At 39.4% G+C, this 144179-nt stretch overlaps 3 protein-coding genes and 4 pseudogenes across 6 annotated transcripts; 4 read left to right on the top strand and 3 right to left on the bottom strand.

The window, feature by feature from the left end:
* Nucleotides 1-1031: 1031 nt before the first annotated feature.
* Nucleotides 1032-3390, bottom strand: LOC113116541 (serine/threonine-protein kinase pim-1-like; annotated as a pseudogene).
* Nucleotides 3391-9853: 6463 nt separating this feature from the next.
* Nucleotides 9854-11799, top strand: LOC113116857 (serine/threonine-protein kinase pim-1-like; annotated as a pseudogene).
* Nucleotides 11800-21139: 9340 nt separating this feature from the next.
* Nucleotides 21140-23442, top strand: LOC113116856 (serine/threonine-protein kinase pim-1-like; annotated as a pseudogene).
* Nucleotides 23443-31395: 7953 nt separating this feature from the next.
* On the top strand, nt 31396-33903 carry LOC113116540 (serine/threonine-protein kinase pim-1-like; annotated as a pseudogene).
* Nucleotides 33904-50154: 16251 nt separating this feature from the next.
* Nucleotides 50155-52781, top strand: LOC113116539 (serine/threonine-protein kinase pim-3-like). 2 transcript variants are annotated; one of them, XR_003294037.1, is made up of 7 exons: nt 50155-50203; nt 50548-50760; nt 50893-50975; nt 51120-51170; nt 51265-51637; nt 51724-52091; nt 52196-52781. XR_003294037.1 is itself a non-coding variant. In XM_026284758.1 (7 exons), the coding sequence occupies exons 1-7, from the start codon at nt 50179-50181 to the stop codon at nt 52181-52183; spliced, it is 1104 nt and encodes a 367-aa protein (XP_026140543.1). In that variant the 5' UTR covers nt 50155-50178; the 3' UTR covers nt 52184-52781. The 2 variants fall into 2 exon arrangements, 1 of the variants encoding a protein (XP_026140543.1); XM_026284758.1 differs by having other exon boundaries at nt 51724-51894; nt 51996-52781.
* A 1239-nt stretch (nt 52782-54020) lies between these two features.
* Nucleotides 54021-64355, bottom strand: cyp4t8 (cytochrome P450, family 4, subfamily T, polypeptide 8). Its single transcript, XM_026284757.1, has 12 exons — nt 64084-64355; nt 63496-63640; nt 63338-63382; nt 62907-63034; nt 62224-62348; nt 61991-62145; nt 59349-59455; nt 58577-58767; nt 57823-57956; nt 57167-57231; nt 56228-56310; nt 54021-54591 (listed from the first exon to the last, which is right to left on the bottom strand). Exons 1-12 carry the CDS (start codon nt 64267-64269, stop codon nt 54414-54416), a joined length of 1542 nt encoding a protein of 513 aa, XP_026140542.1. The 5' UTR covers nt 64270-64355; the 3' UTR covers nt 54021-54413.
* Nucleotides 64356-70925: 6570 nt separating this feature from the next.
* Nucleotides 70926-81538, bottom strand: ttc29 (tetratricopeptide repeat domain 29). Of its 3 annotated transcripts, none has more exons than XM_026284754.1 (11): nt 81432-81538; nt 81255-81332; nt 81129-81176; nt 80867-81039; nt 73779-73964; nt 73323-73535; nt 72739-72824; nt 72565-72656; nt 71626-71749; nt 71211-71434; nt 70926-71128 (listed from the first exon to the last, which is right to left on the bottom strand). In XM_026284754.1, exons 2-11 carry the CDS (start codon nt 81329-81331, stop codon nt 71107-71109), a joined length of 1245 nt encoding a protein of 414 aa, XP_026140539.1. In that variant the 5' UTR covers nt 81332; nt 81432-81538; the 3' UTR covers nt 70926-71106. The 3 variants fall into 3 exon arrangements, with proteins under 3 accessions (XP_026140539.1, XP_026140540.1, XP_026140541.1); XM_026284755.1 differs by having other exon boundaries at nt 81255-81335; nt 81432-81530; XM_026284756.1 differs by having other exon boundaries at nt 70927-71128; nt 80867-81036; nt 81432-81537.
* Between the last annotated feature and the right edge of the window lie 62641 nt (nt 81539-144179).

Here is a 144179-nt window from a genome sequence, read left to right as displayed (position 1 = left end):
TTATCACAATATAAGTCAAATCTTTATTTTTCTCCAGTTTAAAGCTACATTTATGTTCTAAAGTGAAAGTTGTAGAAACCAGACAATTAATGTTTCTTTGCAAAATGCATATCTAAATAGAAAAATGTATTTCTTGGTCTTCTGCATGTTCTAATGAGTGATATTGTTTAAAATCCAGAAATAGGTTTGGGTTGCTTGATAATATTAATAATAAAACCACTTTTTTGTCTCTTAGAAATGCACATTAGGATGCAGTGGTAACATTTTTGTTCATTAAAATCAGTAGCATCTATAAAAATAATACCAACCTTTTATAAGGTTTTTATATTTATTCTGAACAAGGTTTTTTTTTTTTTACTTAATGAAATTCAGTGTGAATATCCCACATTTCTGTCAACAATCCCATGGTGCAGTGAGTGTTACCATGGTAAATGATGGCAATGTTTAGATTGAAAAGTCTTCTGGCTGTCTCGTTTGTTGCTCAGTGTTTCTCCTGTTTGGCTTTAAACTAGTTTAAATAACACAGTCATTTATAAAGGTAAAGCAATGACTACAGTATTTGCATATATTTATATTTATATTTGCAGGGCAGGAGTTGTGGAAGTGTACATAAGACTGTGAGTTTAAATTAAATTTGCATGCACAAGAGAAGATTTGTAAAGGTGTAAATCGTGTTTCAAGCGTAAGAAAAAATGATTTGCCGCATTTTACTGTCACACGTAAGTGTAATTCATGTTTTGTGAAACTGCAGCTTCATGCTAACGCAAAAAAAATCTGATTTGCATTCTTCTGACGACTTCTGCAACATTGAGATCCTCTCATCAACTTTATTTTTAACAAGCTGTGACAATGAGATGCTATTATGGTTTTTATTAAGATTTAGATTTTTAGATTCAGTTAAAGGTTATTTTATTTCAAATAACAGAAATGTTTTCTGTAGGTTTCAGTTAAGTAATTAAATAATTCCTAAGGTTTTGATGTTTTTGTCTCTTCATGCTGGTTTAGGCTCAGTATAGAGCGGATCTCTGTAGCTTCAGGACTCTGGTTTGAGCCGGCGCTGCGTGTCCAGCTCCTCCAGCATCCACACAGAGCCCTCAGTCACGCTCCAGAGTGAAGCACAGCATTACAAAACACATGAAACGCCTGCTGTCCACTCGTCCTCACTGCAGGTGTCCAGCTGTCTCTGCTGCTCCTGTGTCCTGCACTCCTGCTCACACTATGTTCACAATTACAGACAGTTACCTACATTGATCCTGACAGGACAATCCAACTGTCCAATCAACACGGAGTCATTGAGATGAGTGTGCTGTGATTGGCCACCTGTGGAGCGTAACCAGGGATGCTGTTCAATGTCCTGTAAGCTGGGACGCTCGTCCGCTGCTGCTCTAAGACACCATCTAATCAACTGACGGCAGTCTGTCACATACAACACAGTACTTGAGCAACACAACATCAACTTCTGCTCGCTCCGGCCCTGATTTCTGACTGTGAACAGCTGCATGTTTGCCATCTCTTGCCTGCAGACAGGTGACTCGGGAAGCGCAGTCTGCGAACCCTCCGTGCGCTTTGGAAAGGTAGAGAGCCGCACAGGAGCTTGTAGAGCGTCACACCCAGCGACCAAGCAGTGGCTGCTCCGGCACGATAGCTGTGGGAACGAAACCACTCCGGAGGGGCGTATGAAAGAGTGCCTGAGAGACCCCAGAAGAGCAAGAGATCAGCTGAAACGCTTCCAGTCCAAAACACACACTTCCACAGAGATCTCCTCCTGACCAACCTGCAAACTCTTCATACTGCGAGTCCTTCAGGAGGTGTCCGCAGCCAAAGTCCAGCAGCTTGATCTCGCTGGTATCGGTGCAAATGAGCAGGTTCTGTGGCTTGACGTCCCGGTGGAAGACGCCGCGGCTCTCGCAGTGTTTGAGAGCGTCGATGAGCTGCAGCAGCACCTTCTTGGCCTGGCTCTCATCCAGACAGCCGTTCTCCTCACAGAAACTGTGGAGATCCTGGCAAGGATCCGGCCGTTCCAGGATCATGACGTAGCGTTCGGGATGGTCAAACCACTCCAGCAGCTTCAGGACACTGGGACAGACAGGAGCTGAATTGACTCGGGTCATCAACGCGACCTCCAGCGGCAGCAGACCCTGACCTTCCTGCAGCGGCAGAGACAGCAGACCCTTGAGTCATCGCTAGAGGCCTGAGTGTGGCTTTATGTGTGTATCAAACCCTACATGTGACTGAACTTACAACTTCCACGTCCTCGTGCTCCTCGTCTTTAGTCACGTACTTGATGGCCACCTGCAGACAGATGAACCACAGTATTTTACACCTGCTGATGATGACAATAACCTCAAGCTCCGTACAGATTAAATACAGTTTATGTCACGAGTGTCGTGAATGAGGGCTGTTTGAATGAATCGAGGAGGAAAGACAATGTCTTACTGGCAATCCATCAGAGCTGCGGGTCCCAGCAAACACAGAGCCGAATCCACCTTGACCCAGCATTGGGCCCTTTATATACGCATCTGCAACAATCACACGATCACAAGAAATGAGAAAACAGGCGACTACAAGACTGTTCCTGTAATCATCATCAGTGAATGAACATGTCAAAATCACTTAATTCAGCCATGTCTTGAGAATCAGCCTGACCTTCAGCAGAGCGTTTGGTGGGTCTGGGATCTTCATCCTCCGAGCTCTGTCTCTTCCTCTTCCTTTGAGTCGACTCAGAAGGCACAGGACAGATATAGCCAGGCCGGGTCGGGGTTGACAGTGCTTTCTGAATGTGGTCTCCACACGGTCTCCCAGCCTCCTGACCAGCAGCCATCTGGGTTAAAGCAGCAGTGGATCTGGAGCGACCCAAAGCTGAGAGAGCACCACTTCACTGTTTCACACTGTGTGACTTTCTTCTGCTTTTAATGAATTTCTTCAAATAAATCAGCTCAACAATGTCTTGAGGTTTGTTAACCGTGGTATAAGTGGAATAATTGACTCTGGTCAGATTATTATTGAAAATAATGCACATCCCAGATGAAACCAATCATGTGAAGTGACACATAATACACTTTTTTATTTAAAAAAAAAAAAAAGGCAGTTTTTCATATTCAATGAGTACAATATGTGCTTATTTCACTAGTGTTCGAGATAAATCTGCTAAACTGCACAACGTTATTAATGTAAGTGTAGTCTAACAATACAACATCAAACCAAACCAACAACAAATATGAAAAATTAAAACACTCACCTTGTCTTTCGCCCATGTGAGCCATCGAAAATATCCTTAATATCTCTCCTTCACAATGAGAAAAGAAAAGAATAGATAAGAAAAAGAAGAAATTCCTAAAACCAAATAAAAACAAATAAATGAAATAAAACTCTCCTCAGAATAATCTAAACTCAGAAATGCTCCGAACTCCTTCACACATAAAAGTGTGTCTCGAGAGTCTCGTCTTCAAACACACAACAATCAGAAACAGAAGACTTCAGACTTTTATAGCTGCAGATGGAACTTACAGGTTGCTATAGCAACTCAGATTCGATTCACGCACAATCGAGCTCGCGCTGCAGACTGTAGCATGACGTCGTGTAACATTACTTTCGTGACGTAATGTGCGCCGACTGGTGAGATATCTGTAAAATAAAACCTTTACAAAGTTGCTTTTTTTAAGAGCTGGAAAAAAAACATGTTGACTGAGATAATGATTATTATATCATACGATTAATTTATGATTAGATTGTGATTATTTTCACCAGCAGAGAGCGCTGTGAGCTATTAGTCCTAGAGATGATGAATATAATAATAAAATAAATAAATAATAAAATATTTACTCCAAGAGGACAATTTTGCGAAGACATAGGTATTTTTTTAAAGTTATGCAGGGTATGCCAATTTTATCTCAGTTCCAAATATTGTAATGTAAGGACTGTTTGTCTAATGATACAAGGGTTTTTCCTTTCATGATTTATTGTTATCTCTACACATTGCCTGATTTTCTGTAACAGAGTTGACAAACAATACCATGAAGACAGGACAGACCTCAGTAAGAGTCCTCAGTGTTGATCAAGTACACATAACCCATCTAGAGATGGAATCATCTTTGAAGAAAACTTTGTAATGGATGAACTGACCAATTTCAGGCCGCCTTTGTAATTTTTTTTCAGACTGATTTATGCCCTGCACCTGGACTAAGTATTTGAAAAGCACTTTATATTTTATTCAGCAGGAAATGCTCAACCTCAGAAAAGGTGAGTTAGCACCCAAAAATTAAGGACCGCCCATATTGTGGAATAAAACCTTACAGTTTTGATGCCATTTGTTGTGATTCTGAGATAAACTGTTTTATGTTAGTTTGTTAAACTATTTTTTTCATGTTTAATGGGGAAATTTTTCATATAAAAATTTTAATTTTGCTGTGTTTTTAAAGGGACAATAAGTAACTTTTTAGGTATTTTATTATCTAAAATCAATATTTTTATTCATAAATATGCCCTCAATGGTGTACAAATACCTATGCCAATGTTTAAACTAATCCTTGTAAATGAAGAATTTATTATCTTTATATACATGGGACGGGTAGGTCGAGGGAGGCTTCCATGTAGTTCCGCCATCTTGCAAAACTATAATAGCAGAGAGGGACAAAAAGTACTAAGCCAACGCGTTTCCACAGCGCGTTTTCGGTCAGAGCCAGAAACGCAGGTGCAGAGCAGTGAGAGGCGCTTGAAACTGCACCGGCAAGTTTAAAAGTCTGGATTGCATTCTTATTATGGACCATACATATGCCGCGCCACAGGAGAAGAAAACATAGTCGCCAAAACAGTCAAAAATAGAACGTAAAAGGAAACGTGACCGTAGATTACAGAAAACAAGAGTTAATGTCGGGGAAGCTTTTTCTAGGTGGAAAGAGCTAATGCTGGATAAAGATTTCAAAAGAGACGCTGAAGTGGCCAGTTTTCTTCTCGACAGGTAAGTCAGTGTTACAATCTATATTATCATATTTTTTTTATATCTAACAATGCATATAATTCAGAAAATATAACGAATAAATTAGACATAACTACTAATTACAACATTTCATGTTTTCCACAGTCAGTAATTCATACTGTAACATTCGTTTGTTAGTTGTCATGTTGCAGTTTGTTTGAAATAACACACCTGTTCACCTGAAGGAAAACTCAACGAAGTGCTATTAGAAGACATCCTGTCAAAGCTTTTTGGTACATATCGCCTACCGTAGATGCAACGCGCATTTGAAAAAGCGAGGTGCTGGAGAGCAAAATTAGTTTGAATACAAAATACTATTTCACCACTAGATGGGAGTAATACCTACTTAGTGTCCCTTTAAATTAACATTTGGAATTGAATTAAAATAAAACAGAAAAAAAATGCATGAACATTCCTTTTATTTGGAAATTGAAAAAAAAAAACTGATATAGATTTAACTTTGAAATTATATATATATATATATATACACACACACAAAATTTCATAATAGATGAAAAAATATAAATAAAAAGATTAGAAAGGTAGTTAGATTTTTTTTTTTAAGAATAGAATTAGAATAGTGAGTGTTAAAGTTAGAGGGTCAAATAAAGATGGAAGAGATGTGTTTTAAGCCGATTCTTGAAGATGGCTAAGGACTCAGCTGCTCGGATTGAGTTGGGGAGGTCATTGCACCAGGAGGGAACATTTAATTTAAAAGTCCGTAAAAGTGACTTTGTGTTTCTTTGGGATGAACAATCAAGCCACGTTCACTTGCAGAATGCAAGCTTCTAGAGGCACATAAGACTGAAGTAATGAATTTAGGTAAATGGGTGCAGAGCCAGTGGTAGTTTTGTAGGCAATTGTATACAATCGATCATCAATATAAGGTAAGGCCAGAGGTACTGCTAGTTTCTTAAACTGCTTATGTAACAGGTAAAATAAAATTGTAATGTATTTTGCCAAAATGTTTGTTCATGTTGTAAAATAATTCTGAGATTAATTGAATATAATGTGTTAAGTACATCTGAAAGAAAAGGATATGGGGACACCTACAGGCGAGTATGATAACAATTGAGTTAAGTTGGCCATATTCTCTTCAGTTTTATGAAGCTGTTGAGGAGAATGGTAGGTGGAAAATCTCTCTCCGGTCGAACAGAAATAAAATGTTGTCAGGCATGATTTTATTTATCCTTAAGGTCAAAATGTGTACTAAAAGTGTTTTATTTCATGTTTGAGTCATAAGAGACATAGAGTTGATGAATAATTGCAGTTATATGAAACTCAATGTCGAGCATGTTAGGAGCACATGGTATTTCTATCTTTTGTATTTTCACGTTATTTTTACACTTATTTATTAATGACAGTTACGTGACCGGATGAGCTGTACTTAATCTGTTTGGTGTCATTTCACATATTCTCAGATATTTTCGACTCAGTAAACGTGCGATTGATGAGCTCAGCCTTGGTCTCTGTGTGGTCCTTTCCGGGAGGGTCGAGAGAACGAACCAGTAGAGAGGGGTTACAATGGTGCCGTGACCCGGATGGGAGTGAGGTTTAGGGGGGTGAGTGTAACGGAGGCCAGCGAGTAGTGCTGTGCAGGTAAACCTCACTCCCCGATCTCAAGAGACGCACTAGCGACAGATGCTAGTGGCTGTAGCCATTTAGCCTCCTTGTTAGTGCGTCCGCCTCACATGCCAGAAGACCCGGGTTCGAGCCCCGCTCGGAGCGAGTGCGAGGAGCGTCAGAGAGGACCCGGGTGAGAGGGGTTATACTTACTGCACGCACCGCGGAGCGTTGTTAAACTCATCTCTGAATAGTGTTTTACCTGCAGTTGAGCGTTGTTTTGGTTAAACTAACATCTGGATCCAGAGCGTTGTTAAACTCACCGCTGAATGCCGTTAAAAAGCACGACGAACGCTCCCCCTATTTCTCAGAGGGCGCTTTGATATCAGACTGCGAGGGATTTCTTAACATTAAAACCTAGTTGTGTGGCCAGATAAAGATGATATGGGGGACACCATTTGACCAGCCTCAGCATAGATAATTTATTGTAGCCTATTCCTATCTATTCGTATTTATTGTAGTCTCAATGCATCCACAGCAAACTTCTTATTTATTTTTTTTTTTTGGGTGCTTACCCAAAGCGTCACATTTCGGCGCCTCAGGCTAGGGTTCAGGGTTCCATAGAAGTATATTGGACTGCCCTGCTCGTTGAAAAATAACGCCAAAGGGATACCCAGTGAGTTAAAACGTGACGCCAAGGGGTCCTGACCAAGCGTCCATAAGTGACGAGTTGGGAGTGAGAACGTGTTGGCTGCACAACTCCTTGTTCGAGCTCTTGTTCTGTCCAGGCTGGACTATTGCAATGCGCTCTTGGCAGGTCTTCCAGCCAATTCTATCAAACCTGTACAATTAATCCAGAATGCGGCAACAAGATTAATTTTAATGACCCAAAAAGAATACACATCACACCTCTGTTTATCAATTTGCACTGGCTTCCAAAAGCTGCTCGCATAAAATTCAAGGCATTGATGTTTGCCTACAAAACTACCACTGGCTCTGCACCCATTTACCTAAATTCATTACTTCAGACTTATGTGCCTCTAGAAGCTTGCGTTCTGCAAGTGAACGTGGCTTGATTGTTCATCCCAAAGAAGCACAAAGTCACTTTTACGGACTTTTAAATTAAATGTTCCCTCCTGGTGCAATGACCTCCCCAACTCAATCCGAGCAGCTGAGTCCTTAGCCATCTTCAAGAATCGGCTTAAAACACATCTCTTCCATCTTTATTTGACCCTCTAACTTTAACACTCACTATTCTAATTCTATTCTTAAAAAAAAAAATCTAACTACCTTTCTAATCTTTTTATTTATATTTTTTCATCTATTATGAAATTTTGTGTGTGTGTATATATATATATATATATATATATATATATATATATATATACGCTCTCGCCTTGGGCACCAAATAACCTAGAGCCGGCCCTGCATGGAGGTGGTCAGTTTGTGGCACTGCTGCGGTGGTATGGAAGCCCAGGTTTCTTTGACAGAGGAGAATTAATTTTTTGGTCTCTTGCACTGAATATTTATTTCATTCATCCAATTAAAAAAAGAGAGAGTTTTAAGATTTAATCAAAACAAAAATTCTTAAGAAATAAATTTTTATAGTCTTCATAGAAAATATTGTTTAAGGCAAGTTATTTATTTTTCAGTTAAAAAATATAGATGTGAAATCATTACCCTACATATTTTAATTGGATGAATGAAAACATTTTCAGTGTAATTTCAAAGTTAAATCTATATCAGTTTTTTTTTCAATTTCCAAATAAAAGGAATGTTCATGCATTTTTTTTCTGTTTTATTTTAATTCAATTCCAAATGTTAATTTAAAAACACAGCAAAATTTAAATTTTTATCTGAAAAAATTTCCCCATTAAACATGAAAAAAATAGTTTAACAAACTAACATAAAACAGTTTATCTCAGAATCAGAACAAATGGCATCAAAACTATAAGGTTTTATTTCACAATATGGGCGGTCCTTAATTTTTGGGTGCTAACTCACCTTTTCTGAGGTTGAGCATTTCCTGCTGAATAAAATATAAAGTGCTTTTCAAATACTTAGTCCAGGTGCAGGGCATAAATCAGTCTGAAAAAAAAAAAAATTACATAGACGGCCTGAAATTGGTCAGTTCATCCATTACAAAGTTTTCTTCAAAGATGATTCCATCTCTAGATCGGTTATGTGTACTTGATCAACACTGAGGACTCTTACTGAGGTCTGTCCTGTCTTCATGGTATTGTTTGTCAACTCTGTTACAGAAAATCAGGTAATGTGTAGAGATAACAATAAATCATGAAAGGAAAAACCCTTGTATCATTAGACAAACAGTCCTTACATTACAATATTTGGAACTGAGATAAAATTGGCATACCCTGCATAACTTTAAAAAAATACCTATGTCTTAACAAAATTGTCCTCTTGGAGTAAATATTTTATTATTTATTTATTTTATTATTATATTCATCATTTCTAGGACTAATAGCTCACAGCGCTCTCTGCTGGTGAAAATAATCACAATCTAATCATAAATTAATCGTAGTCAACATGTTTTTTTTTTCCAGCTCTTAAAAAAAGTAACTTTGTAAAGGTTTTATTTTACAGATATCTCACCAGTCGTCGCACATTACGTCACGAAAGTAACGTTACACGACGTCATGCTACAGTCTGCAGCGCGAGCTCGATTGTGCGTGAATCGAATCTGAGTTGCTATAGCAACCTGTAAGTTCCATCTGCAGCTATAAAAGTCTGAAGTCTTCTGTTTCTGATTGTTGTGTGTTTGAAGACGAGACTCTCGAGACACACTTTTATGTCTGAAGGAGTTCGGAGCATTTCTGAGTTTAGATTATTCTGAGGAGAGTTTTATTTCATTTATTTGTTTTTATTTGGTTTTAGGTGTTTCTTCTTTTTCTTATCTATTGTTTTCTTTTCTCATTGTGAAGGAGAGATATTAAGGATATTTTCGATGGCTCACATGGGAGAAAGACAAGGTGAGTGTTTTAATTTTTCATATTTGTTGTTGGTTTGGTTTGAAGTTGTATTGTTAGACTGCCCTTACATTAATAACGTTGTGCAGTTTAGCAGATTTATCTCGAACACTAGTGAAATAAGCATATATTGTACTCATTGAATATGAAAAACTACCTTTTTTTTAGTAAAGAAAGTGTATTGTGTGTCACTTCACATGATTGTTTTCATCTGGGATGTGCATTATTTTCAATAATAATCTGACCAATCTGACCAATAATAATCTGAGTCAATTATTCCACTTATACCACGGTTAACAAATCTCAAGACATTGTTGAGCTGATTTATTTGAAGAAATTCATTAAAAGCAGAAGAAAGTCACACAGTGTGAAACAGTGAAGTGGTGCTCTCTCAGCTTTGGGTCGCTCCAGATCCACTGCTGCTTTAACCCAGATGGCTGCTGGTCAGGAGGCTGGGAGACAGTGTGGAGACCACATTCAGAAAGCACTGTCAACCCCGACCCGGCCTGGCTATATCTGTCCTGTGCCTTCTGAGTCGACTCAAAGGAAGAGGAAGAGACAGAGCTCGGAGGATGAAGATCCCAGACCCACCAAACGCTCTGCTGAAGGTCAGGCTGATTCTCAAGACATGGCTGAATTAAGTGATTTGCCATTGACATGTTCATTCACTGATGATGATTACAGGAACAGTCTTGTAGTCGCCTGTTTTCTCATTTCTTGTGATCGTGTGATTGTTGCAGATGCGTATATAAAGGGCCCAATGCTGGGTCAAGGTGGATTCGGCTCTGTGTTTGCTGGGACCCGCAGCTCTGATGGATTGCCAGTAAGACATTGTCTTTCCTCCTCGATTCATTCAAACAGCCCTCATTCACGACACTCGTGACATAAACTGTATTTAATCTGTACTGAGCTTGAGGTTATTGTCATCATTAGCAGGTGTAAAATACTGTGGTTCATCTGTCTGCAGGTGGCCATCAAGTACGTGACTAAAGACGAGGAGCACGAGGACGTGGAAGTTGTAAGTTCAGTCACTTGTAGGGTTTGATACACACATAAAGCCACACTCAGGCCTCTAGCGATGACTCAAGGGTCTGCTGTCTCTGCCGCTGCAGGAAGGTCAGGGTCTGCTGCCGCTGGAGGTCGCGTTGATGACCCGAGTCAATTCAGCTCCTGTCTGTCCCAGTGTCCTGAAGCTGCTGGAGTGGTTTGACCATCCCGAACGCTACGTCATGATCCTGGAACGGCCGGATCCTTGCCAGGATCTCCACAGTTTCTGTGAGGAGAACGGCTGTCTGGATGAGAGCCAGGCCAAGAAGGTGCTGCTGCAGCTCATCGACGCTCTCAAACACTGCGAGAGCCGCGGCGTCTTCCACCGGGACGTCAAGCCACAGAACCTGCTCATTTGCACCGATACCAGCGAGATCAAGCTGCTGGACTTTGGCTGCGGACACCTCCTGAAGGACTCGCAGTATGAAGAGTTTGCAGGTTGGTCAGGAGGAGATCTCTGTGGAAGTGTGTGTTTTGGACTGGAAGCGTTTCAGCTGATCTCTTGCTCTTCTGGGGTCTCTCAGGCACTCTTTCATACGCCCCTCCGGAGTGGTTTCGTTCCCACAGCTATCGTGCCGGAGCAGCCACTGCTTGGTCGCTGGGTGTGACGCTCTACAAGCTCCTGTGCGGCTCTCTACCTTTCCAAAGCGCACGGAGGGTTCGCAGACTGCGCTTCCCGAGTCACCTGTCTGCAGGCAAGAGATGGCAAACATGCAGCTGTTCACAGTCAGAAATCAGGGCCGGAGCGAGCAGAAGTTGATGTTGTGTTGCTCAAGTACTGTGTTGTATGTGACAGACTGCCGTCAGTTGATTAGATGGTGTCTTAGAGCAGCAGCGGACGAGCGTCCCAGATTACAGGACATTGAACAGCATCCCTGGTTACGCTCCACAGGTGGCCAATCACAGCACACTCATCTCAATGACTCCGTGTTGATTGGACAGTTGGATTGTCCTGTCAGGATCAATGTAGGTAACTGTCTGTAATTGTGAACATAGTGTGAGCAGGAGTGCAGGACACAGGAGCAGCAGAGACAGCTGGACACCTGCAGTGAGGACGAGTGGACAGCAGGCGTTTCATGTGTTTTGTAATGCTGTGCTTCACTCTGGAGCGTGACTGAGGGCTCTGTGTGGATGCTGGAGGAGCTGGACACGCAGCGCCGGCTCAAACCAGAGTCCTGAAGCTACAGAGATCCGCTCCAGACTGAGCCTAAACCAGCATGAAGAGACAAAAACATCAAAACCTAAGGAATTATTTAATTACTTAACTGAAACCTACAGAAAACATTTCTGTTATTTGAAATAAAATAACCTTTAACTGAATCTAAAAATCTAAATCTTAATCAAAACCATAATAGCATCTCATTGTCACAGCTTGTTAAAAATAAAGTTGATGAGAGGATCTCAATGTAGCAGAAGTCGTCAGAAGAATGCAGATCAGATTTATTTTGCGTTAGCATGAAGCTGCAGTTTCACAAAACATGAATTACACTTACGAGTGACAGTAAAATGCGGCAAATCATTTTTTCTTACGCTTGAAACACGATTTACACCTTTACAAATCTTCTCTTGTGCATGCAAATTTAATTTAAACTCACAGTCTTATGTACACTTCCACAACTCCTGCCCTGCAAATATAAATATAAATATATGCAAATACTGTAGTCATTGCTTTACCTTCATAAATGACTGTGTTATTTAAACTAGTTTAAAGCCAAACAGGAGAAACACTGAGCAACAAACGAGACAGCCAGAAGACTTTTCAATCTAAACATTGCTATCATTTACCATGGTAACACTCACTGCACCATGGGATTGTTGACAGAAATGTGGGATATTCACACTGAATTTCATTAAGTAAAAAAAAAAAAACCTTGTTCAGAATAAATATAAAAACCTTATAAAAGGTTGGTATTATTTTTATAGATGCTACTGATTTTAATGAACAAAAATGTTATCTCTGCATCCTAATGTGCATTTCTAAGAGACAAAAAAGTGGTTTTATTATAAATATTATCAGGCAACCCAAACCTATTTCTTGATTTTAAACAATATCACTCATTAGAACATGCAGAAGACCAAGAAATACATTTTTCTATGTAGATATGCATTTTGCAAAGAAACATTAATGGTCTGGTTTCTACAACTTTCACTTTAGAACATAAATGTAGCTTTAAACTGGAGAAAAATAAAGATTTGACTTATATTGTGATAATTATCGATATCAACTTATGTGAAAAAAAAAAATCGTGATTTTTTTTTTGGCCATATCGCCCAGCTCTTAGATGAAGATACAGAAGTGCCTTGATGTGTTCCTTGGAGTGTGTCCTCTAAAGACAGCATTTTTGAGTTTAAAGGGGGGTGAAATGCTCGTTTTCACTCAATATCCTGTTAATCTTGAGTGCCTATAGAGTAGTACTGCATCCTTCATAACTCCAAAAAGTCTTTAGTTTTATTATATTTATAAGAGAAAGATAGTCTGTACCGATTTTTCCCAGAAAAACACGAGCGCCTGGAGGCGTGACGTGTGGGCGGAGCTAAAGAATCACGAGCGCCAGTAGGCTTTTGCGTTGAGAGCGTTTGGAAGCTGTGACATTACCGTGAGGGAAAAACCATCATCCAAAACAAACCATGGCTAACAGTCAGATTCAGCGTATATTTATGATCCAGAATCAGATCCAGAGGCTGAAATTTAACAAGAGCAGCATCAGCAACGACGTCTCTATGTGGTATGCACTGAAACTGTATTTATTTGCTTAGCGGTTTTGGAAAATGACTAAGTTCCACTTTATGTCGTCTTTTTTTTTTTTTTTTTTTTTTTTAAGCTGTACATGTGGAAAGTGCAGTTTGATGACAACATCGCATGTTGTTTACTTGATGTGCTTACGCGCCGATAGCTAAGTTAACAACACAGAGATATTTGAAGCAGTTTTACTCACCGCCTGCGTTTCCAACACACGATCGTGACCCTTTTTCGTTGGGACTGCATTATCCTTAAGGAATAAACGATGTGCAAATCCGGCGTCAAACTGGGCCTTGTTTGTAAAACAAGCATCTTCGAAATGCAGGAAACAAACACAAACACTTGCACAACTCTGTTGATGCTCTGTAAAAATAAACTCCATCCACTGATCCCTTAATGCTGTTTTTTTTGGTAATCTGTGCAGGGTTGTCTTGCCCTGGCAACCAAAAACACACTTCTTTTGTGACATTTCGCGACGCTCTCGCTCTGATCAGTGAATCGCTCTGTTGTGCTCTCAGTGCTCTGCTATACGGGAGCGCGCTCTTCCGGGAGAAGTGCCTCAGGACCCATATAAGGAAATTCCACTCCATCTAACGTCACACAGAGCCATACTCGAAAAAAACTTTCCGAAACTTGTGACAAACCGGTAGATGTATTTTTGGAACAAAAATACTCCTTCAAACGTACAACTTAATTTTTGAAACTTTGTCCATGTTTAGCATGGGAATCCAACTCTTTAACAGTGTAAAAAACACCCCCCCTTTAAGAATGTAGCCGAAATTTCAATGGTTCGGCTCTGGGGGTGATCTCTGTGAATCCGTCAATCAGGCAAGTACATTGAGAACCACTGAACCAGTGTCTATGAGTGTTTTTATAGTCTATGAGTTTACCTGATCTCGGATCAGTTTCATCAATATTTTGACATTTTAATGAGACATCTGAGAAATTAAAAGGATGTGAAGTAGTTAATAATCTCTAACTGGCCTCTTTATAAACATATAAAGCAAGCCCTGCTAATGAATATAAAACATTTTTAAAACTACATACTATACAGGCATTTCATATTTAATGGTATTTTATTATTTTTATTGCATTTAATGTATTTAACTTTCAATAAAATGTGCTTATGAAGCGGTGTAAGCATGGTTTAGCCTGAAGTGTTTTATTTGTTTGCATGTACACAGTTTTGACCAGCAGGCGTCACTAGCGATCAGTAGGCGTTTCAAAACCAGTGATGCCAAGTCCGCTTGTTATACACAGGCGGCAAGGAACTCAACCGGAAGTTGAAGTCGGACGCGTGCCGCCATCTTGTAGCAGAACTTCACTTGAGTTAACATCCCATTGACTCCCATTCATTTTGGCGTCACTTTGACAGCGAATAACTTTACATCTGAGGCGTTTAAAGACTCTGTTTGTCCATTATTTATTTCTAAAGATACAAGACAATGTATAAAGTGCTCCATTACCTTCTTTGTTACATTATGGCCCCGTAGAAACAGTTTTTGTAAAAATAGGCTTACGATTGCGTCATAACCACTCGACTCTCTGTCGCATTACCGTACCAAGGGGCAAGGAACTCGACCGGAAGTTGAAGTCGGACGCGTGCCGCCATCTTTTAGCAGAACTTCACTTGCGTTAGCATTCCCATTGACTCCCATTCATTTTGGCATCACTTTGACAGCGAATAACTTTACATCTGAGGCGTTTAAAGACTCTGTTTGTCCATTATTTATTTCTAAAGATACACGACAATGTATAGACCCTTTTACAGTTGGTAAACAAGGTGACGTATTTGTGTGGGCGGGGCTTAGCTGGAGGCAGAAAGATTCCCCTCAACACTTGAACAAATGGTAGCTAGCAAGTTTTCTTAGCTTGTTTTTTTAACAATGGCTGGAGAAAATCTGAATATATCTGCTTTATCTGAATATTTAAGGTGACTCACTGTCCGGGACCGCGATAATTATTTGAAAAAGTTAACTTTAACGGACGGAACCAGATTGGTCGACCCGTACACAATCACTCATTGGATGGACGATCTGACAGGATTACCTCCGATTGAGTGGCCTGACATCTACACTTACCTGATAGAGAAACCGAGCATGTATAGTAAAGAGAAACTGAGGGTGTATAAATCCTTAGATTAAATAAAGAGTGACATTACAGTAAAATTATTATTAAGATGTAAATAGTTTCTAGAAATAAAAATTCTGAAGACTGCAAATTAATTATAAACTTTCTGTATTTATTCTTTCTTACCATGTTCTTAAATTCCGGTCACAATTAATCACAACAATGTATATAAAATGTTCTCCGTCGATTCTGGCAACCAACAACACGACGACATTTTAAGCTCCTTGAGTAGCCGACCCTGTGTTGGTTTGTATTAGCCGCCTCCAGTTTTCCGTTTGTTTTGCCTCCAGCTAGCGCCGTGACGTACCTCTGACGTCCGCGCAAAAGGGGTCTATAAAGGGCTCCATTACCTTCTATGTTACATTATGGCCCCGTATAAACAGTTTTTGTAAAAAATAGGCTAATGATTGCGTCATAACCACTCGACTCTCTGTCGCATTACCGTACAGACAGGAGGAGAAGCTCGCAGGCAATTAACTTAATATGGCTTACTGGCGTTACATTTTAAAATACTATACAAAATAATTAATCAGAATACTTACTCCTGCTCACTCACGACAAAGAACTCCCCGCTCAAGCTCGCCGTCTCTGCAAGATTAACGATGGCAGTTTGCACGCACAGCCACTTAGAAGATTTACATCTGGCAGACAGGTTGCTGACGTCGTCAAGCTTCGTTTGAGTCTGCGCGTCAGAAACGGAAGTGCTAAAAAACGCTAAAACTGGGCTTCACTTGTCTCAGTTGAGTTCCAATGGGGTCGCTGTGTCCATTTCTTTTACTGTCTATGTACCGTACAGACAGGAGGAGAAGCTCGCAGGCAATTAACTTAATATGGCGTACTGGCGTTACATTTTAAAATACTATACAAATAGGGCTGGGTATTGTTCAAAATCTTTCGATCCGGTGCCAATTTCGATACCTCAGTTTCGATACCGGTTCCTAACGATCCTTCACACTCAGGATAACATTATTAATACAACTGGTTGTGCTTTTTGGATAGGGGTGCGCCATTTAGGGGCAGACTGGGACCAAAAAGTGGCCCTGGACTTTCTGGCCCACAGCAGCCCACCACATCATAACGCAAACGCTCCTGTTTTGATGTAATTTATTAATTTAATATTTAAGTAAACAGTTTTGGGGATTTTAACCAATATGGCAACTGATCCTTCGTAAAAAAAAAAAAAAAAAAAAAAGAACAACAGCTGTTCATTTAGCGACTCCTAGTCAGCTATATTTGCTCATCAAGACACAAACATTATTCTAGAACTCACACTTTGCATTCAGTTATCAGGTCCATACAAATCATGCATGAAATTGAAGTTTATAAACTCAAACGATAGCTTTATGTGCTTTACAGATGAACTTGAAGTCTTTATTCATTCGAGATGTTCAATAATAGATAATCTTTTAAATCTTTTAAAATAATTATTTTGTTTAACGAAACCAGTGTGGAAACCAGTATTTCACAAAGAGGTGCAGGGCTCGCAAAATCGCTAGCCCCACGTCCCGAGGCTATTGTGTTTTCCAGTCCGATGGGCTATCGTGAATAGTGATGTAAAATTCCTAACTTGCTTCGCGTTGTTCACTCGCTTGAAGGGGTGAAACGTTATCATAGCTGATCGTTTGCACTCGTTTCTAAATATTGCTGATTCAAGCGTTTTAAACAATTCGCGCGCGTTGAGCTTGCGCTCACTCATTCAAAGCATGCGCTACGAGCAGCATTTCAGACAATGCGCGTACAGAATGAATTCATCTTTCGCGTTTCGTAGCTTCTGAATGAACACATACACACAATTATATCAAAGTAATTGTCTCTGCAAGTATTCTCGTAAACACAGTCAGTTATGTTTTAAGTGAACGTATACAGTGGCCTGCTGCTTAGAGAAATTCGCTGTACCGGATGAATCTGTCTCTCTCTCTGTTTTTTAAACAACGTGATAGGGGGCGTGTTTCAAGATACGCAATGGAGTAGACCAAACTAAACAGGGAGGGAGGGCAAGCCGGCTTTGGTTGCAATACTCTTATCGCATATGTTGCACTTTGCTGACTCGGCATCCACTTTTAAAAAAGTGTAGCCACACTTTAGACCTTTTGACATCGTAAAACGGAAACGTTTTGAGAAAAAACAACTACACTTGTGTTGTGTGACTACGAGTATCTTCAAAAATCCTCCCCGTCAAGTCACGTGGTGGTCGACAGCCATTCACGGCGAATTTAGGTCCTTACATGCACATACGCTACAAGCTCACACAGACACAGCCGCTTGGCAAAAAAAACAAAAACACGGCCGCTTGGTTTTTGGAACCGAAATTTGGCACCGAAAGATAAATAATTGTTCGATACTCATAGTATGACAGCAGAGTTTTTTCCCAGCCACGTCCTGCTTCTAATTGGCTCTGACCCAGTACTAGCCAATCAGAGGCAGAGCAGGGCAATCTGATTTTTTTTTTCTGGTTAGGAAAATGTCAGTCAGTGAGTGACGTAAACTTTAAATTAAACATGAAGGAAAGGATTTCCACGGCAGGATTTCATCCAACAAGATAAACATCGGGCCACGCCGCTAGCGAGAACGCGGCAGCTGTGTGAGCCGTCATAAACTGGCCATCTTTGCCAGCCTCTTGTGCCGTCCCTCAAACTCTGAAGAGTGTCTGAGGGGGAGCTCAAATGATTGCTCAGTTCAATGACGCTCGAGGTGCCTTTGCTGCAAGACAGTCAATGTTAGAGCGTGGGGGTTGAGAACGAGAGGCTTTTCGTTAAGAACCGCCAAAAGAGAAGTAAATTTGCCGAAATTAGACACGACTCGATATGCCTTCGACGAGACATAGGCTGCGGCCGAGTTCGGCGTGATCCGTTCGGCTAGAGAGGTAGTCAACACGGCATCGCTGTATAATAGCAGTCATGTCAGTGTCATGGCTGCGTTCGTGACATGTGTTGATTAAGGTTGCTTCCAGGACCTCAAAAACTCTTGGTGGAGGTCCGTGAGAAGGGTAGCGGCTCATGGGGGCGGGGGGGTGGGGGGGTGGGGGTGGCGATAGTTTATCCACCACGCGGATAGCCACATAAATAGCTCACTGAGGAAGGGGAGGCGCTTTTCTCCTGTCCACTCGGAGGGAGAGAACCGCGTATGCCGGCCAGAGCCTACTCTGAGTTCGAAGCCGCAGTTAGACAAACATAGTAGAAAAAGCAAATCTGCTCTGATTAACACGCTCGAGTGGGGGAGAGCGAGCAAGTGGAAAAACTCCAGTGCATCACTGTATTCATAGTCAAGCCGCACATATCGCCCCAAACAACACCTCGTGCGGGGCCTCGGCGACCACAGAAGCGAACGGTGGGGGTTAGACACGAGGCGACTTAAGAAATACACTACAGAGCGCGGATACCTTTATTTTTTATTTTTTTACCATAGCCGTAGGCTATCACAGAGAGAACATGTAGAGAGGATGCTAACAAATCTCTCATGAGTGCCTCTTTGTGATAAACCCATTATACGGCTCTTACCTTTCGTTGACTCATCGCGGAGGAGTTAAGGAGTTAAACACTGCTCGTAGAAACCGCTGGAGAACGCGAGATGATTCTTAGGGCACAGATGATTCGCTTCCCTGAAGGAATGAAATCTGAGCGAAATGGCGCACGGCACCCAGGTATACGATTCGTGCGCATGCGTAGAGCGGTGACAAGCGCCATTTGTCCAATAGGATTGGCGGGATTGTATAGGGCTTCAGACATTCGTCACACCGAAGGTGTTCCCATAGTGGTGACGTCACCGCAGCATTGAAGTGACCAATGAAAGGGAACTTGAACATCTCCACAAGCTGTGAGGAGGCTACAGTAGCAAAGACCTTTTCAATTAGGCCTATTGTTTATGCTTTTGGATCTGAATTTTTTCTATCAATAATCAGGCTTAATATTTTGTATTTTAGGTTCATTTTGATCACAAAGGATGCGCTGCCTGCAAATGTAATTGTGCAAGTGTAATTTGTTTATTATTTCTCATAATATTAATATCGGAGCTGTGAAAGTATACGTTTCAGCAGGGGTGGTTCTAGGGTGAGTGGAGATCCTGGGCTTAGCCCAGAAAAATACATGAATGTGACTTTTTATTTTAATAAATCAGAAAGATTTACCTTGTTTAAAATATACAAAAACAATAAAAACAAAAAAACAAATTTAAAACATTTTATTTAAAGTTTATCTCTTGTATCCTGACACATATGCTGATGTTGTGTCTCTATCTCACTTTTTTTTTGTCTCTGTCTCTGTTTTATTTTATTTTCCAATCAAGCCTGACTGGCTACACTCGTCCTGGTAGAAAAGGAATAAGAAGCAAACATTAAGCAGTGCACTGACATACTCTTACTCTACAACGATATCTGGTCAAAGGACTTTATCTCTGTGTTTATGTACACCTAAAGCCAAGTATAATTATAAACGCAGGGCTCTATACACTTATATTTTTGAAGGAGCACTTACACAGCACTTACAAATTGCATAAATAATTTTATGAGGCTAATGTATCAAATATAAAATTTGGAATACAGAAATATGAAATTATGAAAAAAAATTGTTTTTGAATGGAACTTTGCCACTAGGTGGCGGCATGCCACTGCCTTAATGAGTGAGACAGTGAGTCGGTCAGTCATTTAATCAATGGATTCGTTAGAAACGGATGATTCATTCAGAAAAAGTGTGTGTGTGCGTGTGTGTCCTAAAGACTGTGCTGCGCAACCGTTAACTGTTAGATGTTCAAAATGTAACGTTAAATCAGACACAATTTAAAACCTAAAAATAAATATAATACTATGATTAAAAGTTACAGATACCTGAAGCTGATGTATCTTGGTGTTCAAGTGTTTTGGCTGGGGGGAGGGGTTACTTCCTTTTTTGAAGAAGAAGAAGATTAATTTTGAAATATCCATTTTAATTTTCAAATAAATTGATCTAGTAAAATACTACACGCCATCAAACCGCCTGGCTCCAAAAGATCTCATTTCATTGGCTGGTTCGTACAGACGCTCATCGCTGGTTGGCCAGTTTCCATGTCAGTCAGAAGCACTAGACTCAGTGGGCGGTTTTCGTCGTGTTTGAATGACAACGCGTTACTTACTTGGGTAAATTTACAAGTACAGACACTGTGGACGTGAGAGTCGAGAGATATTTACTTAAATTCTAATATAAATTACTTTATTGGGCATGAAAACTCATTGATGGCATGGTGGTAATAAAAATATTCGGGGCTTTACTGAAAACATTCGGGGCTCCAGCCCCCTTAGCCCACCCCTAACGCTATAATAACCTTATAATAATCATTATCTCAGTGAACATATTTTTTCCAGCTCTTAAAAAAGCAACTTTGTAAAGGTTTTATTTTACAGATATCTCACCAGTCGGCGCACATTACGTCACGAAAGTAACGTTACACGACGTCATGCTACAGTCTGCAGCGCGAGCTCGATTGTGCGTGAATCGAATCTGAGTTGCTATAGCAACCTGTAAGTTCCATCTGCAGCTATAAAAATCTGAAGTCTTCTGTTTCTGATTGTTGTGTGTTTGAAGACGAGACTCTCGAGACACACTTTTATGTCTGAAGGAGTTCGGAGCATTTCTGAGTTTAGATTACTCTGAGGAGAGTTTTATTTGATTTATTTGTTTTTATTTGGTTTCAGGTGTTATTTCTTTTTCTTATCTATTATTTCTTTTCTCATTGTGAAGGAGAGATATTAAGGATATTTTCGATGGCTCACATGGGCGAAAGACAAGGTGAGTGTTTTAATTTTTCATATTTGTTGTTGGTTTGGTTTGATGTTGTATTGTTAGATTACCCTTACATTAATAACGTTGTGCAGTTTAGCAGATTTATCTCGAACACTAGTGAAACAAGCATATATTGTAGATTTTTTTATAAAAAGTGTATTATGTGTCACTTCACATGATTGTTTTCATCTCGGATGTGCATTATTTTCAATAATAATCTGACCAGAGTCAATTATTCCACTTATACCACGGTTAACAAACCTCAAGACATTGTTGAGCTGATTTATTTGAAGATATTCATTAAAAGCAGAAGAAAGTCAAACAGTGTGAAACAGTGAAGTGGTGCTCTCTCAGCTTTGGGTCGCTCCAGATCCACTGCTGCTTTAACCCAGATGGCTGCTGGTCAGGAGGCTGGGAGACCGTGTGGAGACCACATTCAGAAAGCACTGTCAACCCCGACCCGGCCTGGCTATATCTGTCCTGTGCCTTCTGAGTCGACTCAAAGGAAGAGGAAGAGACAGAGCTCGGAGGATGAAGATCCCAGACCCACCAAACGCTCTGCTGAAGGTCAGGCTGATTCTCAAGACATGGCTGAATTAAGTGTTTTGCCATTGACATGTTCATTCACTGATGATGATTACAGGAACAGTCTTGTAGTCGCCTGTTTTCTCATTTCTTGTGATCGTGTGATTGTTGCAGATGCGTATATAAAGGGCCCAATGCTGGGTCAAGGTGGATTCGGCTCTGTGTTTGCTGGGACCCGCAGCTCTGATGGATTGCCAGTAAGACATTTTCTTTCCTCCTCGATTCATTCAAACAGCCCTCATTCACGACACTCGTGACATAAACTGTATTTAATCTGTACGGAGCTTGAGGTTATTGTCATCATTAGCAGGTGTAAAATACTGTGGTTCATCTGTCTGCAGGTGGCCATCAAGTACGTGACTAAAGACGAGGAGCACGAGGACGTGGAAGTTGTAAGTTCAGTCACTTGTAGGGTTTGATACACACATAAAGCCACACTCAGGCCTCTAGCGATGACTCAAGGGTCTGCTGTCTCTGCCGCTGCAGGAAGGTCAGGGTCTGCTGCCGCTGGAGGTCGCGTTGATGACCCGAGTCAATTCAGCTCCTGTCTGTCCCAGTGTCCTGAAGCTGCTGGAGTGGTTTGACCATCCCGAACGCTACGTCATGATCCTGGAACGGCCGGATCCTTGCCAGGATCTCCACAGTTTCTGTGAGGAGAACGGCTGTCTGGATGAGAGCCAGGCCAAGAAGGTGCTGCTGCAGCTCATCGACGCTCTCAAACACTGCGAGAGCCGCGGCGTCTTCCACCGGGACGTCAAGCCACAGAACCTGCTCATTTGCACCGATACCAGCGAGATCAAGCTGCTGGACTTTGGCTGCGGACACCTCCTGAAGGACTCGCAGTATGAAGAGTTTGCAGGTTGGTCAGGAGGAGATCTCTGTGGAAGTGTGTGTTTTGGACTGGAAGCGTTTCAGCTGATCTCTTGCTCTTCTGGGGTCTCTCAGGCACTCTTTCATACGCCCCTCCGGAGTGGTTTCGTTCCCACAGCTATCGTGCCGGAGCAGCCACTGCTTGGTCGCTGGGTGTGACGCTCTACAAGCTCCTGTGCGGCTCTCTACCTTTCCAAAGCGCACGGAGGGTTCGCAGACTGCGCTTCCCGAGTCACCTGTCTGCAGGCAAGAGATGGCAAACATGCAGCTGTTCACAGTCAGAAATCAGGGCCGGAGCGAGCAGAAGTTGATGTTGTGTTGCTCAAGTACTGTGTTGTATGTGACAGACTGCCGTCAGTTGATTAGATGGTGTCTTAGAGCAGCAGCGGACGAGCGTCCCAGCTTACAGGACATTGAACAGCATCCCTGGTTACGCTCCACAGGTGGCCAATCACAGCACACTCATCTCAATGACTCCGTGTTGATTGGACAGTTGGATTGTCCTGTCAGGATCAATGTAGGTAACTGTCTGTAATTGTGAACATAGTGTGAGCAGGAGTGCAGGACACAGGAGCAGCAGAGACAGCTGGACACCTGCAGTGAGGACGAGTGGACAGCAGGCGTTTCATGTGTTTTGTAATGCTGTGCTTCACTCTGGAGCGTGACTGAGGGCTCTGTGTGGATGCTGGAGGAGCTGGACACGCAGCGCCGGCTCAAACCAGAGTCCTGATGCTACAGAGATCCGCTCCAGACTGAGCCTAAACCAGCATGAAGAGACAAAAACATCAAAACCTAAGGAATTATTTAATTACGTAACTGAAACCTACAGAAAACATTTCTGTTATTTGAAATAAAATAACTTTTAACTCAATCTAAAAATCAAAATCTTAATAAAAACCATAATAGCATCTCATTGTCACAGCTTGTTAAAAATAAAGTTGATGAGAGGATCTCAATGTTGCAGAAGTCGTCAGAAGAATGCAGATCAGATTTATTTTGTGTTAGCATGAAGCTGCAGTTTCACAAAACATGAATTACACTTACGAGTGAGAGTAAAATGCTGCAAATTCAATTCAATTCAATTCAAGTTTATTTGTATAGCACTTTTTACAAAACAAATCATTACAAAGCAACTTTACAGAAAATTATGTTTCTACAATATTTAGTAGTAGCTAGTAGTTTGGTCACATTTGACAGGATTTTAGAAAAAAAATTAAAATAATAATAATAAAAGACGTAGTCAGCTAGACGATGAACTATCAATATTATTAATTAAGTTATTATATGATTCAGTCACACATTTAGCAATAATTGTTAGTTCTGTTTGTTGATTCAAGGTTAGCATCATCTGGGGTCCTCTGAGGGTCAGCATCGTCTCTTCTCAGGTGTTCTGGATCCAGACTGGAGCTTGTTTAAATCCTAGTTATCACGGGATGTAAATCCCGTGGCGAAACATAGAAACAGAATACAGACATCATTAGCATAGCTGCTGATCCAACAAAGTAAAATTAGTTTAATCCAAGCTAATGAATAAAAATGCACCTTTGATCAGATGCAACTACACTCACAATTAAAAAGATACATTATTCGAATGCTTGGCGAAAGAGATGTGTTTTTAATCTAGATTTAAACAGAGAGAGTGTGTCTGAACCCCGAACATTATCAGGAAGGCTATTCCAGAGTTTGGGAGCCAAATGTGAGAAAGCTCTACCTCCTTTAGTGGACTTTGCTATCCTAGGAACGACCAAAAGTCCAGTGTTTTGTGACCTTAGGGTGCGTGATGGGTTGTAACGTGGTAGAAGGCTAGTTAGGTATGCTGGAGCTAAACCATTTAGGGCCTTATAGGTAAGTAATGATAATTTGTAACTGATACGGAACTTAATAGGTAGCCAGTGCAGAGACTGTAAAATTGGGGTAATATGATCATATTTTCTTGACCTCGTAAGGACTCTAGCTGCTGCATTTTGGACTACCTGTAGCTTGTTTATTGATGAAGCAGGACAACCAACTAGAAGTGCATTACAATAGTCCAGTCTAGAGGTCATGAATGCATGAACTAGCTTTTCTGCATCAGAAACAGATAACATGTTTCGTAGCTTGGCAATGTTTCTAAGATGGAAGAATGCAGTTTTTGTAACATTGGAAATATGATTTTCAAAAGACAAATTGCTGTCTAATATAACACCCAGATTTCTGACTGTAGAGGAAGTAACAGTACATCTGTCTAGTTGCAGATTGTAATCTACAAGATTCTGTGTAGTGTTTTTTGGTCCAATAATTAGTATCTCTGTCTTATCCGAATTTAATTGGAGAAAATTGTGTGTCATCCAATCTTTTACATTTTTAACACACTCTGTTAGCTTAGATAATTGGGAAGTTTCATCTGGTCTCGTTGAGATATATAGCTGAGTATCATCAGCATAACAGTGGAAGCTAATTCCGTATTTTCTAATAATATTACCAAGGGGCAATATATATATTGAAAATAGAAGGGGACCTAGGACGGATCCTTGTGGCACTCCATATTTTACTGATGATAAATGAGATGACTCCCCATTTAAGTAAACAAAATGGTAGCGATCGGACAGGTAGGATCTAAACCTTACTTGCATCCTAATGTGCATTTCTAATAGACAAAAAAAGTGGTTTTATTATTAATATTATCAGGCAACCCAAACCTATTTCTGGATTTTAAACGATACCACTCATTAGAACATGCAGAAGACCAAGAAATACATTTTTCTATTTAGATATGTATTTTGTAAAGAAACATTAATGGTCTGGTTTCTACAACTTTCACTTTAGAACATAAATGTAGCTTTAAACTGGAGAAAAATAAAGATTTGACTTATATTGTGATAATTATCGATATCAACTTATATGAAAAAAAAAAATTGTAATTTTTTTTTTTGGCCATATCGCCCAGCTCTTAGATGAAGGTACAGAAGTGCCTTGATGCCTTCCTTGGAGTGTGTCCTCTAAAGACAGCATTTTTGAGTTTAAAGGGGGGGTGAAATGCTCATTTTCACTCAATATCCTGTTAATCTTGAGTGCCTATAGAGTAGTACTGCATCCTTCATAACTCCAAAAAGTCTTTAGTTTTATTATATTTATAAGAGAAAGATAGTCTGTACCGATTTTTCCCGGAAAAACACGAGCGCCTGGAGGGTGACGTGTGGGCGGAGCTAAAGAATCACGAGCGCCAGTAGGCTTTTGCGTTGAGAGCGTCTGGAAGCTGTGACATTACCGTGAGGAAAAAAACATCATCCAAAACAAACCATGGCTAACAGTCAGATTCAGCGTATATTTATGATCCAGAATCAGATCCAGAAGCTGAAATTTAACAAGAGCAGCATCAGCAACGACGTCTCTATGTGGTATGTACTGAAACTGTATATATTTGCTTAGCAGTTTTGGAAAATGACTAAGTTCCACTTTATGTAGTCTTTTTTTTTTTTTTTTTTTTTAAGCTGTACATGTGGAAAGTGCAGTTTGATGACAACATCGCATGTTGTTTACTTGATGTGCTTACGCGCCGATAGCTAAGTTAATAACTCAGAGATATTTGAAGCAGTTTTACTCACCGCCTGCGGTTCCAACACACGATCGTGACCCTTTTTCGTTTGGATTGCATTATCCTTAAGGAATAAACAATGTGCAAATCCGTCGTCAAACTGGGCCTTGTTTGTAAAACAAGCATCTTCGAAATGCAGGGGAACAAACAAAAACACTTGCACAACTCTGTTGATGCTCTGTAAAAATAAACTCCATCCACTGGTCCCTTAATGCTGTTTTTTTTGGTAATCTGTGCAGGGTTGTCTTCCCCTGGCAACCAAAAACACACTTCTTTGGTGACATTTCGCGACGCTCTCGCTCTGATCAGTGAACGTCTGTGCTCTCAGTGCTCTGTTATACGGGAGCGCGCGCTCAGGACCCATATAAGGAAAATAAGGAAATTCCACTCCATCTAACGTCACAGAGCCATACTCGAAAAAAACTTTCCGAAACTTGTGACAAACCGGTAGATTTCCTTCAAACGTACAACTTAATTTTTGAAACTTTGTCCATGTTTAGCATGGGAATCCAACTCTTTAACAGTGTAAAAAACACCCCCCCTTTAAGAATGTAGCCGAAATTTCAATGGTTCGGCTCTGGGGGTGATCTCTGTGAATCCGTCAATCAGGCGAGTACATCGAGAACCATTGAACCAGTGTCTATGAGTGTTTTTATAGTCTATGAGTTTACCTGACCTCGGATCAGTTTCATCAATTTTTAGACATTTTAATGAGACATCTGAGAAATTAAAAGGATGTGAAGTAGTTAATAGTCTCTAACAGGCCTCTTTATAAACATATAAAGCAAGCCCTGCTAATGAATATAAAACATTTTTAAAACCACATACTATACAGGCACTTCATATTTAATGGTATTTTATTATTTTTATTTCATTTAATGTATTTAACTTTCAATAAAATGTGCTTATGAAGCGGTGTAAGCATGGTTTAGCCTGAAGTGTTTTATTTGTTTGCATGTACACAGTTTTGACCAGCAGGCGTCACTAGCGATCAGTAGGCGTTTCGAAACCAGTGATGCCAAGTCCGCTTGTTATACACAGGCGGCAAGGAACTCGACCGGAAGTTGAAGTCGGCCGCGTGCCGCCATCTTGTAGCAGAACTTCACTTGAGTTAGCATCCCATTGACTCCCATTCATTTTGGCGTCACTTTGACAGAGAATAACTTTACATCTGAGGCGTTTAAAGACTCCGTTTGTCCATTATTTATTTCTAAAGATACACAACAATGTATAAAGGGCTCCATTACCTTCTATGTTACATTATGGCCCTGTAGAAACAGTTTTTGTAAAAATAGGCTAACGATTGCATCATAACCACTCGTCTCTCTGTCGCATTACCGTACAGACAGGAGGAGAAGCTCGCAGGCAATTAACTTAATATTGCGCACTGGCGTTACATTTTAAAATACTATACAAAATAATTAATCAGAATACTTACTCCTGCTCACTCACGCCAAAGAACTCCCCGCTCAAGCTCGCCGTCTCTGCAAGATTAACGATGGCAGTTTGAGTCTGCACATCAGAAACTGAAGTGCTAATAAAACGCTAAAAATGGGGGTTGGGGGGGTTGTTTCTAATGTGTAGTTACTTATTTGGGCTTGTTTCCAGCTCCATAATAAGTTATGAAGCAGATAGTTTCTATAAGTTATTAAAACGTAGTTCTAGCCTGTTCTCTCTGTCCCTCCCTTTTCCCCATACACACAGGAGACAGCAGAGTTTTTTCCCAGCCACGTCCTGCTTCTAATTGGCTCTGACCCAGTACTAGCCAATCAGAGGCAGAGCAGGGCAATCTGATTTTTTTTTTCTGGTTAGGAAAATGTCAGTCAGTGAGTGACGTAAACTTTAAATTAAACATGAAGGAAAGCGCATGCGTCAAACTCGCTACGTTTCGTTGTGTTTAATCCTGAAGCATGTCCACGGCAGGATTTAATCCAACAAGATAAACATCGGGCCACGCCGCTAGCGAGAACGCGGCAGCTGTGTGAGCCGTCATAAACTGGCCATCTTTGCCAGCCTCTTGTGCCGTCCCTCAAACTCTGAAGAGTGTCTGAGGGGGAGCTCAAATGATTGCTCAGTTCAATGACGCTCGAGGTGCCTTTGCTGCAAGACAGTCAATGTTAGAGCGTGGGGGTTGAGAACGAGAGGCTTTTCGTTAAGAACCGCCATAAGAGAAGTAAATTTGCCGAAATTAGACACGACTCGATATGCCTTCGACGAGACTTAGGCCGCGGCCGAGTTCGGCGTGATCCGTTCGGCTAGAGAGGTAGTCAACACGGCATCGCTGTATAATAGCAGTCATGTCAGTGTCATGGCGGCGTTCGTGACATGTGTTGATTAAGGTTGCTGCCAGGACCTCAAAAACTCTTGGTGGAGGTCCGTGAGAAGGGTAGCGGCTCATGGGGGCGGGGGGGTTGGGGGTGGCGATAGTTTATCCACCACGCGGATAGCCACATAAATAGCTCACTGAGGAAGGGGAGGCGCGTTTCTCCTGTCCACTCGGAGGGAGAGAACCGTGTATGCCGGCCAGAGCCTACTCTGAGTTCGAAGCTGCAGTTAGACAAACATAGTAGAAAAAGCAAATCTGCTCTGATTAACACGCTCGAGTGGGGGAGAGCGAGCAAGTGGAAAAACTCCAGTGCATCACTGTATTCATAGTCAAGCCGCACATATCGCCCCAAACAACACCTCGTGCTGGGCCTCGGCGACCACAGAAGCGAACGGTGGGGGTTAGACACGAGGCGACTTAAGAAATACACTACAGAGCGCGGATACCTTTATTTTATTTTATTTTTTTTTGTACCATAGCCGTAGGCTATCACAGAGAGAACATGTAGAGAGGCTGCTAACAAATCTCTCATGAGTGCCTCTTTGTGATAAACCCATTGCACGGCTCTTACCTTTCGTTGACTCATCGCGGAGGAGTTAAGGAGTTAAACACTGCAGAAACCGCTGGAGAATGCGAGATGATTCTTAGGGCACAGATGATTCGCTTCCCTGAAGGAATGAAATCTGAGCGAAATGGCGCACGGCACCCAGGTATACGATTCGTGCGCATGCGTAGAGCGGTGACAAGCGCCATTTGTCCAATAGGATTGGCGGGATTGTATAGGGCTTCAGACATTCGTCACACCGAAGGTGTTCCCATAGTGGTGACGTCACCGCAGCATTGAAGTGACCTATGAAAGGGAACTTGAACATCTCCACAAGCTGTGAGGAGGCTACAGTAGCAAAGACCTTTTCAATTAGGCCTATTGTTTATGCTTTTCTATCAATAATCAGGCTTAATATTTTGTATTTTATGTTCATTTTGAACACAAAGTATGCGCTGCCTGCAAATGTAATTGTGCAAGTGTAATTTGTTTATTATTTCTCATAATATTAATATCGGAGCTGTGAAAGTATAAGTTTCAGCAGGGGTGGTTCTAGGGTGAGTGGAGATCCTGGGCTTAGCCCAGAAAAATACATTAATGTGACTTTTTATTTTAATAAATCAGAAAGATTTACCTTGTTTAAAATATACAAAAACAATAAAAACAAAAAAAACAAATTTAAAACATTTTATTTAAAGTTTATCTCTTGTATCCTGACACATATGCTGATGTCTCTATCTCACTTTTTTTTTTTGTCTCTGTCTCTGTTTTATTTTATTTTCCAATCAAGCCTGACTGGCTACACTGTCCTGGAAGAACAGGGATAAGAAGCAAACATTAAGCAGTGCACTGACATACTCTTACTCTACAAAGATATCTGGTCAAAGGACTTTATCTCTGTGTTTATGTACACCTAAAGCCAAGTATAATTATAAACGCAGGGCTCTATACACTTATATTTTTGAAGGAGCACTTACACAGCACTTACAAATAGCATAAATAATTTTACGAGGCTAATGTATCAAATATAAAATTTGGAATACAGAAATATGAAATTATGAAAGAAAAAAATTAGAATGGTACTTTGCCACTAGGTGGCGGCATGCCACTGCCTTAATGAGTGAGTCGGTCAGTCATTTAATCAATGGATTCGTTAGAAACGGATGATTAATTTAGAAAAAGTGTGTGTGTGTCTGTGTGTGTCCTAAAGACTGTGCTGCGCAACCGTTAACTGTTAGATGTTCAAAATGTAACGTTAAATCAGACACAATTTAAAACCTAAAAATAAATATAATACTATGATTAAAAGTTACAGATACCTGAAGCTGATGTATCTTGGTGTTCAAGTGTTTTGGCTGGGGGGAGGGGTTACTTCCTTTTTTGAAGAAGAAGAAGATTAATTTTGAAATATCCATTTTAATTTTCAAATAAATTGATCTAGTAAAATACTACACGCCATCAAACCGCCTGGCTCCAAAAGATCTCATTTCATTGGCTGGATCGTACAGACGTTCATCGCTGGTTGGCCAGTTTACATGTCAGTCAGAAGCACTAGACTCAGTGGGCGGTTTTTGTCGGGTTTGAATGACAACGCGTTACTTACTTGGGTAAATTTACAAGTAGAGACAATGTGGACGTGAGAGTCGAGAGATATTTACTTAAATTCTAATATAAATTACTTTATTGGGCATGAAAACTCATTGATGGCATGGTGGTAATAAAAATATTCGGGGCTTTACTGAAAACATTCGGGGCTCCAGCCCCCTTAGCCCACCCCTAACGCCGCCCCTGAGTTTCAGGATGTTTAATATTTTTTGCAAATCAATCCTGTTACATTATCATGTTTTTTTTTATACAGTGCACACAAACAACTATGTTTCAACATGTTTAGTTAGTGTGTGTCTACCCTGTGTCTCTCTTGATAACTGATGATGATGATGATGATAATAGCGCTCTGCTCTTCGTTGTTCATAATCTCTAGGACTAGCTCACAGCGCTCTCTGCTGGTGAAAATAATCACAATCTAATCATAAATTAATCGTATGATATAATAATCATTATCTCAGTGAACATATTTTTTCCAGCTCTTAAAAAAGCAACTTTGTAAAGGTTTTATTTTACAGATATCTCACCAGTCGGCGCACATTACGTCACGAAAGTAATGTTACACGACGTCATGCTACAGTCTGCAGCGCGAGCTCGATTGTGCGTGAATCGAATCTGAGTTGCTATAGCAACCTGTAAGTTCCATCTGCAGCTATAAAAGTCTGAAGTCTTCTGTTTCTGATTGTTGTGTGTTTGAAGACGAGACTCGAGACACACTTTTATGTCTGAAGGAGTTCGGAGCATTTCTGAGTTTAGATTATTCTGAGGAGAGTTTTATTTGATTTATTTGTTTTTATTTGGTTTCAGGTGTTATTTCTTTTTCTTATCTATTCTTTTCTTTTCTCATTGTGAAGGAGAGATATTAAGGATATTTTCGATGGCTCACATGGGCGAAAGACAAGGTGAGTGTTTTAATTTTTCATATTTGTTTGTTTGGTTTGAAGTTGTATTGTTAGACTACCCTTACATTAATAACGTTGTGCAGTTTAGCAGATTTATCTCGAACACTAGTGAAACAAGCATATATTGTACATTTTTTATAAAAAGTGTATTATGTGTCACTTCACATGATTGGTTTCATCTCGGATGTGCATTATTTTCAATAATAATCTGACCAGAGTCGATTATTCCACTTATACCACGGTTAACAAACCTCAAGACATTGTTGAGCTGATTTATTTGAAGAAATTCATTAAAAGCAGAAGAAAGTCAAACAGTGTGAAACAGTGAAGTGGTGCTCTCTCAGCTTTGGGTCGCTCCAGATCCACTGCTGCTTTAACCCAGATGGCTGCTGGTCAGGAGGCTGGGAGACCGTGTGGAGACCACATTCAGAAAGCACTGTCAACCCCGACCCGGCCTGGCTATATCTGTCCTGTGCCTTCTGAGTCGACTCAAAGGAAGAGGAAGAGACAGAGCTCGGAGGATGAAGATCCCAGACCCACCAAACGCTCTGCTGAAGGTCAGGCTGATTCTCAAGACATGGCTGAATTAAGTGATTTTGACATGTTCATTCACTGATGATGATTACAGGAACAGTCTTGTAGTCGCCTGTTTTCTCATTTCTTGTGATCGTGTGATTGTTGCAGATGCGTATATAAAGGGCCCAATGCTGGGTCAAGGTGGATTCGGCTCTGTGTTTGCTGGGACCCGCAGCTCTGATGGATTGCCAGTAAGACATTTTCTTTCCTCCTCGATTCATTCAAACAGCCCTCATTCACGACACTCGTGACATAAACTGTATTTAATCTGTACTGAGCTTGAGGTTATTGTCATCATTAGCAGGTGTAAAATACTGTGGTTCATCTGTCTGCAGGTGGCCATCAAGTACGTGACTAAAGACGAGGAGCACGAGGACGTGGAAGTTGTAAGTTCAGTCACATGTAGGGTTTGATACACACATAAAGCCACACTCAGGCCTCTAGCGATGACTCAAGGGTCTGCTGTCTCTGCCGCTGCAGGAAGGTCAGGGTCTGCTGCCGCTGGAGGTCGCGTTGATGACCCGAGTCAATTCAGCTCCTGTCTGTCCCAGTGTCCTGAAGCTGCTGGAGTGGTTTGACCATCCCGAACGCTACGTCATGATCCTGGAACGGCCGGATCCTTGCCAGGATCTCCACAGTTTCTGTGAGGAGAACGGCTGTCTGGATGAGAGCCAGGCCAAGAAGGTGCTGCTGCAGCTCATCGACGCTCTCAAACACTGCGAGAGCCGCGGCGTCTTCCACCGGGACGTCAAGCCACAGAACCTGCTCATTTGCACCGATACCAGCGAGATCAAGCTGCTGGACTTTGGCTGCGGACACCTCCTGAAGGACTCGCAGTATGAAGAGTTTGCAGGTTGGTCAGGAGGAGATCTCTGTGGAAGTTTGTGTTTTGGACTGGAAGCGTTTGAGCTGATCTCTTGCTCTTCTGGGGTCTCTCAGGCACTCTTTCATACGCCCCTCCGGAGTGGTTTCGTTCCCACAGCTATCGTGCCGGAGCAGCCACTGCTTGGTCGCTGGGTGTGACGCTCTACAAGCTCCTGTGTGGCTCTCTACCTTTCCAAAGCGCACGGAGGGTTCGCAGACTGCGCTTCCCGAGTCACCTGTCTGCAGGCAAGAGATGGCAAACATGCAGCTGTTCACAGTCAGAAATCAGGGCCGGAGCGAGCAGAAGTTGATGTTGTGTTGCTCAAGTACTGTGTTGTATGTGACAGACTGCCGTCAGTTGATTAGATGGTGTCTTAGAGCAGCAGCGGACGAGCGTCCCAGCTTACAGGACATTGAACAGCATCCCTGGTTACGCTCCACAGGTGGCCAATCACAGCACACTCATCTCAATGACTCCGTGTTGATTGGACAGTTGGATTGTCCTGTCAGGATCAATGTAGGTAACTGTCTGTAATTGTGAACATAGTGTGAGCAGGAGTGCAGGACACAGGAGCAGCAGAGACAGCTGGACACCTGCAGTGAGGACGAGTGGACAGCAGGCGTTTCATGTGTTTTGTAATGCTGTGCTTCACTCTGGAGCGTGACTGAGGGCTCTGTGTGGATGCTGGAGGAGCTGGACACGCAGCGCCGGCTCAAACCAGAGTCCTGAAGCTACAGAGATCCGCTCCAGACTGAGCCTAAACCAGCATGAAGAGACAAAAACATCAAAACCTTAGGAATTATTTAATTACTTAACTGAAACCTACAGAAAACATTTCTGTTATTTGAAATAAAATAACCTTTAACTGAAATCTAAAAATCGAAATCTTAATAAAAACCATAATAGCATCTCATTGTCACAGCTTGTTAAAAATAAAGTTGATGAGAGGATCTCAATGTAGCAGAAGTCGTCAGAAGAATGCAGATCAGATTTATTTTGCGTTAGCATGAAGCTGCAGTTTCACAAAACATGAATTACACTTACGAGTGACAGTAAAATGCGGCAAATCATTTTTTCTTACGCTTGAAACACGATTTACACCTTTACAAATCTTCTCTTGTGCATGGAAATTTAATTTAAACTCACAGTCTTATGTACACTTCCACAACTCCTGCCCTGCAAATATAAATATAAATATATGCAAATACTGTAGGCATTGCTTTACCTTCATAAATGACTGTGTTATTTAAACTAGTTTAAAGCCAAACAGGAGAAACACTGAGCAACAAACGAGACAGCCAGAAGTCTTTTCAATCTAAACATTGCTATCATTTACCATGGTAACACTCACTGCACCATGGGATTGTTGACAGAAATGTGGGATATTCACACTGAATTTCATTAAGTAAAAAAAAAAAAGAATGAATTTAACCTTTTAAAAGGTTGCTATTATTATTATTATTATTATTATTACAGATGCTACTGATTTTGATGAACAAAAATGTTACCTCTGCATCCTAATGTGCATTTCTAAGACACAAAAAAGTGGTTTTATTATTAATATTATCAGGCAACCCAAACCTATTTCTTGATTTTAAACAATATCACTCATTAGAACATGCAGAAGACCAAGAAATACATTTTTCTATGTAGATATGTATTTTGTAAAGAAACATTAATGGTCTGGTTTCTACAACTTTCACTTTAGAACATAAATTTAGCTTTAAACTGGAGAAAAATAAAGATTTGACTTATATTGTGATAATTATCGATATCAACTTATATGAAAAAAAAAAATCGTGAATTTTTTTTTTGGCCATATCGCCCAGCTCTTAGATGAAGGTACAGAAGTGCCTTGATGCCTTCCTTGGAGTGTGTCCTCTAAAGACAGCATTTTTGAGTTTAAAGGGGGGTGAAATGCTCGTTTTCACTCAATATCCTGTTAATCTTGAGTGCCTATAGAGTAGTACTGCATCCTTCATAACTCCAAAAAGTCTTTAGTTTTATTATATTCATAAGAGAAAGATAGTCTGTACCGATTTTTCCCGGAAAAACACGAGCGGCTGGAGGCGTGACGTGTGGGCGGAGCTAAAGAATCACGACCGCCAGTAGGCTTTTGCGTTGAGAGCGTCTGGAAGCTGTGACATTACCGTGAGGAAAAAAACATCATCCAAAACAAACCATGGCTAACAGTCAGATTCAGCCATTTATTTATGATCCAGAATCAGATCCCAAGGCTGAAATTTAACAAGAGCAGCAGCAGCAACGACGTCTCTATGTGGTATGTACTGAAACTGTATATATTTGCTTAGCGGTTTTGGAAAATGACTAAGTTCCACTTTATGTCCTCTTTTTTTTTTTTTTTTTTTTTAGCTGTACATGTGGAAAGTGCAGTTTGATGACAACATCGCATGTTGTTTACTTGATGTGCTTACACGCCGATAGCTAAGTTAACAACACAGAGATATTTGAAGCAGTTTTACTCACCGCCTGCGGTTCCAACACACGATCGTGACCCTTTTTCGTTGGGACTGCATCATCCTTAAGAAATAAACGATACGCAAATCCGGCGTCAAACTGGGCCTTGTTTGTAAAACAAGCATCTTCGAAATGCAGGAAACAAACACAAACACTTGCACAACTCCGTTGATGCTCTGTAAAAATAAACTCCATCCACTGGTCCCTTAATGCTGTTTTTTTTGGTAATCTGTGCAGGGTTGTCTTGCCCTGGCAACCAAAAACACACTTCTTTGGTGACATTTCGCTCTCGCTCTGATCAGTGAATGTCTCTGCACCGCTCTGCTATACGGGAGCGCGCTCTTCCGGGAGAAGTGCCTCAGGACCCATATAAGGAAATTCCGCTCCATCTAACGTCACACAGAGCCATACTCGAAAAAAACTTTCCGAAACTTGTGACAAACCGGTAGATGTATTTTTGGAACAAAACGTACAACTTAATTTTTGAAACTTTGTCCATGTTAAGCATGGGAATCCAACTCTTTAACAGTGTAAAAACACCCCCCCCCCCCTTTAAGAATGTAGCTGAAATTTCAATGGTTCGGCTCTGGGGGTGATCTCTGTGAATCCGTCAATCAGGCAAGTACATTGAGAACCACTGAACCAGTGTCTATGAGTGTTTTTATAGTCTATGAGTTTACCTGATCTCGGATCAGTTTCATTAATTTTTAGACATTTTAATGAGACATCTGAGAAATTAAAAGGATGTGAAGTAGTTAATAGTCTCTAACTGGCCTCTTTATAAACATATAAAGCAAGCCCTGCTAATGAATATAAAACATTTTTAAAATCACATACTATACAGACATTTCATATTTAATGCTATTTAATTATTTTTATTTCATTTAATGTATTTAACTTTCAATAAAATGTGCTTATAAAGCGGTGTAAGCATGGTTTAGCCTGAAGTGTTTTATTTGTTTGCATGTACACAGTTTTGACCAGCAGGCGTCACTAGCGATCAGTAGGCACTTCGAAACCAGCGATGCCAAGTCCGCTTGTTATACACAGGCGGCAAGGAACTCAACCGGAAGTTGAAGTCAGCCGCGTGCCGCCATCTTGTAGCAGAACTTCACTTGAGTTAGCATCCCATTGACTCCCATTCATTTTGGCGTCACTTTGACAGAGAATAACTTTACATCTGAGGCGTTTAAAGACTCAGTTTGTCCATTATTTATTTCTAAAGATACACAACAATGTATAAAGTGCTCCATTACCTTCTATGTTACATTATGGCCCTGTAGAAACAGTTTTTGTAAAAATAGGCTAACGATTGCGTCATAACCACTCGACTCTCTGTCTCATTACCGTACAGACAGGAGGAGAAGCTCGCAGACAATTAACTTAATATGGCGTACTGGCGTTACATTTTAAAATACTTTACAAAATAATTAATCAGAATACTTACTCCTGCTCACTCACGACAAAGAACTCCCCGCTCAAGCTCGCCGTCTCTGCAAGATTAACGATGGCAGTTTGAGTCTGCACCAGAGCATGTGAGTGAAGTGGAGCGGGAGCGAGCGGAGAGCGTGAGCGGGCGGGTCTTAGACTGAGTGCAGAGCGGCATTTTTAAAAGGATGGAGCGTCGCTCTATTTCCCGCTCCAATTTCGCTCTGCTCACCATGAGTCTGAAGCATGCTCAGTCAAGCCTGACCCACAATCCATCTGTCTTTTACTGTCATCAACGTACTATTTTCATTCAAAACTCGGCTCAATAATGGAGTTCAAAAAGTACTTCAAAAAAGAAAACGAGAAATCATACAGGTGTACTATTAAAAAATGAACTAACAGTGACAATGTGGTACAAGAAAACGAATGTGGAGACATTGTTTCAGTAAGTAAAGGTTCCTTTTGGAATCTAAAAAGGCACATTTCCCGAAAGCATGAAAGTGTGCTGCGCGAACACGCTGTGAAGGAAGCCAAAGGTTAGCAAATTGAATACGGTAACTTGTAACAAAGTGTAAATTAAATATAGCGTAATATAAAAAAAAAAAATTGTTTTGTCATTCAAGTAGGCATAATGGTTCATTTTATTTCATTTGTGTCATCTGTGAATTTGTATTTAATAGAGCGAGAGGAGGAGCAGCAGCAACAAGAGACGACGGTTAAGGAATTCAAAAGTTTCTTCACTGCACGCAAAGCCCCAACCATAACAAGGGAGAGAAAAAGAGAGCTGGATGTAGCATTTTTTTAAATGATTTACATGGACTATGAACCGCTGAGTATAGGAGAACGTGAAGGGATGCAACACTTCGCTAGCGCAGCTCAACCGGGCTACGCACCCCCATGCTACAACACCGTACGGGACACGCTCATGCCACATGCGCTGGAAGAGATGGAAGCCAAACTGCGAGACCTACTGCAGAATGGAGATGGGCTGGTTCTGTCAGCGGACATTTGGACCAGTAGAAGAGGGCACAGCTTCCTTGGCATCGTGGCCAGTTTCATTGATGGGACGTTCGGGGGGCACACGGTTTTGTTGGGCTGTGAGCAAGGGCACCACACCGCAGATCGTATTTATCAAAACTATGAAAGTGTACTGAAATATTGGAACGTGCAACGACGTGTGATTCGTGTCGTCACTGACAGTGGCAGCAACATGATCAAGGCGTTTAACCTCCTCCCTGGCACTGAAGAGGAGGCGGAGGGTGAAGTGACCGCGGATGCCAGCAGCAGCGCTGAACATGAAGAGGAGGATGAGGAACCACCAGCGCCCTCGCAAGTCCATGTGGAAGTGATAACAACTAATGTAGATACTATGATAAATCAGTACTTTACTGTGTCAAATTTACATCTGAGATGCCCCATTCACATGCTTCAGCTGGCCATCAAAGATGCCATTAACGAGCACGATAACATTAATAGGCTGTTAGTGAAAGTCGGCAAGCTGGTGTAAAGTGTACGAAAGAGCACCCTGAACACAGAGGAAACAGACCAATTAGGGGTACGTCCCGCAAATGCCTGCGCCACTCGATGGAGCAGCCAGCTTCGGATGATTCAGTCGGTCATCCGGCTGTTCCAAAAAGACCCATTATGGCAAAACAAACTCAAGTCTAATGTTTCTAACATCACCTTGAATCAAGTACGCCAGCTTGTCAGTGTGCTGACACCTCTGGCAGACCTCACAGAAAAAATGCAGAAAGAGCTGGGGAACCTGGGGATGATCCTGCCTGCTGTCACAGAAATAAAATCCCTGCTCACCGATGACACTCACGCTGCACTTCCAATGGGCATCGCTGCTTTTGCAGAAACATTGGCAAACAACGTGTCAACTCGCTATGGGATATACTATACTGATAAACATCAGTGTTAGATCCCCGTTTCAAGACAGAATGGATAAGAGGGTTTTCTCTGCTGCTGGCTTGCTCTCAAGAAACCACCGCATGAGTCTGAAGCCTCAGACATTGTCCAAACTTGTGTTCTTGAAGGTGAACTCAAAAGAACTGTAGATAAGGAAAGCAATTCTTTTAGTTTGACAACAAAGCCAATTTAAATTGAAATCCACATGCACTCATGCGCAAAAGTTCAGTTAAGAATTTTGGCCTAATAGTTAATTTTAAAACTTTGATGTAGGCCTATAGCCTGTATATTTTTATTTATATATTTAGGCCCATTAATTTGTTTAATTTTACAGCAGTTTTTTTCTTTTTTTGGTAGAATTGATATAAGCCAATTTAAAATTTAATCCTGCTCGCTGCGCAAAAGTTCAGTTATAATAATGTTGCCTTATAGTTAATTTACTTTTAAAACGTGTATGTATATTTTTGTTTATATAATTTTTATTTATATTATTAGGCCCATTAATTCGTTTAATTTTACAGCAGTTTTTTTTTTTTTTTTGGTAGACCTACAATTGATATAAGACAATTTAAAATTTAATCCTGCACGCTGCCCAAAAGTTCAGTTATAAGAATGTTGGCTAATAGTTAATTTACTTTTAAAATTATGTATGTTTATGTATATTTTTGTTTATATAATTTGTATTTATATTATTAGGCCCATTTATTCGTTTAATTTTACAGGAATTTTTGTGACTAATTTGTCATTTGAAATAAAATATTTCTATTTGAAAAATGTTGTTGCTCATTAGTTCTTTAGGAGATAGGGCTGTGGTCTAAGCTAAAAGTCAAGATTTTTTTTCTTTTTTGGAGCAAGTGGTGGGCAATTTGAGTGGAGCGCGAAGCAAACTGAGTTGAGCGCTGAGCGATAATGAGCGGAGCGGCCTGATGTAGCTTTGAGCGGGGGAGCGGAGGGGTGAACAGTTCCGTGATCGATTAGCGGAGATTCTCACCACTCCACTCCGCTCACATGCTCTGGTCTGCACATCAGAAACCGAAGTGCTAAAAAAACGCTAAAAATGGGGGTTGGGGGTGCTTGTTTCTAATGTGTAGTTACTTATTTGGGCTTGTTTCCAGCTCCATAATAAGTTATGAAGCAGATAGTTTCTATAAGTTATTTAAATGTAGTTCTAGCCTGTTCTCTCTGTCCCTCCCTTTTCCCCATACACACAGGAGACAGCAGAGTTTTTTCCCTCCCACGTCCTGCTTCTAATTGGCTCTGACCCAGTACTAGCCAATCAGAGGCAGAGCAGGGCAATCTGATTTTTTTTTCTGGTTAGGAAAATGTCAGTCAGTGAGTGACGTAAACTTTAAATTAAACATGAAGGAAAGCGCATGCGTCAAACTCACTACGTTTCGTTGTGTTTAATCCTGAAGCATGTCCACGGCAGGATTTAATCCAACAAGATAAACATCGGGCCACGCCGCTAGCGAGAACGCGGCAGCTGTGTGAGCCGTCATAAACTGGCCATCTTTGCCAGCCTCTTGTGCCGTCTCTCAAACTCTGAAGACTGAATTGTGCAGAGTGTCTGAGGGGGAGCTCAAATGATTGCTCAGTTCAATGACGCTCGAGGTGCCTTTGCTGCAAGACAGTCAATGTTAGAGCGTGGGGTTTGAGAACGAGAGGCTTTTCGCTAAGAACTGCCATAAGAGAAGTAAATTTGCCGAAATTAGACATGACTCCATACGCCTTCGACGAGACTTAGGCCGCAGCCGAGTTCGGCGTGATCCGTTCGGCTAGAAAGGTAGTCAACACGGCATCGCTGTATAATAGCAGTCATGTCAGTGTCATGGCGCGTTCGTGACATGTGTTGATTAAGGTTGCTTCCAGGACCTCAAAAACTCTTGGTGGAGGTCCGTGAGAAGGGTAGTGGCTCATGGGGGCGGGGGGGTTGGGGGTGGCGATAGTTTATCCACCACGCGGATAGCCACATAAATAGCTCACTGAGGAAGGGGAGGCGCTTTTCTCCTGTCCACTCGGAGGGAGAGAACCGCGTATGCCGGCCAGAGCCTACTCTGAGTTCGAAGCCGCAGTTAGACAAACATAGTAGAAAAAGCAAATCTGCTCTGATTAACACGCTCGAGTGGGGGAGAGCAAGCAAGTGGAAAAACTCCAGTGCATCACTGTATTCATAGTCAAGCCGCACATATCGCCCCAAACAACACCTCGTGCTGGGCCTCGGCGACCGCAGAAGCGAACGGTGGGGGTTAGACACGAGGCGACATAAGAAATACACTACAGAGCGCGGATACCTTTATTTTTTTTTTTTTACCCTAGCCGTAGGCTATCACAGAGAGAACATGTAGAGAGGCTGCTAACGAATCTCTCATGAGTGCCTCTTTGTGATAAACCCATTATACGGCTCTTACCTTTCGTTGACTCATCGCGGAGGAGTTAAGGAGTTAAACACTGCTCGTAGAAACCGCTGGAGAACGCGAGATGATTCTTAGGGCACAGATGATTCGCTTCCCTGAAGGAATGAAATCTGAGCGAAATGGCGCACGGCACCCAGGTATACGATTCGTGCGCATGCGTAGAGCGGTGACAAGCGCCATTTGTCCAATAGGATTGGCGGGATTGTATAGGGCTTCAGACATTCGTCACACCGAAAGTGTTCCCATAGTGGTGACGTCACCGCAGCATTAAAGTGACCTATGAAAGGGAACTTGAACATCTCCACAAGCTGTGAGGAGGCTACAGTAGCAAAGACTTTTTCAATTAGGCCTATTGTTTATGCTTTTGGATCTGAATCTTTTCTATCAATAATCAGGCTTAATATTTTGTATCATTTTGATCACAAAGTATGCGCTGCCTGCAAATATAATTGTGCAAGTGTAATTTGTTTATTATTTCTCATAATATTAATATCGGAGCTGTGAAAGTATACGTTTCAGCAGGGGTGGTTCTAGGGTGAGTGAAGATCCTGCGCTTAGCCCAGAAAAATACATGAATGTGACTTTTTATTTTAATAAATCAGAAAGATTTACCTTTTTTAAATATACAAAAACAATAAAAACAAAAAAACGAATTTAAAACATTTTATTTAAAGTTTATCTCTTGTATCCTGACACATATGCTGACGGACGAGCCCCCATTTGTTACATAACCACCCATCTAGGGTTGGGGAGTTAGTAACAAAGTGAAAAAAAAAAGAAACTACTACTTAAATTAAATAATATTAACCCTTGGAGAGAGTTCCAGGATAACCCAACCTCCTGTCCCAGAGATCACACAACAACAAATCCAAATAATATCTTTATAGTTTGAAAGATATAAAGAATAACAAAATCACAAACAAGATAACAACCAAACAGTTTAATAAATAATAACTTCGGGGGAGAGCTCGGCCAAAATAACAAACAAAACTTAAACTAACTAGCCCAAAAACCTTAAATTACCTAGAACAAGATAATCCCGGAAAAATAAAGAACATCAATCTTCCTTTTTTCCCTAGCTCACCATAAACAGGAGAAAAGGAAGAATACAAACAAAAATGGCACCCTCCCCCTACATTCCCCAAATCAGGATAAGTAAGAAATAACAGACTTGACATGAAATAAGAAAGGAATTAAACATAATACAGATTCAGTTCTCTATTCAACTTAAGAACACTTACAACACGTCCTGAGCTCACTTACTCCAGAACAAATCAACAACTGTAAAAGCATACAAATCAACGTGATCTGAGCTGACAGGAGGAGGAATCAATCCTGGCCACCAAAGTCTCTCTCTCTGCTCTCAACAGATCCACTCCGGTTTATATCCTGGCTCCTCCCCTTCACCCTCCAATCACGTCAGTCAGCCATAGATTGAGTACAGCTGGTTTGAGAACCTGTGGTAATAAGGAAAGAGAACAGAGCAAGGAGAGCAAAGCACAACCCAAATACACGTTCACCCCTATGAAATCCCGTTTACATCCACTGACGTAACACCCCCATCAATAAATTTTTGCATCTGACAAGAATGCAAAAACAATTTCACATCCCCAAGTCACTCATCAGCTCCCTGCACTCGGGACAGTGCATCAGCCACTACATTGTCCGAACCCTTCCGATGTTTAATTTCAAGGTTGTACTCCTGCAAAACAAGTGACCACCGCATCAACCGCTGGTTACTGTTAGACATTTGTGTCAAAAACACTAATGGATTATGATCAGTGTACACCTTAATCGGGCTGCAGTGACCTCCCAAATACACTTCGAAGTGTCGCAATGCCATGACCAAGGCCAGCGCCTCCTTCTCAATAGTGCTGTAATTGTACTGACACTTGGAAAATTTCTTCGAGAAGTAACACACAGGATGTTCAATACCGGAGTCATCCTCTTGTATCAACACTCCACCAGCTCCAACAGCACTTGCGTCCACATTCAGCTGAAAAGGTCGTGCAAAATCAGGAGCGGAAAGAACTGGGGCATTACACAATAAATCCTTTACTGCATTGAAAGCATATTCACACCTTTCACTCCATTCAAACCTCCTTGAAGTGCTAAGAAGATCGGTCAGAGAGGACAACACCGTTGCGAAATTGTAACAAAATCCACGGTAGTATCCGGCCATTCCCAAAAACCTCCTAAGTTCTCTTTTATTTACAGGAGTAGGAAAATCACGAATTGCACTCACTTTGGCCACCACAGTCTTCACGTGCCCCTGACCTACCATTTTACCCAGGTATGTAATCACTGCCTTTGCAAATTCGAACTTTGACAGATTCAAAGTTAAAGAAGCTTTGGCGAGACGATTGAACACTAGGTCCAATTGGTTCACATGTTCCTCCCAGCTGTTTGAATAAATTACTAGGCTAGGTCATCTAGATATGCTTCGCAATTTGGCACTCCTGACAAAACTTTCTGCATCAGGCGCTGGAAAGTCGCTGGGGCATTCCGCATACCGAACGCCATCACAGTATATTGCAGAAAGTTGTCAGGAGTGACAAACGCAGATATTTCACTAGCCCGAGCAGTCAAAGGGACTGTACCCCTTGAGCAGATCTAATTTGGTAACATACCTAGCAGAACCGATTCGATCAACACAGTCTTCAATTCGGGGTAAAGGAAAAGAATCTGCCTTCGTAACACTGTTAACCTTACGATAATCCGTACAAAAACGGAAAGTGGTGTCTGGTTTCTGGACCAACAAACATGGAGAACTCCATGGACTTTGACTATGGACAGCCAACAAGAGATAAGAAGCAAACATTAAGCAGTGCACTGACATACTCTTACTCTACAAAGATATCTGGTCAAAGGACTTTATCTCTGTGTTTATGTACACTTAAAGCCAAGTATAATTATAAACGCAGGGCTCTATACACTTATATTTTTGAAGGAGCACTTACACAGCACTTACAAATTGCATAAATAATTTTATGAGGCTAATGTATCAAATATAAAATTTGGAATACAGAAATATGAAATTATGAAAAAAAAAAAAAATTGAATGGTACTTTGCCACTAGGTGGCGGCATGCCACTGCCTTAATGAGTGAGTAGTGATGGGAAGTTCGATTCTTTTCCGCAAACCGGTTCTTTCGGACGGTTCGATTCAATAAACCGGTTGAAAAAACCGGTTCATCGGTTCATTCACGCTCGACGTAATGACGTCATTGGCGATGATGTAATGGCGTCACGTCTATCAAACATTCAAATATATAAAGTCAGTAATCATAACTTTAGTCAGTTAAAACCTCATAATCATGAAAAGTTTACATTTGAGTTTTGCAACAACACCTACATACAGTAACAGCAATAATGTGCATATGAGGATTTAAGTCTTGAAGATATAAAGTAAATAAATTAGGTGTCATCAGCGCAGAAACCATGATCCACTGTATTTGTTATTAAATGAACTTACGTTTCGCCAGATTGCCCTTCATCCAAGCCCTCGAAATACCCGCGCTCATAACATTACTAGTACAGAATCAGAATCAATCACCAAAAGAATCCCTTCGGTTCAGACATGCTGTGAGTCAGTTGGCTTCACGCTGAATCGCGCATGCGCAGTATCATCAGTTCATCGGTTCTCAATTCGGACGCGTCCGACAGAAACGATTCTCGGTTGAGTGTACTGATGATCCGAAAACCGATGCAACCGGTTCTTGACTCGAGAACGAGAATCGCTCTAACCGGCACGTGCTGCAGTTCAGTGTCATCAGCTGCTCTACTCGTGTTCATGTTCTGTTTACTACAAACTCAATTTGTGAACGTGTCATTAACTATAAATACAGTACAGATATCTCATAAATCAACCCTTATTCCTATTAAACATAAGAGTCTTTAGAGTCTTAATTATTGTCCAACTTCCCTGAAAACCCATTTGGCCTATACATACAATATACAGATTGGAAACATTAATCAAAAAAAAATAATAATAAAAAAAATCAAAATAAAATATAGTTATTTTATCACACTTTCCGATGTTTAACAAAATACTTACAAAATTACACGCATGCGCAATATCATCAGTTCATCGGTTCTCAATTCGGACGCGTCCGACAGAAACGATTCTCGGTTGAGTGTACTGGTGATCCGAAAACCGAAGCAACCGGTTCTTGACTCGAGAACGAGAATCAGCTCATCGGTTCTCAAATCGGACGCGTCCGACAGAAACGATTCTCGGTTGAGTGTACTGGTGATCCGAAAACCGAAGCAACCGGTTCTTGACTCGAGAACGAGAACTGCTCCAGCAGTGGGCGTGTTTGTTCATTATCTGGCTCGGCTGGGTGTTCATCTTCAGTTCGGTCTTCACAGCATTTCATTCAGTGTACTGTTTGAGTAAATGAATTACCCCGGGATATTGGTTTATTCTGACTCAGAGGGAGTGTCAGTCACGTTAAAAAAGTTAACAGCTTAAGTCATTTGTGGATTTATGCTTATTGGAGACGTGAACCATTTCAAACAATTCAGTTCGATTTGGTGAACTGGTTCAACCGGTTCACTAAGAAGAACCGGTTAAATTGAACGATTCGTTCACGAATCGGCCATCACTCAGAGTGAGTCGGTCAGTCATTTAATCAATGGATTCGTTATAAACGGATGATTCATTCAGAAAAAGTGTGTGTGTGCGTGTGTGTGTCTGTGTGTGTCCTAAAGACTGTGCTGCGCAACCGTTAACTGTTAGATGTTCAAAATGTAACGTTAAATCAGACACAATTTAAAACCTAAAAATAAATATAATACTATGATTAAAAGTTACAGATACCTGAAGCTGATGTATCTTGGTGTTCAAGTGTTTTGGCTGGGGGGGGGGGGGTTACTTCCTTTTTTGAAGAAGAAGAAGATTAATTTTGAAATATCCATTTTAATTTTCAAATAAATTGATCTAGTAAAATACTACACGCCATCAAACCGCCTGGCTCCAAAAGATCTCATTTCATTGGCTGGATCGTACAGACGCTCATCGCTGGTTGGCCAGTTTACATGTCAGTCAGAAGCACTAGACTCAGTGGGCGGTTTTTGTCGGGTTTGAATGACAACGCGTTACTTACTTGGGTAAATTTACAGACACTGTGGACGTGAGAGTCGAGAGATATTTATTTAAATTCTAATATAAATTACTTTATTGGGCATGAAAAGTCATTGATGGCATGGTGGTAATAAAAATATTCGGGGCTTTACTGAAAACATTCGGGGCTCCAGCCCCCTTAGCCCACCCCTAACGCCGCCCCTGAGTTTCAGGATGTTTAATATTTTTTGCAAATCAATCCTGTTACATTATCATGCTTTTTTATACAGTGCACACAAACAACTATGTTTTAACATGTTTAGTTAGTGTGTGTCTATGGAAAGCCAAGTGGACCAGAAAACGCGTGCTTTTCAACGCCGTATTAATTTTAAAACGCCGTTTTCATAACGCCGCCAGGTGTTAAATAAGCGCCGTTACGCGATAAGTAAACGCCAGACGCCACCACGCGTTAAAATAACGCCACACGCCGACAGACGTTAAGTTAACGCAACACGCCACTTAAGATGCAGATTTATTTACTCATCTACATGGACACACCTCTCATGGCTACAAGGACTCTACGGCAAGTCAGAGCATCCAGTTTGCAAGAGCGCGAAGATGGCAAGGATAGCCCTTACAATTATACATATAGCTTTTGTCTCATAAAGTTAAAACACGAATAAGTGCAAATTTGGAAAATATTTTATTCAACAGTTAAATTAATACGAAAGTAATATTATTATTTTATTATTATATTATATTTTGAGTAGGCTATCATTTCAATTTAATAAATAGTTGGTGATAGTTTCACAAAAATAGAAATTCTGTTTATTTACATTTACTCAACCCAATGATTCAGATGCAGGTTCTGTAACAAAAGTATAGCATGTGTAATTCTAAATTAAATATTAATATTTAAAGCTACATTTTGTTTGCTTTTTCAGATTTAACTCAATTAGGCTCTAAAATATCTTCTGAGGGTACTTTTTCTTCCTTTTTAAAAACATAATAACATATGATAAACTGAAATCATACTCAAAAGTAGTTACCTGATTTATTTTACAATAAAGCAATTACAAATATGGATATAGGGAATATAGTTATCGAATGACACAAATAAGTCCAAATTTGGAAATTATTACAATGGTTAAATAAATGAGAAAATGTATGGCAAGTCCTGACCTTTTGGATGTATTTAATTATAAATACCTTTGTAATCTATAATAACAGTACATTTGTTCATTCTTGAATATTAATATAGGTACCTGTAATTTTGGCCAAATTATATATACTTTGTTTGTGAATTTGCACATGCTATAATGTAAGCATCATTAATGACCCCTTTGTGTTTAATAAAAAAAATAAAAAAGATTGATTAGTGAAATGAAAGAATGATTTAATATAAAATGAGACTGATTATTAATTGTCTCCCATTGGCCTGATTAGCTTTGCCCTCAAAACCTTTCTTATTTAGTGGTACAGTATTGCATTATTTGTACATAATACACTTTGCATAAACGTTTGCAATTAGTTTTTTAAAAGGTAACGTTACAGTATCAAGGCCTCTATGCTTTTCTTTTTTTGATATTTCTTTGTTTAGGAACATAAATTAATAGGGCAATATTTGATTTTTTTTTTAGCTTTTTGATCCCATTTTCCATCTAATTTTTATTAAATTAGTAAAATACAATCCAGAAGAATAAGTTACCAGTCAAATGAAATCAGCATCAACATTTCAGCTTTGCAAGACACAGAACTCTGCTGTTGCATTAAGGATTATGCAGATTTTTTGAGAAGACTTGGATGTGGCGTTAATGTATTTCATAAGAACGATGTAATGAAATTAATGTTTAAAATATAAAGTTTTGAAAATGGAAATATTAAACGATTTAAATGACTCATTTATACTTTCAAATGAAACTGAAACCGACAGTAGGTGGCAGCATGTCACTGCCTTATCAATGAATCACAAAGCAAATGACTCTCTTTATGAATGGGTGATGGGTAAATCATTGACTCGCTAGATTTGTTCTAAAATGCAGATTCATTCATAAACGTTGTTCAGAAACAGCTGTGTGTTTGTTTGGAGATGCACCGCGATCAGCTGTGACTTTGTTTGAATTTGTTTTTAAGAAATAGAGCAAATTAAGTGTTCCTGAAATTTAAGTCCATATGTTCAGGGGCGCCTGCAGGATTTCTTCCGAGGGAGTCATCTCTACACTGTTTGTTATGATGAATGACAATACTGCAGCCTGCTTTCACGATCTGAGGTGAACCAATAAACATTTACTGCCTTCATTCAATCCCCATACTCCGTCTGTTTAATCTTATTTACTATCCTAATTGCATTATTATTATTATTATTATTATTATTATTATTACTCAGATTTGCCTTTGTTGTTGATGCTAATACAAAATATCAGGGGGGACTCCCATAAGTCTATTTTTAGTGGGGGTCAGCTCTGCAGTTCTGCTTAATTCAGCTATGATTATCATTTCAGTTTATGTTTATAAATAAATAAATATATAATATATATATATATATATATATATATATATATAAGAAAAATGATATTTAATTTAGAGTTACATATGCTCTACTTTTGTTTCAGAAGCTGCATCGGAATCGTAATATATTTACAGACTAAAACAGTTTGGTTATCAGCATTCTTCAAAATATCTTCCTCAAACGCAATACAGGCATAAGGTTTGAAACAACATTAGGTTGAGTAAATGTAAATGTAAATGTAAATAAACAGATTTTCTATTTTTGTGAAACTATCGCCAACTATTTATTAAATTGAAATGATAGCCTACTCAAAATATAATATAATAATACAATAATAATATTACTTTCTTATTAATTTAACTGTTGAATAAAATCTTTTCCAAATTTGCACTTATTCATGCCTGGGGTGATAACTTTATGAGACAAAAGCTATATGTATAATTGTAAGGGCTAGCCATCTTCGCGCTCTTGCAAACTGGATGCTCTGACTTGCCGTAGAGTCCTTGTAGCCATGAGAGGTGTGTCCATGTAGATGAGTAAATAAATCTGCATCTTAAGTGGCGTGTCGCGTTAACTTAACGTCTATCGGCGTGTGGCGTTATTTTAACGCGTGGTGGCGTCTGGCGTTAACTTAACGCGTAACGGCGCTTATTTAACGCCTGGCGGTGTTATGAAAACGGCGTTTTAAAATTAATACGGCGTTGAAAAGCACGCGTATTCTGACCCATTTGGCTTTCCATACGTTTCTACCCTGAAATCAGTGACGTGTCTCTCTTGATAACTGATGATGATGATGATAATAGCGCTCTGCTCTTCGTTGTTCATAATCTCTAGGACTAGCTCACAGCGCTCTCTGCTGGTGAAAATAATCACAATCTAATCATAAATTAATTGTATGATATAATAATCATTATCTCAGTGAACATATTTTTTCCAGCTCTTAAAAAAGCAACTTTGTAAAGGTTTTATTTTACAGATATCTCAGTAGTCGGCGCACACTACGTCACGAAAGTAACGTTACACGACGTCATGCTACAGTCTGCAGCGCGAGCTCGATTGTGCGTGAATCGAATCTGAGTTGCTATAGCAACCTGTAAGTTCCATCTGCAGCTATAAAAGTCTGAAGTCTTCTGTTTCTGATTGTTGTGTGTTTGAAGACGAGACTCGAGACACACTTTTATGTCTGAAGGAGTTCGGAGCATTTCTGAGTTTAGATTATTCTGAGGAGAGTTTTATTTGATTTATTTGTTTTTATTTGGTTTCAGGTGTTTTTTCTTTTTCTTATCTATTCGTTTCTTTTGTCATTGTGAAGGAGAGATATTAAGGATATTTTCGATGGCTCACATGGGCGAAAGACAAGGTGAGTGTTTTAATTTTTCACATTTGTTTGTTTGGTTTGAAGTTGTATTGTTAGACTACCCTTACATTAATAACGTTGTGCAGTTTAGCAGATTTATCTCGAACACTAGTGAAACAAGCATATATTGTACCTTTTTTATAAAAAGTGTATTATGTGTCACTTCACATGATTGTTTTCATCTGGGATGTGCATTATTTTCAATAATAATCTGACCAGAGTCAATTATTCCGCTTATACTACGGTTAACAAACCTCAAGACATTGTTGAGCTGATTTATTTGAAGAAATTCATTAAAAGCAGAAGAAAGTCAAACAGTGTGAAACAGTGAAGTGGTGCTCTCTCAGCTTTGGGTCGCTCCAGATCCACTGCTGTTTTAACCCAGATGGCTGCTGGTCAGGAGGCTGGGAGACAGTGTGGAGACCACATTCAGAAAGCACTGTCAACCCCGACCCGGCCTGGCTATATCTGTCCTGTGCCTTCTGAGTCGACTCAACGGAAGAGGAAGAGACAGAGCTCGGAGGATGAAGATCCCAGACCCACCAAACGCTCTGCTGAAGGTCAGGCTGATTCTCAAGACATGGCTGAATTAAGTGTTTTGCCATTGACATGTTCATTCACTGATGATGATTACAGGAACAGTCTTGTAGTCGCCTGTTTTCTCATTTCTTGTGATCGTGTGATTGTTGCAGATGCGTATATAAAGGGCCCAATGCTGGGTCAAGGTGGATTCGGCTCTGTGTTTGCTGGGACCCGCAGCTCTGATGGATTGCCAGTAAGACATTTTCTTTCCTCCTCGATTCATTCAAACAGCCCTCATTCACGACACTCGTGACATAAACTGTATTTAATCTGTACGGAGCTTGAGGTTATTGTCATCATTAGCAGGTGTAAAATACTGTGGTTCATCTGTCTGCAGGTGGCCATCAAGTACGTGACTAAAGACGAGGAGCACGAGGACGTGGAAGTTGTAAGTTCAGTCACTTGTAGGGTTTGATACACACATAAAGCCACACTCAGGCCTCTAGCGATGACTCAAGGGTCTGCTGTCTCTGCCGCTGCAGGAAGGTCAGGGTCTGCTGCCGCTGGAGGTCGCGTTGATGACCCGAGTCAATTCAGCTCCTGTCTGTCCCAGTGTCCTGAAGCTGCTGGAGTGGTTTGACCATCCCGAACGCTACGTCATGATCCTGGAACGGCCGGATCCTTGCCAGGATCTCCACAGTTTCTGTGAGGAGAACGGCTGTCTGGATGAGAGCCAGGCCAAGAAGGTGCTGCTGCAGCTCATCGACGCTCTCAAACACTGCGAGAGCCGCGGCGTCTTCCACCGGGACGTCAAGCCACAGAACCTGCTCATTTGCACCGATACCAGCGAGATCAAGCTGCTGGACTTTGGCTGCGGACACCTCCTGAAGGACTCGCAGTATGAAGAGTTTGCAGGTTGGTCAGGAGGAGATCTCTGTGGAAGTGTGTGTTTTGGACTGGAAGCGTTTGAGCTGATCTCTTGCTCTTCTGGGGTCTCTCAGGCACTCTTTCATACGCCCCTCCGGAGTGGTTTCGTTTCCACAGCTATCGTGCCGGAGCAGCCACTGCTTGGTCGCTGGGTGTGACGCTCTACAAGCTCCTGTGCGGCTCTCTACCTTTCCAAAGCGCACGGAGGGTTCGCAGACTGCGCTTCCCGAGTCACCTGTCTGCAGGCAAGAGATGGCAAACATGCAGCTGTTCACAGTCAGAAATCAGGGCCGGAGCGAGCCGAAGTTGATGTTGTGTTGCTCAAGTACTGTGTTGTATGTGACAGACTGCCGTCAGTTGATTAGATGGTGTCTTAGAGCAGCAGCGGACGAGCGTCCCAGCTTACAGGACATTGAACAGCATCCCTGGTTACGCTCCACAGGTGGCCAATCACAGCACACTCATCTCAATGACTCCGTGTTGATTGGACAGTTGGATTGTCCTGTCAGGATCAATGTAGGTAACTGTCTGTAATTGTGAACATAGTGTGAGCAGGAGTGCAGGACACAGGAGCAGCAGAGACAGCTGGACACCTGCAGTGAGGACGAGTGGACAGCAGGCGTTTCATGTGTTTTGTAATGCTGTGCTTCACTCTGGAGCGTGACTGAGGGCTCTGTGTGGATGCTGGAGGAGCTGGACACGCAGCGCCGGCTCAAACCAGAGTCCTGAAGCTACAGAGATCCGCTCCAGACTGAGCCTAAACCAGCATGAAGAGACAAAAACATCAAAACCTTAGGAATGATTTAATTACTTAACTGAAACCTACAGAAAACATTTCTGTTATTTGAAATAAATTAACCTTTAACTGAATCTAAAAATATAAATAAAAACCATAATATATAAATATAAATATATCCAAATACTGTAGTCATTGCTTTACCTTCATAAATGACTGTGTTATTTAAACTAGTTTAAAGCCAAACAGGAGAAACACTGTGCAACAAACGAGACAGCCAGAAGGCTTTTCAATCTAAACATTGGCATCATTTACCATGTTAACACTCACTGCACCATGGGATTGTGACAGCAATGTGGGATATTCACACCGAATTTCATTAAGTAAAAAAAAGAAAAAAAAAAAAAGAATAAATTTAACCTTATAAAAGGTTGGTATTATTTTTACAGATGCTACTGGTTTTGATGAACAAAAATGTTATCTCTGCATCCTAATGTGCATTTCTAAGAGACAAAAAAGTGGTATTATCTGGCAACCCAGACATATTTCTTGATTTTAAACGATATCACTCATTAGAACATGCAGAAAACTAAGAAATACATTTTTCTATTTAGATATGCATTTTGTAAAGAAACGTTAATGGTCTGGTTTCTACAACTTTCAATTTAGAACATAAATTTAGCTTTAAACTGGAGAAAAATAAAGATTTGACTTATATCGTGATAATTATCGATATCGACTGATATATATGAAAAAAAGTTTTTGAGGTGTTTACTTCGCGCAGTTTGTATTTTTTCGCTCACTAAACGTATGCCCTTCCAGAACAGACTTTTGGAAAGAAACAGAAGCCGTTCATGTTATTAGAAGTCGGTGTACCATCAGAGTGACTTTGTAACTATTTTTAAGGTAAAAATCTTGTTTTAAAACCTTTGGGTGTCTAGTGTCATTTTTGGTATTCGTATTATTGGCTGTTGTGTGTTGTATGATTGTTAGATATATTATTGTGTGGTTGGATACTTGTAATAGCAAAAGGTTGTACGTGAATGTCTGTTCTCTTCTCACCAGTGACGGGAGAATCGAGATTAGTGATGTCCGATTCGCGAACGAATCGTTCAGTTTAATCGGTTCTTCTTAGTGAACCGATTGAACTAGTTCGTTTTAAACGGTTTGCGTCTCCAATAAGCATGAATCCACAAATTATTTAAGCTGTTAACTTTATTAACATGACTGACACTCCCTCTGAGTTCAAACAAACCAATATCCCGGAGTAATTCATGTACTCAAACAGTACTGACTGAACTGCTGTGAAGACCGAACTGAAGATGAACACGCACACTGCTGTACTGATTTGTCGTTCTTGAACGATTCGTTCATTTTGAACAAATCTTTAATGTGACTCGGGAAGAACGAGTCGTCTCTGGGAGTGATTCGTTCAGTCGCGCATGCGCATTATTCTATAGGTTCTGTTCTAGTAGTAGTGTTTTGTATTTTTAGATAAACTATTCTTCTAAGGGTCATCTCCATTTAATTTGTAAAACAGAATTTTTATTTAAAACGTGTAATGCTGATGAGTAAACATATTACATTTCTATATACACAAAAAGGCAATGCACTTGTCAAAAAAAAATTAACATGCATTTTTTAAAATCTTTTATTGCAGTAGTTACAGATCACAAGATCTCATCTGTATTTATTCCATATTAGAGATCTCTAGTTCTAGAATTCATGTAGTAATGTAGCTGAGGCAAAAGATTCATTCATTACCTAAAGCTAATTCATATTACCCGGACGTTTTTCCTTAGATGTTTTAAATGCTGTGTTGTAAGTACAGTATAACAGACAACCACTGCTGTGACTTCTGCTGCATGAGTAAATGAGTTTGTTCATACGGATCAGGGCTTAAGCACTGAAGTCATTACACAGTTGGGCCACTTTAGTGTGGGGTATTTACTAACCATCAAGTTTCCAGACATGAAATATGTATTAAATATCTAAATGCAGTCATTAAGGCAAACACCCGCTAGCGGATCAGGAATCATTCTCTACTGGTTTGATCTTGATGTGGATTCCATTGATTGATCGGAGCACCACTTGAGGGATCATCTTTGGGATGTGCTGGGGGTCTTTAATCAGCCGGTATTTCTTCAGTGTCAGCGCCACGGCCACCTTCATCTCATTCATAGCGAAGTTCTGTCCGATGCAGTTTCTGTTATCAGATACACACCACAAGCTTTCTTTAAACAAGCATATGATAATAATATGTTTGCATTAGTACTGAGAACTAAACATTCAGAAAAATGTTCACACTTCTGGATATAGCCCAATGAAATGGGTTTTTTCATAGTAGTTTATTTAATCACTTTTAAGTATGAGTGAAATATTAAATATGGTTTGTGTAGGGACGAATGTACTGACAAGCATTTATGAAAAGCTAAAATATACTTTCATGCAATTTCCATTCAAACTTGTACGTCATGTATTTTAATAAAATTACACATTTGTAATGAAGCTGCAATTAAGTAAAATATTAAATGTGATATTGAATAACTACAGCTACAGCTAACATTATAATTACCTACTTTACATGTGCTTTAGTTAGTCAACACATTAAAATGAGTGCATTATGAAGCACAATTAAAATGTTCTTTAAATAATCATTTTTAATCTGACCTTTTTACAAAGTGCACTTAAGTAGACTTTTATTATTATATAATCAATAAGTTATTTTGCAAGTGCACGTTGAGTACAATTAAGCACAGTTCTTTTTCACAAGCATAGCCAACTCAGTACATTTCTTCAGACAAAATCATTGTCAAAAGGACCTGCGTTATCAATCGCTTTATAGCTGTTTGTTCTCATCAGAGTTGATTTGAGGTCAAAGACATAAATTCATCGAGCTGCAGGCATGTAATGGAAGAGCTAGCTCACACAGGAGACGTTCTGTTCGTCATGCAATCATTTTTTTAAAAAATGCGGTTCTTAGTGACATATTAAAGAAATAGTTCACTCAAACCAGCAATCTTCAAAATATCTTCTTTTATGTTCAACATAAGAAAGCCACTCATACAGGTTTGGAACGACATGAGGGTTAGAAAACGATGACAGAATTTAAATTTTTGGGTGAACTATCCCTTTAAACTGCTGGAAGGACAAAAGACCCCATGCATTTATTATGAATGTAGTCCACAAGAGCAGTGTGCAACATTCTGGGTGCTGCAATACTAGTCTTCTGTGATGAACAGAGCAAAAGCTGTTTTACACCTGAAAATCTTCCCATATGCATGCAGATACCAAAAGGGTTTCTGATAGCATATACTTGCTTCTTGCAGTTTTTTTTTTATTTGCAGAATGACATTTGAGAGGGGGCGATGTTTTGTGAATAATGACTTAAATCTTAGTTTGTTTACCACAACTATATAAGTACAGAAGAGTCATATAGCCCTTAGACTTTTTAAGTGTAACAAAGTGGTTACTATCAACTGTCATTGTACAGAAATTAGTACGTTGAAGAATCTTCCTTTTCTGTTCAATAGAAAAACCTGAAAAAGTTCTGACATTTTTCCTCAGAATCATAACTGCGAGATAAAAACTCAGAATTAAAAGATTTAAATGCAGAATTCCAAGATATAACCTAAGTCCAAAAGTCAGAATTGTGAGGTTAATAAAAACAGACAGCATTGCTAGCACACCCAAGTCCTCTTGTGTCTGTGTGCTCTCATAGGGTTGAGATGAGGTCAGAGACGCTCCAAACTCCAAACCAAAGAGCAGCTCTGTTCTGTGTGACTGAAGTGTGAGAGAATGAGAGAGTCACTTGCTAAACCGCTCATGTCTCTTCAACAAACCTGGGTCCAGCAGAGAAGGGCACAAAAGCATGCGGTGATCTCTCAGCAACATTCTCCGGAAGAAACCTTAACGGATCAAACACCTGTGCACAACACAACGTATTAAATACATTTAAAAGAAACACACCTGAGACAGAAATAATTATGTTCATGAAATTAAATCATCAAGCACTGATGGCAATTGTTACCTTCAAGACATATTTCTAATTGATTTAAGTCATATAATTTGGGTTATTTCTGACTTGAATAAAAGCAGTTTATGTTCTTATTTCAGTGGCTTTTTAAAAACTTTTATATGTACAAATATTATAATACTTCATAATATTATGAAGTCTTATAATATTGTCTTCTGTTAAGGAATATTACCAACATAAAATAGAAGGTTTATGGTTAAAATATGGCATTGATCATAACCACATATAATATATTATTACATTTTTTTGCACGTGTGTATTTAGATTTTTTTTATAACAGGTCCGAAATGATGAGAACAAAATAATATTTACATTTGCAAATAATTTAAGGTTTAGATATTTTTATTAGATTAAATCTATGAAAAGATTAATACAAAATGTTTATGGTTATTATAGAATTGGTTATGATTTCATTATTTCTAAAGAACTAGTCAGATGTGAGTAAATGATTGTCAAATGATTTCAAATCAAACTGGAAAACACGATCATCAGGTTTTGTTAATGCAGCTCCGGTGCATTCATATAAATTAAAAACACAGTGAATGCTAAGAAATTAGATCTATTTTTGTTCATTTTCACTTACAAAAAAAAAAAATATATATAGATATATATATTGGTATATCATGGCAAATGGTGCACCTTCACAACTTTGGACTCCACTGTACACTCCTTTGTAAATGATTATTTTTGTAACAGCTATGTTATGTAATGAGTGATATTTCAGATATGAAGAATGCACACATACATTTGGATTCTCCCACACTGAGGCATTCCTGTGAATCCCATAAATGCTGACTCCAATGATACAACCTGTGGAAGAGTAAAACAGTGTTTTTAAGGCATGCAGTGATGTATTCAGTCTGCAGTACGTTCACTGTGATGAACTGATAACATTCAGTGTCATATAATGAGTAACTGAACAACAAGCAGCCAGGTTAATGTTTGATCAGATGTGCTCTGAGTTAGAGGTCATCATATCTGTTTAGGTGAACAGCTCATAAAGCAGCAGGGAGCAGTCTGTCAAACTTCATACTCACCGGAGACCAAAACACTGAAACCATTACGTGAAATACTATTGTCAAGGACAGTCTTTGTAATAAGTGGATCATGCTGTGGCTTCTCACAAAATGTTTGGGTTTTATGACTGATGCATTTGGGGAAACTATATGATCCCCTTCTGAAGCAATACTGAACTCTATCAACCACAAATGCAGATTCTGTCATCAGCTAATTTTTTAAGTTCCTCTAAAAATGTTTTCTTGCAAAGAATTTAGATGGTGACCAGTGATGGTCTTGCTCCAAAAAGACAAAAAGTGCCATAAAGTACCATTATTAGTACTGAAAAAGTAGTATATGACTTGTGTTTCTTTGTGTGAGGAACAAACTGAAATATAGGTCTACCTTCAGGTACAGTTCGTCCGTCAAAAAAGGTCATGGGTTTAGTCAACTTTCTTGATATTCCCGGGACAGGAGGACAGAGCCGCAGGGATTCTTTAATGCACATTGTGGTGTAAGGAATTTTATTGAGGTCTTCCCTGAAACATAAGCAGAGAGAAAATTCTCAGAGAAACTGACTGTGAATAAGGCTTTACTGAAAATATTGAAATGTTGAGTAGTTGTGACATCGGTGTGCAGGATTTCTTTGTTATATGCTCAAGAGAGCAATGAAATCAAGGTGAAATGAATGAATGATCACCATCTGTTTTCTCAAAATCTGAGCAGAGTTGAGTCATTTGGTTTTTGTACGGTATAATGTGTATAGAAAAAAGCAAGACAAAAATAATGATTATATCAGTGTGTTTTGCCGTGAAATACCTTGAGTCTTTAAAATGAAATAAGATACAATACCTGCCAAATGTAAAACATTAAATTTACAAAGAATGGTCTGAAAAAGATTTATGTGATGCTTCGTCCAGCAGGAAAACACACCATGTCTCAAAGCTCGGATCATCTCAAACTGGTTTCTTCACAGTCACCAGATCTCAATCCAACAGAGCACTATTATATTATTATCACACATTATAATCAAGCAGCCATATGTTACTGTGACTTAAAACTATTTTCCCAAGATCATACCACTATAACCAACCCAGGCGTCTACACTCCATATAGTCAACCGTCCAACCCAGTCTCACATGAGTAATAATGAAAGTACCAGTCCACGGTGTCTTTTCCATCCAGAACCTGCAGGATCTCCTCTCTGCATTTCTCCTGGTGCTCAGGGTTACATGCCAGATTGTAGAAGAGCCAAGATATCCCACTGGCCGTGGTGTCATGGCCTTCAAACATGAATGTGTCCACTTCAGCCCTGATATCTTCATCTGACAAACCCTGCTGATGCTCGTCCTGTGAGTAACAAACATATCTCTAACATCGATGATAGATGATACAATGGCTATTTTTATTTATTTTCTTTAAAAGAACACTAAACTTTTTGGGGGAAATTGGATCATTTTCCAACTCCCCTAGAGTTAAATGTGCAATAGGAGATCTTGGAAAATGCTAACATTAGCCTGATAGCACTGAAAGCGAACGTCCAACCCTCCCAAAGCCACGCCCCCTGAACGCATTTATGCTCACAGACCAGAATACTTTAAAAGTATTACAATACATTTAGACCACTTAACTTAATGATTGCTATGGGGATGTGGAGACTCCACTAGCATAACAAAAAAAAATTCTGAAGACAATCACCCATTGCACCTTTAAACAGCTGAGTTTTACCATTTTCGAATCCATTGCTGTGCTATGCTAAGCTAAACTAAGCTAAGCTAAGCTAAGCTAAGCTAAGCTAAAAGTTCTACCTCCAGACCTGGAGATCTGCTGAATGGATTCCAGAACAGTAAAACTCAACTGTTTAACTCCAGGGGAGTTGGAAAATGGAAAGTGGAGTGTTCCTTTAAATATAAGAGATGAGAATATCATACTCGGGCAGACAGAAGAATATCCAAAAAGTCCAAATTTCGATTTCTTTTAAAAATGCCCTGTTCCTTCTCAATCTTCAAGACTTCTTTCCTTGTTCTGATAACGTACGCTAAAAATAAATATATGAAAAAAAAATATATATATATATATTAAGAAATTGAAATGACATGATAGCTTTATCCGTTCAAATATTTGGGGTTGTGAGATTTTGTAATGTCTCTTCTGCTCACTAAGGCTGCATTTATTTGATTAAAAATAAAGTAAAACTGTGAAATATTATTATAATTTAAAAAAACAATTCTCAATGTGAATATATAGTAAAATACTATATTAAAATTGATTCCTGTGAACAAAGCTGTATTTTCAGCTTCATTCATCCAGTCTTCAGTGTCACATGATCTTCAGAAATCACTCTTAATATGATGATTTACTGCTCAAGAAACATTTCTAAATATTATCAATGTTGAAAACAGGGGTGTATTCCAGAAAGCACGGTTACCATCTGTTAAACCCTGAACTCTCTGATGATTAACCCCAAATATTGCTTACTCGAGGTATGTGGCTCCAAAAACTCTGCTCAGAGTATGTTCCTGATGTAAGGAATAATTTACGACGGACACTGTTGCTAACTAATTTCCAGGGGAGGTTGCTAAAGGCAGATCAATTTGTTGCTAAAGGACGTTTTGATATGCATGCGCTGATAGCACTGACGTGAACTAACCCTGGAACACAAGCTGCTCCAGAGCAGGTTATCTTCAGAGAGCAGGTTACTATTGTTATTTACATGCCCTGAAAGTAACCTCCGATTTTGGAACCAAAAGTCATACCTGGGTATGTCACATAACCTGCATTTTGGAATACCCCCCAGTTTTGCTGAGTAATATTTTTGTGAAAACTGCTCAGTTTCGATTCTTTGAATAATAGAACGCTGAAAGAACAGCATTTATTTTACAGAAAAATCCTTTACTGTCACATTTGATCAATGTAAAAAAAATTCTAAAATATTAAAGAATAGAAATCATACTGACCCCAAACTTCAGAACAGTAGCATATATTCTGGTTTAACTAAGACACATAAGCAGATATGTATATAATAGTAGCCCATGAGCAGGCCAAGACTTGGAAAAGTTCATTTCAGTAGTTCAACTCAAATTGTGAAACTTGTGTATTAAATTCAATGCACACAGACTAAAGTAGTTTAAGTTTTTGGTTCTTTTAATTGTGATAATTTTGGCTCACATTTAACAAAAACCCACAAATCTCAACAAATTAGAATATGGTGACATGCCAATCATTTAATTAACTCAAAACACCCACAAAGGTTTCTTGAGCCTTCAAAATGGTCTCTCAGTTTGGTTCACTAGGCTACACAATCATGGGGAAGACTGCTGATCTGACAGTTGTCCAGAAGATTGTCCATTGACACCCTTCACAAGGAGGGTAAGACACAAACATTCATTGAAAAAGAAGCTGGCTGTTCACAGAGTGCTGTTTCTAAGCACTGTAACAGAAAGTTGAGTGAAGGAAAAAGTGTGGAAGAAAAAGATGCACAACCAACCGAGAGAACCGCAGAGGCTGACCCTCAGAGGACCTCAGATGATGCTAACCCTGAATCAACAAACAGAACTAACAATTATTGCTACATGTGTGACTGCATCATATAATAACTTAATTGATAATATTGATAGTTCATCGTCTAGCTGACTACGTCTTGTATTATTATTATTATTTTTATTTTTTCTAAAATCCTGTCAAATGTGCACAAACTACTAGCTACTACTAAATATTGTAGAAACATAATTTTCTGTAAAGTTGCTTTGTAACGATTTGTATTGTAAAAAGTGCTATACAAATAAACTTGAATTGAATTGAATTGAACCGCAGCCAATCGCAGGATTTTCAAGCAAAATCAATTCAAGAATTTGAGTGAACTTCACAAGGAATGGACTGAGGCTGGGGTCAAGGCATCAAGAGCCACCACACACAGACGTGCCAAGGAATTTGGCTACAGTTGTCGTATTCCTCATGTTAAGCCACTCCTGAACCAAAGACTACCTCAGAGGCGTCTTACCTGGGCTAAGGAGAAGAAGAACTGGACTGTTGCCCAGTGGTCCAAAGTCCTCTTTTCAGATGAGAGCAAGTTTTGTATTTCATTTGGAAACCATGGTCCTAGAGTCTGGAGGCAGGGTGGAAAAGCTCGTAGCCCAAGTTGCTTGAAGTCCAGTGTTAAGTTTCCACAGTCATCTGCTGATGTTGGTCCTTTGTGTTTTTGGAAAAACAATGTCACTGCACCCGTTTACCAAGAAAGTTTGGAGTACTTAAAGCCTCCTTCTGCTGACCAGCTTTCTGAAGATGCTGATTTCATTTTCCAGCAGGATTTGGCACCTGCCCACACTGACAAAAGCACCAAAAGTTGGTTAAATGACCATGGTGTTGGTGTGCTTGACTGGCCAGCAAACTCACCAGACCTGAACCCCAGAGAGAATCTAAGGGCTTTTGTCAAGGTATTGATATACTTATGAAGTATTCTAATTTGTTGAGATAGTGAATTGGTGGGTTTTTGTTAAACATGAGCCAAAATCATCACAATTAAAAGAACCAAATGGTTGGGTGCATGACTGTGGCTTAGCAAAAAAAACGACACCTGTATGATCGTGTGCTATTCTGGCTGCCTTCCTGAACTTGTATCCATGTGGACTGAGATGAAATATGGTCTTGCTGTGGTAAGGAAACACTCTGAACCTGAGGTTCACCAGGTGGCAGAGGTCATACACCGCCTGGATGTACGGGTTGTTTTTACTGCAATGAGATCAATGAGGTTATTCTGAAAGGAGATGGATGTATACAAAAGGACGAGATAAAGGAGTGTGAACTGACCGTTCTGTCTGACAGTTGCTGTTACAGCTGAATGCACATTTCGTGATGCTGTCCAGTGTCATCAGACTTACATGCTTAAACAGTTCAAACGACTCTCCTGATTTGCCATAAATTTCCCACTTACCCTGAAAGAGAGAACAATAAATGACTCAAACTATAACTAAAACAAAGCAACCAAAAGACAAGCTTTTGAAATAATCCTATCAATAATTTCATTTGTTTAAGTCTATCACGTCACCTGGCAACACTGTAAAAATTAAATGATCAACTACGTAGTCATAGAGGCTTTTCCATTACTTGAAATCATCAAAAGAATGTAACCAATTTCTACTTAATTTTTCTGAATATTTTACAAGCCTCAATTTTTTGTTTCGAAGTAGAAGGTGATTTTTTAAAACAGGAATTACAAAATATAATGACTGTTTTCAAACTGGTTTCTCTAAAAATAATTTGAACTTCCATTGTTTGGACAAACAAATAGTCCTGCCGCAATTTTACGTAACTGGTTGTGAAAATGTTGCTGCTTCGGATTGGTTGAGATGAACCAAAAAGCAGAGAAATTTCTGCAGCAGTCTTACAGTTGTACACATGAATTTGCTGGGACAGGATAAACTCTTTTTAACATAAAGTGCGGGTAAATACTGACTTGTTTTATTTTTGGGTAAACTATTTCTTTCACATACAAGCATGACTTTGGTTGAATCAGAAACAAGTTTCACATAAGGCTTCAGAACATCATAATGGAAACCAGGAGTGAGAAGCCGTCTGTGCCGAAACCACTTCTGTCCAGTAGACACAAGCAAGCCATCGCCTGAGGAGACAGCCAAGAGTTACTCTAGTGATAACAGAATACCACAAAGTGAATGATGACTTGAGATGGTGAGAAATGACATTCGTGGACTAAACAGACTAAAATGTCTTAATACTCCCTTGGTGTCTGTGCCATGCAATGGGCATTGCTAGTGAAAAAATTGTGAGAAAACTCTGTTTATAAACAGAATAAATTAAACTCTTAGATTATTTCTAAAAATCCACATGGACAGACTTGACCGTAGTTGAAGAAACACCCAATAATAAACCTTATAGTAAATTAAAAAAGAAAACGTGATCTTACCTAACCAAGGGATGAAAAACTTGTATGCATAATCATCTTTTGGTTCTGTAAATAAAGCACATTTTTTTCTCTTTTTTTCAAAATGCTGGTTTTAGTTGTAAATATTTCAGTGAATTAGCCTGAGATATGAATCTTAAGAGTGTCAAATGGATGAGCACCTGTAGTGGTGAGAATGGTCTTCACATATGATGGGTGGTGGATGTTCAGAATGGACAATGACGGGCCAAACCACAGCGGAAAGGCAAAAGGATACTGTCCACTCCACTTCATAATCTTTTCCAAATCATGTCCATCCTGGTGAAACTATGAATATACAAAAGGTCTGTGTAACTGTGATGCACAATAAAACACGTTTCAAGAACAAATTGCGCTCTCAATTGATTATTTTCACGTGAATCCCACCAACTGCTGCTGAAGAATGTGAATGTAATGCAAGGCTGTTTAATGCTGCACAATATAATTATGTAATTATTTAGTTGTAGTGAATAGACAAGGGCTCAGGCATGAGGTTTGTCATGTTATCATGACTGGAATAAACTTGTTTTTCAGAGTTGAAATTCAAACAAAAGATACTGGAGCACGTTTTACAAGAAAATATTACTTTTGTCAATAATTTAGAAAATGACCAACAATGTCTGAGTGAAAATTGTTTCTACACTAATTATTTTATTTTCCACTGTACTGACGAATAGATTATAAAATGGCAACATAAGTCAAATGTTTAGCTACAGAGATTGTGTGTTTACCTCCTTGACGTGTCCGAGGAGCCAGTCTGCAGGTGGCCCTGGAAAAGACTCCATAGTTCGCATCCCTCTTCTCCTCATAGCCAATAATTTAACCACTATCGCCAAACACACAAACAACGCCAGTGCAAAGACATGACTGACGGAGAGCGACTCCAAACTCAACGGGAAACTCGCGTAAAGCTGCATGACGTGAGGAGACCGTCGCGCTCGGGGTCCGCTGACATTGAGCTCGCTGTGGGATAGAGGAAGTGATGTGTGTGTGTGTGTGTGTGTGTGTGTGTGTGTGTGTGTGTGAGAGAGAGAGAGAGAGAGAGAGAGAGAGAGAGAGAGAGAGAGAGAGAGAGAGAGGCGGACTTTCTACTGGACAAGACAAACAACCTTTTATAGTACAAGAAATAAAGACTTCCGTTAGGTTTCGTGACAGCTAGATGATGTGAATACATTGTAAAAACATATTTTTTCTTCCCTCGGGTACCTAATCACAGAACCTTATTATTGTATATATATTATAATATAAAGCACTGTACTTTAGTATGCTAGACAACATATTAAAATAAGTGTACTTCTTCAATACAATGAAGCCCACTTGTTTTTCACAAGTGGATCCCTGTACTTGTTCATTATGAATATAAACTTCTATCCTAGGGCAAATAAAACTGCTAAATACACTTTGTGCAATAATAATACAATTAATCATTAAGCTATACATCGTCATCATTACATAATGCTTCTCCGAGCAGTAGCCTACTTTGCTCTGATATAATCAAATGTAAATAATTGTAACTTGATGTACAGTGTTATTGTACAGTGTTATAATGTCTGTTTATGTTATTAATTTAAAAGTGTTATCAGAATGAATAACTCATTCATTCACTCACTCATGTGTGGATGAACATATCCAGTGGCAGAGCAACAGGTTTTGTCTGTGTTGCTAAGGCCAATAGAAATATGCAGTTCCTCTTCAGGAACTCAAGCTGCATCGAGCGCTTTTGGGGAACGCCTTTGGCAAGAACAACTCTGAATATCATGTGCAATCTGTCCAACGGAAGAGCGTGATGTCACAGGCGGGGTGACATAGCGACCAGGAAGCTATAAAAGCACATGTCACGCAGCTGGCTTCAGCTTCGCGTCTTTCAGCAAGCGCTCTGTGTCTGCATGTTCAAAAGTCTGTCTTGTAAGTCTTATTTAGTGTTGTCTGTCTCAATAAAGCAACAATATGCCTAAGAGCAAAGCTAAGACTAGACATGTGAAGGGCGAATCCAGATCACGCTATAAATTGTGTGTTCCTCCCTGCCTACGTTACTTCACTGACGGGGATACACATGATTTATGCGTGGTTTGCCTCTGGTCGAAGGGGGAGCCAACTGTCCGCATTGTGAACGATTGCCGATGCGGACGCTTCGATCCTGGAGGGCTCTCTTCGAGGAGGAAGCCTTCGCCAGCTTTCCCCGCGGTGCTGGCCCGCTTCTGCCGAGGCAGAGCGGCTGCTGCACTCGTGGGGTTCGCAGGTGGATCTGGCGGAGGGTATGGAGACGGGCCAGTCCTTATCTCCTTCCTCATCTGAAAGATCCAGCGCCCAACCCCTGGGTTCGGAAGCACGCTCGTCGGTTTCTTCCCCCCAGGGCTAGGGGTCGACACTCCACCTCTCTTCATCTGATGAGGTGGATGTGGAGACGATTAGTATGGATTCGCCACCCCTATCAGAGCTGTTGGAGGTGGTTACTCGTGCAGTTGATAAATTAAAAATTGAGTGGCCTGCAGAGAAAAAACATGAACCGCAGAAAAGTAAATTAGATGAGCGGTTTCTGTGGCCGAGACAGCCACCTCCAGCCTGGAGTCTTCCCTTTTTTCCCGACCTCCATGAAGAAATAGCGAGGTCGTAAAAACACCCCTATTCGACCCGTCTCTTCGGCCCCGACTCTAAGTATTATGGCAATGTCGCGGGGCTCGATGAGCGGGGGTACAGAGCGATGCCCCGGGTTGAGCAGACGCTTGCGAGCTATCTGTCACCCAGTTCGGCGTCATCTCTGAAGGCTCCGGCCTTGCCCACGAAACCGTTAAACAACATCTAGCTTAATGGGCAAGGGCTATGTGGCAGCAGGTCAGGCGGGGGCATGCCTTCACACTCTGGCCGTCCTCCAAGCATATCAGGCTGACCTTCTGAGAGATGTAGACGAGGGAGAGGGGATCAAGTCCGAAGATATTGCAGAGCTTAGAAGGACCACTGATCTCTCCCTCCGCACCACCAAAGAGACCGCTTGCATGATTGGGCGGTCTATGGCAGCCTTGGTGGCCGCGGGGTGGCATTTATGGCTGACCCTGTCTCAAATAAGAGAGCGTGACAGGGTTTGCCTCCTGGACTCCCAGCTTCAATCCTCGGGCCTATTCGGCGACACAGTCAATACCGTTGTCGACAGGTTCCAGGAGGCACGTAAACAGGCGGCGTTCCAGAGTTTCCTCCCTCGTCGCTCTCGTGGGTTATCTGGGCGGGGATACCCATGCCACAAGCAAGCTCCTCATACCGCGAGGCTCAAAAGTTGGGGACTTCCAAGGCAAAGTCAGATCTTCGTGCAATTATCGAAGCTAGGAAGTCCTCGACGAAGAGGTCCTGACGCCAGAGGCACAGTTACCCTGAGGGTAGCCTCTGCTGAAGCAGAGCAGTATCCACCTCATTATAAGGTGCCCGTCTCACCCCAGTGCTCTCTGGAGGCCGGTCTGCCAACCCTGCCAGTGTTTCAGGGTGCAGCGGTCTCCCGTGAGCGTCACTCCCAGTTATGTCCACCCGCGAGCGTAGTTGAGCTGGGAAGCTCGCCACCCCGTCAGGGGCCTCTTACATCAGAGATCAGTCTAGAGAGACTGATTCCCTTTGTTCATTATCTAGCAGCGTGGAAACTACTGCCAAATGTATCTAAATGGGTCCTGCACACAGTAGAAAGAGGTATACAGTATTGTATTCAGTTCGGCCGTCCACCGCCGAGGTTCAATGGGGTTACACCGACAGTCGTCGGCCCCCAGCAGGCTCTGGTGATGGAACAAGAAGTGAATACCCTATTAGGGAAGGAGGGCATCGAGGTCCCTCCTCTAGACAGGGAGTCCGGGTTTTACAGCCGGTATTTCATAGTTCCAAAGAAGGATCGTGGGTTGCGTCCGATCTTAGACTTACGTCAATTAAATCTCTCAGTAATGTCACTGAAGTTCAAAATGCTCAATGTCAAACAGGTTGTAGCTCAAATCAGATCCGAGGACTGGTTTATCACAATAGATCTCAAAGACGCATACTTCCACATATCCATCCTTCCACAACACAGGAAGTTTCTGAGGTTCGCTTTCGGGGGCAGCTTATCAATATCGAGTACTTCCCCTTTGGCCTTGCACTCTCACCCCGCACGTTCACGAAATGTGTAGATGCAGCTCTGGTACCCCTCCGTATGCAGGGCATCTGCATTCTGAATTATATCGACGATTGGTTGATTTTAGGTCAGTCAGAGCAGGTGTCGTTCTCGCCCATATGGGGGAGCTGGGTTTGAGACTGAACGCCAAGAAGATTGTACTTTCTCCAGTTCAGAGAACTACCTATCTAGGCGTAGTATGGGATTCGACCACGATGCAGGCACGTATGTCTCCTGCTCGGACCGAGTCATTCCTTTCCTCATTTAAGACAGACAGAGAAGGCCAGTCACTCACTGTCAAGAAGTTTCAGAGACTGTTAGGGTTCATGGCAGCTGCGTCCAACGTGATACCTTTTGGCCTCCTGCACATGAGGCCCCTCTAGTGGTGGGTCAAGACCAAGGGGTTTTCCCTGAGGGGAAATCCATTGCAAACTATCAAGGTCATGCAGCGATGCCTTTGTGCCTTAGACATATGGAAGAAAACTTGGTTCTTGAATCAGGGCCCGGTGTTGGGAGCTCTTGGTCGCCGTATAACGCTAGCGACAGATGCGTCCCTCAACGGTTGGGGTGCGGTCATGAGTGGCCACCCTTCCAGGCGGTCTGTGGAGCAGTCGCTATCTGACATGGCACATCAATTGTCTAGAAATGCTAGCAGTGTATCGAGCATTGAAATATTTCCTCCCAGACCTGAGAGGCTGTCATGTATTGGTGCGCACCTCTGGTTCTCTCTAGTTCACCCAGCTCCACTGGGATTAGATGCCATGACACAGACTTGGCCGAGGCTTCTTCTGTACGCCTTCCCCCCCATCGCTCTGCTCCCGGGAGTTCTGGCGAGAGTACGCCAGGACGGGGTTCGTCTGTTATTAGTAGCCCTGTTCTGGCCGGGCCGAGAATCGTTTGCAGATCTGAGCTCTCTCCTCGACGGCTCTCCATGGGAGATTCCGATTAGGACAGATCTACTCTCTCAGGCGCAGGGCAAAATAATCCACCCTCGCCCAGGGCTGTGGAAGTTGTGGGTGTGGCCCCTGAGGGGGCACAGTTCTTAGCTTCTGGTCTCTCAACCGAGGTTGTTGAGACCCTCCTCCAATCCAGAGCTCCCTCTACAAGGAAACTGTATGTCCTGAAGTGGAAACCCTTCACTTCATGGTACAGAGACCACCAGCTTGACCCTGTTAACTGCCCAGTTGGTACAGTTCTGGAGTTTCTACAAGCTAGGCTCTCTGCAGGGTTAACTCACTCCACCCTAAAGGTGTAAGTGGCGGCCATAGCTGCTTACCACGTCCCTTTCGATGGTCAGTCAGTGGGTAGGCACCCCCTAGTTACACGTTTCCGCCAGGTGCACTGAGGCTAAGACCTCCAGTACGGTTCCGTTTTCCCCCGTGGGACTTGGTTGTGGTATTAGAGGCTCTCTGCAAAGCTCCATTCGAGCCAATTCAAGATATTTCAGATAGACATCTGACCATTAAGATTGCCCTGTTACTGGCGATTACGTCTCTAAAGAGAGTTGGAGACCTTCAGGCCCTCTCGGTGGCCCCTAACTACCTAGACTTTGCCCCTGGTATGGCTAAAGCATTCTTATACCCCCCAGCGGGTTATGTTCCTAAAGTTCCCTCTGTTACACCACAACCTATCGTACTGCAGGCCTTCTGCCCTCCTCCCTTTCGGGAGCCAGACCAGGAGCAGCTAAACTGTATGTGTCCAGTGTGAGCACTGGACGCATTCGTCCACAGAGCTGCCCTCTGGAGAAAATCTGACCAATTGCTTGTTTGCTACGGTCTTCCTAAAAAGGGTTCCCCTGCCTCTAAGCAGACCCTTAGTTGTTGGATAGTCGAGGCTATCAACGTCTCCTATGAGTCCTCTGGTCTTCCCCTTCCTTTGGGAGCCAAGGCTCACTCTACACGGAATATGGCTGACTCTAAGGCCTTTCTAGCAGGTGTGTCCCTCTTGGCCATCTGCAATGCTGCAAACGCCCTCTACATTTGCCAGATTTTAAAATCTTGATATGTGAGCCGCTCCTGGCTCTTCTGTCCTCTCGCCTTAGCTGTGCTCTTCGGATACACACTAGGCAGGGGTTTGGTAGTCTGGCAGCGTTGGCACATCGTTCCCCAAAAGCGCTCGACGCAGCTCGAGTTCCTGAAGAGGAACGTCCCTAGGTTATGAATGTAACCCTAGTTCCTCGAAGGAACGAGACGCTGCGTCGCAGAGCCACACTCCCAGCACCCCTGCCAGCGCTTGCTTCCCTACTCGAAGCTGAAGCCAGCTGCGTGGCACGTGCTTTTATAGCTTCCTGGTCTCTACGTCAACCTGTCTGTGACGTCACTGTAGGATATCAGATGTTAATATATCCAAAGTTCATTGGAGGTGTAGAAACTTGATGGTGTGTCTGATTAAAACACCGGAGAGATACCAGTCCTTTGCTCTCTTTTATTTTAAGTTCAGGATGATTATTCATGGACAATTCCCATAACATGGGGATGGACAGGATGAACTGGATGGGCAACATGTACAAGATGTACAGGATGTACAAGATGGTCTTAAGTCACTACAAACAGTAGAATAAAATAAATCAACTCAATTCATAAACAAATACATATATATACTCGATCCAAACAATAAATTGGCAAACAAACTTACTTAACGCATCTTAAGGAAAGGACTCAAAGGACATGGTTGGGTGTCCATTCAAACACCCACACCTTACCAAAGGAAGAGAAACAATGAAAGGAAGTGAGGTGTACTTATAGACCTTGACCAGGAAGTGTATGGGTAATGTAGGGCACTTGCATGGGTATTGTAGTCTACTTGGAATTGTGGGATATGTAGTACAAATATATATATATATGGGAAAGAAAAAAAATTTAAGATAAGGGTCAATATTCACAACAGTCACGCTCTTCCGTTGGACAGATTGCACACGATATTCAGAGTTCTTCTTGCCAAAGGCGTTCCCCAAAAGTGCTCGATTAAGCTTCTCGTTCCTTCGAGGAACTAAAGTTACATTCGTAACCTAGGGAGGTTTTTGTTTATGTCTGGCTTCAAATGGATCAAAATCTTTCTCTAAATGTGTCATATCTTAAATACTTGATAAATCATTTATACTTGCAAGACATTAATGCACAGATGTTGTGCAGAAATACAGTTGTGTCCGAATTTTTCATTATTCAGAAAATATAACGAATAAAGAAGACATAACTACTAATTACAATATTTCATGTTTTCCACAGTCAGTAATTCAAACTGTAACATTCGTTTGTTTATGGTCATGTTGCTGTTTGTTTGAAATAACACACCTGTTCACCTGAAGGAAAACTCGACGAAGTGCTATTAGAAGACATCCCGTCAAAGCTTTTTGGTACATATCGCCTACCGTAGATGTAACGCGCATTTGAAAAAGCCAGGCGGTGGAGAGCAAAATTAGTTTGAATGCAAAATACAATTTCACCACTAGATGGGAGTAATTCCTACTTAGTGTCCCTTTAAAAATTTATTTATTTTTTACTTTGAAGTACATTTGAAATCAAGTTTTCAGTATATTCTTTTAAATTCTTTTCCACATGGATCTCTCTAAAAGACAGATTTGAAACAGATCATAGTACTTTATTCAGCCTTCAGACAAACATCTGCCTTCCACTGTTCATCTCTTCATTTCTTCCTCTCTGTTAAGAAAGAAGAGAGTAAGGTTGTGCATTATCTGACACACCGAAGCAATCCAGATAACTGTGATGTGAGTCCACTCACAATGGTGCACTTAAGCTGCCGTGTCTCATCTTCTTCCAGCTGATGATTGTCTTGATGTTCTGGCGTCCTGGTGTCTCTATGAGCTTGTGATAGGTCTGCATCATGCTGAGCGCACGAGCGCTGCCCGCACACACCCGAGCCTTCTGCAGCCTGACCACTGACTCCAGGTTACACGCAATCTCATACGCACGTCCAAAATGTTCATGAGCTCCATCATACTGCTTCTATGTACAGAAATAAACATGCTGATACAGGAACACTAAAACTCTATAAACATTCCTAAAGTTCACAAAGATCTCATGCAGCATATGCTAATGATGCCTTATAATGCTCTCTATGTAGGCAGCTCACTAGGGTTTGGGACACAACTTCTTAACCCACAGTTAGGATTAAATCTAAGCTCTCTGTCTCTTACTCTCAAGCTGAGGATGTTTCCGAGGCACATGCAGGCTTTTTCAAGGTTCCTGTCCTGTTTGCTGCTTAGAGAAATCTCTGCAAACTTCTCCAAATATTCAGTTGCCTCTGTTAGTTTGCCTTCACTGTAACAGACAAACACACAGAAGCTTTAGAAAGAAATGGTTACTGATAAGTCATAATTGATCAGTTATCAGGGTCCAAGAACCATAATTACATTTTTATTGACCAAAAACCACTGACTTTTCAGTACTGATTAAACATATTTTCATTCACCATGTAGACACATGTTCCTGTACTGCCACCATCTGACTGGTTTCCACAAGTGGCTCTTAATGCATGAGTTTTCCTTCTGGAGCATCAGTGAGCGTCTGAACCTTCTGTAATAGTTACAGACAACTGAGTCCCTCAGTTGTCCTCAGTGTGAAAAGATGGACCTCAGAATCATACAGTCATTGTTGGAAGGGGTTCAAATACACAAAATGATGGCAAATCAAACTTGTGTGCTTTGCCATTTGTGTGTGCAAATTTGTGGGAGCTGAAGGACTATTCAGGACAAACAAGGGACTCACGAACAACTATCACTATCATAATAGATCAGTGCACATATCTAATTTTCTGCTCTATAGCACCATCAGCAGTCCAATGCATGTCATTTTTTTCAACTATGAATAGTGTTCAACATTTTGACAATGTTTTATTTTTTTTAAATTTTATCCAAAGCAGCTTATATTCCGTTCAATTTATATATCAGTTAATGTCAAAATTCCCAGGAAACTGAACTTTGATATGTCCAGAAGCATGTTTACTTATCATTTTTTGTACCTTTTCATTGCAAAACAGTGGGTTTCTCGGTCTCTTCAAACAGTCATTATTTTAGAAATCAAGCTTTACATCTCAGCTTTAAATGTGAGATGTGTGTGTGTGTATGTGCATCTACCTCTCCAGAGATTTGGCAATGGCTTCGTATGCTCTTCCCAGGCTGTCTGCATTTTCAAGTATTGTGGCGATCTCCATACACACGCTGAAAAACTGACACAAGCAACAAAAACCTCAAAGAACAAATGACAGTTACAGAATGAACCAGCAGAGTGTGTGATTGCTCTGAACAGACCTGTTTAGCAGTCTTCTGGTCTCCAGTGCTCTGATACGCCAGGCCCAGTCTATAAGCGGCTTCTCCTTCTGACCCTCGATCTCCCGCTAGACGACAGCCAACAAAAGGAAGAGTCATTAAACTGTGCTTTAGGGGCTGTGTGGTTTTACTGCTGGAAATCTGACGTGGAAGTTCCTTCTGCTGCCCTAATGTTATTCATGGCATGCACAACTGGCCAAGAGTTTGAAAACCTGATCATAAATGGGTTGTACTTCCAGTACAAATGTATAAGATGAATCTTTCTTATTGTCATAATATACTTTATAATAAAGCACTCAGAAATCATTTGCAAACACTATTAGTTATTCGTAATTAATAGTTTATCAATTGTAGTTAATCAGTAATGTGTTTAGGCTCCATGCATCCCACACAATTATGAGTTGCCCCATGGAAAGTGATTTCTATCAAGATTTCTGTCCACTAACTTCATATTGGCAGCATTGTTATAATATGTGGTTTGGGGATATATGTAAACATTTTAATAGACTCTTAATACGAAATGCAATTAATGTGCAATAGTGTCAGTGTGAACGGAGTGTGCATACACTCTTTAGCCATCTGGTAAGCCTTGTTGAACATCTTAATTGCATGAGTGTAGTCTTGTTCCTGAAGCAGTCTCTGTCCCAGCAGCGTGAACACCTTCTGGAGCTCCTCACATGAGCGCGAGTGATGCATGCGCCCGCTGGGGTCCTGCCACGTACGGCCCATGGTCAGCTGATAAAACACCTCATAATGCTCTAGTGCTCGCTCCAGCTGACCTGCAACACACACGCACAACATCTCTACATTCAACCTTTCTATTTTTCTCTTTTGTTTTCTCTGTTTAGGTGTATTTTACAATTTCCCCACAATTTAAAAGAAACGCTGATTTGAATTGAGAATGTCTTTTAAATTCCAGTTCAGTGTAGTCTTATTGATTTAAATTTGAACTGAGGTAGGAATTGTGAATCTGAATGTAAAGAGGCAGTATACTGTACTGAAGTACTGTGTGTGTATGTTACCCTTCTCTAAATAAACCTGGCCAATGTGTAGGTTGGCCTCAGCCTCTCTTTTGCCAGAGTCCATCTTAAATTTGCGAGCTGAATGGAGGGCCAGCTCTATGAAATGATGCTTTAACCATTTGTCCTCCGGCTCGGTGAAGAACCTGGCCAAGAACATGTGGTTGTCATACGCCTCTCCGTACTGTCCTACAGCAGGAAATAGAGAGAGAACTATTACATACTGTTTAATTGTTGTAACAACTGTTTAAAATTAGGTATAAGAAAACATGTAGATAGCATATAAACAGAATAAACAGCTCTAGTGTAAAAGGGTAAAAAAAATGTAATAAATAAAAAGACAAATAGTAGATCAAACAGTAATAGAACAGAAAGTGTTAGTGTTAGAGAAATTTAATTAGTGTAACCATCAAGTTATAAATGGCTGCACCCCCTTATAAAAAACAACAACAGGTGGATAAAGTACATCTGATATGACTGAATAACCCTTTTAAGTCATTAACTGTTTAATACACATTCATTTGTGATTATATAAAAAAGAAAAATACAGACACTGAAAAATCTAATCTAAGAATCAGGCTCACAAATAAGCGATGTATTATTACTTTTAAAATATAGTGGAGATGGATGTCTGTTCAGAAAGAAATTACTTAAATATAAGCTATGGTGACAAATATTTATTTTTTCCCTTTATTACAAATGATATAACATTAACAACATCCCCTTGTCCCAACCGAAACTGTAGGAAATAAAATAACAGAAAATATAGTGGCAACTCATCATCAGGAAATTACAATGTCATCATCTAATTTAGCAACTCTTTATTATGTTTATTTTTTATTATTATTATTTTTTTTTATATGTATCTTAGTTTTATATTATGTAAAGCACTGTGGTCAGCTTCTGTTGTGTTTATTTGTGCTATATAAATAAAATAAATTAAATTAAATAATTTTATGAACATCTGCATTCCCCTTAGGCTGATGATACACGGGGCAATTTTTTTGAGCAATGTTGCTTGTGCACTTTATGATTGAGAATGGGTAACAGATTTCTGTCTGGATACTTTAAATCGCTCTTGCATGGGCCCTGTGTCTCTCAGCTGCTGCCCACTGACAGCAACACTGTACAAAGTTGCCCTGTGGATCATCATCCTAGAACAGTGCAATGAAGTGTACATTTCAATATACATATGCAAAAACTGTAAAAATACATATATTCATACATTGTACTGTTAGTTTATAGTGTGGCTATATGGGAGGCCCTTTCAGCATAAAAACGTCCCAGCGTTACTCGTCGTAATTATATTTTTACTAGTAACAATTCAATTAAAGAGCTCTATAATTTAATTTCTACTAGTAACAATTACAATTATAGAGCTCTATAATTCAATTTTTACTAGTAACAATTATGATTGTAGAGCTCTCTAATTGAATTATAGAGCTCTGCAATTGTATTCTTACTAGTAACAACTGAATTAAAGAGCTCTATAATTCAATTTTTACTAGTAACAATTCCAATTAGAGAGCTCTACAATTCATTTATTACTAGTAAGAATACAATTGCAGAGCTCTGTAATTCAGTTGTTACTAGTAATAATCCAATTGCAGAGCTCTACAATTCCACTAGAGAGCTCTCTAATTCAATTGTTACTAGTAAAAACTGAATTATAGAGCTCTCTAATTGTAATTGTTACTAGTAAAAACTGAATTAGAGAGCTCTTTAATTCAATTCTTACTAGTAACAATTCCAATTACAGAGCTCTATAATTGTATTATTACTAGTAGAAACTCCTATTCATGAGATGCAAAACAGATTGCAGATATCCCGCCTACAACAGTGCGTTTCAAAATAAAAGCCCTGTAGCGTGGTTCTAAAGTATCCTGAAATATTTTACAGACTTAGGTAACATTAATCATGTTCACATTAAAGCAAAATTAAGATGATGCCTGAGATGAATATTTACAGTGTTTAGAATTGATATGCAATAATAGAATGATTGTGTTTGTTGTTTAGTAAAATAGAAAACATTAGGCCAAATAGTCTTAAACTTTTTTATAAATTGTGACTCGAGGTTAAATCTAGCCTAAAGTTTTTTTCAAGTTTTTTTTTTTTTTTCTTCTTTTTTTCTCCAGGTTGCAATATTGTTTTATATTTTGCCTTCAAATAAGCTTATGCCTGTTGTGGTTGCATGTGTTTGTTGTTAAGTAAAATGAACAAGAGAACACTGAGGAATTCTGACTGTGCATTTAACTCTTTTGTATATATAAAAATATATATTATTGTTAGTCTCCTATCATAATTGAGAAAAGTTATATTTCAATGTTTTTGGTAAACAAGAAAAATTTTTTTTTTAGAAATCACATTGTTATTTTTTATTGATATTATAACAGTACATTCAACCAGATGTGTGAACAAGTATGCAAAAAGAAAAAGATCCATCATTAAATTGCCTAACCATAAAAGTGACTTAGGCAGAATATGCCATGACTTTCTCTTACATATAAAATGCAAACATAACAAAAGTTGTTTTACTCTCCTAATTGTAACCAAGATGTGTAACTTGTGAACCCTAACCAAGTTGTTTCTTATTAATGTCTAACCTTAACCACTGTTTTCCTTTTCTACCCTTAATCGAAGTTCCACTTAGGTGCTGTGCAAACATAACCAAAGTTTTTTTATTCTCCTAAATATTACCAAGATGTGTAATTTGTCCTGACGGCAGTAATGGAATGGGACTGTAGGCAGTCCAGAGAGCCATTCTTTCAGGAAGGTCTGGTCAACATCTGATATGGGCACACATGGGCCAGTCTTGTTGATCTCGGGTTTACACGGATCAGTTTTGGATTTTAACCATGATCCGATGGTTCTGGGGGCGATGCAAAGTGTTGAACAGAAAAGATTCTTACACACAGGTAGTTTACGTCTATCTGCCAGTTGCAGGTGGTATAATAGGGACTTTGTTCTCCTAGATGCAACACCACCTTTCTTCTGTTTTATGGGCACATTTTGGACTAGAGTCTGGATATACAGCTTGCGTGTCTCCCAGAAAGGCATGGACCAGAAATTGTTGAAGATATCTGTTCCATGCTATTCAGTCAGTTTCTCTGACTTTAAGCAGTGATGTGATGTGTAGGGTGGGCCCATGGTCTTTGGTGGTCTCTCCTGTCCCATTGGATTCTTCTAATTCTCCCCCTTAAGACGCTTCTCCTTTATCAGCTCTCTCGTCCACATATCTGGCCTTGGGCGCCTATGACGTTGAACAGCAGAAGTTTCAAGTACATCTCCTGCATCTCCTTCACTGACAGCTCCTTGAGCTGTGTCTGTATCACTACCATTATCTGGGCTGTCATCTTTCTCAGGTGTATAGTCCTCATCCAAGACAGTGTCATCGATTTCACTATTTGACGATAAATCAGGATCTGATTCTGCTCTGGAGGCTTTACTGGCCGTTTCCTCTTCTATTTGTTGCCCCATGTCTACGCCATTACCTTCTTTCTCAGATCTGCTCTCATCTAAATCCTCCAACTCCACTACATGGGTATCAACTTTATTTCCTGACATTAAAACAGAAAATGGAGTGCTGTTGAGTATTTTAACTCATTAAATCATGTTAAATTCATAGGTCCACTGCAAAAAAAAAAAAAAAAAAAAAAAAAAATCTAAATCTTACCAAATACTTCTTATGTCTAGTCAAAATGTCTAATTTATATAAAAAACTATTTTACTTTTTTATTTTACTATTTTTACTTTTATTTGCATTTAAAATAAAAAGTAAATGCTTGAAAAATTACTTCACTTTATTTTTTCCAGCATCTTTGCATATCTGAACCCTTTCCAGCAGTGACTGTATGATTTTGAGATACATCCTTTCACATTGAGGACATTTGAGGGACTCAAACACAACTATTTAAAAAGATTCAAACATTCACTGATGCTCCAGAAGGAAACAAGATGCATTAAGAGCTGGGGGGTGAAAACTTTTGGAATTTGAAGATCAAGGTAAATTGTACTTAATTTGTGTACCGGGAAACATACAAGTATCTTCTGTTGCTTACGAAGGGCAGAACTAAATGGAAAACAATTATATTTCAACAAAATAAGAAAAATTTGGCCATCTTCATTGTGTTCAAAAGTTTTCACCCCCCAGCTCTTAATGCATCTTGTTTCCTTCTGGAGCATCAGTGAATGTTTGAATCTTTTTAAATAGTTGTGTTTTATTCCCTCAAATGTCCTCAGTCTGAAAAGATGCATCTCAAAATCATACAGTCACTGCTGGAAAGGGTTCAAATATGCAAAGATACTGGAAAACTGAAGAATCTGCAGGACCTTAAAGATTTTTCTGAAGAACGCTGCTCAGTTTAACTGTTCAGAACAAACAAGGGACTCATGCACAACCATCACAAAACAGAAAGACAGTCGTGGATCATCAGGTAACAGAACACAGTATTAAGAACCAAGGGTTCCCAAACTTTTGAGTGGGGTTATTTTAATAATTTCAGCAATTTTTTTGTCTCGTGGACTAAATGTTAATATCTTTTATGTACAATATCTTACTCAGGACAGTACTAAATAAAAAATAACATGCATTTAGTATGATCTCTCTTATTTTTTGAAAATTACTCATATTTTCACAGATTCTGCAAGGGGTGCCCAAACTTTCGATCCCCACTGTAAATGCATAAAAACTATCATATTGTATTATTTGTCTGATGATGTTCAATTATCAATCAATCCATCCATAACCAAGATAATTACTAGACGATTTTCATTATAGTTATTATTACTATCATCATTATCATAGATTTTGGCCTTTATCATAGACTTTGGCCTTTTCAGAACTTTTACTATTATGATCATTATTATTATCAATATCATTATTATTATTATCATTACTATTACTATCATCATTATCATAGATTTTGGACTTTTATCATAGACCTTTCAGTGTCCCACATTATCACTAAAGAATAATGAAATGTTGGGTTTAATTAAAAATATTATGGGTAACAGGTTCCACACAATTTGTTTAACTAATCTCAACAAACAATAATTTAGTTCATTTTACAAAAGATGTTAAAGTAAACTAAATTAACAACCCTTAGTAGAATCAACAAACAACAATTCAGTTCATTGTACGTAAAAGTTATAACCGCCCTCTAAAATAAGGATTTAATAAGACTATAACACTGACTCCATTAATAATAGTGCAGTCGATCAGTGCAATTAAACACCGCTTCTCAATTAAGGTTCATCTAAGAGACCACAAACACATGTTTGAAATGCAATATTACATTTCAAACAACTTATTTGTGTGATTTGTTCTAAATTACATTAGAACAAGTTCATTAACTCAACTGTCATCTGTTATTACTCAGGTACCTATCTAATGGTGCTACACTTCTGCAAGAGGGTGACAGAACAACAATTACCCATAATACACTGCAAAATCCTCAGCCAATGAGATTCAAGTCTGTATTGGTTTTATTAATCTGTTACTTTTATGCAACAGTTATGTTGGCTGAACAAATCATTTTTAAGTAAAGCTGACAATACACACTTTTTTGTTGAATGAACTAGACTAAATTCAGTTCACATTGTTAAAGTAAATTGGCAAAAGTGAAAGTACATTTTTTTGAGTGTAGGAAGCACCAGATTGTTTTTAGACAACTTGCACTAAAAGCACTAATATGTCTATAATTTCTTTTATGAATGTGTTATCTGCATTTTCTCTTTTATTTTGTTAGGAGACGTCCTGGGGGTTTTAAAATGGTATTGTGTACAAATCGCAGATATTGCAGACTGCTCAGCCCTGCCTCTCCACCGTGTACTTCGTCCATGTCAGCTGGGGGCGCCAAAATTTCCCGCCTGCCTGTTTATATACCCCAGTTGAATATGCATAAGGCACGATTAGCATAATGATATGTCGCCGATTACAGAGCTCTGTAATGCAATTGTTACTAGTAAGAATTGCTATTGTAGAGCTCTGTAATTCAATTTGAACTAGTAAGATTGCAATTACAGAGCTCTCTAATTCTAATTGTTACTAGTAAGAACTGAATTATGGAGCTCTGTAACTTAATTCTTACTAGTAACAATTCAATTAGAGAGCTCTGTAATTTAATTATAGAGCTCTATAATCAAATTGTTACTAGTAAAAATTGAATTAGAGAGCTCTATAATTAAATTATTACTAGTAAGAATTGCAATTAGAGAGCTCTGCAATTGAATTCTTACTAGTAATAATTTGATTATAGAGCTCTATAAATGAATTACAGAGCTCTCTAATTGAATTGTTACTAGTAACAATTATGATTACAGAGCTCTGTAATTCAATTGTTACTAGTAACAATTACGATTAGAGAGCTCTCTAATTCAATTGTTACTAGTAACAATTCAATTAGAGAGCTCTGTAATTCAATTAGAGAGCTCTGCAATTACACATATCTTTAATGTGTATTTTTACTAGTAATAAATCAATTGAAGAGCTCTGTAATTCAATTGTTACTAGTAAGAATTCAATTAAAGAGCTCTATAATGGTAATTGTTACTAGTAATAATTCAATTAGAGAGCTCTATAATTGTAATTGTTACTAGTAAGAATTCAATTAGAGAGCTCTATAATCATAATTGTTACTAGTAACAATTGAATTGCAGAGCTCTATAATTCAAAATGAATGGAAGTCAATGGAGACATATGACTAGTAATAAATGAATTGTAGAGCTCTCTAATTGGAATTGTTACTAGTAACAATTGAATTAGAGAGCTCTATAATCATAATTGTTACTAGTAATAATTCAATTAGAGAGCTCTATAATTGTAATTGTTACTAGTAAGAATTCAATTAGAGAGCTCTATAATTGTAATTGTTACTAGTAAGAATTCAATTAGAGAGCTCTATAATCATAATTGTTACTAGTAATAATTGAATTATAGAGCTCTATAATTGTAATTGTTACTAGTAGAAATTAAATTATAGAGCTCTTTAATTGAATTGTTACTAGTAAAAATATAATTACGACGAGTAAAGCTGGGACGTTTTTATGCTGAAAGGGCCTCCCATAGTGGCTATGAACGTGTGTGCTGTCACCGTGTGTCTCGGCGGTCTCTGCGGACGCGAGGCGCTGCTGGAGTGTGTGCAGTCTGAGCGGATCCGCTGCGTCCCAGCGCCGCAGCAGCGCGAACATCTGCGCGAACGCGCGAGGAAAGCCCTCGCGCAGCAGATCCACGCACACCTTCTGACGCAGAGCTTCCGGGACCCTCCAGCGGGACAGGAATGAATGGGACTTACGGTTAGTATAACAATCATCTCACAAACTAGAACCACTCTGAAACCAGAGATGAGATCTTACTCTGCAGCTGGATGGACGGGATCCTCCTTCACCCGTTCCGCGCTGGACCTAAACATAATCAGAATCAGTCTGGATATTACTGGAAGGCAAAGTGTTTCAGTTCTAGCGTTGATGAGCAGAGCTTACTTAGACATCGGTGTTAGCCTGTGTTTATGAGGACTGTAGATGTCTGATGTCCTCGATCCACTCACCGCTGAAGACATGCTGCTGATTAACAAACATTTGACAAAAGTTAAAATAAGTGTGTGACAGCGACTTATTTTAAACAGACACGAGGAAGCTTATGAAGTGCCCACACATCACCTGTTTGTCAGATTTGTGACTCTTCTGTATCTGTAACGTTGACAGAATGGAGTTCCGTTGCTATAGCGACTGTGCACTGCTCACTTCCGCTCAACTCTCTCTTTCTCTCTTCAGTCTATTACATCAGATACAGTTTATGGAAGGACTTTGATTATATTCACAGATCTAGAACTGACATATCACACGTCATATATAGAGCAGTGGTTATATATAGCTATATATAGGCTATATATATATATATATATATATATATATATATATATATATATATATATATATATATATATATATATATATATATATATACACACACACACACAAGTATTTTCTTTTATAGATCGCCACAAAAGAGCAGTTTTAGCTTCGTCTTTTATAGAATTGAGAGTGACTAGAACAACCCTTTCCAACTCCCCCCCCCCCCGAAATGTTTATGCTTATTGTTAAAGTTATAAGATATAAGGAAAATTAAATATGATTCAATAGCTTGAAAAGCAAGCGCAGTATAAATGATTACGAATAATGGAATGATTTACGGTCGCAAAATGTAAGGAATTTATTAATTTACAATCATATTACCGCGCTCAAGTTTTGTTGTACCCATAATTTATGAGATTTCTGCTACAGAATTATTCTCTTATCAATAGCCGTGTGAATGTAGCTGACTTTCCGCTGGTGACCGCACGGGGTCGCTGTGTACTGTATACTGATTGGCATAATTGTTACTTTCTTTTTAGTCAACAAAGCTGGTATTCTTGTCTCTTTCGGTGCAATATAATCAAGCAAGGGCTGGATATATATATATATATATATATATATATATATATATATATATATATATATATATATATATATATCCAGCCCTTGCTTGATTATATTGCACCGAAAGAGACAAGAATACCAGCTTTGTTGACTGGTTGAATGAGTGGTTACTTGGGTCCAGACTCATTGCTCTGCTTCCACAAGCTGTGAACCATGACAAACTCAAAGAACCGTCCCCAGACTATAACAGACTGTGTCATTTGTGCTGTTTGGTGTGTGTGTTGGAGTGTGAGGGTGGGTTGAAGGCCAAGGCACGAAAGAGGGCCACGATTTCACCCCTTTAGTCACCTGGGGAGAAGCCCCAGGGCGAGAAAATAAAGACTAGCAGTGGATTGGCTGAGCAGTAGTAAACCCACTATATGACCACTTTTAGTAGCTCCACCCATCATGCCACCCTAGAAGGTCTTTCAGTGCATGAGCCCTGCAGCCATTCAGTGCTCTGACGGCTGAATAATGTGCTGAAAAAGAGGATTATCGTTGCTGAATGCGACCGTTTTGGTTGTAAAGTGTTCGTAAAGACATGCTTGCGGAGATGAGCATCCCTGACTACATTCAGTGCATTCAATAGGTCTCCATGTTAAGGCAAAGGGTAAAAACTGTAAAAAAAATCTTTCTACTTAAAAATTTAACATTTAATTCAATCTGTTACTTCTCATTTAATTTGACTGAAAAACAAATTTTGTTCAGTGCAGAGCAAGCAGGCCAAAAATGCAAAAATGCAATAAAATAACACTGTAAAATAAACAAATGATTAATAATAATAATAATAATTTTACATTTATAATTTCACAAACAGTTACAAATAAACTGCAAAGTAAAAATGAAGTAAACATGAAATATTAAAATATAAAGAAAAATTTAATTATTTGTTTTTGCTTTTAGCAGCAGGAAATTATGAAACTATACTGCAAGTCCATGATAGTTTGTAACTATCCAACAATATTAGCTCTATCTCTGAAAACAAATTTATGAACAAGTTTGTAAATTAAAAATCAACAAATGTGATGTATAGTGAGAATGCTGCTGGGTCATCGAGCCATACTTATTTTTCATCCTGCATTCTCATTCACATTATTTATTATGTCTGATCTTCCACCGAATCTTACAGCTTCATTGCTCATGTATAACAACATGTACAAAGGCATATATATTAGTCAAAAGTTTCAGGCTGACTTCGTCTTTGTTTCAGAGTCCAGGTGGCATTTCATGAGTGATTCTGGGTGCCCCTTTTGTTCAGGGTTCCAGTGTGTGCCAAGAAGACTGGGTAGATTTCCATAGGCAGCTGACCCAGGAGCATGGGGCCCAATACAAAGCAGGATTTATGAGGCCATGGAGAGGAGAGGGGACAGAGCAAAGCCCCGACCAACGTTCACTTACAGATGAGACTCAGTCAAGTGTAATTTATTAATTGTATTATTGGAAAAAAACTAATTATTCCTAAAAATACTGATGCAAAATTAAACTGCATTATTAAAACGGAATATTAAGTGATGCTTAAATAAAGCATCTTTTTGTAAATTGCATTGTCAATTCTGTTTGAATGCATCCCTAAGAAAATTTGACTTTGAAAAAGTTCAACATAAATTTCATGGTGTTTACTTAAAATATGGACACCAGCTTATGTATAGAATGTAAAGAGCACAGTGATTATAGTTATATTAATTGTTATTACTATTTAATGTAACTGATCCATAGTAGTACGTACTGATAACTTTAACTCTTGAAACTCCCTTGAAGCATTAAATCCAATTTTGTACAAGCACATATGAACTAGTTATGTTCTAGTACATCCTTAAAAAAACAAGAAATAGAGAATCAATAGTTTAACTTCAATGCCACTTTTCTTTTCAGGACATAAAACACGAGGTGCTGTGCCTTTGTGGATGTTTTAGGCCTTTAGGGGGAGACATTAGCCTATGAGATGTCAGATGCTAGTCAGTTTATGCTTTTATTCCTAACTATTTACAGTACTTTTTACAGTAAATGCATGCATTTAAAACCACTTTACACTGTATGGGAGGGCTTAACTTGTTGTTACTTGTAAGATGAACTTGTGATATTTTATGTTAGTTCTGAAATTTTAGTCTACAGTGGATCCCACAGAAAGTTCACAGCTCATTAAAGAGGTCTAAATCTGATTAGATGTGAGAATTACAGCTTGTCATGTTCTTATATCTCGACACAGAAAGAGCTTGTTCTTTCTTTCCAGCCATTGCTGTGGCTTCACACCCGGCTGAGCTGGATTCATTACAGCTGTACCTTTTTAACTAGCATAGCACAAAAATGCTGGCATCATCCTTTTCCACACGTGGATTAGATTTTACTACAAAGTGCCCAATTTGTTTGTATGCTTTTAACCTCGTCAGCGTTTTATTTGAGTCAGCATGACATAACGTTTTTGAGTTTACAGTTGACTCTTAAAACAAGCTAAATGGACTTTCTGGTTAATTAGATTGGTTATTTGTATCTCTTTGACATAAGGGAAGTTTTCTCTGTTCTGGACTGTGACAAAATAATAATATGATCTTGTGTTTCTCAATCCTGTTCCTCTGTCCCTTCCCAGTACAGCCCCAAAATGCCTAGAGCTTCTAGTAACAGATCAGATAATGTTGCATTTATTCAGTGACCCCATAAAAGTATCTGGCCATTTATTCCACATGTATGAAAATAAGTTGTCTCTTTGCATTAAATATAAAATATCGAAGTATGTGGCATTTGGCTTAAAGCTTGAAAATTCAAATTCAAATCATTTACTCACCCTCATGTTGTTTCGAACCTGTGGGAGTTTCTTTCTTTTTCCCGAACACAAAAGAAGACATTTTGAAGCATGTTGATAAGAACAGTTGATGGTCCCCACAGACTTCCATAGATGGGGGAAAAACGGTTTGGTTTACACATCCTTAAAAACATATTTTTAGCAAAAGAAAGAAACTCATACAGATTTGGAACAATGTGAGGGTGAGTGAATTATGACATTTCCCAAAAGAAAGTTTGTTAGGTTTCAAATCGTAAAAAATCAGTTTATGTCTATTTTAACATTTTAAAACTCAACACATTTTTTAAGTGGTTTGTGTTATGACACAGAGTCAAAATATTCGTTTACACTCAAAGATAAGATATTTTTGATATAGTTGACAGAATTACTTTTTTTAGGCCACTGCTGCATTGCTACTGAGAAAGATTACAGCAAGATTAATTTTAATGAGCAGAAATTAATTCGCACTGGCTTCCAATAGCTGATCCCATATAATTCAAGGCATTGATGTTTGCCTACAAACCACCACCAGCTCTCAGCACTTTACCTAAAATCATAACTTCACACTTATGTGCCCTCTGGAAACTCCTGTTCTGCAAGTGAATATTGCTTCATTGTTCATTGAGGCACAAAATCACTTTCACAGACTTTTAAATTAAATGTTCCCTCCTGGTGGAATGACCTCCCCAACTCAATCCGAGCAGCTGAGTCTTTTAGCCATCTTCAAGAATCGGCTTAAAACACATCTCTTCCATCTTTATTTGACCCTTTAACTCTAGCACTCACTATTCTAATTATAAGTCTTTAATAGTACAAAAAAGATTTGCACTCTATCCATTTACTAGTCTCACATAGCCAGACCTTGAGCCTTCATTGGCAGCTTTAATTGACCAAGGCCCGGCCGTGAGGCTGTTTGACTGACATGTCAATCAACCAATCACAAACTTTGAATATTTCACATACTTTGGAAAAATCAATGTTTAGATGAATCCGAAAAGCTTATATTTAGACACAACACAACAGATTTCATCTTTCGTGAGATTTTTGGTGGCACGGCATCTAGTTTCCAGGCAGAACGTTAAAGAACGAGACACACATGTCTCCTGGAGATCCTGTATAATCTGTCCAATCTGATGAAGACTTCGAAACTCCTGAAGTCTTTCCACTTTAATGTACCATATGCATCAGACGTTCAGCCAGCGGTCTGTGGGCATGATATCTGAGGCTGAGACTATTCATTTACTGACTATTTGTTTTCTTAAAAAAACAAACAAATAAACAAAAAACAATTAACTCTTGCTTCTCTAATCTTTCTGTATTCTATCTGTCTATCATCGCTCCTTTGTTGATTTTGATTGCTTACATTGTCCTCTTATGCAAGTCACTTTGGAAAAAAGCATCTGCAAAATGACTAAATGTAAATGTACTAAAAATTTTACAATTGCGTACCTTTTAAATGCATTGCTACACACATTGGTGTTGCATGGTAGCTGTATAACTTTCTGCAAAAATAAAAAAGTCATATTTCATACAAAATATATTTTGTAGTGTAAATAAAAATGAAAATTATTTTGTGGCAGGGTGAGAAAATACCTAGATAAAAAACTGTTGTTGGGTCCAAAAGTGTACAAAAAGCTAACCTATAATTGACTATATGTACATATTACTCTCATAGGACAAAGTATTTTATAAAGATCCACCTTAAAATGCAGACATATGGATACACTTTAACTTAAAGACATTAAAGTATGCATTAACAAGACTTTAAATACAGTTGAGTCCAGTGACCTGGTTTGAACAGTAAAATAAAGCGGTGCACTGGTTGTTTCGAAAGAAAGCAAGACTTTTGCCAGAGTTGCACAGATATCTAATTGAGCAAATTATGAGCGTTTGTCAGGGGTGTGATCTGCATGAGACTGGTGATTGGACTGTCTTTTGTGACTGACAGCTTCAAGTAGATGGGGGTTTGCTTGCACAATGGGTTTTGGCCTGAAACAATAAATGCATGTAATGAAGGTTGAGCAACTGCGCGGTAGGCTGTGTTCTCATGAAACTCTGTCCATCGTACAGCCTTTATTTCCTCTGAGATGCCCCCTGCATCCTCTGCAGGGTTGAGACATCATCTTCAGTCAGTCCAAGAGTCTGTCATCACTATGATGTTTTGAAGACTATAAAGATAACAGGCTGATCTCTGGATGATTGCACACAGTGGGGTAATTAAAGGTTTGTTCTTGTGATGTAACATAAGGAGCGTAACATTATGTTGCACGGCTCTCATGTGAACTTTAAAAAGCTGCCTGCTATCGGAGGCTCACATTGTGCTCTTTCAGATAATATCTGTTTGAATACAGCGAATGCCAGTGTTGTCAGATGTGAGAGAAAAAATGCTTTGGTTTGATTTGCCAGTGAGTGGCCCTTATATCTTATTCTTTTCTGGGATATAGTCCATAGTGAGAATTAGAGAGTATTTTGCTGTGTGTTTCTGGGCTGATTTAGGCCTGATGTGGATAGGTGGCTCACAAAGCTTTTCATATTCCTCCTACCATGGAGTTGTCAGTTCAAAGCAGTAACAGAAATTAGCTAATTTAACGAAATCTGCCCCCGTTAAATTGATTAACAGGAGCATTTTACCTTTATAAGGGAATAAATGCATGCTTATTAAGTGCATGCATCTTCTTCAATGTAAAATTCTTAAATTTAACCCATGATTTCCATTAGAATAACACATTATTGGGTTGTTATCAATAAAACCAGTATCAACAAAATCCATATTTGCATTTAAATTTACATTTAGATGTATTTACTGTTTCAGTGCAGCTCAGAGGCGGCAAATTGCATAATTAAGCATGATTTTAAATATTAAAAACAAAATTATAGTTTTAATATGAAACTGAGACAACCAAAGTTCAACAAATCTAAAATTGGCTGAAAGAACGGTGGATTCTTTAGAAAATGAAGCAAGTTAATTAAATGAATTACTCACTCAATCTATTTGTTCAAAAACATAGGTTCTTATATAACAAAATAAAATAACAAAACTGCTGTTTCTCAGAGACATTGATTCTGCTTTGGTTCTTTTTCTTGGCAAAATAGAGCAAAAACACATTTGTGTCTAAAATGTAATTAACTTAATATTAACATCTTATTCATTAAACTGTTTTCACATTTGCAATAGTGCTGATATTCAGGAACATTTGTTATTTCTTAACTACATCATATGATACAACTATAGAAGACAAAAATGAGCATTTATAACCTCCATGTCTTGATTTTAACTGCATTATAATAGGTTACATTACACATGCACTCTAAATGCACATCTGCATTTGTTATTCACACAGCTGTATTGTCCAAAGCGGTTTAAGACAAGTGGTTTAGAAAATCAATGCATATTACCCCTGGTGTACATGTCTTCATTTACATGCTGAAGTATACCTCAGTGCACTACAAATCAATGACATCAGCAATATACAGCCCCCCCCCACCTTCATCAACAGAGTCGATAGGAATGACTGTGTGTGATTGATTAGTCCCTGCAGTGTGTGTCCGCACCTATCCGCTCTCCGCACGCAGCTCACATGAAGATGGGGTCAGCTTGTTCTTCTTGGAAGCAGACGTGGTGTTCTGTCCTGGGGAGGAGACAGCACGAGCTCGGGCAGTGCTCCAGGAACACCTCACAATTTTCCTGTCCCATGTCGCTGCAACCCATCCTTGGCTGGGCTCTGAAAGTGTCAAGTTTGTTTTCAACTTGTTTACACTTTAAGTGCAGCACAAAAGCAGTGTGTATATCACAAAATGGAGCGCTGTACACTTGACAGATGCCACATCGATTTGTTCAGCTTAGAAAAAAACATATTTTTAGAACTGTGCATTCTGTTCTGATCAACAACACATCCTGGTACTTCAAACTTGAGTGCTTAGATGCTAGAGATATTTATTATTACTGAATTTAACCTACATCTTATAACTATTTATAACTGGCATATATATGGATGTATCAAAGGCGCTAAAAAAAAGGCAGATAAAATTGATTGGAGAACTTCGTATTTCTACATTGTAACATTTTGTACCTCATATTTTCATGTTCATTTCAATGTGTTTCTTGCCATTTTGATAGTGAAAATTACTGAAAATTAAGTGAAATTGTTTTGTAAATTTATAAAAATAAGTGCATTTGATAATTTTCTCCTTTTGTTTTGATTTGATGGAACGTGCTGGATATACGACAAGCTTGAACGTCTCAGATATATCAGGTAGGAACAAGGTTTTAAATTTTAAGCTTCTGCAAAGTACACTGGAACAAATGGTTTGGGATTTACTTTGAAACTATTTTTCTCATTTAGAAATCGCAAGTACATTACAAATTATTACAAAGAAATGGAAAGTAAGACATTGAATTAACCATGACATTTTGAAGCAGAAAACAATTTTACATTTTCTTTTAAATGTACTCCAATATACATATATATATTCTTTTGGTTTATTTACATTTATCACAGTGTTTTGCCTAAATCACTGCTAGAGTACTAGATGATTCTAGACATTTAAATGAATGTAGTGCATTCTGGGATGATTTTTAAGTCATTTTGAAGGCTTTCCCTTTACTATCCACTCCAAATGACAAACAAATAATAATAATAATTATTATTATTATTATTTACAAAACTAAATGCATTATAGTTTTGTCTACATATCTAATTTCGATCATTTACAGTAAGCTTTCAGATTTTTAAGATCTTAAGAAGCATTTCAGTCAAGTGTGTCCAAGCTCTGCATTGTTGGTGTACCTCTTAGAGATATCGATGAACCGCTAATATTCAAGACACAAAACCAAACATGGAATCATTGTCAGGCAAGAACAAAGTATAAAGCAGCTTCCACGTGCTTCACAGAAGTCCTTCTTTTGTATGGATTTTATGTCTCCCTTCACTGAATTTGGCAGCTGCTGCAAAACCCGACATTGAAAAGATGTATCAAGATGCCAAGATCTCAGTAGCAGCTCTCAAGGGACTTTGCTCAACAAGTTGTGACAGCTAGAAGTGCAAAGAATGTTGCAGAATCTGAAAGGAAGGCTGATTTCGGTGAACAGGCTACCGAGATGGGCAAAGAAACAGTTATGCAAGCTGAGTGTGAGGCAAGAAGGATACTGTCGGCCCGCATCACTCATGCTGTGAAGATAAGGTTCAAAGCACTGCTATCGGCCTGCTGAGAGGAAAAACAGCCCGCAACCTCTCCCCACGCCTTCCAGAGGAGACAGCGTCAGACAAACAGCTTCTGTAGACAGAGCAGACAGACGTCCGCAAGGATGCTGAGAGAACTTCCTGTTACCAGACTTGTGCACCATTCAGAATCAAACTGAAAATAGCTTTTAAATTCTGATTCCTATTCTGAATGGCAAAACTGCAGTTCAAATATAATTGCATGATGAAGAATTAGAAATGAAAGTAAGAAAATTCTGGAAAATTTTAACTAGAGAAGCTAAATTTGTCAACCTTTAAAGTTTGCATGACAAATGTGATTTGAAAGTTTAAAAAAAAAAAAAAAGTTTAAAAGCCTTGAAATCTGAAAGTTCATAGGCCTCTCTGACAGACCAATATTTAAAATGCCTCCTAAAAAAATTGTGTTTTAAATATCATATTTAATTACCTCTTGTGTACCCAAGTTGGGGGAAAAAAACCCCACTTAATTTCCCACACATGGATTACATGTACTGAATTTCTTTTCCTGTCGTTACGATTTAAATTCCAGTTTAACTACTAACAGATTCACACTCATAAATTGAGATTCATCATCTCATTGAATTGTTTTTTCTTTTTGTTTGTTGATGGATGTAAACCAAAAGATAAAGTCAGTCGTATCAAATGCAAAATTTGACATTCGTTCAAATACAGCAATGTTACATTTCGTAATGCTTGAGTTAAAAACCAAAAGCTTAAAGGGATACAGTAGTTCACCTTCAGTCGGTACCCACTGACTTGGTGTTTCTCCCCCCCCCCCCCCCATACTATGGAAGTCAAAGGGGACCAGAGACTTGAGGGTAAACCGGTCCCTTCAATTATGGTCCCTTCAATTACACCTTGTTTAAAGTTTCAAAGTCAAAGTCACATTCAAATCTAACACTATATAATAGCTAACACACATTTTTAACCATACATTAGTTAAGCTCTATGTGAAAGTTGCTTGTCAACTGAAAGAACGTGTGTTGTGATGCAAAGGACTATTACATTTATTCATATGCAACACAGCATGCAGAGTCATCTATAGTTTTCTGTTTGGCATCACTGATATACCTTGGGTGAACAATGTAGCAGAATTTTCCAGGTGACTCATTTCTACCATCAGACAGAATGTGCTGTCATCCTGCCCGGTCTAAGTTCAATGATGTATTAGAAGAAACTGTGGGACATGCTGGTGTTTGTTGCCACTCACGTGTAGAATCAATACACATCAAGAAGTCACTATGTGAACCGTGACCCATTGGGTTGGTTTTCATGAAAAGACATTTCCCTCCTGTGGCTACACTAATGAATTGTTTAAAGCAATGTGAACAAAGAAAATGAAAACAAAATTAAGCTCTATTTAGAGGAAAGATGCTGACATTATGAAGGATCAAACAAAGCTTGGAAAGCATGCGGGCACTTTGGAAATCAGCCAGTACAGGAGACACTGAAGCCATAAAGTGTGGCGCTATCTGATTTCCCTAAGAGTCCTTCAGAAAGTTCAATGTTTTCTGAAGGTAAAATTTATTTAAATTACAGCTCAAAAAATCTGGATTATGTATATCGTTACCCGCTATTAGTGTTTATCAACTAATCAAGCTGGCCCACACAGAATCTACGCCCATGGAACGCACCGAGTCACATGACCTTTGCCCTTTGTGTGTCCGGTGATTAAATATTTTGGCTAAATTGATTGTGTTCTAATCTGTCAAAATGTGGTAGTCTCAGTTGCGATGTTGAGAAAATTTCACCAAGTTTAAATGAATTTGTCAGATTATCCCAACATTTAGTTTAAGTAAAAAGCATTAACAAACTGTCTCTCCTTTCCTTCAAAACCACAGCTGGAATTGATTCTATTTCAAATTCCTTAAATAGGATGATAAGAGTTTGTGAAGGTGCAATGTTATATCAATGTAAGTTACTGGACCTGGGATGCATTGACCAAAAGCATTTTCAACCATTATTTGCGAGATCCATTGTTACCAACACAGTTCAATGAGTTGGTGTTTCCCGAAATCAAAGTTCCAACAAACATTTGCGAACAGCATCACTAATGTACATGGGTGGAACTATGAATATTCTGTTATTAATTACTCACCCTTATGTGTTCCGAAGATCTTACAGAATTGGTACGAGATGAGGGTGAGTAATTTATTATATTTTTGGGTTATTGCACTAAATGAGAAAAATGTCAAGTATATATTAGAAAATTAAAAATATTTTATTTGATTCAGCATTTTTTACATATAAACATGCTACTATAAACTATAATACTATATATAAATATACTATAAACTGCAAACATAAACTATGTAACGTAAAAGAAGAATATATATATAAAAAAAACATCTCAGTATTATTTGTTCACACAATGGAAGTCATTGGTAACCAAATCAGCTTGATTACCAAAATTGGCCTTTTTCTTCTGGTTACCAACATTCTTTATTATGTTCCATGAAAGGAAGTAAGTGATAGGGGTTTGAATTGACATGAGGGCGAGTAAATGATGACAGAATTTCTCTTTTTGGGTGAATTATCACTTTTTTATTTTTATTTAATAATACTCTGAATAAAAACTAAACCTGCCTGTAGATGGTGGTAAATTCCTTTATGAGTAAGTCATTGAGTCATTCATTCACTGGATTTGTTCAAACTGCTGATTCATTCATAAATTAAGTAATTTGGACCATTGAATCATTGGTTCACCTGATTTGTTCAAAACATGAATTTATTCAGAAACTACTCACCTCTCTCTGTGTGTGTCTATATATATATATATATATATATATATATATATATATATATATATATATATATATGTCGACAGATCCTTCACAAAAAATTAGCATATTGTGATAAAAGTTCATTATTTTCCATAATGTAATGATACAAATTTAACTTTCATATATTTTAGATTCATTGCACACCAACTGAAATATTTCAGGTCTTTTATTGTTTTAATACTGATGATTTTGGCATACAGCTCATAAAAACCCAAAATTCCTATCTCAAACAATTAGCATATCATGAAAAGGTTCTCTAAACGAGCTATTAAACTAATCATCTGAATCAACTAATTAACTCTAAACACCTGCAAAGATTCCTGAGGCTTTTAAAAACTCCCAGCCTGGTTCATTACTCAAAACCGCAATCATGGGTAAGACGGCCGACCTGACTGCTGTCCAGAAGGCCATCATTGACAACCTCAAACGAGAAGGTAAGACACAGAAAGAAATTTCTGAACGAATAGGCTGTTCCCAGAGTGCTGTATCAAAGCACCTCAGTGGGAAGTCTGTGGGAAGGAAAAAGTGTGGCAAAAAACACTGCACAACGAGAAGAGGTGACCGGACCCTGAGGAAGATTGTGAAAAGGACCGATTCCAGACCTTGGGGGACCTGCGGAAGCAGTGGACTGAGTCTGGAGTAGAAACACCCAGAACCACCGTGCACAGTGTGCAGGAAATGGGCAACAGAGAAGCAGCACTGGACTGTTGCTCAGTGGTCCAAAGTACTTTTTTCGGATGAAAGCAAATTTTGCATATCATTCGGAAATCAAGATGCCAGAGTCTGGAGGAAGACTGGGGAGAAGGAAATGCCAAAATACCTGAAGTCCAGTGTCAAGTACCCACAGTCAGTGATGGTCTGGGGTGCCATGTCAGCTGCTGGTGTTGGTCCACTGTGTTTTATCAAGGGCAGGGTCAATGCAGCTAGCTATCAGGAGATTTTGGAGCACTTCATGCTTCCATCTGCTGAAAAGCTTTATGGAGATGAAGATTTCGTTTTTCAGCACGACCTGGCACCTGCTCACAGTGCCAAAACCACTGGTAAATGGTTTACTGACCATGGTATTACTGTGCTCAATTGGCCTGCCAACTCTCCTGACCTGAACCCCATAGAGAATCTGTGGGATATTGTGAAGAGAAAGTTGAGAGACGCAATACCCAACACTCTGGATGAGCTTAAGGCCGCTATCGAAGCATCCTGGGCCTCCATAACACCTCAGCAGTGCCACAGGCTGATTGCCTCCATGTCACGCCCCATTGAAGCAGTCATTTCTGCAAAAGGATTCCCGACCAAGTATTGAGTGCATAACTGAACATAATTATTTGAAGGTTGACTTTTTTGTATTAAAAACACTTTTATTTTATTGGACGGATGAAATATGCAAATTTTTTGAGATAGGAATTTTGGGTTGTCATGAGCTGTATGCCAAAATCATCAGTATTAAAACAATAAAAGACCTGAAATATTTCAGTTGGTGTGCAATGAATCTAAAATATATTAAAAGTTTAATTTTTATCATTACATTATGGAAAATAATGAACTTTTATCACAATATGCTAATTTTTTGAGAAGGACCTGTATATATATATATATATATATATATATATATATATATATATATATATATATATATATATATATATATATAGTGCCAGGCAACCCTCTTCATTGCGAGTAAATCACTCGCATATGCGACTAAATCCTAATTCTGGCGACTAAATGTCTAATATTAGCCAATGGCTAATAAATTCTCAGATTTTACTCACCAGTGTGTTAGTTGGAGGCCAAGTATAAGTTTAGCACAGATATATTTTCACTTGCGAACACTTTCTGACTGAGGGCTTCAGAATTCCACCCTTTTTTTCAGTTCATCCCAATGAATGCACAGCACACCTGTATTTAATGTACCCTAAACTCTAGCGTCTAGGGGTGAATTGACGCACTACATTTAAACAATATTCTTTGTTGTATTTTCCTGTCAAAATAACGGCGTTCCTATGGAAGTCTTCAGCTTTAAGAACTGCCGGGTTTTCCGGTAGTGGGTGGAGTTATTGTGCAAACGGCAATCTCATTGGCTAGCGCAAACCGATTATCGTCCCTGTTTTGATTTCAGCATATCAGTTCGAGCGAACTTACAAAACCTGATTAATATTAATGAAGTCAGTCTGGCGAGTGAACAAAGATATTTACTAGCCAATTTCCAAGGTGTCCGTAGAGGGTTGCCAGGTGTGTTTCTTAGGTGCTATTCACTGAGAGTTTCATTTTGGGTGACAGCAAAGCCCTTTTAAGTTAAGTCATTTCACTCAGCAGCCATCTTTGAAACAACTCTCGGGCAGCTATTGCAGTCATGCAAGTGCAGCTCCTGTCTCTTTGAATGGGGAAACATCAAGTTCTCCAAAAGCTTATGGTTAAATTCCATATTTGAAATCACCAATTAAATCTGACAACGGCTGTCTCATATATTTTGTTTCTTATGCTCAATAGCTTTAAAAAGCTTATTTTTAAGTCTAGACCAGCCAGTGCGCATGAGCAGACGACCTGTCTCACCGCATCTCAGACCGCTGACTATTTCTATCGCAGACCGAGTTTCTAACAGCAGCTGCAGAGGCATGAAGAGTTTACCAATTAGCGATTGGCTGCTTTATTTAGAAGGCAGAACTATTTTGCCAGATTGTGCATAGCAATTTCTCCCTTTCATAAGAAATTTGAGTACACTGTCTTTGTATATCTAGAGTATATGATACTAACTCAGTGGTTAAGTCTCTGGAAGGGTGAGTTTGCAAAATGTGGGCTTATGAACTGAAGAGATACTTGTACCATTATGTGAATGTGAAAAACATTCTATTACAGTTTCCTTGTTTAAACCCTAGAGTGAAATGGATCTTAATGTCATGTTTTGGTTTGTGTTTTTATATTTTAGTGTCATTCATAAGAGGACTCCTGTTAGTTGAAATGGCAGTAGAGACAAAACAACTTGCGTTGTGAGTGAGTACTGTCAGGGAGCTTTTAAATCATCTAATCCATATAAGCCCCAACGCCCACCAGTCTCTTGTGTCATAGCCACTTAATTACAATAACGATCATAAAACGTGCATCATAAAGACTCCAGCATTACTCATGGCATGCAGTCATCCAAGTTAAATATTATTAAATCTTCACTAGTTTTTAAAAAATCATTCTACTTCTGTAGAGCCAGTGCTTATTCTGTTTATTCAATGCTTATTCCCAAAACACTTCCATTGGAATTCTCTCGAAAGGCCCCCATGTACGTTTTGCTGTGCTCAGAAAGAGTAAAACGCACAACCCCAGGGTGTTTGAACTGCTGTTTATGCTCTGTCAAGTATGAACTGTAAACTAGAGCTCACTTCACTCTTTATTTAGTGTAGGGTGGTAATACAATCCAGAACATTTTGCCACAACATGAGTTAAGACCATCAACACTGTTAACAACCATAGCAAAGCTGCACTGTTATAATTTTGCATTGTGAAAACTCATATCTACAGGGATTTGGTTGGACAAGAAAACACAATTAGTTGTTACTGTTAGTTCAGCTGTGCATTAGCACTTTAAACTAATCATTGAGTAAATGTTATTAAGATCAGATCCAACACATCATAAAATGTATGTAAAATGAACCATGCAAAACAATTAAAATGCATAGTACAAAAATATTTGTCAAATATGGATTTTAATTAAAGAGAACAATGCAAGTGGAATATAAGTTTATTTATAATCAGAATTTTAATCTCAGTCATAGATTCACTTTTATATTGAGCTCATATTTTGTATACTGTAAAGGGCACGTGATGCTGTTTTTAGATCATCCTTCAACATCGTACTACGCTCTTAAGAAAGCCAATCTAAAGAAAAAGAAGTACACTTTAACATACTTTTACTATGGAGCTCCGCACATGATATTCAGGAAAAAATATTAGGCTAAATCGTGTGCACGATTTACTAATTAGTTCCCTCAATGTACTAAAATGTGCACACGATTAATAATTTGTTCCCTCGATTTGCTAAATTGTGTGCATGATTTAGTAAATGGAGGGAACGCAATAGTAATCGTGCACAAGTTTTAGTACATTGAGGGAACGAATTAGTAAATTGTGCGCACAATTTATTTATTTTTTCTTGCATGTCATGTGCGGGGCTCCGTACTTTACAGAGTATTGAATAAATGGAAATAATGGAATTAATGGAAGACTATGCTTGAATTGAAGTGCAAACTTAATGTAATGTTTTGGACACTTTGCATGTTAATTGCAATTAAATGAAAATGTATTAAAGTTTACATTTATATTACCTGGACTAGACTATAAACTGACCTTTTGATACATAAAACATTGTTAAAACTATATTTATGTTGCACTTCCCATTCAATAATCCCAATATGCTTGTGCTTTTTTGATGTGAAACAATTTGATACAATTCTGTTAATTTTATCACGAAATTCAAACAAATGTTATTTTGATGCTCTTCAATGTGGTGTGAGAGACAGTAGTGCCTCAGTTAAAGCAGCATGTGGACCCATCAAATTCTATTGAAATCAGTTGGGGGCCATGTCTCCTACAGATATGCTGCTGACATGAAGAGCACTATCTGTAATGTGTTTTAAAGCAGTGTGTTGAAATGTGATGCTGCCTATGTAGGATGTAGATAGCAAGACAGCTACTCTTGGGGCAGGCATACTGTGTCTTGTATGATTTATGGTAAAGGTTTACATAGCTTAAAATGCCCTTAGCTCTAAACCGTGTAACAGCTGACCTGATATGCACATACATACCATCTGGCAAATTCTCTTCATGTTTCTTTATTAGTTATTCCCAGCATTTTATAAAGGTCAAGGTCTTTGATGCCATTCCTCCAATTACTCTGGAAAGGGTTTGTCTTTTAGAAATAATTTTCACCTGTTCTCCAGATGTCTTTGTATGTGTCCTCCCCCACCACAGACACAAACTGAAACCTCAAACACTCATGATACACAATAGACATGATGAAATTAGATGTTTTCTACCATCATGTTAAAGAAGCATTGCGACCAGACAAAAGAGCAAAAAAACATTCGCCTCTCCACCATAATCACTTTATCCAGGGCATTGTAGTCAAGCACAGTTAAGAGACAGCCATAATGACATGCTGTATGAGGTGAGATTTGATTTGGTCTGTGGCAGACACACAGCTGATGTGACCCAGCTGGGACAAAACAGCATAGCTGTCACACTGAGGAGGTTTTCACAATCAATATTTGTCATTGTCAAACTAATGAATAGTTTGGACAGAACATGGAGACCGGATGCTTGATTGCTACCCTGATTGAATATGACACCTCTGATGCCTCAATAATTGTAGAGGTTTAAATCCATTTGACTTCAAATCTATACAGTATGCAACTTGTCAAGTAAAACATGCATTTCTGTGTTTATATTATGTAGATTTACATGCACGTCACTTCTATGAATTGTAGAGAAAGCAGTAACTTACCCTGAATTTGATCTTATTTTGATATGTATTCATATGACCTAATATTTATTAGGGCTTCCCATAAACAAAGAATAATTATAATACAAGAAAAAAAAGCAACGTTTGGGTCATTTTGACCATCCTGCACTGGGTTGAAAAAGGGATGAACCCTATATTGTCTAGCCCCTTCAGACTCTGCGTCCACTAGAATGGACATCAAATGTTTTATGTTTCAAACCCAGAAAAATGCTGATCAACCGATCAAAATAAGGCACACACAACAATGGAAAAAAATCAGGTCTGAAGGGGCTAGACTCAACATGCTGGGCTGTTAACTCAGCTGTTGCTTAAAAATTACTATACTACTGGGTTTAAATAAACCAAAAATTTTAATCATCTTTAAACATGCATAATGACTATAGTAACAACACAAGCTATAGTAACAAAGAAAGGGTGAAAATTTACTGATAAACAAGAACACTCAGAATAAATAAGCTAGGAAAAACAACAGTAATATGTATATGAGTGAGAAATAGTTTCGAGAAGAATTAAACAGTTTAGAATTCAATGAACTGTTGAATAAATACTAAAAATTAGGGAATATTAGTTGTTTTAGAAATTTCCACAAGGATACTGTACAACAACAAAAAGGGAAATTAAACAATAATAATAAATGTAAAAGCTTCCTTCGGTTCTTTAATTACTTGAGAGAAAAAAACACAAATAAGTAAGTCTCTGCTGGTAAGAGGGGGAATATTCCACAGGAATTCAGTTCAATTTTATACGTATAGTGCTTTTTATGATACAGTTGTTGCAAAGCAACTTTACAGAAAATACAGTTTCTAAAAAAAAATGTTGTAGCTTATCGGTGGCGGCTCATCCTTTATGTACATATGGCAGAAATGTATGGAAAAAATCAATTAAAGACATAATTAAACAGACGACGATCACTATTAACAGCAATTATTATGATGCAATCAAATTTTTAGCACAATTTGGTAGTTCTATATGTTGTTTCAGTGTTGGCATCATCTGAGGTCTTCTGAGGGGTTGGCATCATCTCTTCTCAGGTGTTCTGGATCCAGACTGAAGCTTGTGTAAATCCTAGTTACCCGTGGCAAAAACAGAGAAACAAATAGAGACATAATTAGTGTAGCTGCTGTTCCATCCAAGTAAAACTAATTTAACCCAAACTAAAGAATAATAATGCGCATTTGATCAGTGTGACGAGTCTGCTGCCTACCCCCTAATTATCATCATTATCCCTATCCCTTAATTGCCGCCCTTTGCCAGGCTCCTGACAGGAGTGGGTGCGTGAGAGAGGAAGGGCACTGTAAGAGCCAGGGCTGGTGCCATGTGATGGGGCACACCTGATGCAAATGGAGCCCCATCACTGCCGCTGTTTAAATTCTGAGTGTGCCTCTCCTCAGGAGACTGGTCTCTTCCCCTATGCATGCACGTTGGTCCAGAAAGGGTGAGTAGAGGGACTCCAGCGCTACGAGAGATGTGAGCTGCCAGACCCATGGTCCGGATGAGAACTGCACCCATTACATGGCCATAGGACCAGGATGACAGGCCGCCTAGTCCCTTCAAGCGCCGTGGCCAGCAAGAAGGATGCATCCGCTGTTATATTTTTATTGTTATTTTCTATTAATAAAAGCCTCTAAGAGGCCTGACGCCACCCGACTGTGTCTCGTTCGCTCCTCCCGCCACATCAGATATGCAGTGCAGTCCAAGATTATGAGATGCATTACTTGAATGCTTGGCCAAAGAGATGGGTCTTTAATCTAGATTTAAACAGAGAGAGTGTGTCTGAACCTCAGTGTGTCAGAGTTTGGGAGTCAAATGCGAAAAAGTTCTGCCTCCTTTAGTGGACTTTGCTATTCTAGGAACTACCAAAAGTCCAGAGTTTTGCAACCTTAGGGAGCGTGATTGATTGATTGTAGCGTGCTAGAAGACTAGACAGGTATGCAGGAGCTAAACCATTAAGGGCCTTGTAGGTAAGTAATAATATTTTGTAACTGATACAAAACTTAATAGGTAGCCAGTGCAGAGACTGTAAAATTGGGGTAATAAGATCATATTTTCTTGACCTGGTAAGGACCATAGCTGCTGCATTTTGGACTACCTGTAGCTTGTTTATTGAAGAAACAGGACAACCACCTAGAAGTGCATTACAATAGTCCAGTCTAGAGGTCATGAATGCATGAACTAGCTTTTCTGCATCAAAAACAGATGACATGTTTCGTAGCTTGCCAATGTTTGGCAAGATGGAAGAATGCTGTTTTTGTAACATGGGAAATATGATTTTCAAAAGACAAGTTGCTGTCTAATATGACACCCAGATTTCTGACTGTAGAGGAAGTAACAGTACATCCGTCTAGTTGCAAATTTTAATCTACGAGATTCTGTGTATTGTTTTATCTGAATTTAATAGGAGAAAATTATTGTTTATTCACTCTTTAACATTTTTAACACACTCTGTTAGTTTAGAAGTTTCATCTGGTCTTGTTAAGATATATAGTTGAGTATCGTCAGCATACCAGTGGAAACTAATCCCGTATTTTCTAATAATATTACCAAGGGGCAACATGTATATTATAAAAAAGCAGAGGACTTAGGACAGATCCTTGTGGCACTCCATATTTTACTGGTGATAAATGAGATGACTCCCCATTTAAATAAACAAAGTTGTAGCGATTGAACAGGTAGGATCTAAACCATCTTAGAGTCTGCTCTTGAATACCTGTATAGTTTTGTAATCGATCTATGAGTATGATCATGATCTGTGGTATCAAACGTGGCACTAAGATCAAGTAAATCTAGCAATGAGATGCAGCCTTGATCTGACGCAAGAATACATTTTGTAATTTTAACAAGTGCAGTTTCTGTGCTATGGTGGGGCCTGAAACCTGCCTAAAATTCTTCATTCTGATAATTTTTTTGCAGGAAGGAGCACAATTGAGCAGACACAACTTTAAAAAAAAATGTTTGATATAAATGTAAGATTTGACATGCAATTTGCCAGTTCACTAGGATCTAGATGTGGTTTCTTAATAAGAGGCTTAATAACAGCCAGCATGAATGTTTTTGTGATGTGACCTAAATATAAAGATGATTTAATAATATTAAGAAGCAGTTCTTCTGCTACAGGTAGCAACTCTTTCATTAGTATTTTTAGTGTGTACAGGATCGAAAAAACATGTTGTTGGTTTAGATGCAGTGATACGTTTATTTAGCTTTTCCTGTCCTATAGTTGTAAAGCACTGCAGTCTACATTGGGTGCGATGAATGAAGCTGAAGTATTAGTCGCTGTAGAATCTATATTTGTTATTGTATTTCTGATTTTATCTATTCTATCAGTGAAGAAATTCATAAAGTCATCACTATTAAACTGTAAGGGAATATTTAGGGTCGCGTGGCGTCTGGTTATTTGTTAACTTAAAAAATCCAAAACAATCTAAGGTTTTTATTTTAGCTAAATAGATTTTTTCATATGCTTGGTCCTGGCAGTTTTTAGTGCCTATAGATTAGATTAGATTAGATTCAACTTTATTGTCACTGCACATGTAAGGTACTAGGCAATGAAATGCAGTTAGCATCTAACCAGAAGTGCGAAAGAAAAAGATGCAAATCCAACCGAGAGAACCGCAGCCTTATGAGGATTGTCAAGTACAATTGATTTAAAAATTTGAGTGAACTATACAAGGAATGGACTGAGGCTGGGGTCAAGGCATCAAGAGCCACCACACACAGACGTGCCAAGGAATTTGGCTAGTTGTCGTATTCCTCTTATTAAGCCACTTCTGAACCACACACAACAGCAGAGGCATCTTACCTGGGCTAAGGAGAAGAAGAACTGGATTGTTGCCCAGTGGTCCAAAGTCCTCTTTTCAGATGAGAGCAAGTTTTGTATTTCATTTGGAAACCATGGTCCTAGAGTCTGGAGGAAGGGTGGAGAATCTCATGGCCTAAGTTGCTTGAAGTCCAGAGTTAAGTTTCCACAGTCTGTGATGATTTGGGGTGCAATGTCATCTGCTGGTGTTGATCCTTTCGGTTTTTTGATAACCAAAGTCACTGCACCCATTTATCAAGACATTTTGGAGCACTTCATGCTTCCTTCTGCTGACCAGCTTTTTGAAGATGCTGATTTCATTTTCCGACAGGATATGGCACCTGCACACACTGCCAAAAGCACCAAAGGTTGGTTAAATGACTATGGTGTTGGTGTGCTTGACTGGCCAGCAAACTCACCAGACCTTAATTGTCAAGAGGAAAATGAAAAACATGAGGCCAAAAAATGCAGATGAGCTGAAGGCCACTGTCAAAGAAACCTGGGCTTTCATACCACCTCAGCAGTGCTACAAACTGATCACCTCCATGCCACGCTGAATTGAGGCAGTAATTAAAGCAAAAGGAGCCCCTACCAAGTATTGAGTACATGTACGGTAAATGAACATACTTTCCAGAAGGCCAACAATTCACTAAAAATGTTTTTATGAAGTATTCTAATTTGTTGAGATTGGTGGGTTTTTGTTAAATGTGAGCCAAAATCATCACAATGACTAAACCAAAATTGATTGTGTGATTAACCTTACTGATGTCATTATAATCTTTAGTCAAATCAGACTCTATTACATTCATTTCCATTGGATTTGACAGTATGTAAATAAAATGAGCTGAAATCTGCTTGTTTCATAAATGAGAAGTCTGAAATTTGTATTTTAGAATATACTATATTTGTTGTCAGACTTTAAATTAACCCTGAGTTTTATTCCTTTTAAGAACATTAAATGTAATGAGATTACAATAATGAGCCCCTTATATTTACAGGGAAAATAAATGATCGGATGTGTTCCACTTTCAGATATGCAAAATAAATCTATTGTACCTCTTGCTCTGGCTACTGTGTATAGACCACCAGGGACATATACAGAATTCCTAAAATAAAATAATTTGCAGATTTCCTCTCAGACTTATTGGTTATTTTTGATAAAGCGATAATTGTCAGAGATTTTAACATTCATGTTGATGATACAAATTATGCATTAGGGCTTGCGTTTACTGAACTAATAAACTCTTTTGGAATGAAGCAAATTGTCACCGGGGCCACTAATTGGTTTAATCATACGCTAGATTTAATTATATTGCATGGAATCGATCTTACTGATCGATAGTTATCGTGCCTCAATGTGATGATGTTACTGACCATTTCCTTGTATTGTGCATGGTGCTTATTACTGATGGCTCAGCGTTTTTGTCTGGGCAGAACTATTGTTCCAGTCACCAAAGACAGATTCACGAATAACCTGGCCGATTTATTTCAACTGCTCTATGTACCCATAAACACATATGAACTAGATGAAATGTCTAGCAACATGGGTACTATCTTCTAGGGCAGTGGGCAGCCATTTATGCTGCAGCGCCCGGGCAGCAGTTTGGGCTTCGGTGCCTTGCTCAAGGGCACATAAGTCGTGGTATTGCCGGCCCGAGATTCAAACCCACAAGCCTAGGGTTAGGAGTCAAACTCTCTAACCACTAGGCATGACTTCCTCTTAGCACCTTCTTGATATGCTCCACTTGTTCACTTGGGAAACTTGAAAATATTACAATATCATCCAGGTAGAAGAATACAAACTGACTGATGATGTCCCTGAGAACATCATTTATCTGAGCCTGGAAGACTGCTGGGAGCATTGGTAAGGCCACAGGGCATAACTAGGTACTCATTGTGCCCAGTGGGGGTGTTAAATGCATTCTTCCACTCTTCCCAATGTCTAATGCTACTAGATGATAAGCACTGTGCAAGTCAAGTTTGGTGAAGATGGGAAGCTCCTTGCAGTAACTCAAAAGCTGTGGCCATAAGGGGCAAGGGGTAAATGTTCTGTATGGTGATCTTATTGAGGGCCCCAATAATCTGTGCAGGGGCGAAGGCCCCTTTTCACTCAGCGGTTGCACACACAATCCCGATAGCACATAGACATTGATTGCCTTAAGATGGTGGTACTGAGTGGAGACTCGGGACAGGTCTAGTGTCCCCAGAAAAGAGTTATTGAGATGGCTTAACATGGGACCCCAACAGAGGATAGCACCAGTGGACCGATCAAGATGGGGGTTATGGTGAAGAAGCTAGGGGTGACCAAGAATCACAGAAAACACTGTAGAATTTATCAGATGGAAACACAACATCTCCTGGTGATCATGAATGGAGAGAGGTGGAGAGGAGAGGTTAGAAGAGTCACTACGGGTACCGCTCTTTCATGCTGCGGTCACGTTCCGAAAGCTAGATTTGAGTACCACCCAACTGCATAGGTTCAGGTGACCCTTGGGATGTGGTAACAGCTCTGTGGGAACTGGATTGACAGGGGAAGTGAATGCAGACTGCTTCTCAAGCTTCTTTCTCTGAGACATTGATGAGGGCCTCAGAAATGGATGGCATAATTAGCACCGCCGCAAATACCCCGCTAGATGGATGGCAAAAGTTTAGACGCCTCACGGCTTCTGATAGGGTGATCAAAGACACGCTTAAACTCAAATACAGTAAGCCGAACAAGAGAGAACCAAGAGGAACTCTAGAGGCCATAACTCAGCACATGCCAAAAAAATCATGAGAACTGTCATGAGAACCAAAAATACAGCATAGTGTATCGACAATTTCCATGAACTTGTGTTATTTGCATGTTATGTGAATGTTATGGGTTAGCCGCATTCATTGTAAAACTCACTAACTAGCACATTATTAGGAAAGGTTATTTGCAAAATTCCTTAAGTACTTAAACTCACTTCTTCTGTAGGTGATGTCGGATCACAAATAATTCCCACGAACATAGACACATTTAAGAAGATCAGGGCGCATTCCCTTCAAAAACAAAGATAATCCACTGCGTTTTCAACGACTCCGAAGTCGGGAGTAAATGACGACTCCTGTTTTCCTTATTACATCCAACAACAAAACACCTCAATCGCTTAGGAGATATTCTTACCTACACTTGCTCCGGCGGTGAAACAATGGCAGACTGTCTACAGCTCACTCAGGGTGGGTCAATGCTGAAACACTAGTGTCAATCAACAAACATGGAGGGGACTTGGCCTTGATTGTAGAAAGGGATCATGATTTATTGATTTAAAAAAAAACAAAAAAAACATGGTGAATTTGTATCACTATATGGTGGTTGTGAACACACTGCCAAGACACATTTCAGTAAAAAAAAAAAACATATAAAGTGAATTTTACATCCAGTGACCCCTTTAAAGAACTCCACAGTTGTTATACATTATTGTTATACACTTTACACATTTTACTTGAAAGTGATAAAATGTGAGCACAATTTATTCTCTTTGCTGATCAGTAAAATACAAAAATTAATGATCTTTTTCTTTGATGAAACTAAAATGACATCATGCCCCATCATGAAGGGACTGCTTGTTTTTAATTAGATCTAGAACAAAAGCTCTGCACGGATGACTGCAAAAGGAAGGGAAGAGGAAGATAAAACAATAAACAGAAGTGAGTCTTAGTTTATCTGAGCTTTCCATTTTTCTCATAGTTTACTCTGTTGCAATCCAGCAGTTGCACAACAAAGGACTGAGAACTCTTTTTGTCTGTTAGTGGTCTTTTTTCATGATTCACGATTTTATCACAATTCTTTGTCATGTTGGTTTTACTATTTAGCAAGTTGTCTGTGCATTGCAGCCAAACAAATATCCCTATTATAAAGACCAAGCCTTTCAAGGTAACAAAAATATAGAAAAGAATGGCAGATATTTAGACCAAAGTGAGGGGGAAAAATCTTCATAATTGTATCTTTTATATTAAAAATAAGAACAAAGATACACATTACAAATACACCTAATATGCAAATAAAACAAACAGTGTTTTATTTTCAGGTACAATAGGTGTATTATGCAGGAGCATTCAAGAAACCGTATAAATATAAATATAAAACACCGTATAGATTGATTCCTATTAAAGCAACTGTATTAACGTTTTTAAATCAAGAGTAGTGATTGATTTTTCTCTTTGTGTTTTGTTGTTTTATTAACATTAAAGGAATAATTCACCTGAAAATAAAAAGTTTTATTTTTTAAACCATCATTTACTCATTCAAAAGTTGCTTTACACCTTAATGAGTTTCTTTCTTCTGCTGAACATAAATGTTAAGTACAAAAATGTGAACTAGTAAACAGTTGCTGGTCCACAGTGACTTTTGTAGTATTTGTATTTTTTTCTACTATCAAATTCAGCGTGGACCAGCACAAGAAAGAAATTAATACAGGTTTTAAGGGTAAACTAACCCTTTAATGACAGTCGGCAACATGTTTAGTTTCATCCTTTTAAAAGATGCAGGCATCTAATATACAGGCTAATAACTGTTACTTTCATTTTATACATAACCAACTATACATAAACCTTGTGTGTTTTAACATTATTAGTGCAGAAGATAACTTAGTTCAGTAATCAGATGCTGTTTGACAAGGTTTTCTCACTCCAGCCCACCGCCTCAAGCATCCTCCTTCTCCCTGCTTCCTCCCGTGCTTCGGCACTAGTTTAACACATTAAAACTTCACAATCATGGGAAGAAGGAGATGGGAACCGGGAACTCACTCGTCACAACGATATAGCCCAACAACATTAATAATGAACTGCAATATCCTTAGTGTGATTTTCGAATTGCAATCAAGTCCGCGTGTGTTGCGTGTTTTGAAGCACGGGCGCACGAGTTGTAATAACATTGAAGGTCTCAGAGCAATGCCATTAAAAGGTTCAGTCGGTCTGCATTATTAAAGAGAAAAAACTTGGTCACTTCAATACACTATATTCTGCATGAAATTGCATACACCAGAAAATTCAAATGTTACGAGAACGGTTTCAGGTAGGCCATGTTAATTTATTTCTATCTTACTTTTGAACTCTGCACTTTTTTCGTTCGGGAAACGGTTTGTAAAAGAAATGTCACATATGTTTGAGCAGGGCACAAATGCAGGGTTTAATTGTAACACTACAAGATTTAAACATTTCCACATAACAAAATGTACAAAAGTTTGCAATATTTCCTTACCTCTGTTTAGAGAAAATTTTGCCAAAGTTCAGAAATCTTTAGGAGATATTGCTAAACATTTATTTAACCATTGCAAAAATAAATTTCTGCCTGAACTAAATGTCATATATATATATATATATATATATATATAAACCCTGGGGGAAGTCTTATCACTATAGGGTGGTTGTGAAGAAGGCAAGCCAAGGCACACTTCAGTTCAAACAACATGTAAAAGTGAATTTTGCATCCAATGATCCCTTTAAAAGAACTCCATAACTGTTATATACTTTACACATTTTACATGAAAGTGATCAAATGTGAGCACAGTTTATGCTCTTTGCTGATCAGTAAAATACATAGACAAAAATGAATTATCTTTTTCATTGATGAAACTAAAATGACATATAAAGCCTCATAATGAAGGGACTGTTTGTTTTTAAGCTTGTTGTTTAAAGCTCTGCCCTGTAATGAAACACAGTTGCACTAATATTTTACTTTACAAAATGTAGAAGTACGTCCAGAGTTTGTAGGCATGTGTTTGTGAATGGATTTTGGTTTTGTGCCAGTGAAAGTAAATGTTTTGCTTATGTAGGATGTCAATGAGTTAACCTTGCATGGATGAATGGAAGAAAATGAAACCATAAACAGAAGTAACTTAGTTTATCCGATCTTTCTAAGTTTCTCACTGTTTACTCTGTTGCAATCCATCAGTTGCACAACAAAGTACTGAGAACTCTTTTTGTCTGTTAGTCGTGTTTTTTTCACGATTTTATTAAAGTTCTTTGTCATGTTGGTTTTACTGTTTTGCAAGTTGTTCTGAGCATTACAGCCAAACTAATTTCCCTATTATAAAGACAAAGCCTTTCAAGGTAACACTTTTTTTTTTTTTTTTTTTTTTTTACGAGGAATGGACTGAGGCTGGGGTCAAGGCATCAAGAGCCACCATACACAGATGTGTCAAGGCATTTGGCTATTATTGTATTCCTCTTGTTAAGCCACTACTGAACCACAGTCAACGTCAACAGGCCAACATGCATCAACAGGTGCTTTACCTGGGCTAAGGAGGAGAAGAACTGGACTGTTGCCCAGTCCTCTAAAGTCCTCTTTTCAGATGAAAGCAAGTGTGATATTTCATTTGGAAACCATGGTCCTAGAGTCTGGAGGCAGGGTGGAAAAGCTCATAGCTCAAGTTGCTTGAAGTCCAGTGTTAAGTTTCCACAGTCTGTGATAATTTGGGGTGCAATGTCATCTGCTGGTGTTGGTCCATTGTTTTTGGAAAAACAAAGTTACTGCACCTGTTTACCAAGATTTTTTGGAGCACTTCTTGCTTCCTTCTGGTAACCAGCTTTTTGAAGATGCTGATTTCATTTTCCGTCAGGATTTGGCACCTGGCCACTCATACAAAAGCACCAAACGTTGGTTAAATGAACATGCTGTTGGTATGGTTGACTGGCCAGCAAACTCACCAGAACTGAACCCAGAGAGAATCTATGGGCTATTGCCAAGAGGAAAATGTGAAACAAGACCAAAAAATGCAGATGAGCTGAAGGCCACTGTCAAAGAAACCTGGGCTTCCAGACCACCTCAGCAGTGCCACAAACTGATCACCTCCATGCCACGCTGAATTGAGGCACTAATTAAAGCAAAACAGTAATTAACATACTTTCCAGAAGGCCAACAATTCACTAAAAATGTGCTTATTTTTTATTTTATTTTTTTATTGGTCTTATGAAGTATTCTAATTTGTTGACATAATGAATTGGTGGGAATTGACTTTTTGTTAAATGTGAACCTAAATAATCACAATTAAAAGAATCAAAGACTTAGGGCCCTATCTTGCACCCAGCGCAATTGACTTTGTACACCGACGCATGTGTCATTCCTATTTTGCACCCGCGCAAAGCGCGCTTTTCCCTCCACAGAAGCACGTCGCTAAACTAGTGAATGAACTTGCGCTCCCTGGGCGGTTCAGCGCAAAAAAGGAGGCGTGTTCTGGCGCAAACGATCCCTGGTGCTATTTTGCTGTTCCATTAAACAATTGCGCCACTGATCAGAAAAAACCTAGTCTAAAGTCAGTGGCGCGTTGCGCGTTGTTCATTATGCTATTTTAAGGGCGCATGCTTGACCATAATGTATAGCGTGCACAACGCGCATACACTTTGCTCATGTAATCTACACAGATGCAACAGTTATTTTTTGCAAATCATAAATTGTTACACTAAAAAAATATTAACACATGAGATGACGGAAATCATTGTGGTGTGCCACGAAGATGTGAAAAAATAGAAATAAATCTAAATTATTCAGGCTAATTGTAGTAATTAAGGATTAGACCTGTTGGCCAAATAGTGGCAAGACATATGTGTATATAATGACATCTGACAAATTGTGGCTATTTCCTCCCACGCCTGTTTAACCGACGCTATTTTGGGTGGGTTTCTCCCATCCCCATACAACACAACTTCTCTGTCTTTCACTGCTCTTACAAGAACATCAGTCTCCTCGGCTGTGAACTGCTCCTTGCGTGCGCCTGGTAAATACGCCATAATAATAGCAATCTATAATGGAACTTGCGCACCTGCTTTTAAAGGGAATGTTGGATGACCCTCTGATTGGTTTATTTCACGTAACGCCCAAACCACACCTATGAATAATGAAGCTACTTCAGACCAACCCATTTTAGATTTGCGCCGGGCGCAAGAGCCATTTATCCCGCTGGGAAAATAGCAACAGCGCCGAGACCCGCCCACAAAGTTACTTGCGCTTCGCGCTTTGACACTTGCGTTTCAGATCGTTAAAATAGGGCCCTTAAACTACTTCAGTCTGTGTGCAGTCCAAAGCCTGCACCGGCAGATAGCCTTGAATGAAATCAATTTGGTCCCATGTCTGCATTGGCTAGCTTTTCAACTTCTGCTTTTAGCTCTATCACAGAATCGTTTGTTATTTGTATATCCAAATGTAGATCACGGAGTACTGGGGTCAGTCAGAGTCTGTTTCTTCTTTTAAAGCTGAAGCTACAACTAAATCGAGTATAATTTGTTTTTTTTTAAACGCTAGTTTGATACCGTGAGCTATAGCAGCGTCCAGATCCTCTCTTGAGATGGAAACTTTACATTATTTCTTCATTGGCAATTGTTCAATCTCTCTTTTCCTAATGTCCTTGACTGCTGGGGTACTCATAGTGGGCTAGGTAAAGAGTGCTTCAAAATATACAGACAGGATATATACAATTTATGACAGAGTGAGCAGAGCTAAGGACTACGTGTGCATTGCTGTCAAAGGTGTCATGTGATCTCGTGTTTTATTAACATTAAAGGAATAATTTAATAAACAAGTTTTATTTTTATACCATCATTTACACACTCAAAAGTTGATTTAAAATTTAATGAGTTTCTTTCTTCTGCTGGACATAAATGTTATGTTGAAAATTTTGACTAAGTAAACAGTTACTGGTCCACACTGTTATCTAAACATAAACCTTGTGTGTTTTAACAGTATTAGCGCAGAAGATAACTTAGTTCAGAAATCAGGTGCTGTTTGAACAAGGTTTTTAGTTTGCTGGTTTTAATTTCGTCAGCTATTTTCATTTTAGTCTTAGTCTTAGCCCCGGGCTAAAATGTCCTTGTTACTTTTTTATCATATTTAATCAACCTTATCCTATTTAGTTTTTGTAAAGTTTTAGTCAAATCAAGTCTGCTTTATTGTCAATTCTTCCACATGTACAGTACATACATACAGAGAATCGAAATTACATTACTCTCAGACCCCCGGTGCATACAGATAACATTAACATTAAAGCCTAAAAATCTAGATCAAATATAAAATATAAGATACAACTATACAATAAGGGAATGTAAAAATTACATAATAAAATAAAAAATAAAGTTAAATAAAGCAACACAAGGCACATGACAGATAGAGTGCAAATCAGTGAAGTGAACAAACAGTGCAGATAAAAAGATTTTTAGTGCAAAAAAGAAGCTTATTCAGTCGGATAAAATTGACAAAGGGGTCAAGAGCAGTTATTTTGTTTAACTGACTGATGAGGTAGTAGAATGACGTCAGTTCCATGCTTCATGTAGTAGTGAACAGACCAATGCTACACAAAGTGACTGGTGCATGCCATCGTATATATATATATTTTTTTTGGGGGGGGGGGGGGGGGGTGGGGTGAGGTGTCCCAACATTTTAGTCTAGTTTTAGTCCAAGAAAACCTTAGGGCCTGTTTCCATAAGAAGGTTTAACCAACTTTTAGATTTAAAACTCACTTTCGGGTTCAGAAAAGCTGAATTGTGTAAGTTCGGTCAACAGGGCTATGAAAAGCCATGATCAATGGGGCTCTGATATTACGATTCACGCGTCTGCATACTTCATACAAGCTTAATTTGTGTTACTGTTATAATATCACAGGTGAAAACTTGCAGAATGGTAGGTTATTGAACTAATAGGCTATTCATTTTCATGGTATCTCACAGGCAAACAAATAAATACAAATAAATAATAATTATAATTTAAGTGCATTTTTCTTACTTTACACATGATCTGCCAATAGAGTAAGAAAAATACGGCAGGAGCTATATACACAGATTAGATTTAACATACTTAGTGATAGATCCTATTTACAGTAGGATAAGTGCAAAAAGCTCTAAATGCTGTTTACACTTAGTGAAAATCATGATATATTCTATTTACAATGTAAAAGTAGCAGTTCTTTGCAATAGGCTAAGTGTAAATAATAATTACATGCTATTTACAGTTTATACTGGCAGATACAAATTAGGCCTATTTGCACCTCAGTATTGTTGTACATTAACAAGATGCAACAGCAGCAGATTGTAAATTATTATATTTATTAAAATTATAAATACTTTTATCATTATTAAACACTTGTTAGGCACTTTACTTCCTCTTGTAGAACATTTTCTTAATTTTTATTGAAAATAAATTCTAATGTAATATGTGATGGGAAAAGTGATAAGAATGAGTTTAGCTAGGTTCACAGAGAAAATTACCATGGAGTAAAAGTTACCTCTCTTTCAGAAACATGCTTGACTTACCCTGCTTTCTCAGGTTTGACAATCCTCCCATTCTGAAACTGTAAATCCAGAGTTTTCCTCATTTCAGGGTTAACATACTCAGAGTTTTCACTTAACCTATTTTCTGAAACAGGCCCCTGAAGTATTTTAGAAAAGTTTTAGTGGAAGAAAACCTGAATTATTTTATTCTAGTTTTAGTCAATGAAAACTTGACATTTTAACAATAAGATTATTATAAATTAACCGTACAGCAGTATTAATTTTGGCAGACATTTTTTATTTAGTTTTAGTCTTACTCAAATGTAAATTTTAGTTATCATGTTTAGACAACCTTGTCCTATTTTTGTTTATTCAATGAAATGTATGAGCATTTTAGTCAGATTTTTTAGTCAATGAAATATTAGTAACAGTTTCATCATTCTGTAAAATGCTTAAATATTTTTTTTTTCTCAAATTTATAATCGCAATGGTTGTTGTAATTTGTGAAATTTGCGATCACAGTAATAAACAATATAGTGAGACCTCAAACAGAACACCGACCGGCTGAGTGATGCTTTTTAGATGCTAAACTCCAGCTTGTTTGTTTTTCAGATCATCTGCGGTGGTGTTTTTGCAGTGAGGAGTGAGCACGTGCGCATGGTTGCCAGATTGCCAGATTGCTTAAAATAAGAAAAACACACTGGGCAGAAAATGTATGAATTTAACAGCTAAGCTTTGATACAGGATTATAACTCTTGATATCTGGCAACAGCACCCATGAAAGCTCGCATATTAGAGGTGTGTAGAGCAGTCTGCAATAACATTTTGTCTCCTTTTTTGATGAAAATAAAAATAGGTTTTGGTAAAGTTTTTATCTTTTTGAATACATTTTAGTCTCGTTTTTAGTAAACGAAATTACATGTAGTCTTAGTTATCGTTTATTGACCTTGTAGCTGATAGAATGTGCGCTGTAGCACGATATTACGATATTTCTTCAAAAGCACATCATGGAGACATTTTTATTGTTCACGCATCCTTAATACTATATATAAATCCCGGAGAAAAGAGTAACACCATGGTCCTTTCCAAAGTTTACAAACTCATAAAAATCCTCTACAAGCTTACTAAAGGACACAAACTGAAACTCACTAAAAGCTACAATCTACTAAAAATTCTTTTTTTCTAAGGCTGGGTTGAAACCATTGGGTTGATATTACCTTAATTGGGTTGATAATTGTTCAATAATCCAGTGGTGCTGTGTTTTTGGTGGTACTATTGCTTTGGCAATAGTGGGACTGTTTTAATTAGTTTGAAGAAATTAAATAACTGGTTAAATGATCTAAACAGCAAATTTGTGTTTAAAAAAAAAAAATAACTCAAGAACAAAAACACACAACTTTTACATGACAAACCTGACAAAGAACAGAAGAAAACAGAGCTTAAATACACTGATACAAACCAATTAAACAGGTGTAGACACTATTCAAGTCAGTGAGTAATTAAGGTTAAAAACTATACTCTAAAAATGCTGGGTTAAATACAACCCAGTGCTGGGTGAAATATGGACAAACCGAGCAACTGCGTGGTATTGACTCAGCGTTTGGGTTAAAAGTTAAACACAACCTTCTGGGTAGTAACCCAACCACTGGGTCAAAACAACCCAATAACTGGGTTTGTCCATATTTTACGCAGCGTTGGGTTGTATTTAACCTAGCATTTTTTTGAGTGTAGTGGTGGGAAAATAGGAACAAAGGAAACTAGGTCAAAAAGCAACACTAGAACAAAACCAGAAAAGAACATGTGAGACTGTTAAAAATGACTTCAGTTTCCAAACCATTTTGGCTTCATTTTACTCCAGCCATATTTGTCAAAGTAGAGAGAAAAAAAAAAAATCAGTTTAGCATGTTAGGTTGAACATTTCACCCTGGATTGCCAAAATGACACAAGTTAGGTTTTTTTAACCAAGCATTTCTTTTAGAGTGGTGAACATTTGGAGAATTATGCATTTCAGTTCGATCTGCAAACTTGAATTTCTGGAATAAATGATTGTGTTGGTTACATGACCCATCAGTAATGCGACACAAACACATGCTCACATTAGATGATCTCATTGGGCTTGATACGGCATGTGTGGCATAGGGCACTGATTACAGCTAAACATAAAATGTAAGGAGGGGATGTTCTCTGTGTCCTAACTAAAGGCCCTCGGGGAACAGTTATAGCAGCTACCTTGCAGCACTCAATCTGCAACCTGCTGAACCATAGCAGGTGCTGCGTCTTTAAATATAACAAAAGCAGCAACCCACGCAGAAAGAACACTTGATTGCCCCTTTGGCACCAAGTTATACAAAAGGCTATGGAAGAGGATTTCAGAGTTTAAACTAGCAAGGTTGCAGCTTGAGGAAACACAGTTCCACAGTGTAGATTAAATCATTTTGGATGGATGAAGTCAAGGCTGGAAAATGTGATATAATTAAACACAAAAACAAAATGGGGCCCTGACTTAAAAGTTAGCTTCTCTGTGGAGTTAAATTGATAACAAACACATTTTAAACCATTGAAATCATGCCAAATTGTGAACAAACAAGTTATGATTACATTATTTTTTACAATCTAACAAATATGTGGAAAGTATTTTCTAATAAATTTATTTTGTGATAATATTTTGGTTATTTTGCCTTGCCCTACCATACAACAATGCAACAACCTTATATAGCAGTCAACTCTGGATGTCTCAAAACTTTACACTCACGGATCAGCACTGGTGTTTATCTGATGGATTGCACGAGATACAAACTATGTAAGCTGCTTTTCTGAAGGCAGTATATTCAGATATGAGCAGCTATGAGAAATAAATTATAACTAAGTTTAAATCACACAATAATGCAAATTATGTAATCAATAGCAGTATATTTCATTAAGTTAGGCTGGATTGCTTTTATACCAATTGAACTTCATATGAACTAATTTTACATGTAATTAAGTTAATTATAAAAAAAAAAAAAAAAAAATATTATATATATATATATAAATTCTGACTTTGAAATATCTGTAAAATTACCACTAGTGAATGAAACGCTTCATCTTGGTCTTTGCTTTTCTGTGTAGTGTTCAGGTGAAGGATTCGTTTGTGAAATCTTACACTAAAACACACACATACACATGTTGTGACAACTGAGGAAGATGTCTGTCAGCCGCGTTGAGGGAGGCGATGGACATATGAGGGTAAGACAAGGCTCAACAAGACTGACATTCAGGATGGAAAAATGCACATACCAATCACCTCAAACACGCTCCTGATTTCTGCACAGTGCCTCTAAATGTGTGATGATGGAGCTCTTCTTCACGGCACATTATCATCTTGTTCCATCCCCCCACAGCGCTTTCTCCAGACATCTGCTGACAGTAATCATAGCTTGCCTATCTCCAACATGTAGTCTAGTAGAGACAACAAAGCTTTGTGCACTTGGATCTCGTTGCTCTTTCATCAGGAATGGGCGAATAATAATAACAGATCTTGATTGAAGGATAAATTTAACTACATGTTTGATTGCTTCATAGGCTGACTACATTTTTACTGCATGTATATCAAATTCAGAGTACAGAGAATGGGAAGTTGCAAATAAATATGTCAACTTTTTCATCCATATCCACAATATTCAAAATAACTAAACAACAAAACTAGAGAAAGAAGACATTTTGTTATATAGCACCTTTCCGCAGCTCAGGGTCACTACACAAATGCACATTTCAAGTATATTTAAAGGTCCCCTGAAGTGCCTTGAAACCATATGCTAAACCAATGCAGTCTTAGCCGGAAAGAGAATTGATTAGCTCATATCTTGAGTCTTTCAGGTTGAGTCGTTTCTTAATCACTTGACAGCCCCATACGCTATTTCTGACATTTCTGTCACTGTGTTTTTGTTACTGTTTCTTCAGGATCTGTGGTGTGTTATTATTTTATAAATAAACAAAACCCAGTTATAAATAAAATATTTATGAATTTGTCTTTTTGACTGTCTACCAGTAAATAAACACTAGGCTATATAATAATATAATAATTCAAGCCTACAATACAAAGTATTTATAGCCTAGTTTGTTCATTTTCAATCCAATTTTGAGTTTGCTGGTATAATAATTGCTTTTCCTAGGCAAACTTGACATTTTGGTCTAATATATGTACAAGAAGATTGCTCAAATAGTACATAATGACATAAGTTAAAAGCAAATAATATTTTGAATCCTAAACAAGTAACACTACAGTCCTATAGTCTAATCTGAAGGGTGTACTCAAAAATAATAAATTATACAACAAGGTGATTTTTGAAGATTAGAAACCACTGTAAAAAAAAATAAAAAAATAAAAAAATAAAAAAAATATCTTCATCAAAGTGATTTTGCCATCATATGGACAAAATTAAAAGAATAACCAATAATTATAATAAAAAATAATAATAAGTACTATGCACCCATTTGTAAGGAAGGTTGTAAATTAATTAATTACTCTAGCCAATGTTGTCACGTCACGTGACAAAAGAATGAACAACCTGAAGACCCGAAAGATTAACTAATCAATTCTCTTTCCAGCTCAATACTGCATTGGTTTAATGTACTGGGCTGTCACGTGATTAAGGAATGACTCGACCCGAAAGACTCATGAGATGAACTAATCAATTCTCTTTCTGGCTCAGATTGCATTGGGTTTGGTGTATGGGTCTGTCACGTGATTAAGGATTGAGTCAAAAACCCGATAGATCCGAACTATGAGCTAATCAATTCTCTTTCAGGATCAGATTGCATTGGGCTTAGCGTATGGGGCTGTCACGTGATTAAGGAACAATTCAATAACCCGATAGACCTGAACTATGAACTAATCAATTCTCTTTCCGGATCAGACTGCATTGACTGACACAGGTGAATGACTACTAGCAGAACAGAACCTATAGAATATTGCGCATGCGCGACTGAACGAATCAGAATGAGATGACTCGTTCTTCCCGAGTCAAAGATTCGTTCAAAATAAACGAATCCTTCAAGAACGTCACATCACTATTTGAAAGTCACAGTCTAATATATTACCCCCTAGATTCAATATGAAACTCTTAGTAAAACAAAATAGTGGTCATAATCTTGCTGAGGCTGTGCATTTGTAAAAGTTTAAAATAAATGCTGTCTTGTGCATATCCACTGTGTGCGATCGTGTCTCTTGACCGGAGGTGGTCCAGATGTGTGCTGCTGTGGTTCGCGTGTAACAACGTGAAACCAGACCTCATTTGAACCAAACGAAAGCATATTTACACTGTCTGAATCATTCCCTATCACCTATACTGTGCACTACGAGGCATTCACTGTACAGGAAATACTACTGTGAACAAGTGACTGATCTTAGCCGGCACTTCAGCATCTATAGTTATGGTGCAAGAAGTTGATTCTTCGGATTCTAGAGAGCATTTAATTGGTCAGAAGATTTGATGAGAAGATGAAATATGATGTGACGTTAAAAAATTTGTTGAGTCGTTTTGGCGGAAGAGATGAACTGCAATCTTTGAATGCTTATATCTTCTAAATGCGAATTTTAACATGGTTTAGGAGCACACTGTCTTACAGATAACCTTATTTAAAATATTGATGCTAACACCCAAAAAAACTTTAATTTGGACTATGGGGACTTTAAAGGGCACCTATTATGCCCCTTTTTTCAGGATGGAATATTGGTCTTTGTTGTCCCCAGAATGTGTCTGTGAAGTTTCAGCCCAAAATACCCAACAGATAATTTATTAAAACAGTTGGAAAATGTCATTTTTGGGGTGTGTCTAAAAAAAGAGCTTTTTTTTATTGTATTGCTTTAAATACAAATGAGCAATAAAACTGAGAGCAAGAGAACCAGTGTTTAGCCGTACATACAGGAAGCCAAATGCCCTGAAAGTGGAAGGAAACCGTGCATTGTAACAGAGCTTGCACCGTTCAGACCTGTCATCAGTGCGGATCGAGCCACATGACCGCACTTCCGAACGAATCTAACAAGCACTTAATGTACGCAGACAAATACGGTTAAAACGCTAAGTACTATAATGACATGACATTCACAAAGGAGTATGGAGTGATACACATATTTAGGTAGATTTTGAGGCACATTTACTTGAAAAAGGAAAGTAATCCACAGTGTCCTCAACAGCTCAGATGTATGAAGAAAATGACTCTTATGTTCAGCATTACATCCAAACACAGAGCATCGGGATTGCTTGTGAGACATCGTTGACGTTACAGCTGCTCGAGGACAGGGAAAATGTCCGGATATTTTAGCATATTCCAAATCTTGTAATTATATAACTTTAAACACTAACCGTTAAATGTATTATTTAACTGGTTACCACAGATAAAGTGATAAAAAAGGTTTATTTTGTAGCATTTTTATTAGTGCTGTTGTAACTGAATTGTACAGATCAGTGGTTCTCAACCCTCGGCTCGTCACAAATTCAAATTAAAAATTAAATTAAATTAAATTAAATTAATTAAAAAACTATTGTAAGCTGTAATGTTTTTATGTAAAATTATTTAGTTTTTCATATATTATTTTCAGACACGAGCAGCCCTTTACTCACGTAATTAACATTACGCATTAAACGTTGTTACAAGCACACACTTTTGCAGAATAGTCATCAGCAGCTATTAGTTCGGTAAAATTGAGGCATCAGAATAGACACATTTGTTATTAAGAAAGAAAAATTAAATGTGGATGCCAGCTAAGAAACACATAAAAACAAGAATAGTCACAGCATCAGCAGTGAAGGAAGGAGAGTGCTGTACTTTCATCATCAACTTTCGGTTTGCCCCGCCACTCACTTGAAGTTGTTCGGTCCGTCTTTTTCCCCGCTTCTCCCAAAACAGCATATACTACTGTTTCAGCTATATTAAAATAGTTCAGTTTTGTATGTAATGGCAAAGTTATTATATTTTGATTATTTTTTTGATTATTTTATTAAGTTAATTTAGAAAAACATTTGGAGCATTTTTTGGTTATTTTATATAAGTTTTATTTAAATTTTTAAGCAATGACCTAGCAGCTAGTGGCAGACAGTGAGTTGATCATAGCCTATGTTTGATCAGTTTAGCCTTCTCAAATCATCACGACTTGTCTAAAATAAAATCTATAGATATAAAACAGTTCAAGCATATAACAATGTTTTAACATTAAACCTAGATTAAAGCTGCGTTAGGGAACTTTTGACGCTCTAGCGGTTAATAAACAGAACTGCTTGCGTCTTGCGGAAGAACATCGTAGAGGAGCTTGATTTTTACACAGATTATCTGTCTCATATTCTACTGTCAGGACATAATGACAGGTTTAACAAATATGTAAAAAATATATTTTTACAAAAGTTCCCTACTGCAGCTTTAATGTCTGCTATATCCAATGTGCTAAAGTGCGCTTTGCGGGACATAGAGATGCCAACGCTATCACTTCCTTTTTTTTTCCAGTGGATATGCAGTCATTTTTACTCATAAAAGTAAGAGTAATACATAATTCGTGACTGTTAAGGGTCTACTTTTATTTGTTTGCACTCACAATATCAACAAATAGTTGAGCTTCTATAAAATAAAGAAAACACACACAATGCACTTTCTGCTGTCTTGTCTTGAAAAGTAGCGCTTACAAATATTGAACCGAAACTCAGTGAAACTCAGCTTCAGCTTCAATACATGATAAATATATCTGTTAGAGGTTGCAAGGTTCAGCTTTTTCATGGTTCGTTTGTTTAACAGATTTAGAGTCACGGTTTCAGTACGGTTCGGTATGCGCTATGGTTTAAGGAAAAACTATACATGAAAAAAAATTATTCTATCCAACTACAAGCTACAGCACAAATAAATACAGTAAAGATACAAAAAATAAACAGTGATTTTCTGTTTATTTTTTAAGTAGGTCTAACATTAGTTTTTAAGGTACAGAAATTGAATAAAGTAATCAAATGTAAAACAACATTGCATATTGGACATATTGGAAATTAAAGATTATTCTTTATTAAGATTACAAAAGCTTTCACTGAAATGCAGTGAGTGATTTCTTTGTTGATGCTGTTCAATTAATACAGAGACTGTCACTTTAAGAGAATGCACTGATACAATAGGCCTACGTTCAGTAAGCTATTTATGATCTGAGTCGCAGGTTTGCACGCATCGGATGAGCGGACCCACAAATTTTCTCACTTAAATGTTTAAACTGGCAAATCTTAAATTAGTTTAGTTTAAACACACATTAACGTGTGTGTACGCGCTATTACCACCCGGGTCATGATGGAATAAATGACTGCTCATATTCCATCATACGGCATTCACATTGAACAAAAGTGAATGGTTTGTCCAAGGTGTTTTTTTTTTTATTTTTTAAATTTTTTATTGTTGCTGTTGCTGTAATATCTGGCAAGCCAGAATGCGCATCCATCAACAGAAGCATATATTAGCTGAACCCTGTTTGTTTTATGTGTTATTTATAGCAAACCACTTTATAGATGCTTTGTCAGATTTAAGTTAAACCTCAGTCCCAGGGCCTGCCGAACCATGTGTGGAGAAACAAACTTCAAGCTTTAAATTACTACTTAACGAAATAAAACAAATCAAAAACAAAATTTAATTATAATCATAATCCGTAAAGATGCACTTCTCTCTAAAGTCATGTCAGAGGAGATGGAGTCAGGATCGGCAACTTCATCCTTGCGACACAGACTCAGAAAACACTAGTTTATTAGTAAATAATTCAAATATCTCCTTACTATTTACCCCGTCACATTTATGGCAATTACTATAGCAGATGCTTTGCGGCAAGCTATAGCCATTGCATGTATTTGAACGCGGAACTGTTCAGCTGCGTTGATGGCACATCAATATTTGATATTAATTTGGATGAACATAGGCTACATTTGTGAACGCACATTTTCTGCAATGTCACGCATCAAGTCACGCTTCCATGTTTCCGTTCAGACTGCAACTTACAATCGCAACTTCATTTTGCAGAAGAGAAAAAGAGTGATTAAGAAATATGCATGAATGAGAAAATACAGTACAGAATGAAATATCAGCAGCTATTGACTGAAAAAGCTTTAAAAGATTTACAAACCTTATTAGTTTTAACAAGTATAAATATGTATTTAATTTATACATTGCAGACTATGTAGGGCTTTTTAAATTTATATTTTAATTTCCTACTTGCCTTACCCTAACCCTACTGCTGTGTGTAGCATCACTTGTGCAAAAGAGCATAATAAAAAGCAGTACACAATTCATTTGTATGTTAGAGCTCTTTCCCAATGTGTCACAGTCTCTCTGATCCTGGCCATAGTTGCTGTGCGTGACGCACACTGATATGAAATCCTGCCCCAGGCCCAAGTGACGCTTAAGTGGGTGATGGTTGCACAATCTGGGGAAGTGCTGGCTTTTGTTAAGTTGCCTTTTCAAAAGCGTGCTGGCCCTTTCTCCATAGGAGAATGACAATAATAGCTATATCGGTGCATATATCAGATGGAGATTGGCATCTTAAGCTGGCATGTTTTAGCTGTGGATGGTAAGCCACTTTAAAACCAGACTCCAACAGGCACATTTATCTCCATGCTGTAGACAGCCAGCACAATATTGTAAAATGCAGGGCCGGGTATTTTGTCCACATGACATGAGGCTGCAGCACAGTGGCATGTTTTCTCATGATTGAAACTCGATAGCCTTTTGAGCAGTACACAAGCAGGTGCCATACTGATGTGCTAGACACAGAGAAAAATGTGACTATGGCTAAAGGGTTTTATTTGGTGAGAAACTGTGTGCTGAAAGTGTAGCAGAAAAGTTGTTATTCTTTCTTCCTCAAATGTGCTTGTTACATGAAATAGGGAAGTCGTGGCCTAATGGTTAGAGGGTTGGACTCCCAATCGAAGGGTTGTGAGTTCTAGTCTCGGGCCGGACGGGATTGTAGGTGGGGGGAGTGCATGTACAGTTCTCTCTCCACCTTCAATACCACGACTTAGGTGCCCTTGAGCAAGGCATCGAACCCCCAACTGCTCCCCGGGCGCCGCAGCATAAATGGCTGCCCACTGCTCCGGGTGTGTCTCACAGTGTGTGTGTGTGTGTTCACTGCTCTGTGTGTGTGCATTTCGGATGGGTTAAATGCAGAGCACAAATTCTGAGTATGGGTCACCATACTTGGCTGAATGTCACTTCTATTCACTCACTTTTTTTTTGATTTAATTGAATAAAATACTTATGGGTTTGGAACATAATTGTCAGAGACAGGAACAGACTCAGATGGCTGCCCCAACCAGGTAGTTGGAAGCTTAATATGCATTGGAAAGGATTTAGGCAGGTGGTAGTTTGGCATAGCGAGATCCTTGCATACTCAGCCCATGAGAGAAACTGTGTTCCAGCTGTGTTGAGGCGGTGGCAATGTGTTCTCAAGAAGAATCCAATTTCCTGGATCTTCCTCCCCATCTGCCTGTTAGTCTGTGGATGTTAACCAGACAAGAGTCTTAGAGTCACATCCTGGAGAATGAAGGTGGCATGCCAGATGTGATGAACAGGAGACCTCTGTCTGATACAATGTCTTTGGGAGCCCAAAGTTATGGAAAACATTTTAATATAAGTATTTCTCATGTAGTTTCCATTCGCTTTTTGTGTGTCGGCACAACTCTTATGCCGAAACCGATGGATGCGAGAAGAAAATGGTCTCTTTCATTTCTTTTCAATCTCTGTATGGAGATCAGGCAGAAATGGAAGGCTCACCTGAGATGGAGGGCTATGGTGAGAAAGATAACGCTCGTCGAGGCGACCTCATGGCATCACCTTGTTAGCGCACTTCCATGGCAAGTCCAACTTTGCTGTAGCGTGATCCATAACTTCCATGCAGGTCAGGAGGATTGAGAAGGCTCAGCCAAAGCTTCTTCACCATCCTCAAATATTTCCTGCTTTCACTGGGTAAAAACCCAGCAAAGCACTAACCTCAGTATCAGAAAGTGTTAACCCTTATGCATTGTTGGGGATGTTTTCGTCCACTAGGGGGTCAAGTTGAGTCTTATTTTGGCCACAAGTTTCTCTGTGTTTCAGCAAATTGAATAGTTTTTGGTGACAAATCTTATTTTGTCACATATTTGGAAAATATATTTTTAAATGTTGAAATTTTTCAAAAACTTAACAATACACTGTGGGCAAATTCACTACCCTTTCGTTATGTCATGGATGAAAACATCAACTGAATTGAACTGCTGTAAAAATGTATCAGATAAATATTTTTTTCAAATTTTTTTGGGCATAATACTATTAATCAACCTCAGTCCTGATCAAAACTATCAAATGTTTAAAAAAAATCCAAGATTTTAACTCTTTAATTACCAAGTTCATAAATGAGAGAGAGAGAGAGAGAGAGAGAGAGAGAGAGAGAAAGCGTGAGAGAGACCTTTGTGCACTTACCTTGATGTGTCTGAAAAATCCAAATATGCATATCAGCTCTCAGAACTACATGGAGTAAAGTAAGAACTATAAAAAAAGAAGTGTGTTTATGCACCTGCTTCCTTTTGATGGTGAAAAGTACGGCTGGCCTATGTGTGAAATGCTTGTCTTTTCTTGTTGGTAAAGCCTGTTTAAAACCTTAAAATCCTTCAATGATACACTTTTAGATTTTTTTTGTAAAAAAATCTACTTTGTATCAGATTTATTTACATAATATATTATGAAACAAAATGCAATACCAACTTCAAATAAGCTGCAGCTCGCTTGAGGGGTCAAGCTGCATAATCATTTTAAAACTTTGGTACAAGTCAAGCTTTTTTTGCACAGGCCTATCTAAATGGTTAATGGTCCCACCTAGTGATCAACTGTAAAAATAACTAATTTTACCTCTTCCCATCAGGGAAAACCACCAACCATCAAGAATGCATGATTTTATGGTGTCATGGCTTTGCAATCAAAAAATGTCGTTATAATGGAAGTCAAAGGGGCAAAAACAGCCACAAACAATAAATGAGGAAGAAAAAATAAAATCTAATGCTGCACAAAAACTAAAAATGCATCAAAGCCAATGTTGTTACAAATTTTTGACATGCCCAAGACTGTGATAAAAAGTAAAAAAGAAAATAAAAAAGAAAATCCAGCCACAATTACTTTTATATTGAAAATAAGTCATTTTCTTTTCTTTTTTTTAAATCAGTGACATCTTTTATGAACTTGGCAATTAAAGAGTTAAAATCTTTGATTCAGCAGCGGCAGGTCCAAAACCGTGGGAAGCAGATGGTTGCCTTTTTTTCCTCAGAAAGAGAGATGAACGAGAGCGGAGCTTTTTCATTGAAAAAACGCACACAATGCACACAGATTGCCTCCTCAAAGACTTCGAGTGCATGCTCTTCAACCAAACAAATGATGCAAAGATTGTGTGTGTCATCAGGTGTCAAATAATGCAGACACGGATGCACACATTTTCTAAACGCTTTCTAGTAGTAACCATGATAGACAGAGAAAGATCGTTCTTCAAACAGAACAGTCAGTGAAGAGGAAGAAGAGAATGAAGTGTTCTCCTAGTTTATAGTCAGGTAGTGACTTCAGAGGCTGTTGTCGGCCAACACGTTGGTGTTTTTTCAATGTATGCTTCAGACACGGGTCACGACGATGTGTTCCCCATATCGACCCCTAAAGGACGCAGTTTCGAAGTTCCTTGAAAGGGAACATATTTTAATGCTTTATAAGTTACAATATTAAAATGTATTACTGAAATTGATTAGATGTTTAACATGTTCAAGCAAAAACTTAAAGTAAAATTATAATTTAAATGGCATTTTTCTTAAATGCATTTAGACTTACGGGTAGGACACTTGGGATTGCATTGTCATTGTGATACCATGTGATAATTTTAGCAAAATGCAGTGTGAATTTCAAAATACATTCTGAGGCAAAGGTGCAGTAAATTGGTAACAAAAATGATAATTTAAATGTCTTTTATTTTTCTTAAACGCACTGACACTTACACTTTTTGCATTTTTTTTTTTAATTGGATTTTCATTAAATACCATGCGATCAGTTTAGACAGATCAGTTTGTATTTGAAAATGCATTCTGATGCCCCCAACCTGTCAATCACCGTATCAAGGCAGGGGAAAGGAACTCAACAGCTTGACTGAATAAGCTACAAAAGATTCACAAACCTTATTAGTTTTAACAAGTATAAATATTAATTTAATTTGTACAGTGCAGACTATGTAGGTTTTTTTAATTTACATTTTAATTGCTTATTGTCTAACCCTAACCCTACTGTTAAATTGACCTACTATACTTGAAAAATGTAAAGCTTATTTCTGTTTCTTTCTTATTGTATTTTCCCTGTTGTTTGTTATTTGCTTCTTTGATCGTATATTTTATAACCTTTTATACCGTGATCTTATTTTTTTAATAAAAAAGAAATCATTATCTTTACTCATATTGTGAAATTAGTTTTGAATTTGGTTATATCATTCACCCCTATTTATAAGTCACACTGAAAGCTTAATCATGGAGAAAACAATATGGGATGTGGTTTCTTGAAGAAATTAATCGGTTTGAATAATTGGCCATGGCAATCTAAAAAATATGGAAATGAAAACAGATAAATATAAGTAATAGATGCTGTTATGATTGGTCCTCTTGTCTATTGATGGTCGAGGATAAAGGAGAATAATGTCATCTTATTTTGTATATGTTGCTATAAATCTGTAGGCAGCCAGTGTGTTACTGGGTCTACTCGGCACCTGGTCTGGAAATGTGACACCCCTTACCATAGCGAGCTTCAGTGTAAGTATTGTATCAATAACAAATCAACTTGAATGTGATTTAAACCCGGATGATTGTAACCACTCTAAGTTCATCTGCCTTGGGAAAGCTAGCGTGTCTCTGACACAGTGATAACACTCATTGCCTTCTCTAGCACAGCTCAACCAGGGGCCTGTTCTTCGTACGTCGCTTATTACATCCGAGATCAAATGACACATCCAAGGTGATATCATTGTGCTAATCCTGATCCGTCTAATTGGGTTCTTCGAACACACCTGTTGTGTATGATTAGTATCGCTGGATTGAGTTATGAGAGATAATTGCGCGTTCATGTGTTGGCTTAAAAGTGGATATGTATCGATACTCGAAAACATGATCAGCAGTGCAGCGATTGGCTGGTGGCAAGATGGCAATGTAATGACGTCATATAATTTAAAACGACACCTGATGAAAAACTTGACAAATTTCTGGACTTTTATAAGGAAACAGCCAAGCAAACAAAACTACATTAATGTGATAATAGATACATGAGACGGATAATAGATCCATGTTTTTTATTTTATTATAATTTTTTTCATTATTCCCAATTATTTAGATTTGCAATTTATAATAGTTGTGCAGTCTTTACATTTTTATTTCAATGTAGAAATTATCTATTCATTTCATTTTATATTTGGACAGATTTGTTACGTGACAGCATTAATGAAAGTTTCTAAAGGGTCAATATCATGTTATCTGCATCTCCTGCGCTCCATCAAGCCACTCTTATAATAGCAGTCATCCCTCAAAATAATGCATGACTCTATTATCTGTATAGCATGCGTGTAAGACTCTAATACAATTATGAAGTAATAATCTTATGATAAATAAATATTTCAGTGAGTAAAACTGGCTGTGTCTATATTAGGCTGTTATGGACTACACAACATTTATATATTATTTTTAAATAATTTTTTAATGATTATTATTTTAAATTATTGTCCTTGGATCAGTACAATACTATTGTAATAAAGTAGCGGTGGTAGCAGGCATATTTTGAGTATCATTTCTGGTTGAAAAGAAGCGATCTAATCCTGTTTACATGAAATAAACTGCTCCAGAGCAGGTTTAAGCTTACGGACCTGTTGCTATGACAGCAGCTCCGGGATGAGCTTCGAAGAACCAAACAATCCAAGATCATGCTAAATCGTCAACAATCAAATCCAGCTAACTGAGTTAGCGAAGTACGAAGAACGGGCCCCAGGTCTCATCCCATTTGTTGATGTTTATTATATCATAAATCCTGGAAAATATTAATTGTAGTCCAAATTAGTAATTCGTTGTAGTTTTTTAAAAGTGATTACTTTTAAATAAAATATCTCCCTTTGAAGTGGACTTTGAGCTTTGTAACTTTGCAGATCTTTTTATACTCCCATACAGCAACATTACAGACTAACTGAGTTGCATCAAACGGGTTGAAAGATCTAAGACTTTTTAAAATAACCCCAACTGAATTCATCTAAAAGAAGAAAGTCATTTACACCTAGGATTAGAGCTGTAATCCCAACTTGAGCCCAACAAGTACATTTTGATTGACTGCTTTTTAAAAGCCAGAACCCGTTTACAGCCTGACATTATTCAAATGTGTGAATGCATCTCTATTGCCTTTTGTCAAGAATTAGTCATTTATACATGTTTTAACTATTTATTCATGACTAACATAGGCTATAGGCCACTTGGAAGTTGGAATAAAGAAATAAAATGAGTCCTCTGTAACATCGTAACATCTCAGCACTCTAAATAGGCCTAGGCATAGGCTCATTTAGCATATAAATAGGCCAACGCACCAATAAAAACAAGTCATTCTTAACAAATTAAATTAAGATAAATTCTAAATTAAGATATTGTATTTGGATAAGGTATTTGGCAAAAACAAAATTAAGATAAAGCTTCCGCCAGATTTGCTTCGCCACTAGCAGCTGAAATTTCATAAAAGAATAATGGCAACATTAGCCTATATACGCTGTATACATTATGCATTTAAGACTCAATTAATATTTATTTATCATTTGAAAAACCTTTACTCACCAAGATTAGGCTAGGCCTACATGTTTTTGTGGAAGAAAATGATTGAATCCATTGTAGATGGCTTCAGTGTGTTCCTGCGCTCACTGATGGTGCATCCAGAAATGTAACCCACTCGCTCATTATTCTCATTATAAACATGGTCAAAACATTTTCATATCTCAGACTTTGGTTTAGTTGCTGGTGCAACCAAAACGTAATTGCCAGAGGCAAGCCTCTGTTTCACCTACTCAGCATATATTTTCGCATCTTTCTCGCGCTAATCAAAACACATCACATGACCGCTCATTTACCTCGCAAACCAGAGCTCAAGCCTGAGTCCGTGCAAAATTATATAAAATAAGCCCGAACCCGTGGAATCCCATCGGGTTCGGGGCAAAGATCTTCAGCTCTACCTACTTCAGGGTGAGTAATTTATGGCTTAATTTTCTTTTTTGGCTAGACTAACCCTTTAAATTGAAAATTCCTGAAATATCTCCTGAAATGTTTTCAAAACTTCTTGTAAGGTTCATAAATCCTTCTTAAACTAGTATAACCTCCACCTTAACCAAAGGTAAGATGAATTTACTGTTACTCTGGAAATAATTAATATATCATCACTTTTTCTGCTAATAACCATGTCCATGATTACAGAAGAAATACAAGAAGAAATTTCGGACCCACTTTATATTAAGTGGCCTTAACTACTATGTACTTACATTTTAATTAATAATTTAGAACAATGTACTTATTGTGTACATACATGTTTTCACATTGTACTTATATTTAAAAAAAAAAACGACATGTAATTACATCTGTATTTAATTTCTGTAATTACATTTATAATTACACTGTTGACCCATACTTTACACCTTAACCCACCCTTAAACTTACCCATACCTCCAACCCTCTCCCTAACATTACCCCATCCCACCTCAATAGCAGCAAAAGTGTTTTACAATACAATATGAACACAATAAGTACATTGTACTTATTTTTGTATGTAAGTACATAGTAGTTAAGGCCACCTAATATAAAGTGGGGTCGAAATTTCTAAGCCAATTTGATTAGTTTTGAATCTAAAAGAGAATGTGAAAAACATTGATCTTAAACTATTGTATTTAACATACAGGCGTTAGAAAATATGACTGCTGAACTATGATCATGCCGCTGATCTGCAGGCAATGCAACAAGTCAGCATTTAAGACTTTAGCATGAATACTTTATTACCAAAGTATGCCATTTTCTTCTTAGGAAATAATATGTTCTTAAGAATATATTTGAGAACTTTTTAAGATATGCACATTTTTATGAACGTCTTAGAATTAATCTTAAGTAATTTCTTAACTTCTTTCCAACCACTGTTCTTGTAATCTCTCTGATTAGTCTGTCATGTTATTTGCATGTTCCGATTGACTTGTTTCTTGTGGGCCTGTCAGGGTGGGCTATAATTCAGCACAATACTTTATTGAAAACTGCTACTAGATATCTAAGAAAAAATAACTGCTACTAGAACACCTGAGAACAAGTGTTCGGTTTATAATAATTAATATTTGGGATTAATCCCTCGACACACCTTCATAATAAAGGTCATTTATGTGCATCAAATACTATAACATATATTTCCTATGATTTGTAAGTTTCACCTAAAATGCAAATAGCTTTTTAATTTATTTTGCCATTGCAAATGTTAATAAAGAACTGGGCACTTGTCCTCTTTGGGGAAACTGTGTCTGATTCATTGATCACCAAGCAGACAGTGCCTCTTTTCATATGCCACAGTAAAAGTAATGAGGTTTCTGTGTTAAGGGGATAAAAAGTATCAACCTTGAGTGGGCAGTAAAGGCTGAGCCAAGTAGGCCATGCTGTTCAAACATAATAAGGGGTGGCAAAGCCTTTTTTAATTAGTACACTCAAAGTTTATAGAGTAAAATAAACAATGAAATGCAAATAATAGTACTACCTCAAAAACAAGACACTGATTGTTTTTATGTTCCTTTAACAGTCACTATGCTTCCCTTACGAAACAAAAATATATTGCAGTATATTGGAAAATATATTGTAATATATTAGGCATATAATCTTATATATGGGATTTAATATGTATTTTTTCAAATATATTGAATGCGGCAATAATTTGTATATTTTGCAATATATTATATAATATATGTATAATCAATATATTATTCAATGTGTTCAAATATATAATATATTAGAAAATAAAAAGGGAAAATAATATATTACAATATATCACGATATATTTTAAGAAATATATTGGTAAATATATTTTCCTTTCGTGAGGGTTGACAGAAACCCAAAAAACAGTTCTAAAACCTAGTGACTCATTGCCTGAAGTAGCATATTAAACCAGCAAGTAAATTATATTCAAGTTTATTTGTATAATGCTTTTCAAAATACAATTCATTGCAAAGCAGATTTATATAAAATTAAAATATATATTATATTATTTTACAATATATTTATTAGTAGCTTATCAGTGGTGACTATGTCAGCTAATGTAAATATGGAAGAAATGTAGGGAAAAATCAATTAAAGATTAAATTAAACAGACAATGAACATTTTTTTTTCTAAGATGGACGAATGCTGTTTTTGTAACATGAAATATAATTTTCAAAAGACAAGTTGCTGTTGTCACGCCGTCTAGTCTCTGTTTCCCGGGGTGTCCACTAGTGGGCTCACTTCCCCTTATGCACTTCACCGTAGGCACTAGATTTCCTCTAGTCTTGTCCTGTCATCACAGTAATTGCACTCCGGTTAATTGCACCAGGTGCAAGCACTCTATTGTCATTAGCCTCCCTATAAATTCTGGTCTTTTCCTGTTGTTTGTACGGAGTCCTTTCCGTTCGTATGTTCAGCCTTCTCGTCTTCTGAGATTCCTCCTTGTCTTCTCGCCCTCCAAGTTCCAATTCCTTTTACTTTCCTGTTCCCTCTTTTGTTTATTTGTTCAATTGTTTTTGGACTGATTTTTGGTTTTGACCTTGGACTGTTGTTTGGCCACGATTTGGATTACCCTGTACAATAAAATACCTGCAATTGGATCTCTCGCTCTCCCTGTGTCTCTCTGGGCAACGATCGTCACAGAAGGACTCCATCAACGAGATCCAGCGGTATGTCTGTTCATATTTCCTCCCCAGCCACCGAGCGGGAGAGGAATGGTTTTGAGGGTACCCGCCTGGTCGTGTTTTGTGGGACTAGGGGAGGTCGCTCAGGAGTGAGGAAGTCCGGCATCGCTCTCCACTGTGGCCCCCCATCGACCCTGGGTTCGGATGGGAGCCGCCTTCTCCGGAGACGGAGAGGAGAGAGGAGGCACAAGTCTGCCGAGCCAGCGCCGCTGCACAAGATGGCCGCCAACCCAGTGCCGCTGCGCAGAATGGCTGCCGACCCAGTGCCATTGCACAGTATGGCTGCCAACCCAGCACCACGAGGCAAGATGGAAGCCAGCCCAACACCACAGCACAAGATGGCCGCCAGCTCAGTGCCACGAGGCAAGATGGACGCCAGCCCAGCGCCACAGCACAAAATAGCTGCCGGCCCAGGACCACTGCCCATGATGGCCGCAGGTCCAGCGACACTGCACAAGATGGCCGTCAACCCAGCGCCACGAGGCAAGATGGATGCCAGCACAGCGCCACAGCACAAAGTGGTCACCAGCCCAGCGATGGTAAGATGGCTGCCAGCTGAGACGTTTTTGGATTATTTCTCTATCCTGTCAAAGATACTAGAGATTCCCAGGAGTGTTCACGTCACGTCTGCTGATCCAGAGACTGTTCACGTCACATCTGCTGAGCCAGCACCACAGTACAAGATGGCCACCAACCCAGTGCCACTGCACGAGGTGGCCACCAGCCCAGAGCCACTGCAGAGGATGGCAGCTACAGTGGGTTTTCCTGAGTTGAGTCAGGTTCCTGTTGACTCTCCAGAGTCGATTCAGGTTCCCGTTGACCCTCAAGAGTTGAGTCAGGTTCCCGTTGACCCTCCAGTCTTGAGTCAAGTTCCAGTTGATTCTCCAGAATCAAGTCAGATTCCTGTTGACCTTCCAGAGTCGAGTCAGGTGCCCGTTGACTTACCAGAGTTGAGCCAGGTTCCGGTTGCCCCTCCAGAATTGAGTCACGTTCCAGTTGATTCTCCAGAATCAAGTCAGATTCCTGTTGACCTTCCAGAGTCAAGTCAGGTGCTCGTGGACCCTCCAGAGTTGAGTCAGGTGCTCATTGACCCTCCAGAGTCAGGGTTAGTCACCGTCGACCTTCCAGAGTCAGGGTTAGTCACCGTCAACCTTCCAGAGTCAGGGTTAGTCACCGTTGACCTTCCAGAGTCAGGGCTAGTTCCTGTTGATCTTCCAGAGTAGAGTCAGATTCCAGTTGACTATCCAGAGTCGAGTCAGGCTCCTGTTGACCATCCAGAGTCGAGTCACGTTCCAGTTGATCCCCCTGAATCTGCGTCGGCCGCACGTATGTGGTGGTCTTCTGCTCCGCCCTGGGGGGCGTCTGGTTCGGAGACACGGATGTGGTGGTCTTCTGCTCCACCCTGGGGGGGCATCTGCGTCGGCCGCACGGATGTGGTGGTCTTCTGCTCCGCCCTGGTGGGCGTCACGTGATGTCCTTCTTGGACTTGTGTTTTTGTGTTTTGTTTTTTTTCTGTCTAACTACCTCCTATGGACCTGGCCCTCTGTCCCTGATCCTCCGCCGGTCCACCTCCCTCCTGGGTTTCTTGTCTGTATCTTTCATTCTGTTTCCTTCTAAGGATCTGGCCCTCCATCCCTCCCCCTGATCCGCCGCCGGTCCACCACCCTCCTGTACTCCTTGTTTTGTGTTGCACTTCTCTTGTCTCTGTTTCCCCATTCTACCTGGTCCTCTTGTCTCTGTTTTACCATTTTATCTGGCCCTCCATCCCTCCCCCTGGTCCTCCGCCGCTTCACCTCCCTCCTGGTCTCTTTGTGTCTTTGGTTTTCCCTTGGGTTCGGGTGGAGCATCTGGCAGCTGCTCCATGGAGGAGGGGGTAATGTCACGCTGTCTAGTCTCTGTTTCCCGGGGTGTCCACTAGTGGGCTCACTTCCCCTTAGGCACTTCACCGTACGCACTAGATTTCCTCTAGTCTTGTCCGGTCATCACAGTAATTGCACTCCAGTTAATTTCACCAGGGGCAGGCACTCTATTGTCATTAGCCTCCCTATAAATTCCGGTCTTTTCCTGTTGTTTGTATGGAGTCCTTTCTGTTCGTATGTTCAGCCTTCTCGTCTTCCAAGATTCCTCATTGTCTTCTCGCCCTCCAAGTTCCCGTTCCTTTTACTTTCATGTTCCCTCTTTTGTTTATTTGTTTTTGGACTCATTTTTGGTTTTGACCTTGGACTGTTGTTTGACCACGATTTGGATTACCCTGTACAATAAAATACCTGCAATTGGATCTCTCGCTCTCCCTGTGTCTCTCTGGACAACGATCGTCACAGCTGTCTAACATCGGTTTACACTTGGCATTAACATGCGACCTGTATCTTCAATGTCCATATACACATTGAAAAGACAAGTGTAAATGTACTTCTGATTGGAATGTTATCTGATCAGTGTGTCAAAGTCCAGAGGTAGTCGAGGACCCATTGTGATTCGATCTCAATGTAATGTAAATGCAATCCAGCCATTGTGTCTGCATTCGCAGGTCAACATCAAACAAAATGACGCCCCCTCTCTCTCGATCTGTCAGAAAAAAAGACGGAGAACACCTGTGTGGAGTGCTTACACTTCTCTTTGATTTGTACAGTGTCTAGCGACTGAAAATGCTTTTCAAAATAAAACCCACTACTTCAGGTTGCTTTTGCACCATGCCATTCTCTGCAGACTTATTTAAAAATTGCACATGTAACACCCTACTCAGAGGTAGGGATGTTGTTAAATACTAGTTTGGTTTTTAACTACACCAATTAACCCTTCAAATCAACAAATGAAAAAAAAACCCTCTTAATCAGATGAACCAAAGTTATAATAAAACAATGGTGGGCCCACACACACGAACACTCTCTCTCACCGTATCATGTGCGCGCTTTTCATGCAAGAATATCTCTTTTGAGACAGTCCCTTAACTCTTTTGAACATCACTCCATAAGCAATGGATAAAGGCTGATCTGAAGGCTCTTCCAACTCATCATAGCTCAACTTTACAACTGCTTTCAACTTTCACTTTGGACGGCTTTCCATAGTATTTATCACCCTACTAGGAGAATGACTACACTGACTCTCTCTACCCTCTATTAATAGGTTCTCTTTTGGGAGGAATTATCCTCCTCCATCTCTGTTCTTGCTTTTTCCTCCATCAGTGCTTCAGGAGGAGGATTATTTTCAGAACCACAGGCTACAGCTTCCTCCTCTACTACTACAGGCTCAGGAAAATCTAAAGACAATGGCCTAGTCAATGTACTAATCCAGTCAGGACTTTCATGATAGTACCCGTTCTCATCATCATCTTCAGAGGACACTTCCAAACTTTGAATTTTTTTGCCTGTTCCTTTCTCTCTTCTTAACTGTTCTTTCTTTGTAGTTTTTGCTTAGGTTGCTGGAGATTTTACCAATTCTCTTTCTGTCTCTGGTTTTTGAAATCTCTTATTATCTCCAATGGACAGTAAATGATCCCTATGAAGAGTTCTCACTCTTCCCATTCCTGTCTCTGGTTTTAGCTTGTACACTGGTAAGTTCTCTAGTTGCTCGATCACAATATAAGGTAAAGATTTCCATTTATCCTGCAACTTGTGCTTTCTTGTCAGAGCAAGATAATCCTAATGAGAACTTGATTACCTTTTTCCAAGTGCTGATGTTTCACTTTTTTGACGGGCTTTTCAGAGATCTTTCTGCAGTCAACTGGTATGCTTTTTGCAGTTTACCTTTCATTCTTTTGACATACTGCAAGTGAGTTTTTCCTGCTTCCTCATCTAGTGAGAAGTCAAAGCACAGATCTACTGGCAATCTCACCTCTCGTCCAAACAAGAAGTAATATGGAGAGTATCCAATTGACAAATTTTTATTGCAGTTATATGCTTGCACCAACTGACTAATATGCTAGCTCCACCGGTTCTTTTGAGCTGGATCAAGGGTACCTAACATGGACAGCAGATTGGGAGCTCATCCTGGGCTTGACTGGGGATCGGGAGCCCATCCTGGGCTTGACTGGGGATCTATCACGGAAAGATTTGTGAAAGAGTAGTCGTCTATAGGTTCCCCCAACCCCACGGTGATTCAAAGCGTTATATGGTTAGTGATTATTTTTTACGATTTCAATGCCTTCAGGAATGAGTGCAACGCTGCACTTATATGCTTTCTAGTCCCCGAAGATCGTGTCCTGTTCTCTCACATAGGTCTCAACCATCATGGATCTGGATTTCTCAGCTTCATCATTTTTTTCTCCTCTCTCACAACAGCCAATCACAGTCACAAATACTTCTCTAGCAGATGGGCTTTGCGATCCCTTATCCAATAAAAAAATAAATGATCAAACTTGCTTGTAAAAACCACATTTTTGTCAGGATATGCACAGGAGACAAAGGTGGGTGAATTAAGAGCACAGTGTTTATTTTGTGATACAAGTGCAGGGTGAATGTTTTGTGTTTCAAGTGCGGGCAATGTGATGATCACAGGGTACTGGATCGTAGATAGGTGAGTACTTTCGTTTAAGGAATTTCACAGCCACAGTCTCAGATTGCTCATACTCGTTTTATTTCCTTACAGATGTTCGCGTGTCTGAGGTGGAGCCGAGGACTCGGCTGACCAGGATGACGATGGGACGAGTGAGGATGACAGGGAAACCGAAGGAAGGGAGGAGCCAGGTGAAGCCAAAGGGGTGGAAGGTCGAGGCAAAGCTGGAGACCCGGAAGTCCATGGCGGAAGCGGATCGACGACCGACTGAGGTTTGTCTGGATGGACAAGGGAGCCCAGAGGAGTCCTTGGACAATCGGTCCTCGGTGGAGCCAAAGGGATGCAGAGCCAGCGTGGAGCCAGCGGGCTGATGGGCCGAGGTGGAGACATGGGTCTGGAGGGCCGAAGTGCAGCAGGGGAAAGTGAAACCTCTTCGGGGCCTAACAGGAGATCGGGAGCCTCTTCAGGGCTTAACTTGGTTTCAGGAGCCACTTCAGGGCTTAACTGGGGTTCAGGAGCCACTTCTGGGCTTAACTGGGGTTCAAAAACCCTGGCGAAAAAACTGGCGATCGGGAGCCCATCCGGGGCTTGACTGGAGATCGGGAGCCCATACTGGGGATCGGGAGCCCATGTTGGGCTTGACTGGGGATCTATCGGGGGAAGATCTGTGGAAGAGTCATCGTCTATAGGTTCCCCAAACACTTCTCTAAAATGGCGAATTAAATTGTGTAGGGACGAGGTGACCGCAGTCTCCTGTAACCACAACGCTTCGGCCCATCTCAATGTGGCCCCGGATAATTGCAGGATAAGTATTTTAGTGTAGTGTACTCGATGGCGCCGCACATGGCTGCTTCAGTGCTTGTTTAACAAACACGATCAGTTTCACCAGGGATGAACTGCTGAACATTCGGCAGAACACACCACAAGATCTTTTACCGGATTTAAATTATTCAGACGTTTTACTGAACGTTGTTATCAGAGGAGCGGCGGCGCTGATCAAACGCTTCAGGACGCGCAGACGGGGAAGCGAGCGGGAGCGCTCGTCAGACTCAGGAAGCGCAGATTTCGAATGCCGTTGCCTAGCATCTATCTGGTAAATGTCCGCTCTCTACCCAACAAAACGGACAAAACTCCTTCTGCTCTCTCAGACAAATAAGGATTTCTCACACTCTGCTGCTCTGTGTTTCACGGAAATGGGCTTTCAGCTGTTCAGAGCGGATCGGGAATCAGAATCAACGGGGAAATCGCGTGGCGGCGGGACATGTTTTTACATCAATGAACGGTGGTGTAGAGATGTAACGGTGTTAAAGAAGATGTGCTGTCCTGATCCAGAAATGCAGTTTGTCAACTGCAAGCCGGTCTATTCGCCGCGGGAGTTTCACTCGTTCATTCTGGTTAGTGTTTACATTCCCCCGCAAGCACAAGTAAGCCTGGCTTTACAGAAACTCGCTGATCAGATCACAGAGACAGAACAACAACACCCGGACTCTGTTTTAATCATTCTTGGGGACTTTAATAAAGCCAATCTTTCACGTGAACTACCAAAATACAGACAGCATGTTACATGTCCCACCAGAGACAGTAATATATTGGATCACTGTTACACCACAATAAAGGATGCATATCACTCTGTTCCACGAGCAGCATTGGACATTCTGATCACTGTCTGTTCATCTTATACGGTCCTACAAGCAGAAACTTAAATCTGCTAAACCTGTAGTAAGGACTGTTAAGAGATGGACCAGCGAAACAGAGCAGGATTTACAATCTTGTTACAATCTTGAATGCTCCGGGCTCCTGGGGGCAGTAGAACAAGGACACAGTTTAGGGTTTCAAAAGGGTCAGTATACTTTACGCCTGGTTGGTCTTGATGCATCAGAGGCTCAGGAGACAACAGCGTATGGCCTGTTCCTGTTGGAGGCTTGACCTAGAACTGGGGCTGAGATTACTGCTTTATAGTGCCCTGATGAGATCGTAAATGCTGATAAGGAACAGGTGTGGGTGCTTAGCTTGGCAGGTTTCTGACAATTTCAACCAAACAATATAACAAAACTAAATTTTAAAGAAACCGTCAATATAAATTGTAAGTCATGAATTACATTAAACATAACATACATAGTAAGTACTCTAATTACACTACATTCAATTACTCACCCAGTTCACAAATTCTAACAAATTTACCCAGGTTACATGCAGGAAAGCCAGATCTGATTGGTTATCCAGATTGAACAGTCAGTTGATGTTGTCATGTGTAAAAGTACCGTGTGTTCGGATTGACTGATGATCAGATCTGCTTAATCTGATAATTTTAGTGCCAAGTGCAAACGCAATAATATAACACCCAGATTTTTGACTGAATTGGAAGTAACAGTACATATGTCTAGTTGCAAAGTGTAATCCAAGAGATTCTGTGTACTGCTTTTTTGGTCTGAATTTAATAGGAGAAAATTATTGGTCATCGATTCTTTTAAATTTTTAACATACTCTGTTAACTTGGATAATTTAGAAGTTTCATCTGGTCTTGTTGAGATGTTTGAAATTGTTATGTAACTTGCCAGTTCACTAGGATCTATTTGTGGTTTCTTAATTAGAGGCTTAATAACCGCCAGTCTGAATAATTTTGGAATGTGACCTAAAGATAACGTTGAGTTAATAATATTGAGAAGCATTTATTTTGCTACAGGTAACAACACTTTCATTTTATTTATTTAATTTAGTGGGTACAGGATCTAATAAACATGTTGTTGGTTTAGATGCAGTGATAATTTATTTATCTCTTCCTGTCCTGTAGTTGTAAAGCATTTCAGTTTATCTTTGGGTGCGATGAAAGAAACTGAAGTATTTGTTGCTGTAGAATCTACAATTGTTATTTAATTTTTTATCTATTTTATCAATGAAATTCATTAAGTCATTAAGTACTATTAAGGTGCCATAAATGCATTGATACAATATTGTCAATTGTTCGCTGATGTCCCCAAGTTTTTTATCTCAAAATACCCCACATTGAAATTGCCACTTTTAGGGTATGGGCCATTTATGTGTATTTGTAAGTCATATCACTACACCTTTCAGACCTGTTAAATGGTCATTTGTAGGTTTATCTTGCCCTGCCACTGCTGAAGCATTTAGGAAATACAGTAGACATTGATAAACTACTCAATGTATTTAATTCTCTGTGTACCAACGTGCTTGATGCTGTTGCCCCTCTGAGACTAAAACATCCGAAAGATAAACTTGAGTCATGGCTGAACAGTAACACTCGCCATCTAAGACAAGCTTGCAGAAGAGCAGGGTGCAGATGTAAAATGGATACATATGAAATGGTGTCCTATGAAATACTACAGGAGATTACTATAATATCAGAAAGCTGTCTTGCTATTTCTCTGAGATAATTGCTAAAAATTCAAAATAATACCAGGATATTGTTTAATATTTTCAATTCAGGCTTTAACCCTGTAGGAAACAATTATCTCACTGAATCGTCTTCTCTGTGAGAAAAAGTAGTGATTAGACGTTCTATATTACCCACCTCTGTTGATCCAACCGATTCTGTTATGGCCACCAGGTTTTTAAACTATTTTAAACCAATTACTATGTCTTGTCTACAATTTTTCTAAACAGACATTTGACAGTGCCGGGGCATGGATCAGGTTAATTGTCAACAAAAGCCTTCTCTCAGGCTCTGTTCCCACTCTTTGTAAACATGCCAGGGTGAGACCAATATTGAAAATACCTAATTTGGACATAACTGATTTATCAAATTTTAGACTGATTTCCAATTAACCTTTTATATCTAAGATTCTAAAGAAAACAGTGCTACTGCAATTACAGAGCTTAATTGATGCAAATATTATCGTTGATACATTTCAGTCTGTTTTTAGGACAAACCACATTACTGCATCTGCACTATTAAGAGTTTTGAATGTGTCAGAACAGAACAGTCTGACCAGATTATGGATTCAGCGGGATCAGATCCACTCCGCTCGGCTCTCGTTCAGCAGGGAGTTCTGTTAGGACAGCATGCCACCCAGCTCAGCACCACCGCGCAGGATGTGGACGCTCTCAGTGCCCGAGTCTCCGAACTCCTCTCCCGGGTGGATGTCCTTCAGTGAGAGGCAACGAGCCAGGGGTCCGTTCTTTACACCGGTATGTCCCACGATTCTGAACCCCATGCCAACAATCCACCGGTCTATGATGGCGATCCTAATGCTTATAAAGCGTTTCTCTCCCAATGCTCGCTGGTGTTTTCTCTGCAGCCCCGGCGTTACGTAAATGAAGAGGCCAAAATTGCGTACGTCCTTACACTTCTTTCGGGTCGTGACCGCGAATGGGGAATTGCCGTTTGGAGATCGAGGGCTCCCTGTTGTGCTACCTTCACGGATTTCAGTCAAGAGATGGCCAAACTGTTTGATCGCTCAGCTCAGGGAGACGAGGCGGCGGCCCAGTTATCGCGTCTGTCTCAGGGGAGGAGCTCTGTCACTGATTACGCCATCCAGTTTCAGACTTTAGCTGCGGCGTGTGGCTGGAATGAGAGCGCGCTGCGCGCCTGTTTTCTAGAGGGGTTGGATTTTGCCATTGCTGATGAACTCGCGGCCATAGAGCACCTGGGGGAATTGGATAACCTCATCAATCTCGCGCTCCGTATTGAGGGCCGTCTCAGCCGCCACCGCAAACATCGGCAGACTCCCGCTCAGTGGCGCCACCTAGAGTCCTCTTCAGCCAGTTCAGCCAGTTCAACCGGCCAACAGCCCTCGGAGGAGTAGCCCATGCAGTTGGGTCGTTTACAGCTTACACCACAACAGAAGCAGGAGCGTCTGTCGTCGGGGGCGTGTCTGTACTGCGGCAAGGGAGGCAACTTTGCCCTTCAGTGACCGTTAAAAGCCAGGGCCCACCAGTGAGGCGGAGAGTCCTGGTGGGCACGGTTCTTAGTTCAAGCTCTCCTGCAGCACAGACTCAGCTGCCGTTCCAACTCTCCTTGTGGATTCAGGGGCTGAGGGGAACTTCCTCGATGTTGCTTCGGCTCAACGTTGGAGAATACCGCTTATTCCTCTGGTTAGTCCCGTATCAGCATGGTCATTAGCTGGCCGTCCCCTTACCACCATCACCCATGTCACCCCCAAGATAAACCTTCATATTGCTGGCAGCCATTGTGAGCTGATCGAACTGTTTATTATTGATTCCCCCAAGGCTCCTTTAATTCTGGGACACCTGTGGTTACATAAAGACAATCCACACATTGACTGGGTCAATAATTCAGTTTTAGCCTGGAGTCAGTCTTGTCACGTGTCGTGTTTGGGTGCTGTTTTTCCTCCTGTCTCTGTGTCATGTGTCCCTCAGGAGGATCCCGCTGACCTGTCTGGTGTTCCTGCGAAGTACCGTGATCTTCGGGCGGTCTTCAGTAAGGCCCGGGCCACCTCGCTACCCCCGAATCGCCCCTACAACTGTGCCATTGATCTTCTCCCAGGCTCTTCTGCACTTAAGGGTCGTTTATATTCCCTTTTGGGTCCTGAGAGAGAGGCCATGGACAAGTATATACGTGAGTCACTTCAAGCTGGGCTCATCCGCCATTCCTCCTCTCCCGCTGGTGCAGGTTTTTTCTTTGTTCAGAAGAAGGATGGCTCCCTGCGCCCCTGTATTGATTACAGAGGTTTGAATGACATTACTATTAAGAACAGGTACCCCCTACCTTTAATGTCTTCTGCTTTCGAATTATTGCAGGGAGCTCGGGTCTTCACCAAGTTAGACCTGCGCAACGCCTACCACTTGGTGCGCATTCGGGAGGGGGATGAGTGGAAACGGTGTTTAACACCCCTTCGGGACACTACGAGTACTTGGTTCTTCCATTTGGTCATACAAATGCTCCAGCCATTTTCCAGGGACTCGTCAACAGCGTGTTGGGTGACATGATTAATCAATTTGTCTTTGTATTTGGATGATATCTTGAAGTCGTGGCCTAATGGTTAGAGTGTCGGACTCCCAATCGAAGGGTTGTGAGTTCTAGTCTCGGGCCGGACGGAATTGTGGGTGGGGGTAGTGCATGAACAGCTCTCTCTCCACCTTCAATACCACGACTTAGGTGCCCTTGAGCAAGGCATCGAACCCCCAACTGCTCCCCGGGCGCCGCAGCATAAATGGCTGCCCACTGCTCCGGGTGTGTGCTCACAGTGTGTGTGTGTGTGTTCACTGCTCTGTGTGTGTGCATTTCGGATGGGTTAAATGCAGAGCACAAATTCTGAGTATGGGTCACCATACTTGGCTGAATGTCACTTTCACTTCACTTCATTTTCTCCCCTTCTCTCCAATTACACACCCAGCATGTCAGACGGGTTCTCCAGCGGTTGCTAGAGAATCAGTTGTTTGTCAAGGCGGAGAAGTGCGAATTCCACGCTGAGTCAGTTACGTTCCTTGGCCACATCATTTCTACGGAGGGGATCAAGCCAGATCCCGCTAAGATAGAGGCTGTCGCCCAGTGGCCGGTCCCTGACTCCCAGATGGCTCTGCAGCATTTCCTGAGTTTTGCCAACTTCTACCGGCGATTCATCAGAAATTTTGGTCAGATCGCTGCACCGCTCACAGCCTTAACCTCCACTAAGGTGTCCTTCAGATGGAACCGGGAAGCGCAGGTAGCCTTTGACATTTTAAAGTCCCATTTTGTCTCTGCTCCTGTTCTGTTGGTTCCAGATCCTGAGGCCCAGTTCATTGTCGAGGTTGATGCTTCGGATGTCGGGGTTGGTGCAGTTCTATCTCAGCATTCCCTCCACGATGGGAGGCTCCAACCTTGTGCATTCTTCTCTTGTCGTCTCAGCCCTGCAGAACGTAACTACGACATCGGCAATAGAGAAATGTTGGCGGTACGATTGGCCTTGGGTGTGTGGCGTCACTGGTTGGAGAGGTCAGTGCAGCCGTTCTTGGTCTGGACGGATCACAAGAACCTCGAATACATCTGTTCGGCCAAGAGGCTGAGCTCGCGTCAGGCCCATTGGGCGCTCTTCTTGCGGCCAAGGCCATCCTTTGTGAGGGGGTGGTGGTCGGGGCTCTTTCATGGGGCATCGAGCAGCGAGTTGAGGAGGCCGGTCGAGGGGTGTAGGTGCCGGGAGAGTGGCAGTTTGTGTTGGCCTGCCCCACATGTGCCCAAAGTAAGCCTGTCAATCGCCCTCCTGATGGTCTGCTGAACCCTCTCCATATCCCTTCCCGTCCTTGGTCACACATTGCCCTTGATTTCGTCTCTGGGCTTCCTCCGTCGAAGGGAAACACTGTAATTCTCACGGTGGTGAGAATTATCCCCCTGCCCAAGCTGCCCTCCGCCCAGGAGACCGCCCAACTGGTGGTGGACCACGTCTTCCGTCTCCATGGGTTACCGGTATTACAACGGGTTACCGATGTGGTTTCTGATAGGGGTCCCCAGTTCGTCTCCCGGTTCTGGAGGGAATTTTGTAGACAGATTGGGGCCTCTGCAAGTCTGTTTTCAGGGTTTCATCCCCAGACCAATGGGCAGTGTGAGCAGGCCAACCAGGATCTAGGAAGAATGCTCCGCTGTCTAGCATCTAACAATCTGAGTTCCTGGTGCCTGGGGGGGGGGGCATCTAACAATCTGAGTTCCTGGTGCCTGGGGGGGGGGGGTTGCGGCCAAGGCCATCCTTTCTGAGGGGGTGGTGGTCGGGGCTCTTTCATGGGGCATCGAGCAGCGAGTTGAGGAGGCCGGTCGAGGGGTGTAGGTGCCGGGAGAGTTAATAAAGCTGATTTAATAAAGCTCTGAGTAAAACCTGCATCTGAATCCTGCCCATTTCTCCTGACAGAATGATGTTCTGCTATCTGTTGACTCCGGAGACTCAACAATTACTCTGTAGCTCATCCTCAAACACGACTGAGGTCAAGAGGGGATTGTGCATTTGCCATTGTTGGACCCAGGCTTATGAAACTGTCTTCCTTTTTATCTGAGATCCCTGTCCTCTGTCCATGAGTTAAAGTCTTATCTTCTGGCCCAAGCTTTCAAAAAATCTTAATTCTGTTTTATTTATTTTTTTATGTCTTATTGCTTTCTTTCTTATTTGCATCTAGTTATATATTTTTTAAAGCACTGTTGTCAATTTATGTTGTGTTTGTGCTATATGAATAAATTAAATGAAAAAAGTAATCAAACTAAACAAGAACAGGAAAAAGACCATGAAAGAAAACAAGAACTACGGAGGCAAAACAGGTCCAAAA

The sequence above is a fragment of the Carassius auratus genome, chromosome 16 (genome assembly GCF_003368295.1).
Source record: "Carassius auratus strain Wakin chromosome 16, ASM336829v1, whole genome shotgun sequence".
Classification (NCBI taxonomy): domain Eukaryota; kingdom Metazoa; phylum Chordata; class Actinopteri; order Cypriniformes; family Cyprinidae; genus Carassius; species Carassius auratus.
Note: the sequence above shows the minus strand (reverse complement) of the source record. Positions and strands in the feature narration are given on the sequence as shown.

What these genes read in the sequence shown, in the direction of transcription:
- ttc29 (XM_026284754.1), bottom strand. Translation starts at nt 81,331, where the DNA reads ATGTCTTCAGCGGTGAGTGGATCGAGGACATCAGACATCTACAGTCCT. An exon ending in AGAGACCGCCGAGACACACG is followed by an intron (nt 73,965 to 80,866) that starts GTGACAGCACAC and finishes TTCCTGCTGTAG; the next exon opens with GACAGTACGGAGAGGCGTAT. An exon ending in GAAACATCCTCAGCTTGAGA is followed by an intron (nt 71,435 to 71,625) that starts GTAAGAGACAGA and finishes TTCTGTACATAG; the next exon opens with AAGCAGTATGATGGAGCTCA.
- cyp4t8 (XM_026284757.1), bottom strand. Translation starts at nt 64,269, where the DNA reads ATGCAGCTTTACGCGAGTTTCCCGTTGAGTTTGGAGTCGCTCTCCGTC. An exon ending in GACCATTCTCACCACTACAG is followed by an intron (nt 63,383 to 63,495) that starts GTGCTCATCCAT and finishes CTTTATTTACAG; the next exon opens with AACCAAAAGATGATTATGCA. An exon ending in CCCTTCTCTGCTGGACCCAG is followed by an intron (nt 54,592 to 56,227) that starts GTTTGTTGAAGA and finishes ATCTGATAACAG; the next exon opens with AAACTGCATCGGACAGAACT.
- LOC113116539 (XM_026284758.1), top strand. Translation starts at nt 50,179, where the DNA reads ATGGCTCACATGGGCGAAAGACAAG. An exon ending in TCACATGGGCGAAAGACAAG is followed by an intron (nt 50,204 to 50,547) that starts GTGAGTGTTTTA and finishes GTGCTCTCTCAG; the next exon opens with CTTTGGGTCGCTCCAGATCC. An exon ending in CACCAAACGCTCTGCTGAAG is followed by an intron (nt 50,761 to 50,892) that starts GTCAGGCTGATT and finishes TGATTGTTGCAG; the next exon opens with ATGCGTATATAAAGGGCCCA.